This window comes from Chaetodon auriga, chromosome 15 (genome assembly GCF_051107435.1).
Source record: "Chaetodon auriga isolate fChaAug3 chromosome 15, fChaAug3.hap1, whole genome shotgun sequence".
Lineage (NCBI taxonomy): Eukaryota > Metazoa > Chordata > Actinopteri > Chaetodontiformes > Chaetodontidae > Chaetodon > Chaetodon auriga.
In genome coordinates, this window is record NC_135088.1 from 7,205,042 (window position 1) to 7,330,910 (window position 125,869).

Consider the following 125,869-nt stretch of genomic DNA (forward strand, 5'->3'; position numbering starts at 1 on the left):
GTGGTTAAAGAAGATGGGCACCCTGGCACAAACATTTCAAAGAAAAAACAAAACACAGCAGTACTATCCTTTAGCTTTAATTTGCCGAGCTGCGTCAGCACTGAGCAAACCGCGCTCTTTGGCTGAAACACACAGCCTCTTTTGAAACACGTTTCTTTGCACACTCTCCAAGAATACAGCATCGACCACACACTGGTCTGCATCTCCTCCCCTGTGCTGTTCATAGCGGCTCCGCTGCTTGCTTAGAAAGCAAGAAGTCACCACTTAAGTCTGCGCTTCCCTTCCTCTCGCTCACTTGCACCTTCCCCGGGGAGCCTGTGGCTTCGCGATGGTTGGAATTCCCATAAATGTCCGATCTGTACTGGGCGCAGCCGAAACCACTATAAATCACCCAGCGTGATTTGTTGTCTGTCTGCATGGCACTGAGAAAGGTAGGCAGGGAGGGAAGAGCTGGACGGAAAAACCGAGGAGCTGGGAAAGGTTGACGAGGCATAAAACCTGCGGTGGGAGAGATTACCCACCGAGCCAAGCATCTGCACAGGAGACTGACGCACCTACAGCACGTCTAAAACCTTCACATGCAAGACGTCCAGCTGACAGCGAGTCTCAACCGAGAAGTCTTTCAATGAAGGACGGCTGTGAAAACAATGAATGTGACATGTCCAAAAATCGGACCTCTATATTAACAATAAGGCTGCAACTAACAACTATTTTCATCTTCGATTATTCTGCAAACTTGGCATGTTTAAGTTTCTTTTAAGGCCTTTTAGATTTGATCTGTGTTGCAGAAGCGTCTGCTTTGTGTTCTTCATTCATCAGATCCAAGCGGCACCTCCCCGCTGTCTTTCATCACGATAAATACAATTTGGTTTTAATTGCCACAATGTGTGCAGGCTGCTGCTGAATAATCTTCACTGGGCGCCATCAGAGACGGAAACCTCACGTGACGGCGAGCGCACCAGCCCTTACTCGCTGCACCTTATTCAACCGCAGTTTGGCAACTTCAGAAATAGCTTCAGTTTCATTTGGAGGACAGGAAGAGCTGAAATCCTTCCAGCTACTTTGCACTTTGTACTAGAAAAACATGAACGGCATTAACTGCATCAGCGGTTTCATAGCAACATCCTTGAAATCTGGGAGAGGTCCCCGGACGTCAGCTTGAGAAGCAAACTCGTGTACTTCCTCCCTCATCCTGCTCATCTCGAATAGGCCTGAGCTGAGAAGACAATACTCAAATCTGTGTCTGTGTGCTGACACCACACTGCTGTGCTGTCCTGGTCTGCAAGTGCACACATGCTCAACCACAAGCTAACGGCTCAAACCTGGGTTATGCATGATTATTAACAGAGAATAAAAATACTAAAAAACCTCAACTCAACAGTCTCTCATCTGTTGGGTTCCTGAGGGTTCTGCAGAGGATTACACCGTTTGTTGAGGATTTGGAGAGAACTTTGTGAACTCGCATCTTCTCGCTGTGATTTAATGAGCAATTGTTTGGTGTTCTGGTTGCGCAAGGGTGTGATTTATCAACGGGGAGAAGTTTAATGATTTTTCTGGATGCGTGCTAGTCGGCTATCCAAAGCCTGGTGAGAGCTACATCACCACCGTTTATGTCTTATTATCTATAGTCTGTTAAAGGAGTCATGATGGACAGGCTGCGAGAGCTGCAGACCACAGTATGGCTTTACTGTACAGCTGCTTCTTAAACTGTGACTGAACACAGAGAGACATTAACTTAGTGGCTTCTTGTTCCGGCTTTAGTTACGTGTGTGTACTTCGGGTGCAGCACAATCACAAGCTTACTGTGTTTTTACAATAGGTTGTTGGAAGTCATGTGAAATTAAATTCAGATGGAGGGAAACTGTTAACATAAATAATTAACAAGTGTTAGTCATGTTGCTTGTAGTTATTACTTATCTATCACCATAGATTTAAAACAATAGCTAATGTTATGACATTTCCACCACTATCCAACTCAGCTACGCCCAGTCGCAGACGGTTAACAAGTCATTTTTTCTTGCGTTTTTTTTCTGCGAATTTCTTTCATATTTCACCCTTATGAACGACAACTTTTCGTACTCGATAAAAGCTCCTCATGGTTTCTCAGTTTGATCAATCTGAGCAACCGTAAACGATGCAAAACGTGGCCATTTTGAGTGTGTGCTATAGTGCTTCCTGCCCACTTCCTGCCCTCCATCTGCAGTTAGTGCCACAACAAAAAGAGGGACGTGACATCATATGCAAACAACCTATTACAGCCACTGATCCGAGCCGCGCAGTATTATATCTGAACCCAAACCCACACCTGGACGTCACGAGAAACAGTATGGAAACATTTCAACTCGCCTGTCGTCACCTTGGTAATATTAATGCTGGTTTCAAACTTGGACGAGGAGACAGGAAGTGATCAGCAGAAATCGAGGACCCCTCCACTTCATTTGGGAGGATAAGACTAAATCACAGATCCACTTCACTGCAGTGACTGTGTCATATATTTGTGGACTAAACATGGCTGTTATGGTTTGTTCAAGTGTGCACAAAAGGCCTCTATGAAGGTGTGAAAGAGGCTTTCTGCCGACCATGCACACACAAACAAACAGAGGATCTGAGCCACAGAAAGGGACCTTTTCAAAAGCCCCATGCAAAGCTGAAAGCTCGTTTTTAAACATTTTTTTTTTTTTTTTTTTTTTGTACTCTGAAAGTGCTGGCACTTCAAAACTATTACCAGCAGCTGAACATGGAGGGGAGTGCAGCGGCGTGAGCTATTTTTGGGCAGAGAGCGTAACTAAAAGCAATGACAAGCCAGCTGTGTTTCCACAGCTTCGTGTAGGGAGGAGGCGGAGGAGGGAGGAGGAGGGATGAGAAAGCAGCAGTGATTAAATTTAACCGGCCTCATTCAAGCTAAAGTTTACACAAACTATCTCCTGGGCTTAGGCCTAAGCCCTCTGATGGGAAGCTGCGATGCTGCGTTCGCGCCGCTGCAGTTTTAACGCTGTCACATATATGAGGCCCACAATGCAGTGCAGCAACGGAGGGTTTTCCCAAAATTTACCGAGGACCTAAACTCACCAATTCTTGGCTTGAACCCCAATTTACACACAAGTTTCTCGCTTGGCTTAACATGATAAAACTACCCTGAAAGTCATTTCAACGGCGACCCCTGACACCCTCCCAAGGGCCCAACACGGCCCCCGCACCCCAGTTTGGGTACCACTGAAGCCTGTGATACACTTTGTCCTGTAGGCTTTGACTCTGGGCTTTTCCATGTGGTATTACTGCATTGAACAAACATTCAGTAGCTCTAGCGAGGCATAAAGTTAGAGTTGCTAACTGCTGTTTGTCCTGAGAAGTTCATCTAGCTTAGCTAATTAGCTCTATCAGAGTTACCCACTGTCAGTTCAGTCATGTACAGTTTGCGCTAATTAACATGTGACTGCATGGAAAAAGTCCCAATTACATGATTTGTCCTCAAACAACTTAGCTACTGCTAACTCACTTCACTTCTGACAGATGAGTGTGGTTTTCCTTGAGCGGATGGAAACAACGGTTTGATTTTGGCTAACATTAGCGAGACGAAGCTAATTAAAGAAACAATCGTTTTGTTTACCTCTGCTGTCCGCAGGGAGGGCGGTTTCTTCAAAGCCAGTTTGAAAGAAGTTTCCATGGCTCCGGTCATTTTCATAACTTCGGCTCAAATCCACACCAGGACTTTTAGCTCCTCTTGCGTTAAACTCACTTTCGCGTCTCCCCGTTTGCTCCTCAGCTGAACAAACTCACATCCCCGTGGATCTTGTACTCCGTCGCCGAGCCGAGCATGGATGGAGTTTAGTCCAAAAACGGAGCGACCGGGAGCGCCTTCTCCTCCGGGAGGGGAACAAAACTTCACTCTGAACTACTGCGCGTCCGAAAAAGAGTAGACGCTAGAAGAGTGTGACAGAAAGGTAAACGTGTGGTACACGCCGTCTTGAATTGTGTACATCTTTGGTAAAGGAAATATCCAGCTCGGTAGCTTCAGGAGTTCGGATTTAGATCCCTCCTCTTCCAGATCTGAGAGCCGAGAGTTGACGACATCTGTCTGGCCAAAGATGATGAGGCGTTCAAATGCTGTCGTAAAGAAGAGGGTTTCTGGCAGTGGAACGTGAGTGACGCAAGTGGCAGCTAATTACTGTGTGAAACTGAACTTATGTTTACATCCAGGTGTTTTGTGCACATTACGACATGTTTGCTGGATAAAAGCAAAATTAGCTGAAGGTTTTATTAAACCAGAGGCAGAAGTTTTAACTGACTTGAGATACTTCAGTTCAATTCAATATCCAATTCAATATTCCTTTATTTGTCCCGCGAGGGGAAATTCCAGAGTTAATGTAGTAAATTTCTAAAAGAAAAAACCCTTAACAGCATTGAGTCACTTGTGTGGGTATGGTCCATATAATGTGTAAAGTCATTTAAAATTATAGAGTGAGTTTAGGTTTTATGATACAATAAGATATTGGTAAGACCACATCATTTGGACTTTGAGTGGAACATGTGGTTTTCCTTCAGTTATTTAGGGGTTTATGGCTAATTTCCTGGTTAATAGCAAACAAAATGCTGCACTGGAAACTTTCCATTTCCAATCACAATGTTTAATCATTAAACTTATGACTAGTAGCAATTGGACTGTGGATGTGTGTACTTTTGAAGTTCCCGTTTTGTAATTGAAGTTTTTACAAATAAGAATTAGAATGCAAATATCCAGAATGTTCATTGTGGATATTTCTAAGAGCAAAGATATGTTTAATTTAATTAACTTTAATAAGTGAGAACACAACTTGGAGTGGGAGAAATGCTACCATGAATACCTAAAATGTAAAAATAATTACAGACAGCAGTGTTGTTTGAGGAAATGTTAAAACTGCTTGCCCATGTGACCTTACTCTGAAATGTCACTTACAAAGTAATATTCATCTAAAGTTAAAAGTAGCTAATATTTACCACCATAAGTTACCAGTCATACCAAACCACCAAGAGTGCATTTTATTGCCTAGGGGTTAAATTTTTCATTTGTAAGGCAAACAATGCGCTTTGTTTTCAAAAGTTGTATGGTCTAGTTTTAATTGCATTAAAAAAAAAAAAAACCGCCTTTAGATTTGAAATTCGGGTGTACGAGCTGCGACAGGAGTAATTGAACGCAGCAGAGATCCTCCCTCTGACTTCTGAAGTCCGATCGCTGCAACAGACGAAGTAATCACATTAATGTAGTACTTGTAAAAGCAGTTTTACAGTAAACCACACGACATGAATGTATCGTGTGAGTTGTTGCTTCACAACAGATTAAAAAGTCAAACTTGTACAGTAAAATCTAACAGTTTCAGATTAAACGCGGTGTTTTGTGTCAGTCGCCTCCTAAAACAGCTCCTCACGCGGAGAAAGCGGGATTACAGCGACGGTGATGCGTTCAGGTCTGCCGCCCGTGTTCGCTCTGGGCCACCGGGACACTCCTTCCTCCGTCTATTGCATAACTGCGGCGTGTGCGCTCGTTTCGTTTTACCTCCCGCGCTGCGTTGACGGTGGGGTGGAGTCAGCGAGTTTCAGGGTGGTAAATTCAAAGGTGGATGAAATGTGTGATCCAGATGTTGAAAACCCGCACCAATCTAAACAGAAGTGCTATTCTTGTATAGAGTTTGCACTGATTTATAGCTACTTTCTATTTTTTTTTTAAATGAGGCTTTTTTTTTATAGCAACGGATAAGTTATAATGGATAAACTTTTCCACATATAAAATTAAAATGTGTGAATTTTTTTTAGAGAAATGAAAATAAGACTTCTCAGCTAAGATTAACCACTTGTGGTAGTTATACACTCTTGGTATAGTTTATTCAGTGTTTGTGTGAAAAGCGATGAAACCACAGGTGCTAATCTGACACGTAAAGAAACACACCTGGACGGTTTCTTCAATGCAATATCATGTGAACAGGTACAAACCAGAGTATATGGTGTTATCTACTGCACGGCCTCACCGCTGTCAGCTCAACACTACAGTCTTTTTTTCCCTCGACTCCTCATCAGTTCCTGGATCTGAATTATAGCTCTTGGATTTCTGGTTTTCAGCTTTGGGAAAACGATTTCTTATCCACACATCCAATATTTAACTTTCCCAGAACTTTTCCCTTTGATTCTGCGGCAGAAAACATTCCCAGAGAAACATAAATTCTTAACATCGGCATCTTTATTGCACAACATTCCCATAAAATTGGGAAAAAATAATTTCAGGAGACAATTCTTAAAAGACATTCTGTACAGATACATGGAAATAAACTGAGTATGTACAGTTTACATGAACCGTTACACATCGTGGGCAACTGAATAATTTATTTATATACAAAGAGGGAAAAGCAGATATAAATTCATACCTTTTCAACATAATGGCTGGGTTGTACAAAATGTAGGCTGATAACAGTGGAGCATCTTCAATACAGTTACAAGCATGTGTATTTTACCAGCAAAATGAGCTCTCCAGAAGCCTGCGTGTGCATTCATGCCTTCCATTAAGACTTGGGTCATACACAGGGTGCGATTTGAGTGATACACTGCTAGTTATTCCTGCTTTTTCCAGCAATGTAAGCCGTTCTCAGTGCACAGGTCATCACACCGTGAACCTGAAGCCCATCAACAAGCTGCTACAAACAGTGTTTGTGAAGCATTTCCAATCTACAAATTTGGGAAAGTTACTTTCCAGAAGCCACTCGGGTGAGTTTTTATTGAGCTGCCGGCTCAATTAAACGCCAATCCTCTGTTCAATTCCCTGGACGTGCTGGGCTAAAAACACAGTACACTTGCAGAGTACTGTATGGATGTGCATATGCATTTGAAAGTCTTCTCTCTGCTTTTGTTTTTTAAGATTATTTCATCTTTAAGGTGAAAGTGACAGCTGGAGAGAGAGAGAGAGAGAGAGAGAGAGAGAGAGAGAGAGAGAGAGAGAGAGAGAGAGAGAGAGAGAGGGGCTGACACGCAGCAAAGGACGTCTGGCTGGAATCGAACCCAGGCGGCTGCAGTGAGGACTGCGCCTCCATACGTGGTGCACGCTCGATCAGGTGAGCCACCAGGTGAGCCACCACGCTCCTCTCCGCTTCTGACTGTGTTTAATATAAATAACCCAGTCAGCCACTGGGGAATTTTTAACTCGCCCTGCTTCTTCTGCGATCAAACAAATATGGATCTATTTCCGACTGCTGTCAACTGATGACAGCAAAAAGCACGAATGATGAAACGATGAAATAATGTCCCACTGGCCCCGCTGCAGGTTACACTTTACGCCCAGGAGAGAATCCAAAAACAGGAGCTGTGAAAGCAGACGGAGCTGCCGTTCACGCTCAGCAAATCGCACCCTGGTTATACGGCAAAACAACCAAAACCACTTATCTGTCACTGCCATGGAAAAATCAAAAAGGAGAAAACTGTGCTACTATGGTTTCGTGTTGTGTGTGTCATAGAAACATGTTTGAAAATAGTGTTAACGGACACATATTTTAATCCACTATAAGGCCTACTGTGTTCTCCTCCCGCCGCAGCAAACGTCGAAGCCGTAAACATCGTACAAAGGTGGGGAAGCTATAAAAGTGTGAAAATATTTCAGCATTTTGGTTTTAAAATATACGCAGATGATGCACGTTCGAGCTTTTCCACAGTAATAAAGGGACCCTTTCTCCTCCTCCGTCACATTCTGAAGCAAAAATATGTTGTTTTTTTTTTCTTCCATTTTTCTGAGTAACGATCATCCGCAGGAATTTGAGAGCCTTCCCTTTTTGAAAGAACACAGCATAGAGTCTGCACACAGTTGACGCTGACATTCCTCTGATTAAAATAGCTTAAAAAGAATACCTCAGGGTTTTCTATGGGACCGCCGTAAATGTGGGTGTCACCTACCGCCCATATGAAGATCTGAGGTAGTGCTGTACCTACGGTATGATAAGAATGTCAAAGCCACTTTTAGCCATTTCAAAACCAGTCTGTAGAATCCAAAATCACGGAGAGCGTCGATCACCTCCACATGGCCAGAAAATAGGCTTTGAAGTCAGGTGTGCATTGCAATTTGACAAAAAAAAAAAAAAAAAAAAGTAAAAGTTGTCACTGGGATATCTCAGGGAAATTTGGCTTGTAAACAAAAACATGTGGATAAATGAAATAACATAATTGGCATGAGATTGATACTGTTCTCAATGATATTTACCTCAAAGTAATGTTTAAATGTTCCATCTGCTTCCTTTAAACTTGTAGTCCGTCACTTCGTACGACCGGTTTAAGATTGTACAGAAAAAAAAAAAACAACAGTAGAAGAAGAAACAAAATCCATTGTTATTATACTGAAGAGATCTTAAAAGTTTCATTCTCAACTGGAAAAATTAATAACGTCTTTGGCTTTTGTGTCCAAAAATAAAAAGAGTTTTAAAAGAAACATTCAAACAACAGGAGAAGGTCGTGTCGGGGATGCTTCAGTCATCCAGCCGCGGAGCCTCTCCAGCTGTGGGACTGTGGTCTCTAGTGCCCCCCTGTGGTGCAACATCAGCATTGCAACAAATTCAGCAGCAGTGGTAGTGAAGGTGGGGGGCGGGTCGCTGGCTGTGGTCCGTAAAGACGTGCACTGCTCAGGTTCAGAGCAAAGATCCCACTCAGCCCAGGCACGCGGGTCAGGAAACCATGTCGGGGGGAGGGGGGTCAGCTGCGAGCATGGACGGCCGTTTCTGGGGCCAGAGTGGCACCACCCGGCTCGGACTGGTTTCCTTAGGCAGCTCACTTGCTTGGGACCTCAGTGCCTTTACAGTCTCAGAGCAGGATCTGGGCCACATAGGGGGAGTGAGTGCTGGCCACAGCGGCCAACAGGGGAAGGTCGCTGGACTCGATTCTGCAAAGATACCGGAGCAAAGATGAGGATGTGATGAGATCGAAGTGCCCTCATTAAAATAACAGGAAAAAACTGAACTTCTGAACATTTCAACAAATTATTCATTTTACAAGTATAGAAGTTTATTCATGTGTTGCACACAAATTTCCACACACCACTGATTTTTCTAATGCTAACAATAGCTCAGCTTCTTCCTGGTCTATAGACTTGTGTATCTGTTGGCTGTGCTTCAGAGGGGAGGGGTTTTCATTAAAGACGGCCTGCAGAGCTTCCTTATTAACAAACAGAAGTTACGCTTACATCCAGTGTGTCTCACTGAGGTCTAACAAACATGTCGAGTTCATTTCCTTCCTCAGAAAACATCTGCAAAGCGGATTCATAACGGCTTGAATTTGCATTGTTTACACCCCTGTTAACTGGCCGGCACTCTTCCTCTGTGCCCGTGTGGGCACTCTGCTGTGTCTCTTGGATCATTACTGCCACCTGTTGATCAGTGTGATGGTGTAGATCCACTGGCTGCACCGTTTATTGTGTCACCCACATGTGCATGCATGTGCATCCTGGCACCAATGCAAAGACTAAAGCTCTGCAAGTCTAGTTTTAATTTAAACATATTTTTCATGCCTGGTTTTAGTGTAGTTTTACATATCTATAATAACCCTGGTGTGTAAAAAAAAAAACTCTACCGGACAACTTTGTAATGTAGTTTTACAGCAGCTGTGAGTTGAGAATAAAGGTTAACTGCTTACCCTAAGACCATGCCCAGTTCCTTCACGTGGACTCTTGTCTGGCCCTTCAAATACTCAGCAAGCATCTTACTCTTAAAGTAGATTTCCTGCAGACGGTCCTCAAGGTGCATTATACACTGAGGAGGCGAGGAGAGAGAAACATGGCTGGTTAAGCACAAGAATCAAAGTGGTGATTACAGACAAATAATCAGTGAAAACAGCGTCTTGAACAGTGAGAAACTTGTTCCCCCTGTACAAACATTACAGCGGAAAGATTAAAATGTCACGTACAAAGTTGGGTGAGAGGTTGAGTTTGTAGAGCTGGTGAGTGGACTGCAATAAGCTGGAAACCAGGCTGGACACCAGGACTTCCTTCCCCAGCTTGTTGACGTCTGTGGCTCGTCTCTGACTGCTGGCCACCTGCACCGTCCACTTGTCGGTGTCTGCTATAATGCAGACGGCCTCTGCTATGGGCTCATCCAAAACTGGATGCTGCGGAGGCGAGAACGGTCATTAAAACCGGTGAAACAAATAATATCGCATGCCTCAAACACCTAAACAAAATTCTGTTCCTCAAAGACAATAGTCATTAAAGGTTATTAAATTAATAACCTTAAAATTCTGTATTAAAAAGGCACAGCTCAGTAAAGAACAGGTCCAAACACTTCAGACATTACCTGAACAGCATGGGTCAATTCAGCCATCAGGCTCTGCCGGAGCTTCTCGTCGCTGGGCATCCCATGCAGTACAAAGTCTGGCACGTAGGTGGGGCAGTAGCCTCCAAACAGAGACCGGCCAAAATTGGCAATTGTTGGCTTTGAGTAGTTCTCCACCAACTTCGACCTAAAATCAAACACAGGATTTTTTTCTTTTTGTTTGTTTTTGCTTTCAAATGATGAGGATATAAGTATTCATTGCAGCACTTCATACCAGAGCTCATAGTTTGTGAACAGGAAGAGAAGTGTGTCTATTAAATGAATGAATGAATGTGTCCTCTACTCACCCCGGGAATGGCACCAGCACTTCCTCCTGCCAGTCCTCTGTCTCCTCGCTCTCACTGTCCCCCAGCGCGCTGTCTGAGCTCTCGTTGCGGGGTATCTCCCAGTCATTGACCGGCACCGTTTTGCGCTTTTGGTCCTCTTTGCTGCTGCTGCTGCTGCTTCCGTCCTGGAGGACAGGGACTGACAACAGAAGACCCTTGTCCTGCTCAGCAGAACAGCCCCTGCAGCAGCAAGTGTCAGAGGAATCTGTAGACCCACACCTGCACCTCCTCTGGACATCCAACAAAGTGTCTCCCTTCCTTCTGGACCCTGCCTCTCCACTATCTGAACCTAAACAGAGACCCAAACCCTGACTCCTGACTGCACCCTGAAAACTGTGACCGCCAAAGTCACCAGGCCGGCGGACTCCCGAGGGGTCCAGCAAGTCTTTGTGCATACTGTCCGTGGTGCTGGGCTCCGGTCGTTTGGCCACATCGTCTATAGTCCTAGTCTCCACAGGGTTCTCCAGGCTGAAATACTCATCGAAATCGTCCATACAGTTTGGGCTCCACTGGGGCATCTTGCTGGACACCCGCTGCAGGGCTGGAGCCGCCTTGGTCTGTTTGGTTTGGTCCTCTGGTGCGCTGGTGTTGCTGGTCTTTGAATCTGCTCCTCTCAGCAGCTGCTGCGGTTGCTGTTGATAATGTTGCCCTTGATGTTGCTGCTGATGCAGAAGCAGCTGCTGCTGCTGAAGCGGATGTTTGTCCTTGAGGTGTTTCTTGTGCTTTTTGATTTCCTCCTCCACCTTCCTCCTGCGGCTCTCTGTGTCCGACTCAGGAGACATGGAGTCTCCGATGAGGAAAGTGACTTTTGTTGCCGGCTCCCCCTCCTCTGTTAGAGTCAAAGTCATGGGCCCCGTGTTTCCTGGCATCACTGGTACTGGCACTGCAGCTGCCACATTCTTATCTGGGGGCTTCTTCTCTAGAGGGATCCCCAAAGGTCGAGGAGCCAGCACGGTGGTGGGCTGGTTCGCCATGCCCGCAACCACCCCGGCCTCTGCCCCAGAGGTTTTACCCTCTGCGGTGACAGAAGTTGGGGACGGATTTAATGCGAGGGTTGTGGCTATGGATGGGACAATGAGTTTCAGGTCACCCTTGGTCTCTGTATCCAGCACACAGACCTGCTCCCTGGGGGAGGCTGAGCCGACAGGCAGCACCGTCTCCAGTCGGGCCTCTGTAGTCAGAGGGCTGCTAGACTCCCTGCGCAGCTCCCCGGGTGCAGCTGCTTCTGCAGTCCTGATAACGGGGTTGTTGTGTTCCGGCTGCAGCACGCTGCTTCTGGACCCTTGACTTTCACTGCTGTCCTCCTCATCTTCCTCATCCTCCTCATCTTCCTCTTTAGGCGTGTCCCCGGCACCATGCTCTGCCTCTGTGTCCGTGTATGTGCTGCTCTGGAGGCTGTTGTCTGAACGGTAGCTGCTGTCCTCTGCCTCAGTCTGTCGGCCGTGAGCCCCTTGGGACAAGTAGTCCCCGCTGGGTTTATGGACGGTAACCAGGACATAGTCCGACTCCTCCACCTCTCCTTTCCTCAGGGAGGTGGTGATGAGGGAGCCCGGCATCACAATGGCCTCATCCTCAGCGCTGTCCAACATGTGGGTCTCCAGCAGCTCGGAGCAGCGGATGAAGTAGGTGAGGACATAGAGGAGCCTCTGGACCAGCTCCTGTCTGCGGCCGACTACCACTGTCCTCGACAGCCGCACCGGTGACCCAATGGAGCCGTACAGGTCACCTACACACAGCGATGAAAACGAAAAAGTGTCAGAGTTGAAAACAAAGTTGTGACAGAGAGAAAAATCACACAATTCCTCCTGTTAAGACTATAACATCCAAAGATTTTTTGTCAATATCATTCTCCTTTATTTCTTCTTTACCTCTATTCTTCCATCTTTTTTCATGACACGTCAATGCTCTGCTGTGCAGTTCTCAGCTATGAACACTAGGTGTCACCATGAACTCACATTCTACACGTTTCTGAGGTCACTTGAGATGAAAGTGTGGATTACTCAACATACTCTTGAAGATGTCTGTGTATTTATAGGACATCATTGCTTGTTATATGTGCCCATAAATCCACATTTAATTATCAACAAACTTTTTTCACAGAAATGCATCTTATGGGTTTCCACTGATGCAACGTGCTGCACTGGGCTACAACGTGATGTGTTCATCAGCAAACCAACCAGTCAGGGGTAAACATGGGGAGTTTAACAGCACAGATGTGGTACAGTGTCCAATTGATGTCCAACTTTCATACTGGTATTGTAGCTGCAGTATTATTACATTTTAATTTGAAAATTGCATATTTATCACACCTGAAATCTTTCGTATGAAATGTTGATATGGAGAGGAGTTCAACTTGACTACGGGAATTGCACTGCACCTACGAAACTGATCACAATTGGCTACATGCAGATTGAAGACGGTCTCGTCCTAACTTGTCTGCGTGCTGTAATGACAGGATGTGTTCACGCTTCAGCTGGGATGAAGACAAAACGCAGGTGTTTCATTTGACTAAGGTATGTCTAACTCACTACTCACTGTGTGTGTGTGTGTGTGTGTGTGTGTGTGTGTTTGAACTCCTCACCTAGCTGTGCCCAGAGCGGGTTGTAGGGGTGCGTCTTTGCCAGCATGTCGACGCTCTTGGAGGAGTGTTTTTCCAGGAAGATCTTGATTGGAGGCTGCCCATTGGGCATGACGGTGGGCACCCAGGCCAGATGATTGGTCAGGATGGCTGTCAATAACGCGGGGAGGAATCTGGAATATCAGACATGGGTTGGTCAGCAGAGACTAGAGAATCCAAAAATGGACTTCCTAGCTGGTTGACCTTAAAAATGACCGTTTCTCTCATGACCCTGTTAGGTCAAAAGTCGCCTCCCTTCATGGAAAACTCTGGTCAGAAGCTTTCTTACTGAACTAGACGCCGCATACACACATCCATTGTTAGCAACACACACATGCAGATGTATGCAGATACACACATAAACACACACTGTAAGCATGATTCACTTCTCAGTTCTGACCACAAGTGTCTACTTCTCTTCCTGTCTCATGACTCAACGCTGTCATGGTTTTCGAGCTCAACCACGTGCCAGAACAGAGATGTGACTGCGGCACTCATCAAATCCATCGGTCACGGGAACGCTGACGGGATTCCTCAGAAAACGCACGATGCGTTACAGTAAGTTCAAAGACATGATGCTTCATTCACGAGTCAGAAGCAGTGATGATAAAGAAACACCAACGGTTGCCTGGGAGACATGGTTTCCATTCACAGTTAACATTTAGGGGGCACGAAAGAATTTAGAGAACATGAGAAACTACACTGGACTGTGTAGTACGGTACGGATATTTTAGAAAATACACACTTTCTGCTAGTATGCGTCAGTCTTCTCCAGCGAAAGACTGTGGGCAGCACCGTGATGTCATTTTACATAGTTGCTCAATTTTGAATTTTCACTCGTCCTCTCTTCTCTGGACTCTTCAGCCATGTTGGCTATGGTTACTTACTGACTATCGCACACCACTGTCATAGTTAACTTGGCCTTTATCCCTTGTTGTGTTCCGATTTTATTTAAATCCTTTAAGATCGACTTGATGTAATAATTCAGTTCAGTGTGCTGAATGCTACTTAAATCAACTGCACTGAATACGGGTGCCATGTTCAATAAAAGCTTTGCTACCAATTCATAAATGTACAATCAGCAGTGGTTTGACGTGGCTTTGTAACAGCAACAATAAGCAATTAGAGACTGGCAGGGATCTTCTCATTCACAGCTCCCTCTGAGGCAGACAAATGCAAAGAGGGTGAAACATTCACAGTGTGTGAGTGTGTGAGTGTGTGTGAGTGTAAGTGTAAGAAAGGGAGAGACAGACCACAGAATGTGTGTATGTGGGAGGCAGAATGAATAGTGTGTGAACCTGCATGTATCTCTCTGCTGATAGGCTCATCAGAAAGTACAAGCGAACAATAAATGTGGAAAATCTACGCACGAGCAACATTTTTGAGTGCTGCTGTGCATGTCTTTCCCTCTTTATATGTGTGAGCTTGACTCCTGTCTGCCTTCTTAATGCTCTTCAGTTAAGAGAAGAACCAGAGGGGTGAGCAGTCTGGTTTCCACAATAGGTGGGTTTGCTATGGCTAAACTGCAGAAAACCACTATGTGATATACTAAATATCTGTTTGATGAGACAGTCTGATAAAGTGTGCCATGATCCCCGTTTAGCATGCCAGCTCTTAAACCCCTGCAACATTTTAAAGGCTTCAGTGCCTGGTGGTGGACCAGGTTTGAGTACAAGCAGACACTCAACTGGTTCTTGGAGGCCTGCTCCATCAGCAGGGAGAGCTCCCTCATGAAGTGACCGCAGAGCTGGTTCTTCTCCGACGCTCCAGACATCATAGTCAACCAGACGGGCTCAGCCACGCGGGGCATGGTGTAGAGGTCGCAGATGGTCATCCTGGAGATGAGGTACGGCGAGGGATGGAGGGATGAAAGAGGGGGAGGGCATGGACAGAGCGAATGAAAGAGAAGGAGGGGAAAAGAGAGAAAACAGACAGAGGGAGAACAGACGCGTTATTGTCTCTCGGGGTAAACAAAAGAGATCTCAGTTCACAGAGCTTCGCTGTCTGCGCTGAGGCCATGGGAGACCCTTGGTTGTGTGTATGTGCTTGTAACAGTCCGATGAGTTTGCGCGCACACACACACACACACACACAACCCTGCCTCTCTCTCTGTACAGTGTGTTTGTGTGTATATCTATCTGTATGTGGCTCAGTTGGGGCATTTGTCCATTGAGAAGGACTGGAGTTTCCATGGAACGTGGGGCGTGTTGGTGAGCATGTCTCGGCTGGGGGCCAAGCTTTGACACAGGGGCAGAGGGGAATCTCTGCAGCCTGAGGAATGTGGAGAATCAGGCGGTTTTTAGTCAGAGCTTAATTATGGACTGCAGCTGCTGGACTCTGGGTTTGAGAAGGCAAAAATGTAAAGATAATGAAAAAAACAGCTGTCCGTTTTTATTAGAGGATCAGGCTTTTGGACGGTTTTATCTGCTCACTATCACTTCTCGAACTGAATCCACATTACAACTGCAATCTTCAGCAAACACAGCTGATACAACAGCATAACCAGGCTGATTTAAAGGCAAGGTGTAATGAACTATAATAAATAAATATTAATCACCAAATTAACATAATAAACTGTAATAAATTAACCAGCTGCTTTCTGCCCAGGTGATCTGTCACAAGACTTTGCAGGTCCGACTGGATAAGGCAAAAAAAAAAAACTTGTCTTACTGGAAAATGTGAGCGATCTCAGGCAGTAAACAAGGTTAATTTTGCAGTAAACTCACAACTGCTTTGACCGATAAAGAACTCGGTGACAGAGGAGATGCAGACAGGCTGCATGCTGAGAGAAAGCACAGGTGTCACACAGTGAAAGTGACCTTCACGAGAACTCCAGGATTCCAGTCATCGAGCTATTTTAGGTTGATGCATTTTTTTTCCCAAGGAAAACGGGAAGATCATGTGTAGTTTTTGTTGGTGCGTTTACACGAAAGCATCAGCTGGATGTTAAAAGACGAATTTAACTGCACTACATTAGCTACAAGCAGTTCTTTTCTGTCTGAACTGTTGTGTGGTGTTAACATTAATAACTAACAGACTGACAGTTAGGAGGCGCCCACTGTGGAAATGCACAAGGAGCCAATTCTGAGAAAACTGCTTGATTGACTGTCCTTGAAAAACAACATGGTTTAAAAAAAAAAAACAGCTACCTGTGCTTCATGATGTAGAAACAGATCTTTAGTTTGATTAAATGATTAATTTCTAGCTGGCAAAAGTGGCACTGCCTTGCTTTCTCACCTCACATAAATTAATCATTCAACAAGAACAAGCCATTACAAGCGCAGCAGTGCATGAGAAACTAAAGAGAAACATAAACGCGGGACCGAGTGGCCGTTGCAGGGTGAACCAGACGGACTTCATGTCACTCACCACACCCAAAACATGTCTCTGACTCTCTTTACATCTCGCTGTCAGCGGGACAGAGATGATTCATCATCTGTACAGCAGCAAATGAGCTAATAATGCTTTATTCATTCCTGTGTTATAAACGGGTTGACTTATATGTGGCCTTTTTAAGCTCCTCTTGACCCCACCGTGACTGGTGTACATTCACCGGCTGAAAGCCCCCAGTGGGGAGACGTCTGAGGCCGAGCCAGCGCTAGATGAGCAGGAGATCTAGTCTCGTCCTCTCCGCAGCAGCTGTTCAGGTGAACTTTAAAGAGCTGGGCCGTGATGTGAAATTACACTGATCCGTCAGGTTGAGGAGCCAGATTTAAATTACCTCACTATGGAGGGCAGCAATTCCAACCATCAGACCTCACCTATGGTTTTTGACTTCGGTGAGCCTCGTATGAATTGTGAGTTATAGCTGCACAGTTATGGTTACTGACATACTGTAGTTCCAATTAGCAATCAAGAATAAATCAAAATAAATGTACCACTCATAATCAGCTGTGTAGTGTTAAACTAAACTTTTTCACGGTTATTTCAGTTCTCTTTGTGCCATTACAGGCCTCCGAAACCAACATGTTGGGCATGAATGTTGCATTAACAACTCTGAAGCTTCTACCAGGCTGCAGAACAGTCCACAGTTTGGTGGCTGCCATTTGGTGCTTCAAAGAAGGGTAAGTGCGCTTTTTTATGTATGTGTGGTAAAATGGGAATAAGACTCCTGTCCCTGCTGTGCTAAGTGGTTTTGCTTCTCTCAGTAGTCCTGCTTTTACTCTGACTGCAGACCGTCAACATAACCCCAATATAGTCTGGTGTCACTTCTATGTACACATACCTCTGCTAAGTGCACAACTTATCTCTGCCCTGCATGCTTGAGTATTTGTGCGTGCCCACCCTCCAACTACGTCAAAGCAGCATGAAGCAAGGGCATTTCTTCCAGTTTCCTTCTGTAATGTTCCATGAAGTCAAAACCCCTTAATGGCAAAGGTGGCCACACTTATATTTAGCTGCTGTCTGAAGGTGAGATTTTACAGATATTTTGTTTGTCCTGAGCAATAGCGTTCCTCCTGCTGGCACTCACATATTATTTACTATTCTGGTGTTCGTGGCCAGTGTCTGAGGTAGATAGGGTTGCCACTCAGGAGGCTTGGGTTGCTGTGGCCGCCTGCCAACAGGCATATGACTGCAGCAATGAGGGGACCTCAGACAGGGAACTGCCTGCCAGTGCGTGTGCTGCAAGTGAAAGTCGTGGTGGAGACAGGCATGCGTGCACACACAGCACACATAAAATGGGTTGGTGTGTTTTATGAGTACTAATATAGCACTGTCAAACAGTACTGACAAGTATGTCTCACCCACGCACACAAACACACTTTTGGAACCTAATCAGTACAAATTTATGATTTCATATTTCATGTCATCACAAATAATGATTAAATACAACAATAGGGTAGTTATGGTACAGTGTTGAGAAGGAACTGGCACCTTCTGAAACTAACACAACCAAAGCCCTAAAGCAAGAACTCCCAGCATGCACCGCAGAGACAACGCAACATCTATGGTTTGCTCAAGACAGGTAGGGAACAGCGTGCTTCTCCTTTCTTTTACCCAACATATTTCAACTCTGCTCACCAGGCTTAGTGTGCAGACTGTTAGCATCACACTATCCTCACACATAAGCCTCAGTGAGTATTCATTAATTATTGATGGCCGTGACACTTCAGCACATGGCATCAGTGACTGGAGCAGAATTACAGAATTCCTTCACCTCACCTCTGTTACCTTCAGATGCAAGAAATTCACCTTCTCACATGGAGACACTAAATGTTCACTGACAGTCAGTGGTGGGATCTAACTAAGTACATCTACTCAAGTACTGTGCTTAAGTACAAAATCATGTTCCTAAATAATCTCCATCTTAATTAAACAAAGACAGGGGCCAGTTCTCCCAAATAAGTACTTCTCCTTTTGACAGTAGAGGTACTCATTATTTGCAACATCTGTCAGTAATACTGGAGTTTTGGAATGCAGGACTTTTACACATTGCGGAGTTTTTTCCACAGTATGGCATTTAAACTTTTACTGAAATAAAGGACCTGAATACTTCTTCCACCACTGCTGACGGTTATCATGGCGCCAATGCAAACACAATCCTTCCTCTTTCTGTCGCTATAAAAAAATCAGCATTCAATCAATCGTTTAAACTCAACTAAACTTTGTGACAAAAGGTGCATTTTACAATGTGTTTATGGCAGTTATATATTAATGAAATGTCACCGCTGCCTTGTGAACGTACTAAATATGAAAAGCAAACAAACTGTGTTGATAGATGAGATGCTTCTTTTGCCTGCAAGCCACATCAGCTGGGGAATATCAGCAAAAACACTTTACTGCCTGCTTGATATACTTTTTGGAAGAGAAACTCTAAATGATGCATGGTAACCTGCTGGCTTAAACTACACTTGGAATGCACGGCATGTGCAAAATTCTTCTCAGCTCATTAAAGCTGCCCAAATGTTAGTGCCATAACATGAATAACACAGGATAAGTATGAGGACTTGGTGACCTACTTTAAGGAACATTAACAGTTTGCTACTGGTGTACGTAGCTGTAATTCAACAAGACTAGGCCTTGAACAAAATGTTAAGCACTTTTAGATATGGGTGAACTTCATGTGAGGACTTAAAATGGGAAATTCTTGACGTGAAAAGTTGATACTCGGGGACGAATCCTATCTGAAGTTGTATTTCTGACCTACTTTGGAAAAAGTCATAACAAATGTTAAAAAAAGTCTTTCCTCTATAGTGTGAAATAAGCTTTGTTTCATGCTGGTCTTTCCTCCTTCCTTCCCCTGTGCAGCAGCTACTTACCTCTCCTTTCTTGTTCACTAACAGCTGCCTTTCCTGCATCCTATCCTGCCTACATTCCCTCACTACCAGGAAACAAAACTCTGTAAGCCACACAGGTTGCAAACGTCTCATGAATAGCAGTGAGGATTGATATGGACAGAATGAGGAAGAAATGCTGCAGAGCCTGCTCTTGTGTCACATTTCATGGTGCAGAGACCTATAATGTAAATACCAGATTCATCTTTAAAGTATTGCATCTCCTGGAAACAGATTTTTAAATGTCACATCTTTCCTTAGTCTCCATGATGTAGAGACCTTGCTATGTACCCAGGGAAAGAATGAGTGTTTGGCCACAGTACACAGAAACTGAGTAACACTGCGATGTTGGCTGAAGCTGTGTGTTTGAGAGTTTGCAGATAAACATGCAGTAAAAAGACAGTGAACATTCTGGCTTAAGAAAACGGTGAGTGATTGTGTTTGACTGTGTTTGTTCCATGGAAATCATACTGTTCTAATTTACGTTATACTGCTGAATCCTCGTGTTATATTACAGCATGATCTCGGTCATAAAATCAGAAAGTTATAAAGCATGTGCTGTCCCCCTGTCCTAGTGATAACGACTCCTAAAAGTCAGCTATGTTATAAATGTGTTTATGACAAGTATGGCCATGAGAGAAATAAGAAAAACACAAATCATGAGGATTACTGTCTGTGTCATAGTGAGTAAACGTGAGATGTTGCCCAACCTGAACTCGTTGAGTCCATCCACCATTCGGCTGTAAGCCAAGGCCCTCTGGCTGGCATCAGCTGACCGCCGACTCATCTTCATGGCCTTGAGAGTGACACAACACAAATGTGCTTTGAGATATTTGGCACTCAAGCTGACAAACAAAGTTACAGGAAAGGTGGAGCAAGGAATTTGTGAGGGAGAAAAGAGCAAGGGGGGCAGAAGGGAAGATGGAGGGTAAAGCTGCAAGCCGTCCAGGGCTTTGCCAAAAACAGACACCAGTAAACAGAACCACAGATATACAAGGTATGACCATTGACTGGTCAATTTGACAGCAACTCTGCTCATTACAACAGCAAAGGATGTACAGTTTGCATTTGGGACTATTCATATATCACTGCTACATGGATTTCACTGACAGGCTTAACTCCACAGTGTCAATCAGGGAGGTGACCAAGAAAACAAATCAAAACAGTTCAACTCTTGGCAATTACAACATGTAGCTGGTCTATAATCACAACAAAACACAGAAATTCACCTGTTCGATGGCGCTCTTCAGTTTGTTCATGTGGCTTTCAAAGAGAGGGAAGTGGGAGAAGAAGAAATCCTGGAAGCGGTTGTTCTCCTCAGGGTTGGGGGACAGCATGAAGATGACCCCGATGGCAATCTTCTTCTTCCGAGCCACGCCGAGGCTTGGCCCGCCGCTTTCGTCAGACATGTTGAAGCTCTCCTCGACTGACCTGATCAGGACAGGGCGCACAGAGAGTCAGTTTCATAGCAGGGGCAGACTGATACAACTTCCAAAGGCTGAAATGTGCGTGCAGCTGCTCACGCTTCCAAATGTTTACTTAAATCTGAATCCTAGTACTTCTGCCCACGAAGATCAATAAAGCTTGCTTAGATTTTACAAGTAAATATTCTACACACAGCAAACATTTTACCCGTCTCAGAAGATTTTTACTCCGAGCCTTTTTTACTGTTGCAGCTGGTAAACAATATGCTTTGGTGCTGCTGAACTGGAGCGCCTGGAAGATTAGAGCACTCAGAGGCCGACAGCTGCATTTACAGTGACAGGCCAACACAGCATCCTGTCTAGTCACAGCACTGTGAGTGTGTTTGTGAGTGCAGTTATTAGTGCATAGCAGCAGTGTGTGTCATTTTCCCAGCTGCCTGCTGGATTCTGAGGAAGTCCTCGCAGGATAAACTTTACAAAAGGCTGACAGAGGCCCTGAGCAGGGAAGAAAAATGGAGGGGGGCTAGCAAGTGGGAGAGGCTCTGTTAAGTGTGTGTTTGGAGAGTTGTGCAGAAAAGACCATGAATCTCAAACACTTGTCTCCTCTCCCAACCGCCACTTTAACTACTCTTAGCGTGTGTGTGTGTGTGTGTGTGTGTGTGTGAGAGAGAGAGAGAGGGAGATGTGACATTCTGTAGTTGTTCTTTAGTGCATGTCCAGTCAATATGTGCAAGCACATTTATTTGTAGGCAGAATCAACAGTGCAAAATGCACTTGAACAGGTGTGCAGGCATGTATGATTTTATGCGGCTCACCATCGGGGGAAGACGCCGTTTTCCAGGCTGGTGGTTTGGCTTCGGAGCCATCGGCGCTGGTAGCTGGATGCACAGCTGCTGGTCAGGGAGGAGCCAGGCGACGGGAAGGGAGTGATCAGCAGACTGCTTAGAGAAGCTAAAGGGACCGACGGAGGGATGGAGAGAGGGATGGGAGGTGCACACAGAAGAGGAGTACAGAGAGCAAGGATGAAGAGGAGGAGAACACGAGTGAACAGGGAACAGATGGAGGGAATGGTGGGTGACAGAAGAGAAGGACAAGAGTGAGTCAGACAACAAGTGCATAGGGTCACTCATTCTGAAAGACACTTTGTACACACACGTACACACTCTACCACACAGAGCTAAACAGAAATCTAGAGGACAATAACAGTTCTTACTAAGACAGAGAACTTGAAAAGGCCAAACAAATACAGCACACAAAAACACAAACACACATCCACAACACAATCACCCCTCCTTCCCTTTTCCTAAATCGCACTCTGGATAGATTTCAAATGAGACCTAATGTCAGCTAGCCTGCTAACAGTCACATGCTGCAGTTGTTGAACAACCTGGCTTTACACCAGGCTGGCATGATAATGACAATCCACCCCCACACACACAAAATACAAGGCCTGATCACAAGGTTATTTACGGCCCAGGCAGCAGGGCTCTGATCGATGGTCACATGAGCCATTTAGATGGTGTGCGATCTTGTGTGTGTGTGTGTGTGTGTGTGTGAGGAGATAAAGAGAGATAAAGTTCACGAGGTGAGTGAATGAGAGTGTGTATAAAGGCAAATCGGAGAGCTGTAGACACAGCAGAAGAGCTACAGTTCAAGACGAGAGGTTTGTGTCACAAAAGGATGTGTGTGTTTTTGCATGTGTCAGACTTAGATAAAGAGCTCTCCAGCCCAACCGCAGCGGGGAGGTGGGGAGAGGGGAGATGAGAGGACGAGGCTTGAATTAGAAGCTCATTTACTAGTAGCAGGTTTTGAGAGCTTCTATATTTAATCCTCTGCATGTGACCCGGGTTTGAGCAGAAAGCACAATTCCCCTCATACCAGTCGTGCCAGTGAGACATGGTGGTGTTTGCAGAGGGGGTCGGGGATAGAGCAGGGGGGTAGGCAGGGGTCAGTTTCCATTGCACAAGGTTTTCCGAACCCTAGAGGCCCTGTAAACACTGTCTTCCACCCCTGCATCATCTTCTTTTTTTCTGGTTTTAGGACAAAATGCTTAAGACTTTTCAGTGGAGAGAGGAATGTCGCCCCTCTCAGACTGCACCTCTCACCTTTCTCCACGCACGCACACCCAAATCCGCCTTGAGAGTGTGAACCTATGGGTCATTTTAATGAATGGAAAACTGTGTGCATGTGCGTCTGCATACCACATGAGTGAAGTCGCAGCTGAGGCACCACCGGTTAAAGAAACCACGGCTTGTATAACCGTTCACTCTTGACCTTGAACAGTGAAGTTAAAGCAGGTCATCCATTGTGACCCAGGAAGTGCTTTGTTAGCTGCATCACTCTTGGCAGCCGGGATGACGAAAGCCAGAGAAAAGGGGAAAAACATATGTGGGATGTGGCTGAGGTGAAAAGGAGGACGTACAAAAAACTCTCTGAAGTGTAACAGTCCAATACACTTGATCTTCTCTATTGCTTAACCTCCTCGGTCTTGACAAAAATAAATGTGAACCCAATTCAAAGCTCAGGTGTGGGCTGAAAGCTGCGTTGAGTGTAGGTCAATCCAGGCTTTTGCTCGTAGTCTCATTAACCTACCTGACCTGGCGATGCCGCTGTCCCTCTCATCGTAAAGCCCTCGGCCAGGCATGTCCATGGGGTGACTGTGGCCTGAAGGAAGGGAGGAGGGAGATGGAGAGAGAAAGTGAAGGGGTGGGTTTAGGGTAAAGGAAAGGGGATTAGAGAGAGGGCAGTGGGAGGTCAAAGGAGGTTGGGTGAATAAGAAACAGAACGGAGAGAAAGAAGAAAATCAAGGGGGAAAGAGTGAGTTAGATGAAGAGAAAGAGAGAGGGAAAGGAGAAGGACGACAGACAAAAAACAACCTGTTAGAAAATGTGATGGGCAAAATGGAGCACAAGGCACACTGAGGATGCTCTTATCACCACCCAGTCCGAGCCGTGCAGTGTTCTTTTACTCCACAAACAAATACACCGGCTGCTACTTCATGTCTGCGCTACAGTAAGAAAGTCTCAATTTGCCTCCAAAGAAGTGCAATTATTCTTTATAGTACATACAACTGCAGGACTTGCAACCAGGAAAAAGAAGTTGCTCTTGTTCTGTCCAATGACTACTTCACTGTGTGCAGTGGTTCACGAAGTTCATATAGGAATGATAAAGTTGAAACTTCTTGAAATGGCTGTTTAATGTCGCAGCAAAAAGGCCTGGTGGCTTATTCAAAGCAACTGTACCACATTAGACTACAAACCACACAGCTCCTACATGTGAGGTCGCCACAATAAAAGCTCCAAACACTAATTTCCGCTGTGAAATGGCTGTTACTGATTGATCCTCATGCTGTTAGCGCACCCTTTGTTTTGTAACTCCAAAAAACAGGAAGTGTAGCAAAAACGCATCAAAAAGCACTCCAGTTATACTGTGTAACAGGCTGTCGCTCACTGACTCGCTCACACTACAGCATTGATGTAACTTTCTACAAAAGACTACATAATGAGGATGTCACCGAGGCCCTTTGCTGGTTCTCAAACGTCCTTCTCGTCGACACTTTGGGGCAAAATTGCGTAAACGACAATACCTCTCACAGCAGAGAGGCTTCAGCGTGCAGTTGAGATGATTAACGAGTCAACATGAGCTTTTGTTTTGCAAAGCATCTTGAGTGTTTGGTGTGTGTGTGTGTGTGTGTGTGTGTATGAACACTGCTGTGGCACACTGCTTTATGACCATACCAACATTGCATAACTGACAGAGCACACACCATGCCAACCTCAGGCTGCCCTCAAGAGGATTGTGGGTCAGCAGCTCGGTGCAGGGAGAGGGGTTTTTTTTCTAAAACTCACATCACTACAGTAAGAGCATGAGATCTTACCCACCCCCACGATAGAGAGGGGTGGAGAAATAACCCCTCAATACTTCCGACAAAGGGACTCTCTGATCGGCCTGACAAAATGACTGATAGGAATTTGAGTTTGGTCTACTGCGGTTCATTATTCTATTGCTGCACTCAGTCAAAGCTGTCAGGCAAACACTCGCTTTAAAGACTTTGTGTGGCTATATGGATTGTTCTGTCTAGTAAAAGGGCACACGGGTACTTACTCTTCCTGCTAGAAAACACCAAGCTGATCAAAAAGCTCATCAGGAGAGAATTCAGCTCATTTATTTTCAGTGATGATACATGGGCAATGCGGCGGGTGTTATTAGCGTTTGTCACTGGTGGTGATAGATGTCAGAGGAGTAACTGCTGTGCCCACCTATACTATGCACAGTATTTTAGGAGGTGGAATTGTGGCTGAAATATTACTGGTTTAAATACCTGGACAGCGGATAAAGTAGAATTACTTGTTGCTTTCCTACAACAGCTACTACCAAGGTGCCCTTGAACAAGGCGTTTCACTGTGTGTAACACTGTGCAACTGTATGGATGTGACTGAGGTGTAAATGCATGCTCAGGTAATTTTAACTGCATCATTAAAAGGTTTACAGGGAAGAAAACAAAAGCGTTCAACACAACAGTCTGCTAAATACTGAAGATGTTGTCATGGTTGCTTAAAATGCACATAAAGCCTAAATTCATTGCCCAAGTATCATGGTCACTGTCAAAGACAAGTTAGTGAAAGTTTGTGAGTGAAGAAAACAAAGAGAAGAGGCAGAAGGAGCTGCAAAACCTTAACCAGAAGTACAGCCACCGACACCCGTGAGAAACCATGCACACCGTTTCTGCGTGCATGGTACACCTGCAGGCCTGGGTCAGATAGTACTGGCAGACAGATTTAATGATTGGTTTGAGAAAACTTCATGTCTGACGAGGGAGGTTTTATTCAACACTGCCATTAGCAAAACAGAATGTGTTTGAAGCCATACGTGTCCCTCTCTGATTCACCAAGTGGCAGTTTGCGCTGTTTAAGTGCACATGTAACTCATTTAATGCTGGTAAAAGTCCTGCATTTTCACAGTTACTTCGTGCCGCCTGGATTTGAATCCACACGTTCTCACCTGCCCAAATGAACTAATTTAAGTGAAGACATCTTCTTGTTTTTGAAGAGGAACATACCAAACATGTCTGGCAGGAACCACCTTTAAGACTTGTTCCTGTGGCCTTTATCTGACCCAAGTTATTTGCAGACGTGCTGTGATATTGCATGCTGTGACTACTGCTACCACTTCTAGTGCAAGAATCACCACACAGGCATGCAGCCGCTGAGAGCCAGGGCCTATACAACCACTACCACCGCATCTACAGCCTACACACACGCATGCAACCGGCACGCATCAGTCACGGCCAGTTTTTAGCGCCAACCTGAAAAGAAAGATGCGCTCTTGATGAGGCGCAGAGGGCCCTGTTCAGAGAAGGCCCGTCGAGGGCTGCAGAGCTGAGAAAATCCTGCGCAGCACAAACAAAACATGGAAAAGAAGAAAGGGAAGAAAAGGGAAAAGAGACAAAAACATGAACCATGGTTAGTGAAGGAAAGCCGGCTGCCTCCTGTTGTCCAATCAACTCAAACAACTGAGTTACAGGAGCGTTTCAGTCTGGAATGAAGTAATGACCATCCTCTGGTCGGCCGGTCAGTCAGTCAGACAAACAAAAAGGTTGGTATCACTCACAGAAAACACAGCTAATCAAATACATTATGATAGGATTTACATATCTGATGTGTGCAAGTTGATCATTGTTGTCTTTTCTGTGAGGATGACAGAGAAAAATGCACAAAAGGACAGAATTTGCCAACAGTTCTTTCTACTGGGAGCCTGTCATTTGTCTTTGGTTTAAAAATGTACTCTACTGGAAAACCTGGTATCAGAGTTTCCCCACGAGTAACATGTAGAGTCATCGTAAGTGTTTTACAGGATAACAGTTGGTTCTACTAATTAACTGAGAAAACCTTTGCTGGCAAGTCCAACTGTTCATGAGGTTAGTGTAGGGCAACAGTAAGGGAGAGCTGTTGGCAGAGTCTATCCAGCCTGGTTTGTATTCAAACGGGTTAAATGTTAAAGGGTCAGAAAGAGAGAAGCTAAATCAGCTGCTTCCTCACAGTTCTACCAACGCACTTCAACTAAACAAAAAGACTAGATTCAAGTTGTATTTAAACACTAACAATATTTCATACAGTCAAGTATTCCTCCAAGTTGGTTGGGGTTATTCCCAAAGGGACTTATAAGCACTGACGGGTTCTGAGGTAAGACAAGAAATGAAATAAGATATGAATCTGTATGAAAAACAACATCTCACACACTTTGTACTTACAACGCGCAAGTGAACTAAAGGGAAACAGGAAGCATGTCATTGGTGGTTTAAGAAGGTTTGGTGTGGCACTGGGTTTTTGTGGTTACCTATGTTCCCTAAAAGACTGTTGGCCCCGGTGTTCTGATCAGGCCTTAGGGTGTTGCTGTCTGGTGCAATGAACTCCAAGCTGTCCTGCAACCTGTTGGAGACAGAAAAAGAGGAATGAAAGTTGATGATGGATGACTTTAAAACATGTTCCCACATCACAATTATACTTTACATATACTATGTGCACATAACTAAACACAACAAAACAACTTAATGCAGACTGAAAGACATAGAGAGACAGTCAGACAGGCAGTGTCTCCGGTTAGCATGAAAACAAGGAATATAGACCATAGCTGAGACAGATGGAGAGGGGTAGACAGAAAGATGAGACCAGATCTGTGTGTGCTGGCTTATGGAAGAAGGTACCATAAGAGCAGGTGTGTATGTGTGTGCTTACGTGTTGAGGCTGCCATACACACTGCCTCCCGTCCTGGCGGTGAAGACCTTACTCAGCATCAGCTGAGGTGGTGATCTGATATGACGATAGTGCAGGGACAAAGATCATCAGTATGTGTGCTCAACTCATGTGCTCGTGTAGTTGTGTGTTTTGTTTTAAAGTCAGGATCAGATGTGAGGGAAAAGCCACTGATGCATCCTTCTTCTTTTTACCTGATTTGGTGGATTTTTAGCGTGGAACCTTTGTAGCTCATCGCCACAGAGCCGAACATCATTTCTCCCAGCATTACCACATCGGATGAACACCTTGAACCCTGGTGAGGAGAGGAGGAACACACATTTTTACTGCTGTTACACTTTAAGAGCAACAAGCTTAATATTTCTGCTGCCTAATGAAGTTACTCCTACTGGAACCAGAAGTAAACACATGCAATTTATATTTGTATATGTGTTAGCATGTGCATAACTGCAGAGGGGTAAATATGTGCACTTTCAGATATGCGTTACCTGGAAGCGCAGGCCCTGCTCCTTTGTTTCCTTGGTTTCGGACGTGCAGGAGGAGGAGCTGTCCAGGGAACTGCTGCTGCCTCCTGTTGGACGGAGCTGGCAGCATTTCCCAAACATCTTCACCTGGCCCTCGGTGCTCTATGTGATAACAACAAAAAAAACATAAGAGGCCAAATGCCATGAACATGGGCTCATTTGACTCTGCAGGATTTACATCAGAAGAGAGTTTAACTTAATGATGAAAAAGCACCCGTTTTTACTGATTTGTTTGCAGCCATTACAGACATAAACAAACTTAGGCAGCCTCTGAAAAAATAAACAAGTGGTGGAGTACAAAGCATACCATCCACTTCCACCGTCTCATCAGTTAAGTCAAATGTTTTCCTTTAAAACAGAGAAGCATCCGAAAATGCTCTCCTTTTGCATTCAGCAGCAACGGCCAAACTTTTAAAGTTTTGGTTATTTACTTCTAATACTCATAAATAAAACAACAAAGCAAAAGGAATGTGCAACAATTAATGCAACAAAAATGAGCTGCAACACTTTTGTGCACAGTTGCATGAAATCACCAAAACAGATAGACATTTATGTGTTTGCTTCTTAAAGGTTTCTCCCCATTTCTGTGGGAACCACCCACATACATGGGGACAGATAACAAAGTCAAGAGGATGTCATTGCACGGGCATTTCAGTTATGGAGGCCTCTGCTAACAAACATAACAAGAGAAACTGACAGAGAGCACACCAACACAAAAGTCACACACTCTGTCTAATTTCGCCACAATTCCCCAATGTTTTAACAACTCCCAAAAGTCAAAAGTCACTGTCCCATATCAAGTGAACTTATTAATAGAAAAACATAAATGAAGTTGAATTGTTCAGGTCAAAAACCACAGAAACCTAACCCAGAGGCACTTGTGTAAACAGCAAACTAAAAGCAATGTGAGCTCAATCAGCCTGTGTCATGTGCCTTCTCAACTTGGCAGACTATTCAAGAGGAATGCATTTGGGAGGGCGGGGAGTGAAGGGGGAGGGCGTGTGTGTGCCTGTGTGTGCGTGTGTGTGTGTGTGTGTGTGTGTATAGCTAGGCTCTGGTAATGGCTCACTTGAAACCACTGTTGCTGCCAATGTAAGAGAGGAAGAGAAAGGAAGGGAAAAATGAGAGGGACACAAAAAGAGAAACAGAACGAGACGAGAAGTAAAACAGGCAGAGGAGGAAGGATTATTGTTTGGCTTTATTCTGCTCTATAAAAGTATATAACCAAACACCGGAGACGTGTATGCAACTTTCTGTGTACACTTCTTTTTTCTATCCTCTGCCATTAATATGAGTGATTTTGTTGCACACACTCACGCACAAACTCATGCTAATGAAGCTACGCTGATTCTGAGCAAGCTTGTGTTGGAGTGTGTGCATGGGTGTGTGTGTGTGTGTGTGTGTCCGCTGCAGTGCAATGTGAGGTGTGTACACAGAGGCCAGCAGCATGTGACTGCCAGTCATATGACTCTTTCGGGAACTCGTGATCGAGCAGCACCGCAATCATTCCCTCCCCCCTCTCTCTCTCTCTGCCTCCCTCCCTCCCCCCCTCCCTCCACCACTCCAGTTTCATCCCTCTCTATCTCCTGCAGCTTTTTTCTCTCCTTTATAATACATCTATTTCTTTCCTGGAACAGATTTGTTTTATTCTCCAGTTCTCACTCTTTCCTTACATTTTATTCTTTCTCAACCCCCCCGACCAACCCCCCTTTTCTTCATTCTCACCTCTTTCTCACCCATCCCATGCCTCTCTGTCCATCCCTCGTTTCTCTATTCCTCATTCCCTCTGACCCTCTGTGCTTTGCTTGTTCCTGCTGTTGATCTCTCTAAAATAAATTCCCCTGAGTTGACGGAAAAAAACAACAACAAAGAAGAAAAACAACAGAAAAACAGCCATCATGTGATAGAAGTCACACAGTGGCTGGCAAAGCCCTAACGATGCAGAATGCACCAAAAATATTGACATCGGCCCAGCCAACATTCACTTACACCATGCTGACTCCTTTTATTGCATTTCTCTATGCATTACCTTGTAGTTTTTTAAGAGTTCAGACATACTATGTGGCACTAGTTCACTTCAAATACAGGGCTTCAGTGAATCCACATGTATGAGCTGAGAAAGTTGAACAGACAGTGCAATTTTCAATGTCAGGGGACAGCAGGGGTGTGTGTCTTTGTTTCTGCATGACGGCAAGGTTACGGACAAGACAATGAGGCTGATGGACAGATAGACGTGAGAGGTGAGGGAGCAGACAGGGAAAATCTGGTCAGTAGAAAAAAGGCAGCTAAAAGAAAGATAAACAATCACAATAGAGGGAGGCGGAGGAGGCGTCAGAGGAAAAAGACAGGACAGGACAGGACAGGTGGGACAGGAAGGTGTAGAGTGAGAAGCTTAAGAAACTACGAGATATTATGAAGAAAGGTAGAGTACAGCAGGGAGAAAAGGGAACAAAAACAAAGAAAGAGGCTGAGGTAGAGAGAGATTTACGCCGGTAAAGAGAGATTTAGGAAGAGAGATGAAGCATAAAGCATAAATGAAGAGTTTTAGAGAGCTCTTAAGAGTGAAAGAGAGGATTAGAAATGAGTAGTGACTTGAGTACACAGAAAGACACACAGGTAAAGGTAAAGAAAGGTAGAGTGATTTATAAAAGATTACAGAGATAATGTAGCAAAGGCCAAGACAACCAGATTAACTTACGGAGGGACAGTTTAGAGGGGGTGAGACCAGAGCAGAGACAGACAGAGAACGACAGACAGCGAGTGACACGACTGTCATGTGAGGATGAAAGAATGCTGCTTACACATGGGCTGTCAGCTGAGGCTATTATTATTGGAGATAAGAGCACCAGAACAAACCGGTCAGGGTCAGACAGGAACACACGGCGGCGTTATGAAAATATTAAGCACCTTATTCAAAATTAAAAGGGAAAAACGGTTGTGACCGCGCGTCACAGTGCGAAAAGTCAGCTGACGGGTGAGGTATGGGAGAGGCCACAGACCCAAGGCTGGTAGACAAAACACATAATTGATATGTTGAAAAGCTATTGTAGCACACACCCTGATAGTGGCTGTTACGCCGCTGTAAAGCAGTGAGCACTTGCTATCAACACATCTCACTGGCTGACATGGGTGTGTTCACAATTAACCAACACTGGGTCTCCTGCACTCACTGACTCACACAGATGAACTACCTGTTTGACATAGTCAGAATTCTAAAGTGATCTCTGCCTTCAGCCTTTCCTGAGAAAACTGACGTGTAATTTGTAGACTGAACCTTTTGTTTTAGAAACGGCAGAGTCAATAAAGTTTTAGATGCGACTGACCCAGTTTTGGTAACATCACACTATTCACTTCTGCTCTTTCATAATGACAAGAAATTAAATAAGTAAACAAACGTCTGACTCATAAACAAAACACACACCACAAATGGGACTCGCACGCTGTCAAACAGGACACGTTCCCCGCCTTCCACGCTTCCCTCGGTCAGACGCTGTTCACTGTGGGGCAGTGAGGCGTCCTGCAGGATAAGCAGGATAAGGTGCAGCTTGTGTCCTCTGACGCCATGAAACAGTCACATGACCTCTGCTGCATGTCACACCTCTGTGACTGTTTGTGTCTGTCTCTCTACTCTTATCTTTGCTGATGCTAAATTTTAAAGCCTTTTAAATGCTACCTGTCTGGGAGTGAATTGAACAGGAAAAAAGTAACAACAGTACCAAAGCTAATGAAGTTTAATAAATAGGTTGCATAAAAAAGGACGCGTGGCAACCCTATTTCTTCAGGTGACTCCTGATCTTAAAGCAAAACCTGGAGTCTTTTCATAGCCACACACACACACACACACACACACACACACACACACACACATACACACAAAATATATGTGACTCACGGTGATGGGGGTTTCCTCCGTGCCCCTCTTTTTGGCATTGGAGTCGAAGAGGACATTTCTGCCACGCCTCTCGCAGTCCTGGTAGACTATCAGCCTGATCTGACTGGGCTCCAGCTGGGGGATTGGCCAGCTAGATGGAAGAAGAACAGACAGATTAGAGAGGGACAAAAAAAAAGAGGTGAAGACAGAGAAAGCAGAGTGATGTAGGAAAAAGGCAGATAGGAGACAGAGAGGATGGAAGGTGGGAGGGTGGAGAAAAGTAGAGAAAGATCTCGCATCTTCCTTAAACAACTTTCAAGTATTCGTGTTTCCTCCAGGAAACTTGCACGTTACAAACAGTGAAGTCCTGCTCCAGTAACACAACACTTCCTAAACAACCTGGTGCAGCATAGCACTGAATGAAGCAGGGCAGCAACAATACAACTTTGTCCACTGTAATCACCAATTCTGAGAACAAACCTTTTAAATTCTGAATCTGATAACCGTGTGTTGACACAATTCATTACTTTGTCTTAACAACACAAAATAAAACTGTCATTTTCTGCGATGGGAAAGTTTGAACAACCTCCTACCTGCAACAAAGCAAATATTTGAGTCACTTCTTTTCATTTAAGATTTTTTCTTAGCCTTGAGCAGGTGATATTAGCAAGGCTGGTGTACTAGCAAGCTTAAAAAAATCATGCCTCCCAGTGGGCATGGCAGAGCCAACAGACTCCATGCCATAGCTACCATTCATCCGTCTCATACCTCAATCAGCAGGGAGCAACACAGATATGCCAAGAGCACCTACTACCCACCCACCACAACAGATTTACAAGGTACCCAGATAACAACCAGCTGCTCAAGACACTCCAGGGAATACATGCCAGTACAATATTGTTTGCAGCTCCACCCTGTTACACATTCATACAATTAAACATGTGACAGTCACCCAGTTTAACCAGTCTGTAGCTGTATCAGATGCACCACTAGACATGTTAATGTAGGGTGGTTTCTGTAATCAACTGATTAGTTGATTGAAATTCAAATATCTTTTATGCAGCAACACACCTTAAAACACATTTGATCTATCAGTTTCTTACAGTGAGCAATGGGATCCTATGAGAACAAACAGTTCTCTGCCTATTCAAAATTTTGGGGTTATGTCACAGTAGAGATTTCTGCGTTTGTGTTTTTACGCTGGAAAAAGGTGACATCAACCTACAGTGAAGTTTGATCACCATCCCAATGAAGCAGATTAAATTAAAAGTTAAACAACCCCTCAATGAAAACCCTCAGTGTTTAACCTTGACATGTAAATATGGTGTTTCTTACATGCTACAACACGTATCAGAAAATAAGCGGTCAATGCCATGGTTGAGCATTTCTGCCTTGGACCTGCAGTGGAGCCATGACAGCTTCACAACCACAGCTAGGGTTTCATACATCCCATACCTAAGGTACCAATCACATCGACTTGTGGGGTGGAGCATTCTGGAGGGGTATCAGAGAGAAGCCAGGTGTAGCTACGTATCTGTATTTTGTATTTTGCCTGCATGTTTTACCATTTTCAAAGTTTTCAGTTGAAAAGATGCAAAAGGAGAAATGGTAAGCTTTGGTATATTACCAAAGGATCTGAAAATCCAAGGTTTGCAGAAGCCATTTTTCATTTTTCTTGCATTTTATCCATTGATAATGTCCAACAAATCTGCAGTGTGCAAGATAATGTTAGCCAATGTTAGTCTGCCAACTTAGATGATGATTCATGTAAAATACTGACAGAACATTTTATATGGTTTGTAGATGTTAAATAATGTCAAGTATGCAAACGTTACCTAAAACAGTTTGTCAGAAAGCCAAGCTGCTGAATTAGATGATGGCTATATTCATTATGATAACTGACAAAGCTTCACATGACTTTAGGGTTGTTCACGAAGAAAGTATGTCATGATAAAGGTCTTCCTGATAAGCTGCTAGGATATCGTTAGCAAGGTAAGGTTAGGTAATTCAAGAGCATATGGCATGTGGGAAATGTTTTCTTTCAGGGCCTTCAGCCAGAAAATACCATTTGTCTCATGAGCAGAGTCAAAGGTTGTCATTGGAAAAACGTCAAAATATTATGTAATTGTGACGTACAGAGATATGTTTTTCAGGGTTTAATCAATGGAAGGAGAGGAACTTTGTTGCTCATTTACTATTTCCAGTAAATTCCAGCAATGACTTTCCCATTATAATACTCAATTTGTTAAAATAACTTTTAAAAAAATCAAAAATATCTTTGCCGATGAAGCCTCCATTAGCCGACAATCGAATAAGATGGTGCTCTTCATTCATTGCAAAATAATGGATAAGATCTCTCGCCATATTGAAGATTTGTGGTCTTAGATTTTAAACTGTTATCCTTTAGTTCTGGTGCATTTCTTCTGGCAGGAAACACTGTCCAACAGTTAAGTAACAGTTAAGCTGTTGTTACTGGCAGCTTCTCCTCCATGGCTGTTGCTTGGTAACGTGTGGGTTCATTCAGCTCATCGTTAATGCTGGTCATCTCAGGTAATATAGTGAAGGACGTTGTTGCATATTTTCATCTCGCTGTGAGTGCAAGCAGGCCTTCACATGGCTCTGGCAGTCCTCTGCTTCTGGGGAAACTCTGTCCCCTGGCTGATTTAGTGGGGGCTATAAAGATGACAGGGGATTGGACCAACAGATAGACAGTTGAGCATTTCCGTCTGATCTGATGGATAGGTGGGTCAGGCAGATGGACACAGAGCGGGTCCTAATTATAGCCTTTTATTGGGGAGCAGGGTGCCTCCCTAAACACAAGTGTGTATAGTAAATGGATTGGTGGTGAGGGGTGGAAAAGGAACAGTTAAGTCCATTCCACTTGCCAACAAAACAGCACACACAAGCCCACATTCAAAAACAGCATTTAAATTGTTGGTCAGTGAGCCTTGACGGGGCAGGGAATACCTTTGTGTTAGTATACGGTTGTGTGTGCATGTGAGACAGAGGAAAAAGTCTATGCATGTGTGCATTTCCAAGCATGTGAGCTCCTATTTACCAAACACTGGTGTCAAAGTATGACCAGCATTCTTGGACGATTCAGTCTTGCTGAAGCTGAAGCTCACTTTGTTTTTACTTGCCAGAAGCGCTGACTACCAATATAGACCAAAACCACCATCTGAATTTAAATTAGGTTTTGTGGGCATTCAGCTAGGGCTGCCCCATAAAACACAATGATTCGAGCCATCAGTCGAGCAAACCCCAAGTCGACTCGCATTTAGTCAGTTGAATCTGTGCTCCTTTATTTTTTAGCTGTGTCACTGTACACAGAGCTATGCAGATGCAATAGCATGGCAGGGTGTAAACTTTATAGACTATAAACTTCTCAGACCATGCCTCAAATTTCCATGTCATGTAAGTTATGTATGACATCATCAGAGTTCAGGGGTCACAACAGGAATGTGCCTGAGAGAGGAGAGCTTGGTTAAGTCAGTCTACTGCTAAACGCTGTCGAATGGTGTTCAATAAAAGTCGTAAAACGCACTTGCAGCAGTCGTCAGGGTTGAAGAACCCAACACAACATAAACCACACAAAAGGTGATAGAAATGGGAGGCAGCTTAAGACCACGCGTGAGGCAGGGCTCCAGTCTGTGGGCAACTCGACTGTCTGCGAAGCTGGCGAAACCACTTTTGAACCAGATGGTGGTACAACATCGTCTACTCTCATCTACTATGACTTCAGCTGACCACTGTCAGCAGCCCGGCAGGAGAAATGCTCCATGGTGTGCTGCGATGTTAAAACTGAACTATGAACAGGACGCAGACTTTCCTTGTCTTCATCTGTGTAGAAATCTGATGTTTTTACATCACAGGTGACAAAGAAAGGCATTAAAATGTGAGTCTTAAAGGTAAAACAGGAGACTCATGTCAGCTGATAGGGGACTGAACTAGGAGGCAAGAAAGAAGAATCAAATCTTTGTACTGAGCAGCCAAATCCAATTCAAATGACAAAATACTCTGCTTAGTGCATCAGTACATTTGTGTGTGTGAACTGCTAACATATATAGTGTAGCTCCTGACTTGCTGTTCATAAGACGTGACATCAGTCAATGCAATATAATAGCATGTATCTTGTTGTTGCAAAAATTTAAGTTGACTTTAATTAAAAAAGTAAAGAAAATGTCAAAATCTCTTTTTCAGCTAAATGTATTGAACCAGCCTTTAATAATATGATATATAATGATATTTATTATGATAATAATATAATATGATTTAATAATATGATAAGTGTGTGCCTTGGTGGCACACACTTCCTGGGGTGGTGACACAGCAGAGACCTACTGCTGTCATTAGATTAAAACGTGAAGCATATGCAGGAAATGTTAAACTCCTGTTGACACATGACTTCTGGCATCAGAAAACCTGATAGAAGAAGAAGTGTAAGGGTTGCCTTGAGGCCAAGCCAGTGCTGAAACTGCGGGATAACGACATTTCCATTGTGTCTGTAGGGGAATTCACCTGACAGACTACTTGGTCTCTCTACGACACACATTCAGAATAATATTCACCTCTTGTCTTCCAACAGTTAGTAAAACCAACTCGGTCTGTTCACGAGGCTCTGATAGGCCTCGTTTAAATACTACTGACCTCGAAGGCATATAACAAGTTCTCAACGTAGCGTAGAACATTTTCTTTCTGCATAATTCAAAAGGTTATTGGTATTCTAGCCAAAGGTTGTTTGGAAGGTTTTCTGACATTAAAGAACAAAGAGTCACCACCATGAGAAAGTTCTAATAGGCTCTAGCCATGGTTGTGGCTAGAGATACCAATAGAAAGTTCAATCACTTTAGAAAAAAAAAACAAACATCTTAAGTTTTCTTCTTTTCCTGGCTCCTATCAAAGGGGAGACCCAACTTCTTATCCAGTCTGAGAGCAAAAAGGGGGATGTAGTGCCTGCCTGGCCTACATAATGAGCTCGAATTGCACTGTATAGGGCTGGGTTGATGTTCAGCTCATAGACTTGTGTGTAAGATTACACATCAGGTGGTCACTTCAGTCCAGTCACAAGCCTGGTTGCAAATGGATTACTGTCTTTCATGAATGTTTTATTTAGAAAATTGACTTTGCTATTGGCATTCAATGAGTTTAGCTTTCAAGCATCTTTGTATAATAATCTTTTATGCAACTAGCATTGACTGATTTAATCTTTTTATTCGATATTCATTATTTTCTAGTAAACAAAATATAGCATAGCGACTTTATTTTGTTTACTTTCTGGGAGAAAAAGGGCGCAACAATTACAAAAATAAGATAATGCATTGTTTTCAAGCCCAGAAGAGAACTGCATAATTTGACACCAAGTTCACTGCTCCCTTTGTTTTAAACATAACAGAAGAGAAAACGCAGAGCAAGGAAGACGGAATAAACACAGAACAGAAAGCTAGAAAGACAGCAAAAAAAAAAAAGGACAGAGCTTTTTATAAGCAACAGCAAACAGACTGAAAAATCTTTCCTAAAGAAAAGAAAAGAGCAAAAATAAAGGCAGGATTCACAGCAGGAGGGCAATGAGAGACAAAGAACAAAAGCTGAGAACAATGAAAGAAAATAAGACAGAAAATGCAGCTAATCGATGGAGAGACACCCAGAATTAGCTTAGATAATGAGAGAGAATGGTCACAGAAAAACAAATGCGAAAACATCTGCAACAGACAGAAGGACATTTGAAAGAAAGACGAGGCGAGAGCAAAGGAGGAAGTATCCCATCAGTGAGCTTGTGACAGTCACAGCGTTGACAGAAGAGAGAGTCATTCATAAAAGCAGCACATGACTTCATGACTGTTACATACTTGTACTGCTTTGACCTCAATTGTCTGAACCGAAAATGACTCAAAAACACTCTCACATGTAAATGTATTCATTTCCTTGAACAACCTGTTGCTCTTAGATGAAAGGCCCTGGTAAAAGTTTTATTTAGATTACATATGAAAGTGCCAAGAGGACAACAAGCACTGCCTTAACTGCTTTTGAAATGATTCAACAACTTCCTTAACAAAAGACATCAAATCCGAGAACACACATATGTAAAACAGAAACTCCATCTGAACGACAGCTCCACCCAAATACAGACATGCCACAAAGATGTTTCTTGTCCATAAATAAAAACGACAAAAGGCGTGCTTCACCACAAACCCATTATTCCTCATTATATAACACTGACCTCAAATGATAGAATCAATCTCTGTCATCACCGCAACGCCTGACGCTTAAAACGACAGCCGTGCTATGTCAAACTGCAAGTGTTGTCCAGCTGGAAACAGCCACAGGTTGCCAACACTTCGGCAGAAGGCAAAACTTAAACAACAACGCAAACATTGTTCTCAAACCTCCTTTGACCAACAACACCATGCCCACTTGGATGCATGTAAGCCTGGTTAAATATTACCGACTCCTACCTGGGCATCATTGCGAGTCTGCCAGTCTTTCCCCAGCCCTCTCCCTCTCTCTCTCTCTCTCTCTATTCCTCTCTTCTCTCCTCTCCTCTCCTCTCTCAGCCAAAGCAGGGTCTAAGAATAGCGGTGAACTAAATTCACACAACAACATGAGACTGTCAGGTGATCGCAGGAGCACTGTGTGTGCTGGACAGTACAGAGGCAGCAACAGCAGTGAGCCCCGACTGCTGACTGCCACAAAGCACTGTGATAAGAGAGTGACAGAGGGGATTTGTTTGTGTGTCGTTCCTTAATCCCAGCCTTTTTGTTCCTCTCTCCATTGTGCTCCCTCTCCCTTCTATCCATCTTTCCTTTTTTTTTCCCAATACATTTAAGACACACATGCAAAGATGTACAATTTGTCCTCTTAACAAAGAAATACTTGAAGAAAGAGCAGGGAAACAAATAGCTCAAAGAAATCAGACTCTTCAAAGTGAAAGCTTTCCAGATGTTGATTCTTTAGATCTCTCTCCACACATAAAAGGATAGTGGCTAGTTTTGTGGCAGCATACTGAAGTCTGCAGCAAAGCAAGAAAGTGACCAGCAGAGAGAACTGAAACTTTTAGATCTGCCACAAGTTCCTGACTTCTGACATATTAAGCATGATACTAACTAGAAGAGCTAAAATATTCCTCTCTTCAATACTCTGCTGTGAAATGTAGCTAATACATATTGTTAATGCAGTTGTGTGATACATCAGAGATCATATCTTGAAGCATGGTGCAACAGACAATTTAGGTTTTGCAGAATATAAAGAGTACCGCCCAGAAATTGGGCACCCACTGTGATGCACTGGGAATTTCAATTGCATACCAGCCACATTTAATGATAATGTATGATTCCTGAAAAGAAAAAGCTAATTTAATCTGACAGTGATACAAGGTCTGCAAGAGTGAAGCAAAAGCATCTATAGCAGCTCCTGGGAGAGGTGTATACTGATAAAGGTCACAACAAAGCAATCAAGTTTCCTTGACTGCAGTGAGTCTGACATCAGCCTACTTACTGACCTCAAAGAGCCCTCGCTTTCTCTCCACTGCCACTGGAACATCTGTGCATGTGTGTGTGTGTGTGTGTGTGTGTGTGTGTGTGTGTGTGTGTGTGTTCGTGTTTGTCAGAGACAGAGAGACAGTTACATAAATAACCCCTCAGTCCAAGCTGTGTGACGTTCTTCCGGCTGTGTGTGACAAAGATTTCTGTTAGGTCCAGCAGCTTGCCCTCCAGCCATGACACAGTATTGTTAGACATTTTTTGTGCCATTTCTGCTGCAAACAACAGCCAATGCTCAATGCTGTGATAAAATAGATTTTGACTGTACAGCAGTTGCATAAATGACTGTATTACTACAGTAAGAAACCAATCGTCTGGCATTCTCACTGATCTGCTTTTCTGCATTGTGACATTTAACTTGCAAAGTCCTGTACCAGCTTGGGGTAGTAAGCATTTCACTGCTGGCCTCAGTGCTGTCAGCCACTGCAGGTGGTTTGACTCCGCTGGATTTTACACTGCAGCTACAGAACAAATATCAAAGACAGGCAGCAGTAAGCGAGTAAGATATGGCAAAGGTCAGGAGTGAAAACTAAAACCACTGACACAGCACAAAACGTGCATGTCTGATATCTAACAAACCACATCAAGAGCATTCTAGATGATGCATGGCTAGTTTTGCATAAAGGCAGTCTGCTCTGTAGGTGATGACTGCTGAGGTGACCTGTCCTGAGAGAACGCTCATTGGACAGCAATACTGCCAAACTGATATCTCAACACTCTTAAACTGACTGCATGGCAACTGTATATTTAGTTATATGTCTGCACCCTGACAAGATGCATGATGTATCACGCGTTTAATGCATTCAATTAATACACACACACACACGAGTCCCAGCACTGACTGCAAGCTGCAGTACTACCTTCATACTACTTTCCCATGAAGGCAGTGCACTACTACTGCTAGATACGCATCGCAGGAGTGACACAGAAGAACAGTAATCACATCTAATCTTTTAGATATCTCTAGCCTCATATGGGTGCCTTCTGCACGCATTTGCTAAGAAAAGTGTACGCACATTGATACCTCCCAAGGTCGACCTGCTTCTCAAATTTGAAACCTTCAATGTAGGTATTCGTGTATACCTGTGTAATGCTATATGGGCTGAAAATTAACCCCTAATAGATGGAACACTCATTTGCTGCTGGAGAGGCCAAGTCCCAATATCTGCAGGGTGAAACACAATACAGTATACACCAAGACCAAGTGCTGCACTTCCTTGAACTAAGGTTTTGCTATGACTAAATTCTTTAAATTCTTTTTAAGTTTTTTTGTAATTTCTGCTTTATTTAGATAGTGAAAGTGCTGTAGAAAAATAGGAAAGACAGGGGAGGGAGATAAAGGGGATGGCATGCAGCAAAGGGCCCAGGCTGGGATCGAACTGAGGTCGCTGCAGTAAAGAGCCTCAATACCTGCTACATGCTCTTCCAGGAGAGCTACCAGGGCGCATAATCTAACTAAATTTTCGTAAACAACAACTCCCTCAAGAATCTGGCCCACATGGTCAGAAAGCACCTGACTACCTGCATACCTGCTGGTTTCTCTGGTGGTTGTATTGCATTAAGGACTTCTGCATTCCAACAAGCACATGACTCTGAGTGGGTGAAGATGCTGCAACGCCCTGAGGCTACTGCACTCACAGATACAACACAGTCAAACATCAGCTGGTTGACTGAGCAGACTCATATAGCCAGAGGCTGTATCAGCTAGAATCAAGCTGTACATTTTCAGGGCCAAAGGAAGTCTAAGTTCAGTGGTTGTAGACAATAAAGAAATAACAACTGAGAGCGTGCAATGGTTACATAAACACTACATAAAGAAAGAAACATCTTTAGAGTTTTCATAAATATATTAATGTGGAAAATGTGTTCATGGTTTGGGGAGAATTTTTTTTTCATTATACACTGTGTGTGTGTGTGTGTGTGTGTGTGTGTGTGTTTCTAACATTTTGGTGACAAATTTCAGACTAAAGACCAGTTAACTGGGGACAGTTTGCCAAAATGGGAACAAAAGCAGTGTCCCCAGTTGGAAAACAGCTGATTTTTGGATCAGCAGCGAAGGTTAGGTTTAGGTTAGGGTTAAGCATGTAGTGGTTATGGTTAGGGTAAGTCTCCAGGAAATTAGGTATAGTGTGTGAGTGTGTGTGTGTGTGTGTGAGAGAGAGAGTATCTAATGACTGTGTGTACACTATGGCTCACTCCTGTGTCACAACCTCTGAATAAGAAACATGTGACAGAAAGGGAGTGATGAGAGCATGACTGTCGAGAATCACATGAATGTATCATCAAGCTGAACAGGAGTGGTGACATCTACGTGGAAAACAAAGTGTATGGTAAATTTTGCTTACAAAGTAAAATGCAGATTTTCTACATAATATGGCAACTGTAACAAGTTTTCCACTTGAAAAATCAAACTTTTCTTTGCTCTTTGCTCCATTTAGTAATCAAAGGGCCAGAAAGTGTCATGTGAGACATGATTAATTGCTCAGCCTTAAAGCAAAGAGATTATACTGTCAGTCAGCACATCCTGCCTCTCCGTCAAACCACCTCCCCCAACCTCCTCCCTGTCATTTCTCTCCTTCTCCCTCTTTCTCATCTAGAGGCTGAAAGTAGGCTAATTAGGTGATGTGACTTTTTGATTTGACTTTCAGGATCCCAGCAGACGAACTAATCATGCTTCTTGTTATCTCTGGACATTCAATGCCACGTCACTATGTCTGCCCTGTGCTGATAAATGGTTTTTGTGATTTACTAAACAAGGCTGCATGTAAGAATTTTTATTCTTAAATTTACCTTCAAGGTTAGAGAAAAAAGTAAAGCAACATGCCCTATATCTCTCGATGGAAGCTGTCATCCAAATTACCTTACCATGCTCCGACGACACATTTTCAGAAGGTCATCCCAGAGAAAACAAATACATGGACCAACACATAAATGTTGGAGCGAAAGATAGGATGAAAATAAGGACTACTGTATACTCGGACTGAATCCAAAGTATACAGTATACCCAACTCAAGGCATCATTTGGAGAGGAACACAGTGCAGTCTGTAGTATGTTTAGCACTGCATCTTTGCACATCTTATGAGGTCCTGCTGCCCTTGTATCATGTATCAGCATTTGCTGTGAAACTGGAAACTGATCACCAAACACATGGTGATTATTGTGATTCTGAGAATCATAGAAATGGCTTAAAGCCATCAATAAATACAGACTTAACATATAATTTGCTTGGCAAGTTGTCCATTTTTATATATGATCTTATGCCTAATTACTATAATCTAGACAGACCCAACAACAAACCAATCAACAACAACCAGCTAGGAGCACAATAGCATGTGTAACATGGTCAGCACTTGAACTGATGTTCTCACAAGTAAGAGGACATGCAAGCCTAACTAGACGTTAAGCCAACATACTCGCACTCACCAGCATGCTACTGCCTGTGTGTGATGTGTGTGCAGCTTTTAAGTAAAACTATATCTTTACCATGACCCTGCAGTTCTGAGAAGCCTGAGTGTGGCCTCTTAAAATAGCCCCGATAGGAACTTGATGACAGCCGCTGTCTTTACAGAACCCTGGCAGGCCTGCAGCATTCACGCACACACACAGAAGAAAGCAGCCTTGCAATGCAAAGCTATGATATATACATGAACCCACTGTCTTAACATGCTTTAAATATGCACAAGTTGCAAAAATACTGAGTGTGAGGCAAGCAAACACACACTACGAATCCAACTTGTAGCTTTATGCCAGTGACTGAGAATGCAGCCATGTGATCGTCCCACAAACATGACAGCCTCAGATTGATGAAAGCCTCACATGACACGCTGAGTTATGAAAGTACGCAGTGGAGGAAGGACGCCACGCCAATCAGGAACCTGAGACACCACTTCTTCTGTAAACTACCAAGGAAAAAGCATCACTATAAATACATCTGATGGTGTATAATTTTGTTGTGCAATGCAACGTCATGCATTTTCAGAGGGAGGACGATTCTAAGATATGTTCCAACCAGACGTGTGCTGAATTAAATATGGTTTACGAAGTCTTTCACAAAGTGCCAGCTTTATGCCAGACTAATGCCTATTTCAAACCAGCCTGAAATTGCAATGTGCACCTAGAAAATGGATCACTTAAAAGCTAAATTAAGCAAAAGTATCAGTATCACTTCATTTGTAGAAAACCCAAGAAAAAACACTTTGCTTTCAGATATCAGTTTATCCCTTTTTAAAAACATCTGATTTGAATTTTGAGCGCTTACAAAATGGTGTGTGAAAACAAAAAGACAGCCCACACCCTTCCCATCCTCTCTCTTGCTTACACACACACTCCCTACTTTTCGTATCGCAGCACAAACACAGCTATATTGAGATGTATGGCCTAGGTCAAGAAGGAAGTTTCCTCAGCAGGCAGCAATGGTGGGGCAGCCAGGACAAGCAGTCTGGCTGTGGGTGGGGAGGACAAAGCTATTGGCTGACGATCAGGCCTCTGACTGGCTGGAGGATGAGCCAGGAGCTCTCAGTGTAATGTACAGTATGCTGTCCCTTGTCAAGTGCTGCAGCCAGGGAAACAGGAGAGGCTTTTTAGGCTTTCCTCCCAGGGTCAGCCAACCTGCTGCCCTCTGTGGTATTCTGGAGGACACAGCGCCGTGCTCTGACTGAGCTTTGGGTGATGCATTATGCTGGGCAATAACCTTAAAAAGATGTTGTTGTTTTTTTTCCATCACCTGCAGTTTCTTAGCTCACTATATAAAGCCTCACCTAATCCTTGGAGAATCCCTATATTGATATTTGGATGTTAAACAAAAAAAAAAAAGTGCACTCCAATTCCAGTGTGCAGGTGCTTTTCTATCATTTTCATCAGGGACAGCATTATTCCAGTTCAAGTAAGTGTCTTCAAAGTCTTACTTGAAATGGACTGTAACACTGTACCCAGCCAGCTCGATTCATAATATCTGCTCTCTTACATAAGCAGTCCTTGGTGCAAGCAAATACAAGGCAGGTAGATCAGCTGCAGTGTTTAAAATATTCATTATTAGCCGAAGATTACTGTGAACGTTGTCATCTCCACAGTTCACCTGTCAGTGGTCTCCAGTCATACACTATCCTCTCCTCTGTCCATCCTCTAAGTCTACCTGCTCAATTTCTGACGACCCGACTCTCCCCTCAGTTTTCATTATTACCCATCTCCCATCAACCAAGGCCTTGGCAGAATACTGTAACTGGGTCCACTCATCCTACCCCATCCTCTACTTTTACACCATCTAGCAGATGTTTTCATCTTCCCCTTTTCAACAAACCCTCTCATTCACCAGTTTTCTCTCACCTAAGATCCCTTATAACTTAAACTATGTATTTGAGCCTCTTCCTGCTACCACCCAATTGTGCTCTCCATCCATCCCTCCTTCTCCTTGCCTTTGTCTCCTCACAGTTCTGTCCTCTCCAGAGCAATTCATGCCTGATGAATGGAGAGCTCATGCCAGAGGTATGAAGAACACAGCTGACCACAGAGTTAACAGAAACGCCTGCTGTCTGCCTGTTTGCTCTAGGATTGAAGCCAGCCAGCCAGCAAGCCACGCACACACCATTGATATCACTGGACGCAGGGCACCTTTATGGCCATGGAACGTGCGTTGGCACAGATATGGGCCAAAGTGCAAGCAGCACCACAAGGAGGTGAGCTTTCTGGTCCACTGGTAAATATATCCACCATCAGTCACAGGCCGAGAGCAACATTTTCCAATGCAAGTGTATTTAAAAACTAAAAAGAGCACTTTCCCCTTGGTGGCTGACCTGCCCCTGACCCAGAATGTGTGTAGGAGCATGCACAGCGACAAAGACTCTATACTCAACTCAGGGAGTATAGAGTATCCTACTGGCCGGCTCAATGATCCATTGCTCAGTCAGGTGGAATTTTGTCTTTGAATATTTCAATAAAAAAGCACTTACACTGCTAATAGTGACATTACATGTCATGTTTTACCTGCATGAACAATATATATATATATATATATATATATATATATATTATTTATTTTTATTTTTTTACCAGTCACTGAAATCATGAGTAAAATCAAAATTATTGATGCCTGCCAACTATATGATGTCAAAACAGGCCTGATGTGAGAGATTTAAGGAAGAGCACAGACGTATTAAATTATACCTTGTCTACACTTGACATTGAAGTAAGTCCAGTTCATCTGCTTTAGTGGATGTAAGAGACCTGCAACTAGTGCAGTGGTCAGTAATATAATCAGAGCATACTATCTTGCATTCGCATCACCGGAGTAAACCAGATATATATCGTGATATGTGAGTCGTTTACACCAGTGCCGTGTCCAATACTAAATCCAGGCATACTACATTTCGTTTGTGCTTGGCATCACTGGTGTAAACAGCACGTATGATGGCATTTACAGAAAACGAAACATCCTCATCGGCCGCTTTGAACACAAGCGAGTATCGGAACATTTTAACATCGTGCATCACCAGACTTGAGCCTGTCTGCGGGGGCTGGATCCCGGTTTGCCGTGGACATACACGTCTGTCATCACTGACCGACTGGAGTGATCACATGTGCTCCAACACAGAGCACACTGTGTCCCCCTCTGCTGTCTGACGGCACTGGCGAAGAGTACAGTGCCGTCGCAGGGCTGAGAGAAGCCAGCTGTACTTTGCTCCGAGTTATCGGGGGTATAGCTCAAGATAAGCGAAAAAGAGCATGACTGTACTGCCATGCCTGCATCGCTGTTTTCTTGCCAACGCGCAAGCTTAACGTTAGCTGCCGTTACCACAGAAACACAAAGGGGGACACGAGGGAAACAAAGGAGAAAGCAGGACACAGCTTCTGCAACTTCCACGCGATGACACCGATTAGCTGTTAATACCACACTTCAGGAAGGGAGTGAGCGTTTATTCACGCTTATAAATTATTATCAACTTGTTATCGCTTTATTATCAACAGCACATGAGCTGTAACACTTCTGTAAACGAGCAAAGAGTTGGCTAACGAGGCAAGCCGAGTCCCATCAGGAGACGGCGCGTGCAGCAGCCGTGCTATCGTCTGGTAGCTAGCATTAGCATTTTAGCTAACCTCACCAACAGGCACCACGCATATCCCGCGTCTCCCTCCACTTTGCTACATCAGTTTCAAATTAACGAAACTATACAGCGCTCATTTGTAAAGTGCTTGCGAGTTCAAAACACACGGCGCGCCAAAACTCTGTCATGCTTCCAGACGCCAGAGGGAAAGTCATAAATAAGGCTAGCCTACACACGTAAAGCGTTACACACAAACCAGAAACGCACACACATTCACAAAATAGCTACCTGAAAGCTGGGTCCTCTTTGCTACATCTCGGGGGCGGCGACGAAAACGCATTTCTCTTGTTGAAAAGTTTCTGGAAGAGAGTCGGAGGCATTTTGTACCAAAATAAAGTCGGTACAGAAGGTCTCTTTTCTTTTCAAATCCAAGAGCAAATCTTGTTCCTTGTAACTGTCTCCATTGGTGTCACAGTCATATGACAGGCATTAGTCACGGGAGCTGCTTGGTAACCCACTACATTTTTCTGATTGGCTGACCAGACGCTGCTGCTACTACAAAATAGCTGATTGGCTGGTATTTTTGGCCCGGTACCACGTGGTCAGTGGATTCGCTGTGTTGATGTTTTGTCGGGAATCGTGACAGCATGAAATTTATTCACTGAAATCACACAAGTGCGACTGCTGAGCTGCTTGCAAGGCACGGTCGGAGATCATTTGAAGACACACATGACAAAAGAGTTAAGGGCAAAAGTCAGAATTATGCAAAATAAACACAGAGGGGTATCCAACATCAAGGGTTTATTTATTTGTTTATTTACTGCACATTCTTTTGTACATTTCTTCCCTGACTCTCAGAATGTGTTATTTTGCCGAAAGACAAATGACTCGCAGACACAGAAAGCCACAAAGTGACACCTGGAATGAACTTATATTCTGACTTCAAATTTAACTTAATCATATACATTAAACTCTCATGGCATTGACACGCTGAAAGGGTCAATAAAAACACAGCTAAAGAAACACAAACAACACGTATATTTCACATGTAAAAATGAAAATTATCAGTCAAGAGGAGAGAAAAGACGAGTGTTTTAGAAGATACAGGTCTGACACCTAGTGGTCAGTTTGCATGGAACGCTTGTTCATAACATTTATGCAAAATAAAGGTTATCAGCAGCTGGTTTGAGTGCTCACAGTGTGTAAAAATAGTGAATTGAAACGTGTTCAAAGAACCAATTATGTGGCAGAAGAACCACATGCACCACAAATTATACAATAGGCCATGTGATAACAATAAGGGCCAGGTTGAGAAGTGACATAAGTTGAAAGGTTACTGTGTTTGCACAGTTTATAGTCAAAAGGTACCTACAAACATGGCAGAGTGTGGCATCCTATTGAATTATTCCAAAATACACATTTTGCACTTGTTACACCAAGTCTTGACATATTGTTTTGAAGTACACAGCTCTTTGATCTAGATTATGGGAGAAAGATCTTTGCATCCAATATTTTTGTTTTCAGATGTCACAGGACAGACGGTGGTATGTGCTCAGCAGCTGAGAGAGGAAATGGAGGAGCACTTCTGAGTCTGACACACCTCTCTCTCATCCTCTGAAAGAACGCATCCCTGTCACTGTCGTCGATGAAGTCGAAGAACTTGGCTTTCCCTGGGGTGCTTTTGACAGGCCTTTTCAGCCTCACCACTAGTTGCATTGCCTCTTGATTGGAATCGATCTCACCTGCTCTGGACGTGTCTGCGTCGGGCTTCATCTGCTCAGACGGGCTGGACATTTGGACTGGCTCACCGGCGTTGCGAATTGTTAATCTGGTGGCTGGGATGTGTTTGGCTTCCAAGGTTTCAGCGATCATGGGGCTTTTGAACCAAACCCTCCTCTTGCACAAAATGGGCCTTCTGTTGGTGAGCTGAGAGAGCAAAAATATATCTGACCATCACCACAGTCTCACTTATTTTTGATTTTAAACTAAAATAAATTACACAGATCATATTTCAGATAATATAATAGAGGTGACTTTCTTACATTTGGTGGGGTTTTCCACTTGCTGGCCTTCTCTACAAAAAAGAGTAAAGAAGTTATCTTTTATGCAATAAACACAGATGCAAATAGCTCACATTAAGACCATTATTTGATTCATTATGATTATACAGGTTGTTTAAGCTACACATCTAAATTAATGAGTCTTTACCCGACTTAAATGAGTCCATATGTATTTTGGTGTGAGCTTCAGGTCCCCTGTGTTGGCTTCAAAGAGAAAAGACAGTGATTGAACCAGTTTTGGTCACAGAGATGTTCAGCATGCAGCTACCCTCCATCTTTCTGTGTAGTGATTTGATTCCCTCTGAGGGTCCCTGGTGCATCATAAGTGACTTTTCCCAAAAGAAATCCATCCATCAAACTCACTTGATGTCACAGTTGTTGTCAGCAAGAATAGTAGAGGCATCTGCAGACAGAGATTTGGTTCTGATCAGACAACTGCCAGACTGCGATACACAACAACATTCAGACATCAAATTGTATCTCACTCAGTGCTTCCGTTGTTAGAGTCACAATTCGTCCCTGAAGAATTTCTGTTTCTCATTAATATGACATGAGTTCTCTTAAATGAGCCTTTAATAATTTGATAAATAGCACTGTATGAGTTTCAATTCATCAAACATTATTTTACATATTTAACTTGTAATCAAAATGTCATGCCAATTAATTTGCTTGAATTATTATTCTATACTATTTTTCTATTAATGATTTTGAAATACCTTTACCTACTTTCATGCACTATTTTAAATTATTCTAACTTAAAATAATTATGGGATGGGATATAAATATGAAAAAATGAAGTGCATCGACCAAACACATAGTTTTGATGTTTTATTAAACATGGCGTGACTTGGATTTTCTCACCGATGATAGCAGAAAAGTTGGGGGGATGGTGCATTTGGATGCTCTCAGCGTGGCTCACATCCAGCAAGGTGGAGTTCTTTTTGTGAAGATGGAGACCCGGCAGCTCCTCCTTAATGGTGAAATTCAATGTTTCCACTGTGGAGAAAATAGATAAAAAAATATATATAACTAGAATAGAATAACCTTATACTAAGGCTGTGGATATACAAAAATGCAAACACACTGTAGTCCTCATCTCTGAAGATCTCTGGGGAGGGAAGACTGCTGGAGGCCGAAGAGGCCGAGGAGTAACAGTCTTCCTCATCATCATCATCATCATCATCGGAGCTGAAAGCTGTGTCTGACTCCATGCCAGATAATGTGATGCTTTCCGGAGTCACTTGAAAAGCCTCAGCGTCAGGAGTCATCTGAACGGCTGGGTGACCTGCTGGTGACACTTGGTGGCCAGATTTTTTATCCACTGGTGCAGCAGGCGAGACAGCTTCGCCTCTGGGCTTTCCAGTAAAAGCAGGGCTGCTCAAGCTTAACGCAGACCTGCAGTGGACAGGCCTAATGCCAGTCTGTAAAGGATCAGCATGGAAAATGAGGAGAGTTTAAAAAAAAAAATCCAGCATTCCCTTAGAGGGAAAGTTGTTTATGCATGTAAATATCATCATTATAAAAACAACACATATCAGAGTTTGTTATCCACACATATAAATATCTATTTGTTGATCAGGATACCCACCATCACCGGAGTGGTTGCTCTGACAGTGAGGACATGAACCTCCACCTCTCGGTCCTCTGGAACTGCTTCATAACGCTTGTCGGGCAGAAATCTCCTGTACTCTGATCAGTTTGGAAGAACGTAAAGGAAATATGCAACCGAGGCGTTTAGCAGGACATTAATACTTTCATCCTGAAGCACTGACTACATTAAACTAAAAGGAGAAACATAAGTGAATGCTGACAAAGTGATGTTGGATCATTTATGTTACGATTAAATTCATGTATTTTAAAGCGCAACAGAAGCTTAAAACCAAACTGATGCACATCATAGAGAGCTATGCTAAAGCTGATGTTTAAATGTTTATTTCTTACTGTCTCGTCTGCTCAGTGCTGTTTTCGCAGGTGTATCTCGTTTGTTGGTCCCAGGTAATCCACTGTCACGTCTTACCCCACTCTTGAATCGACCCATTTCCGAATGAAATTGACGTCCAAATTCCGGTCAGCGATGTGTTGGTGCAAAACAGACGTTATGGCAACGTTAGAGGAATTGTTGCTCAGACAGTGACTGAGCTAAATGTGTACTTTGCACAAACTGAGAGAGTAAAGGTTACACATTAGACCGGATGTTAAAACTGCTTCGAGTCTCCGTTCTCCGTGCAGTGCTTAGCAACCGAACACACCTGCGGAATCAATCTACCAATCAGCTGCTGTGACAGCCGAGGGTCATACTTATCACTACGTCTTTTATTTTGAAAGTCCTCATGAACCACCAGCATCTCCAATGTTCAAGTCAAACGATTGTAGTCAAACAAAACACCTGTAATCAATCTACAATCTACTTCTAAATGAATAAATCAGCATCTTAAAGAAATATTCTATATCCAACCAACACAATCCCGTACATAGGCATTCATAAAATAAATAATGTTTTTGCAAAACACACACGAGCATCATCTCTGTATCTTGAAAGCACCTGGTTTACAGAGTAAATCAATTTTATAATTTAGATGAAACTTATAGAAATGTATACACTTGAATAAAACTGGTTTTGTTGGTAACACAGTATTTATTGATAAAATGACATATTGACTTCCACTTAATATTAAATTAAGCATAAAATTTAGAATTCCAAAATAGGGTGGCAGGTGGAGTTGTTTGTCTGTGATGCATATACCATCAAACAGAAAGTTCCATCTTTACATCTTTGCAGGTTTCATACTGTGTGTCTACAAATTGTTTGCGGTTCCACCAAAAGTTTATTGCCCATTTCGACTTCTCAGATAATTTCTTTTATATATCTGTTTGAGGCCTTAAGAGTTTTTAATACCAGTGTCAAGACGGTTCTTAGTTAGCACTGAATACACTTTGAAAAAAGAAACAAGACACCACTTTAAAATCATTCCAGAATATCTTTTATTTCATTGCCCGTGTCCTATTCCCTGCCCTCCCTCATCCCCATTGCTGCACTCAATCATTACAAGGATATGGTGCTGATTCCATTTTACAGCAGAATAGATAAATAAATAAGTACAATTCATCTCACTACACGCAAAAAGAGAGAAAAAAAATCCATTCAAACCATTGATTTAATAAATATGCTTACATCTAGCTGTCCTCATTTATGTACATCCACATTGTTTATGCTTTGGGATGGTAATCAACTTAAAAAGCCTATACATTGATTCTATGTGTAAACCCTCCAAAAAAAAAAAAAAAAGATGTTTCTTTTGTTTAAACGTTGATGGTTGTTCTATTTTCCTTCGGTGAGTGAAATTCATCAGCTTTGCCTACATTACAAAGCCTTGCACTAGCAGCATTGGCTGTGGTCAGCTGCATACCACCTGCTATTAATGGCCACAACGAAATACTTGTCTTTGTCAAGTAAAATGCTAATGGTCCCAGCATTGCAGGGCAAACTGCATGCATTGCCCTGAGCCCTGGTTTTGCATTATTTCTTTTTTTTTTTCTTTTACCTGACATACTCTTTGTGCAAAGATGGACGTAAAGGAAATTGTGATTGAACTGCAGAGTGCGGACGTTGATGATTGTTACAGTGGGCCAGTCCTTCATATAAACAAGGAGCATGCACGCCACAATGCCGATCACAGCCATGTAGAGATGACTTAATGAAAGAGTGAATACATGACAGGAACTGCGATTTGGATGTTGCTCAAACATTCAGATGCTCCACATAAAACAGTGTGGACAGCGATGATTTGTAAGGCAGGAGCTGCTCCTCTCCCTGCCTCAATATCTTAATTTAGATGTCAAACAGGAGAATGTGTTTTTAGTCTAATTGCACAATGTCTAGGTTGAACATAAGTTTAATCCTTGTTGTGTCAGATCAGGGGAGATTTACCAGGCCCTGCTTAATGTCACTGCTGTCAGCAGTTTGTTCAGACAAATGAAAGTCTACTATTTTCCACTGAGGATGAAGTTCATTTCTTTCCCACAAGGTGTCAGCATTGTCACAGATCTAGACATCTCCTTTAGCTACGCTATTCACAAAGACATCACACTTGCTGTCGTACGACTGTGGGGTTGTGTTTGGTTGGTGGGTTTAAACTGATGGAGGAGAGAAGAGAAGCAGATTGACAGGAAGTAGGAATGGACTGCTCAACGTAAAAGTGCCGATGAGTTTCTGGTGCTGGGGACAGAGCTTTCGATGGATTGTTTGGGTGGATAGCAGTGGAACGATATATACGGAAGATTTAAAATGCCTAAATTAATACAAATCAAACAAAGAAATTGTGTGAAATACATACATATTATGTGTATTTCTCTTGTCTATCTGCATTTAGTGTCATGATCAAATGAAAAACATATCAAAATAACAATTCATTGTGACATGATTTCCCAATTCCACATTCAAATCTAATCACATCACAGAAAACAAAGTGTTGTCCACCAGAGAGCAACTGCAGTAAAGTAGGTCACTTTGTACAATTGTACAAATTTCCTGAAATGTAATGCTTTGGTGTTTAGCTATCTACCATGCGGACATCTACTTGAATATGCTTATCCTCCACCATTAAACCATTCAGTGTTTACTGGAAGCTAACGCAAGCTAACCACCTGCCAACACTTACCAAGTATTGGTTCAAGAAGATCCCTCTAAGTGAGCCTCCTGCAGGACAGACCGATCCTTAAAATTGCAAACAGTCAATCAAGAAATGTAAGCAAATGTACAGTTAACAGCAGCTCCCCTCTGGCTTCATATAGCCAGACCTATGTTCACAGCACTGTGTCAGCACTGGAGAAAGGTCTGTCTGCACCCATTATCGTCTTGCTAAGCTCCACCCTCAAGGTTGCGATCGGACAGTTGATCTTTTTTCATTTTGGTACTGACAATGTGTTTCCTTCTCTAAAAAATAGGTCCTTTGCGTAACCTCATGAAAACTAACCACAGTGCTTTGCATTTCGTGTTGGTAAGTCTCTGTCACCCTCTGCTGGACAACACTGAATTGCACCACTCAATTTTGATTTGTTTAAATTCATAAAAAAAGCTAAATCGTTTTCTTTTTATCACAAGCTTTTATGTAATATGACACAATAAATGCGTATATAAAAAGGAAATACACATAAAGATGTGTATTATATTTCACTTTATTTCTTTGATGTTTTGGGCCAGGTTTGGTTTGCTTTCCCAAAGCATGTTAAGCCTAAGGCGTCACATCTTTGTCCCAGTGCAGGTCAAAGCAGATCTTAGAGCTAAGATGCTTGAAGGAAAATGAGGTCTGCCGGCCTTCACATGGAGATGCTGCTGTAGAGCTGGTCAATCTTCGCCTTGAAGAACTCCTTTAGCTCCGGCCTCTTGGCCTTTAGAGTCGGCGTCAGGAGGCCGTTTTCAATGGAAAACATCTCGTTGTGGATGTAGATATTCTTCACCTTGAAAAGGAAAATGGAAAAGAAGAGGAACAAAGTTGAATGAGACCAAGATTCTTGAGTGCCTCCCTGAATTTATTGTACGCTTCCTTGGTTATGTGCAGTAACTTAAAGTGGACAAGAAACATGGATCTAACTTTAGTCAATATTATTATGGATAATCTTCATAAGTAAGCCTTAGTAAGACCTCTAATATACAGCCCAGCTATTCTAAGTGTTTAAAAGACATCTGGACCGGCTTGAGGTTCTAGAAGACGTTTCATCTCTCATCTAAGAGGCGTCTTCAGATCTAACTGACTTGTGGGGAGTCCTTTGGGTCACATGGGTCATGGTGCGAATGGGTCAACAACTCACAGAACACCTATTCACACCATGACTCATGTGACTCTGACGACTCACACATGATGGCTGTGTGTGATCTCAACAACATTCAAGGTGTGAGAGTCTTGGATGAGAGATGAAACCTCTGCTAGAACCTCAAACAAGTCCGGTTTTCCAGTTTTTATAGCACAGAGAAGTACCATGACCTGGAAGAATGAGAATCTTCACACACATACAGTAAAGTATTTTTGTGCTAAATCTCTGTTTATTCAAGGGAACAAACACCTACATAAATAACTTTTATTTGGCTGATTAGAAGAGATTTGGCAACACCCTCCTTCATATTCATAGTGAATGGTGAAGATGTTCAATTTGCAGTCCAACCACAGTATATCTGTTAACTGCTGCACTATAAATATTTTACTGCTTTGTTTACTGAGTAGCTCAACTGAATGAATATAATTAGCTGCACTACTCATTGACCCTATGAAGACATCACAAAATAAACACAGACCTTTCTTGAGATGCTGCTGGTGCATATATGTTCACACTGTAGCTTTAAGATCATGGTTATTTAACGTGTTTTGTGAAGATAATAAGAAAAATACAGCTACAACAAAAGGCCAAACAAATTCTTGCCTCAAACGTATGACTGGCTGCCTACCTGCTCAAAAGAGTGGAGGCCACTGGCCTTGCCTAGACGCACCAAATCTTCAAGGATTGCCTTCTTTAATTCCTGTTGACAAAAGAATCAGGTTATCTTCTGGAGAATTCTTCAGCATCTATTGTTAATAGCATTTTGAAGCGTTTCAGCCGTGTGCCACCTACAGTGTTTTTACAGAGGTCCTTATAGGTGCCTAGAATGCCTTTTTTCTTGGCCCATTCAGGCATGACTTCAGGGTCAGGAACCACAATTCCCACCAAGCAGGACTGGAAAGAGCAAACACAAGCATGAGAGAGGGACGTCAAAAGTTTGTGGACTAGTTCTGCTTAAAAATGAGCACCAGATAGGTGAACGTGTATTTTGTTTGTCCTGGCTTGAAATGGAGCCATCGACACACTCTCAGGAACCACCAATTCCATTCATGTCTTAGAAAGCTTAACCTAGACAGCTAACAGTTATCTTAATTAAGGTGAGAGAGTGCATGTCAGCATTCTTACCTGCAGGCTATCTCCATGAACATAGAGCTGTGCCACAGGTTCACTCCTAATGTAGATGTTCTCGATCTTCTCAGGGGAGATGTACTCGCCTTGCGCCAACTTGAAGATGTGCTTCTTCCTGTCAATGATCTTCAGTGTGCCATTCTGCAGGAGAGGAGAGGAGAGGTTCAACGAACGACAAGAAGAAGAAACTTAAAGCTAATTTATCGACATTCCTAAATAATGGAGTCTGATGTGAGCTGTGTGGACGTACAGGTAACCATTTGCCAATGTCTCCGGTGTGAAGCCAGCCGTCTGTGTCCAGCGTCTCGGCCGACCTCTCCGGGTCTTTGAGGTAGCCCTTGAACACGTTTGGTCCCTTCACACAAACCTGGATGAGACATTAGAGAAAGGGGGAAAAGGTTGAGGGCGGAGGTGAAACATTCACACTGTATCTGCTGTACAAACTAACACAGGTTTTAAAAGTCTGAAAAGGTAAGACACGTATTTGAGAAGGCTCTGAGGACCGTGACAAACAGTATCCACACATCAGCTTGCCTACCTCTCCCTCTCCCTTAGAGGCAAAGTAGTTCTTCTCAGGAACATCCACCAGTTTGATGAGGTTACAAGGCAGCGGGGCCCCGACGTGACCTATTCAAGGGTCAGGACAAGCAAAAAATGTTAAAAACTCAGCAAAATGATTTCAAACTTAAAGTCTTGGAAATCTAAAAGAAAAGAAGGAAGAAAGATGAATTGTCATATCAAAGATAGTATGAGAAGTGATCAGCAGGGGGAGATGCTAGACTATAGTTTGACGTTGTTGTTATCGTACACTGGTCTTCCTGCGGAACATGCCATCTACTTATCGTAGCATTTCTCTGTCTGTGTTTGTTTACTCTGAAAGTATGTGGACATAAGGAGATAAAAGCCCTGACACTGAATCCACGGGTCAAGGCAAGCAATTGCATTTGGTCCTGTTAATGTCATGAGTAGCTTCTTGTGTGAGAATGTTTTAAAGTTAGAAATGTTACTTTTAATTACTGCATTTCACAATGTTTGAAGTCATGTTTAGAACAAAGTACAGATATTGAAGCCTCTCTGAAGATGTGCACTGTGGAGCCATTTAAAGTAAGAAGAGTAATGTGCAATTCAAAGAAATCTAGTATATTATCTCCTTTGTTTATCCAATCAAAATCCAATGGGAAAGCTCATATCCGATAATGTTGTCTTCTGTTAAAGTAAAACTTCTATTCATTTATTTCAAATTAGGAGCTTTTTACTTTTACATTGGCAGTTTGTAACTCCAGCCAAATAGCAGCAAACGAACAGTATTTGAATCAGTTTCTGGCTGCACAGCTTCTAAATGCTCTGTACATGTATGTGAATTGTAATTAACTCTTTTAAACATTCAGACAAAAAGAAAAGTACAAGAAAAAAAATCTCTGCTGTTCTGTGCCATAAAGGTCGTGATTGTGAATTACATTCCATATTATTATTTTGGAGTAATAATAATGTAATCCTGCAACACAATGTAACTGAGAAACGTTTTACTTTTTTTTCTCAGTTGTTTTTGCTAAAGCTGTCGGTGCTTTTTACTGGAACGTCATACAGTGTCATTACTCACGCAAACTGAAAGATAAAATCTAAAAGACAACAAACAAGGACAGTTAAGCATGACTGAAAGAAACACCTCCTTCTATTAAATTCTATCCCAGTGTGCAGAATTCATATGTTGACTCGTGAGATTACTAAAATCCTGTCTATTCACCTTCGTCTGCTGCCTTCCCCTCAGGGATAAAGACGATTTATTTAGTGAACTTAAAAATAGATCAAAGTGCTCACTGTGATTTACCTCCTGATCCTATTTCATACAAAAACTAGCTCTGTCCACATAGAGTGAATTAATGTGACTGAACAGATGATGGCTTGTTCGCCAGGCTCCCAGGAACAGAACCGAGCTGTCTGCTGACTGTCGTGTAGTGTTATTTCATCTTATTCATGCAAAAATAAATAAATAGACGAATTCAAAGTCACATGCACCTGGCTTTTGGGATAAAAGCGTGGAGGTCTTTGGTGTTTGTGCTGGGTGATCACCTCTCATTCACTCCAATGTATCAGCCGCCATCTTGGAAAGTTAAACTGTTGCAGTTGACTTCATAATTAGAGCAGTTCGCATTATGTGTGTGTAGTAGATGCAGTTCCCAAGAACATTTAAAGAAGGGTATGCATTAGGTTTTTGTTTATGTGTTCCGAATAGGAATATGAATTTTAATATATATTGTTTAAAATTATTAACCTGCAAAAGACACTTTTACTGGAACTGTTTTTGCATGTAAAGCTAAAATAAGAAACAAAGGCGACATATTGAAATATGTCGCCTTTATTTTGGTTTAAATCTACTATTTGCTGACCACTTTACACTAAATCAGACAACCAGTTACAACACAGCCTTTAAGGCCACGTAACTGCATAGAGATCATTTGGAAAATCCCCATCAGTGCCAACAGGTTTAACAGAACAATGCAGCACAATAGTGGGTCAATACAGGCAGTTAAGGCAGCTGTCTGTCTTTTGTACCTGTTTGTTGATGTTGGCAATCACCTGAGTCGGGTTATGAGTGCTAATAATGTGGCTTAACAGCTCTTTCTCCTCTCTGTCTCACCTTTCCAGGCCTCTCCTGTTTGCTTCCGTGATCTACTGTATATGACAGCCTCCTCCCTCTCGCCCTGCTTTTTTTCCACTGAGTGTGATCTATAAACGCCCAATGGGAGCAGAGCTGATAAGGCCTGAGTGTCTGAGCAGCTGTGACCCTACAGCGCAGTGCATAGTGATAATTTTTAACTTTGACCTGAATGACACACTATTCTGACACCTGAGTTGTTTATTCCTTGAAATCATGACTCAGTCACATCACTCTTAGACCTTTGAACTGAGCCTCTAGTTGAGTAAACAGATTCAGACAGTGGAGCAGAGGTCAGGACGTGTCTCTCTTTTCTAGGCCTGTTGCATAAGGGCTCACCTGGGGTCCAGTCTCCAGGTGTGGTGAAGGTGCAGCCAGCTGTGCACTCCGTCTGGCCGTACGCCTCGTACACCTGCAGACAGACACAGACAGTGTTGAGAACAGGGGTGTATGAAGGACTTGAGTGCACCCACATAATATATTTGTGTGTGAATGTGTTGTTTAGGCACATGATGTATCCTTGTATGTTCTGTATGCTGGTGGTACATAGTTTGCTCCTATCTTTATGAGGATTGATAAGAGTGTTACAGCTTGAGAGAGACATTTTGTCTGATTCCTACTTCTTAAAGAGGCTGTTTGATGGTTCAGACTGTTTCACCAGCCCTTCAACATGCCCTCATTGACTTCCCTTTGACACTTGACACACATCTTTTCATTTCTGTGGAAAACGTAGCTGAACTTCAAGAGAGCCACCCTTTGCAGGGCTGAAGGAGCGAGTCATCAGCGATGGTCACTCACCATGATGTCAACAAACTGATTTACAGTATTTCAAACAGATGTCTGTGATTGGAACACACAGAAAGAACGTCCAAACAAACAATCTGCAAATGTAAATAACAATATGCTTCATGAGAATATTACAGGTTCCCATTATTTGCATTTCGAACCATTAAATGCCCCTGAATTATGCTGCTTTGCACACCATTTCACATTATAACAGTTCTTGAGAAGTACCTGCAAGGCACATTAAAGCACTACACACATAACTGGCTGACAGTCCATCATGATGACCGACTACAAGGGAAAGTGCAATCAATTTAAATCTCACTTCTCCAAATGCAACGTATGCTATTACGTAATAACAAGCGCTGTGGGGAAGTGGAACTAGTAATGGAACACGTCCATAGTTTTAGGGTTAAACCTGCAATAACTGCAATTACTTTTTTTGAAACATTGCAGGGAGTGAAGGAAAAAGAAGGAGCAGCCACAGTGAGCTGTTAGATGAAGAGCTGCACCTCCAACCTCTCCATGAAGTAACAGACTCCTTTCAGTGTCACTGTGCCCTGCTGTCCACAGACTCATGCTGTGTGCTGCATTAAATCAAATCACAGTTCTTAACAGACTGATGGAAAAAGGGCCAATTATTGCCCAACTTTTGCATTAATATTACAATAGTTTGTTTTTGCTGCCCCCAGAATTCGGTGACCTGCAGTGCTAAACCCCATTTGCCCCATCCAGCAGTTACCATGCACCACTCATTCACTTGGAGTCATATTTGTTTCCACCTGAAGTCCAAGATGCAATGACTTTGAGCTCTGCTTATGGTCTCCTGAGAAATATATTTGTCTCTTTAGCTGCTAAATGCTCCACTGTGTTCACCGGCTAGTCTCTAGCAGATAGTGTACAGTGGCTTTAAAGAGCATTTTTGTTGAATAGCCGCCTGTAGTGGCTGAAAACGACACTATGAGAGTGGTTAGAGTTAACCAAAACCTAAAGACCAACAATGACCTGAAACTGAACTGTACTAATATGATGCTGCGTTAGGCTGTGGGGAGTGGCAGACTCAGGGGAAAACTTTCTGTAGGTTCCTCACTATAAGCGATCCCTTTCACATTGTCACGCTGTCTTGATCTATTATACTGATTGTAGCTGTTTTAATCTTAAAACTAGGTTTAGGTTTAGGTTCAGGACAGTGTAAGGGTTTGGTCTTACGCATGTAGTTGTGATGGTTAAGATTAGGGCCTAGAGAATTCATTATGTCAATGAGTTCCTCACAAGTATAGAAGTACAAACGTGTTTGTGTGCATGTGTGTGTGTGTGTGTGTGTGTGTGTGTGTGTGTGTGTGTGTGTGTGTGTGTGTGTGTGTGAGTGTGTCTGACCTGGCATCCCAGAGCTGCTCTGAGGAATCCCAGGACGGTGGGAGAGGTAGGAGCTGCTCCTGTTATAATCATCCTCAACCTTCCTCCCAGGCTGGCCTGTTCAGACACAAAACACGTTAATGCAGAGGGGGCTGAAATAATATTGATAACAACACAAAACAATTCATTTTGGATTCCACAGAAAGAGTTTCAAAGGCCATGAAAAGCTTTTTTTTTTCCCATCAGCCTCTTCCTCTAAGCACGGTAGACCAACATGAATGCACCGTGTTCTGCAAGAGCTTGAACTTTTTTCTATTTTTTTTTTTTTCTTCCACTCTTCTCGCTCGTTCGAACTGGACTGGAGCTGGCTGGAAAATGTGAAGTCACATATTTCTGAGCACCAATCAGGATTTAGCAACATTTGACTCAGAATCTGATGACGGTGGATTGTTTGGTCGCTATCAATTTTTTTGATTTTTTTCACTTCGATGTGGCTTTTTCAGTCATTAACATTTAATGTTACAGAGGAATACTTTGTTTTCATGGGCTTTGAGTCTATATGGCTGCAAAGAGATGACTTGGAAGATCTCCATGAATGCCGAATGGTTAAATGGCTGGTTGAGTTAACATCTGGAATGACTAATGTAACATCTGGTCAAGGCACAACAGTTGAAAATTAAGTTTTTGGCTACTGTGAGCACATTTGCAGTGATGTTGGTGAACATTAGACTATAAAAATACTGTTTGCAGCTTAAAAAGCCAATTGATTTTTTTGTGAAATTAGCAGCGGTGGTATTTAGGTGGCACATGTAGCTCGGGGAGAGAACACACTATTTACCTGAATCTTACTGAAGAAGATTTTGTCCCAGATGCTGTCACTGCGAATGATGCCACTGCTGACTTCAGCACCTTTTCTCTTGGCGGCAAAGTTGAGCAGCCAACGCTTCAACGGGCTGTTAGCCTGGCTGAAGATCTGCAGAGGACACAAAGACAAAATAAAGATTTTTTTTGATTGGGGACAGTCCCTTCTCATTCCAGCTGTTATGACCATGTACAATTATTTATGTAAACTGCCCTGAAATTATCAGCAAGTAGGAAAGACCTCTTTAGGTGCAAGAACAAAACTCAAAGACATTTGTATTGCACAAGATGCATTTCTGAGGAAATCAGACTTGAAATGCATTAATCATAGCTGATAACTAAACACACACTACAGTACTGTTTACATGAGTTTCCCAAACAGCCCATTTTTATGTCTGATTTTTTTTTTTCAGATTAGCTAAACAAGTGAAATCACTTAATCGCCAGCAGAACAAACAAATAACAGTTTAAAAGCCTCTCACCTTGTCGTACATGCGGTTGAGCAGTCGAGGCACCACAGGGAAAATGGTCGGCCGCAAGGCCTTCATGTCATCTGGGAGGAGACGGATATCGCCCTGATAGAACCCGATCCGTCCTCCATGGCAGTAAACCACAGACTAGAGGGACAGACACACAAACTGTGAGCCTGATGCTATTAGCTCATCTGCTAACTTTCACAGACAAAATCCCAGCACTGACAGGCGTTGAATCATTTGAGTTTATGGATGAAACTCTTTATTCTTATAGCACTTTTCAAAGTAAAGTACATTAGGAAGGAAGCAAAGAGAGACAAAACCCTAACCCTAACCCTATACACTGAACAAGAGGTACGTCACTCATAGATAAATTACTGACAGTCTTACAAGCACATTCTGGCATTCATGTGAAATAGCAGTTTATCGATCAGTCAATCAGTCGCACTTCTCATAAAAGGTTTAGGGTTATATTCCCTCAGCCAAAAAGAGGAACCCTACTTGTTTCCATATGATGATTCTCTGTATTACATTGTGATGTGTTAGAAAATAGTCTTTGTCACTCACATGAATGGGTCTCAGAAACAGAGAAGAGCAAAAAGTACCATGTTAAAATTCTCCATTACAAGTTAAAGTTCTGCATTCAAAACCCTACTTCAGCAAAAGTAAATAACTCAAACAAAAAAATGACCCCAATGACCAGCTTACTATCAATGACTTCATTATATTTTTGTATGAATGCATACGCAGAAATTTATAGTTGTAGCTGGTCAGGGTGGGGCGAGGTAACTACTTCATTTACAGCTGGGTGGTTCAGTACAGTTATTCCTAACCCAGAGTCAGGCCACCTGCTGTGGTTCACAAGGGCTCATGAGATGACTAATATGAGAGGAAAGAAGAAAAAACAAAGTTCTGCCACACCAATTTGTATTCATTTTTAGTAAAAAGTGCAATAATTCCCATTAAAATGGAGTGAAGTAGAAGAAAAAAGTACCTTAAAATGCACCTAAAAATAGTACTTAAGTACTGTACTTAAACGTAAATGTAGAGTGGTGGACAACTTCACTTTTTGCTGCTTATTATGTAACAAGGAACTCTCTGTATATGGGGAGGCCTGACTTCTGTGTGATGTCAGCACTCACAGAGGATTGACTCACGTTAGCAGCAGAAGTGACACATTTATCAGTAATCATCAACTAAACATACTTCTGACTGCTGGTACTCATTTCATCAGGGGATCTGGGTGCTACTGCTGATTATATCGCAACAAGTCAAGGCAAAACTTGGAGACTCAAACTGACAAGTACACACACAAATGAGAATTACTGTATATTCCCTCGACCTGTGTGTCCCCCAGCGCACACGCAGCCATTTGCAGATTGTGACACTTCCACAAATTGAATATGACCCGAGGATTAACTCAGCACACATCCTTTCGATGGTTGTGAAAAAATGCACCATGTGACCCTCTTCCTGTTTCTGAAACCATTTGAGGACGCGGCCGAGCACCAGGCCCGCCCTCTGTTTTCTCTGTGATCGAGACACCACAGGTGTAAGACGTGGAGTGGTGTGTTTGTGTGCGACTCTTAAACGTGCTTCTATTGAGCAATGTGATGCGCTGCATTTGAGGAAGCTAGGTGGTTTCCTGTGTCTGAGTCTCACGCTGCTGCAGGCAGACAGACCAGGCTGGTTTGACTTGATGCAGCCAATTTGGCTGCGTGATACACACGTGTAACTTGACACCCACACGTGAAGGCACACACACATGCAGGATGTATATGTTCTCAATGATCCACTTAATGAAATAACGATACCGAAGTATAAAAGGTTCAGCAGCATTTGGAGTCATTGAATGAGACAAAAATGCCGCCTCAGCACAACTTCTTTTAGTTGTTTAATGTTTGATGTCTCGTTTTATGATTGATCCTGAATCAGCGATGAAAAGCAGTCTAAGCACTGAGAGCCTTTGATTGATAGGGTTTGGCTTCACAGCAGAAACAGCCTCCACTTACACTGATTAGGTCTGGACGGTAACTCTTCTATTTGTTGTCAACACTTGGTCAAGACTTGGATTGGAAACTGCTGGCGAGAAACTAAAACCCCCACAGAGGATGAACATCTGATGCTGAAGAGCTACCAGTATGTACTTCAGGCCGAAACATTTCTGTTTACATAATCAGTTCTGTTTGTGAAATACTAAACCCTGAACATCAAGGAACAAACTTTCTTTTTGAAAAAAGGGCTCTTTGTTTGTTCTCGGAGGGATGGGGTGAAATCTCAGACATGTGATAAGAAACAAAAAGCAGGAAAAGCTCGAATGGATGTCCTGCAGGTGTTAGCAGCAGCGCTGATGTTTCCTGTCTTCTCTGTGATTGGGTATTGTTGCTGAGGTGCTATTATAAGGTGCAGTTTTGACAGGTGGCTAAGAGGACATAAACACCAGCAAACCCCCCAAAAACCTGATGCCTCTTTTGCTGTTTATGTGGAGAAAGAAGGGGAAAATCCTCTAATGAAGAGACATTTTGTCATCTTTTAGTGTTTTCGGTTTAGTTTGGGAATGCAGTGGAGAATGTTGTGGGCTTAGAGGACAAATTCAGTCATTCAGTGTTTTTATGTGCAATTAGTTATCTGATGTCATGTGAAAAGGCAATCTGGGTTTCTGTAATTGGTATGAGAGGTTAAGACAAACTTGATTACAGCTACTTTTCTGGAGGAGAAACCTAATTTTTTTGGACATGCCGACAGTTTCTTGATGGGTTTTACAGGAGGGCACATTCATGACAAAGACTCCACACAGGGAAAGCATGCCTTTGGCGGCAGTGTTGAACGGAATTACTTTGCCTCCTGACTAAGACCGAAACTGAAAAATCGAGCAGTTTTCCACAGCTGAACAGTAGACTCTTTGTAAAATTCAGGACAAACGGTACAAGTGCCCGTTGGTCCAAATGTTGCAACACACTTAAACATGTCAGCTTTGGCTCAAATATATGATAGGGCGCACAGTAGAGGCGAAAATCTGATTCTTGACCAGCAGTGGGTTAACACAGGTTTTACAATAAATGGGCTGTAAACAAGTCCTTTGATTTCCTGTGAGAACCTGAAGGTTCTCATACAACAGTGTGTGTATTTTAGTATTCCAGGAAATGATGCAACATGTACACCAGTGGCTGTAGAAGGCAGGCATGGCATTCATCCTCAGAGGTGGAAAGCAAAACTAAATAACAGGAGAAGAAAAGTGAAAACAGTCATTCCCTCCCTTCCTCTCTCCTTCCCACACAGTAAATAATCTCAAATCAACGCCCACCTTCAAAGTCATGCTGTACACATCCGTCCTCTTGCCCCCACCGCCCTCCTAACATCTTGAAGCTCATAACTGTCATTCCTGTGGTCAAATATTTTAGTTCACCCACTTACCTCAATGAGTCTCTCAAACATGTGAGCCAGTGGCAGAAAGGAAATGAGGCAATCATCTTGGTTGGGGAAAATGACTTTCTGCATAAGACAGAAGGTAGCACACACTCAGATAACTTCATGAAAATTAGAGGGGGCACAGAAGAGAACAGAAACAAGATAGAACTAGACCGATGAATCAGTGGACTGAATTACTGGATGATATCTGGGGGGTTGCCACGGTAAAAGACAAAAGAAGAGCAGGTCACACTCACGTCTGTCACTTTGAGGAAGCCTGAGAAATCTGCCACCACGTTTCCATGGGTCAGCATGACTCCCTTTGGGTTTCCTGCATAGGCAGACAGGAAACACACACACACACACACACACACACACACACACACACACACACACACACACACACACACACACACACAGACATCATAAAAGTGAAACTCTGTTCACCTTCCCGAGGCTTGTGCAGTCATCAAAGGGAATATGACATGGAAACATTTGTGTTAACAAAGGAGCTCTCATATTATGTTTTTGTGTTTTTAAATTTTGCACAATCAGCTGTGACAGTCAAAGCTGAGACATCTGAAGGCTACTTACTGGTGGAACATGGGGGGGAGCAAAATATAGAGTATGATTGAATTCAACAGATTGAGACTAAATGTTTCGTATCTTTAATTCTTTCTCATTTGGACGCTTCAAAACCTGCACTGATGCACAACAGCCTGTATGTCTGTTGATAAGACTACTTTTTAAAATATAATACACTTTAATTTATTATTGACTAAAAAGTCTAATTTAATACTGTGATGAATTCAAATTTGTGAATCTTTGTCTCTTTTTTTCCAAGCTACTTTGCCTCTCATTACCAGACTGTGTTTTGACTGTTGCAAGTGGAAAATTGGAAATCTCAGCTCTTTCCCTTTGGAAAAAACCCTCAATCATAGTATTTCTTGTGTGCGTGAATTCCTACAACAGACAACAAGTCTACTGTAATGTCATTGCTCAGGCGTGTCTACACACAATAGTCTATATGAAGCAATGACTCTTTAATGAAGTGTTCCTCTTTCCAGACATGTCATCTGACTCCCACAACGATGAGCAATGGTTTAGCTTTAGAGCTGACGGGATGTTGCAACAAGACAGAGGGAATTCTCGAGAAATGCAAAGTGATTTGTGGAAACTTAACCCCTCCTGCATGTCTGTCTCAGCACCAGCAGGTGGCAGCCTTTCCAGTAGACTCTGAATGGCTGGTTGCAGCTGGTCTCACATGTAAACTGACACCAGTGTGTCCTCACATGCCCTCGCCTTTGTTCCCTTGCCTATTAGTTGCAGAGGCTGTTGCTGCTGTGGGAGAAGACCTCCCGAAAAAGCAGCGGAACCTCCTCCTCATCCGCATGAATGTGCCGCCCTTTGGCACTTCAGGACATGCAAGACTAATTATCCGCTGCTGATATGACTCCGCCGCTGTGAGGAAACTGGGTTCATTTACAGTAAATGCTTGTCTCCCGAAAGAAGAGTATTTGATCCGTTTTTAGACCCAAAAATCATCATAATCCCAGCAACTAGAGAGCTTCCCTGATGCTGATGTGAACATTAATGTGGAGCACTTTTGTGTTTTTCATGGCAAAGAAAATCAAAAAGCATGACACAGAAAGGACCAATTTCAGGCTGATGTTTGATATGTCGATAAAATTTCCAGCAAACTTTCAGAATCGACCCCAACCTTAAGAAAGCTGAAAAAGCATTTATTCATCGCTGTGCATTCAAAGTATTCAGCTAGTGAATGATAATTTTTTTGAAGGTGTATCAAGTGTCAAAAAAAGGCCTTGGATATGTGCCAGTTTGAAGAGTGATTAGGTTTTATCATTATTTCATTGAAATGCTTCATTGACAGCACGCAACACCACCATGAGAGGGTGGTGATGGGAGATCCCAGTTTGAAGTGGCAAAGCTCAGCAGCGCAAGCGACATGCTGTGTCCGCTGAGTCAAACAGCCAGAAAGCAAAGGGCAGGTCACTGATGTTACTGTTATTTATGGATACGACCAACGATTTCATCTGTGAATAACTTGAGGAGTCTTCCGACTTGAACCTCAACAGTACGCAAAAAAAATGAAGAATGCATTTGGACATGCGACCGAGCACTGCTATATCACTTCATTGACCTGGAAAGGAATTTAGTTGAAAATGTTTTGACTGGAACAGGTGTGTCATTAGCAGGTTGTCCTGTCCAACCTGTTGGCTAATAATTCACATAGTAATTAGTCCTGTTCAGATGCAAGCTGCTAAAAAGCTGTCACCTTGACGTTTTTAAGCATTAGATCATCAAAGAAATCTATTTTTAGTGGTATTTTAAATTACGTCAATTCAGAGTAACCTGTTCACAGGTCTGACCTCTGCAGCTGCATTATAGTCATTCACAAAATCTTGCCTAACTCTGTTTTGTAACTTATAAATGCATAAACAACAACAACAACAACAACAACAACAACAGCAAAGAGTATTGTACATTTGATCATGAGGTCAGTGACACCGCCTGGACTGACGTCAGTGAGGAAAACCTTGTTAAAGGTGTGGTTTCCTGCTAATTACACTGGGTCAGACTCATGTTCCTTGGTTTGCATGGATGCACGCAGATCCACACAGAGAAGCAGTTCAGCAGAAGCAAAAAATTAAGATTTTCACCTAAATTGTGCATTTTCAGACACATTTCATTTGTTTTAGCCTGTCTTGTCATCTCGCGTCTCATTAAAAGATGAATAAACTCCGCTGTTGGAATGACAGCTATTTAAAACTTGTTTGTAATTACGAGATAATGATGCATCACCCACTTTCCTGAGTGACTTTTGTGTGAACACAAACAATGCATGTTATTAACAGTTTACACAGGTATTACCTGTGGTTCCACTGGTGAAACACACAATGGAGAGGTCATCTGGTTCCGGTGGCTGTGGGGAAATAATGGTATCGGTCAGGGCACAAGATTGGCATGTCACTTATTATGAGATTAACTTCCTCGTCTTGCAGCTTCCTTGACAACAACCTGCAGTATCACACATCTCTGTAGAATAAGCAGTGTTGAATGTTGACATACAGTATGTGGGGCTGTATTTAAAGTCCCTGGCATCGTACCAGCAGCACCATGCGCAGTTCAGGTGCAAGTTGCCAAAAAGCTGTCATCCTGTTTAAAGTGATTCTCTTTCCAATTTTTAAAAGAGAGTAAATACTAGCGTAGCTGGCTAATACCCTGTAGACAGAGGGTTGGGGCTGAATTGTCAATATTCAAGGTTTAATCAGTCAACACCAGCAAAATGTGAGAGACTTCAAAAGATGTATCACATCACAGATACTTATTTCAGACATAACTGAATGTCAGGTAAGTACAATATGGAGGATTTTCCAATAAGCAATGCACAGAGTCATACGAAAGTAATCTGCATGTTTATCTGCAGAGACTCAAACCAAAAAAAAAGTACACAGTGAGGCGAAATCCCAAGCGGAAAAATGTTCTGCGGTTAGCTTGCTTAAGTAACAGCTTCTCCATTACAACAAATGTGAAGTAATCATTCCTGCATAGTATCACAAGACACAGTCTTGTCCTCAGTCACATGTGCTGGTAAGCTGAATTCATATTAACACCAAAACAACATGACTCAGCTTCATATACAGTTAAAGCAAGAGTCCACAGTTATGCTCGTGGCTGTGTGGGGCTATATTTACTTTGAGCTGAATGCTAACGTCGGCATGCTAACAATGACAATGTTAGCATGCTGATATTTAGAAGCCATAATGTTTACCACGCTCACCATCTTAATTTAGCTTGTTAGCATGCTAACATTTCCCAATAAGTATTATAGTTCCATGAATGTCTGTGCAAAATTTCATGATAAACCATGTAATAGTTGTTGAGATATTTCAGCTTTACCATTAGCATTGCTAAACACAATACATCTTTCCCTATGAATAGTGCATTTGAGATTTGAACAGTACTTACTATAGGGTTTCTGTGATGCTCTCTGCCTAGAGCCTGTGGGAAAAAAGAACATTAAAATTACTATAACCTGTGGACTTTATACTTACAGATGAATACATGACATTAGTGTTATTTGACTGAACAGTGTCATCTCAGTCCTGTCTGCATGTTTCCTAAACAAAGGGCAGTATAAAGCTACGTCGTCCAGAGCATGTGTGACTCATGATCATCTGGTTACCACAGGCCAAACATTTTGGGTTCTATGCTGACGAAAAGCAAACATGGTCAGAAAACTCCTTGCATTTGGGAACCCTTTGTTGCAGTACTTCTGATTGTAGGTCAGTGTTTTACAAGCCACGTGATAAACCAGAAGAGCTGGGCGTCGACCACACCGGAATGGTTCAGATATTTCCATGTAGGCTGGTCATCACAGAAACATTACAGTTATGCACACACGTGACTGCGACTACTTTCCTGTGATTGTCCTGGTTTTCTGCAGCTCCGTGGAATTGCACCATTCTGCTATAAAACACTTGTTTATTCCATTGGAGCATGCACAATGTTTTCCCCATTTTTTCGCTCTTTGTCTTTATGATGGATTCAGAGAGAAAGAAAGAAAATAAAATCTGCATCTATCTTAAATCAGCCATTGCGACAGACACAGCTGTGATTGGCTGGACCAGTTTTATGTGACCGTTTGTTGTGATTGTGTTACTGAGGCATTAACAGTTATAGGAATGAAAAGAGCAGTGTAATTACTATAAATGCCCATTGCAGACATGGAGGCATGACAGTCAGTTGTATTGCACTCTGTGTTGTCTGTGTGTGGTTCTGTGCTTGGGAGATGCCACATTTTACACATGCGCACACACGCACACACGCACACACACACACACACACACACACACACACACACACACACAGATTCTGTGCAGCCAGAGAGGAGGAGATAAAGATCTAACCCAACATGACCAACAAACATCTTTTTTTTTTTTTCTTTTTTTTTTTTTTGATCGTGTTTGTTTTGACTGGCTGTTCTTGGAATTTGAGCTTGTGCATAGTTGAGACTCTTCGCTTTTACCAGATTAAACAAGAGTATGCCGTTGCCAGTGTTGTGCATGAACAGGCTAAAAGAGCACATTCACTGAAGATGCTCAGGTTTTTGGTTAACAGTGAGCTGAACACTTTGCAACTAATAAACAGGAACGTTGTTAAGTCCCGTGAGAGTTACAGACGCTCATGCATTGTGTTTGGCACTCTTCATGCCTTAACCTAACCAACCCAACCTATGAAGGCAATATGTCCTAGCCAATCAGAGGCAGTTTTTCATTTTTCACGGCATACCTCAACTTCCTGCATGGCCTGCACGTGGACGCCACAGCCCTTGCCGTGCTCCACGAGGGCGACGTCAAAGGCATCCATCAGGATGATTCTCCGCAGGCCCGGAGTCTCCTTCCGCTCCACGTTCTCCAGAAGCACCTGAGCTTTGTCTACTTTGTCACAGATGACGGTGGAGATGTCAGCTGAAATGACACAAGCACGCAAGAGCACGCGCACCCTTGTGTGAATATCAGCAGAACAAGAAACGAAAAGGAACAAAAGTTGAGATTTGATCAAAGTTCTAGTTTGGTGAAGGCGTCGAGAAAGAAGTCCCAGGCTTTCAAAAAGCTTTTATCAAGGAAGTAACACATGAAAGGATGATTAAATAAAGTTATTTCGCCACAGGATTCATGCTTTCTTGCTTCAGTGAGGAAAGGACCGTTTGTCAAAGTTTGAGAGATTATCACTCCTGAATCATTACTCAGTGTTTTGTGGGTGTTAGCGTAGCGGCCAGTTAGCATTTATTTGTGTGTGATGTGTGGGTTCTTACCAGTGTTAATGATGAACCGTATCGCGTCTGGGCCCAGTGTGTCATAAAGGGGAACCACCACCATGGAGTAGGTGTAACAAGCTAGTTCTGAGATGATCCACTAAAATCACACACAAGGTTAAAGGTCAAACATACTTTTAATGACATTTTTGTTACATATTCAGACTGGGTTTATTCCCACTGATGTAATTTTAAGCCAGCACATTTTGATTTTTGACATGTGTGAGAGTGAGACAGGATGTGTGCATGTGTGGGCTGCATGAATGAAACCATCTGTAAAATGGTTTACATGTATCTCGCCTGAGGGGCGTGATACAGTGAAGCAGAGAGACAGCCTGAATAGTTAAGAGCGTGAGAGCCACCTCTGGTCTGTTCTGGGCGAACACTCCGATGAACTGGTCTGGATTGGGCTGGCAGCCCTGGTGCAGGAGGCCTGAACCCAGATGCTCAGCCCGGGCAGTCACCTGTGGAGTGGGACAGCAGCCGATTAGACCAGGGGGAAAAAGACCAAACAAATGCTGGATTCACATCTTCTTTGTGCTCCTCAGATTCTTGGGAAACAGTTACAATAGAAAGCAGGAATGCTCCTTCCTGTTCATGTGTCTGGCTGAGTGAGCTGGCGGTGTGATTCAGCTCAATAATGGCCTCTGGTAATAACTTGGGGACAAAGGGGGAACCCATGTGTGTGAATGTGTATTTTCTGCCATGAATCAGCCAAGAAACACAATAGCAGTCAAAGGTCATCTGCTCAACTTTAAGACAATTTGGGAAACATCCAAACTTTTCATCTCTGGAGAAATGCATGACCCTCTATTTACTAAATTGTTGAATTGCCACAATCTCATTTCTCAAGTTGATTGTGAAAGACATCAGAGAAAAGAGGATTTATATTACGGTGTGTAGACTGCAAACAAAGTTGCATAATAACTTTCACATGCCTGCTTCAGTGGAAGTCTTGCACATAACTTTCCAACCTGGACAGATATGGCTTTTCTGGGAATTACAGTGTAATGAATGAGCAAAAAATCTTCCACCCACCATTCTGTTGCAAAGTATGATGTCAGTGATTAACGCTGAAGGTTGCGTAATGCGCTTCTCACACAGCCTTAGGCATTGCTTTACTATGGATTTCTACATCACTTGTCTACATAAAAGCCGCTCCAACCACCGCCACCTCCGCAACATCTACGATGCCTTTCCAAAACATGTCAGCTTATCTCACATGTTGAGGGATGTGTTGGATCCTGCATCAAGGGAGTTTGGAAGTTTCCTGTAAGAGCTGACAGAGATGACTACAATGCATTAATGCAATTTGATTGTGCCTATCGAAAAGGCCTCCAAGGAATAACTTCTGGGGTGCAAAATACTGAGCCAGCATTGATAAATGTCCCACATATGACGGCATCACGGCTGGTGCTACAGCTGCAATCAACCGCTTGACCACATGACACATGAATAAGGCTTCCCAGTCAGGGTAACACATTCGGTTTTGGTCCGTTGTTTGGTGATTGGAGGTGAATTGTGATTTGTGATACTGGGCTGTAAAAACAAACCTGACCCGACTGCTCTTTTTCTAATAACTGCACTGACCGCCAGTTCACCCACCGTGCACTGTTCCTTTAGGCTGCTTGTTTTCTACTATATATAGCAATGACGGTGCCAGACTTGGTTGCCAGGCAGATGTGGAGCCACAAAGCTTCTGTGCACATGCTGACATAACTCATCCTACGTCATTACAGAGCTGATAATGAGTGATAGAGATGTTTTATACGATACCGAAAATTTTACATTTGAACATTTCTACCACGGCGAAGATACGTGATAATGTCTGCAAAAACAGCTCACTCTACACCTCTTCTTCTCAGACTGCGCCTATTGGTGTTACAAGGAGAAGATGCCCCCTGAATGGCACTAACCTCTTTGTAGGACATCCATTTGTAAGGCTGGTTAGGCAGCCGAGAGCCTAAGCAAGGTCCATCACCTGTTGAGCATATAAAACATTAGAGAACATGAAAACTTAAACATTTCTCAGGTGGACAAAGCATGAAAATATATAACAAAACACCGTTAGAAGCCTTCATGGTCATTGTAAAGTCAAATTGTGTGGGTTGACACTGTCATTTTAAGCAGCTAGAGTCAATATTGTCATAGTACCTTTGCTGTAGTGAGGAACCTACAGAGTTATCACCTGAATCTGCAGCTCTTTATGATGAGTTTCAGCTCATTGTTTAGCTGTCTGGCCTGAGACTTTACTGTTTTGGTTCGCTCTCACTGCTCTCATGGCGTCGTTTTTCTGTCCAGTTCGTCTTTGTCAGCAGGATTACGGAAAAACTACTGGCCCCAATTTTCGTTCAGGCTTTTCTATTTCAAACTCATTGATCAGCTTTTGAAAGAAATGCAAGAAAATCCACAGAAAGCTCATAACAGAGCATCTTAGCATCTCAGGCTTATTGGATGTCCTCTACTTTCAGTAACTAGTCATTCACTTTGATCTGTCACAGTTTTAACTGACGCTGGTGTAATTATTCTTAGCATGTCATGAACTAAAATAAACTACGATAGGTGAGTCACCTCCGAAGATGCCTGTGTGCTGTTTTGCAGGAATAGCTCTGCATTGTGAGGGACTCATCTTACCTCCAGCGATAGAGACACGATTGGACAGTTTACGGTCAGACCACAGCGTTGTCAGAGTGTGTGCTATTTCAGTCCGCAGGGTTTCTCACATGTGTCTAATACTGTCCACAAGAATCGCAGTGTGTGTGCGTGCGTGTGTGTACATGTGTTGTGTGTACATCTAGCAGACTGAGAACTTTATCGTGATGACAGAGGAGGATTGATCACGTGTTTGTATAAATGTATGCTCAGTAAATCCTGTCTAACTAAATTGCACATATGTCTGTTTTCTAACTCTTTCATCAGTGTTGCTGATAAGTTGCAACGTGATACCAGTAAATTGTAAGCACAGCGACAATACTGTTAGCAGTTATTTCAGCTTTTTTTTTTTTAAGCTGAATGCTCCAATGAGGTTTTGATCATCTGTGGCAAAGACTCATGCGAGTTGTCGTTGTGTCTTTCATTAACATTCTACAAGGACAACTCATCGGTGCTCTATTTCACATGCTGAGAAGCAGATTTTTCTTTACTGTAATAGTGTGACCATTTTTTTTTTATCAACTCAGGGCTTCTCAAATCTGGATTTTGGCAGAAATGAGTGACATTTAGTGAGGAAATTCATCAGAAAGAAGAGAAGCATGATTTTTATTTTCTGGATTATTTCCCTCCTCATAAACTTTTTTTTTTTTTTTTTAATGTCTGGTTTTACTTCATCACATCTCCTCTTTGTGGTGGTTTTATTCTCATTATTTTTAACTTTTAGTACCCCACCTTAAACTTCTGGTTTTACCTATAGTAACTTTATTTTATTATTATCTACTTTATGAATCTTTTAATATCTTGTATTTGATTATTATGATTTTTTACATTTTTAACCTACCTCTGGTGTTTCCTCATAGCAGATTCATGAAAAGCGTTTCCTGTTTTAATCAAGTCTGTATTTATAATAAAACCATTTAAGCTATTTTTTTGCTTTGTTTTCCTATTTTGTATGTTTTTATTATGTAAAGCACTTTGTGTTACATTGCTATATATGATGGGTGCTATACAAATAAAGTCTGATTGAATGATTGAACACAAATAACATGAATCACCAATGATTTTGAAAAGAGAGGTGGACGTGCTCATGGTTTCATGTTGTCTCTAAAACTAAACTGACTGGTGCGATTTAATCAATTTTACACTGTAACTTTGTTGATCCTACTCTCTTCACACTTTTTTACTCATATCTACGGCTATCTATCTTGGCCAGAACAAAAAGCAATTAACAGCATTGATTAAATAAAAGTATATGCTGTCATGTAAACGTATAGTGGAACAAAAGCTAGCTTATCTTCTTAGCTTAGCTTCAGCTCTCTTTACGCACGAGTGTGCACATCTGTCTGTGTGTACAGTTTGTGTGTGAGGGAGCACATACAGTATCTATAGTTAGCTTATCTTCCCACCTCACATCATACCCACCAGATATGTGGAGGCCTCTCTGGAAGACCTCGTACATGGTCTTGGCGTCATCATGGTAATGAGTCAGCAGCTTGGAGCTGTCGCCCATCATGGACCTGCGACCTCCACCTTCATGCTGATGCATAGAGAGACAGACAAGGAAACGCAAGCGTTTTCACCTTTTCTCAAATCAAAATTGACAATAAAATTGCACAAACAAAGAAAACAAATCAAGGTCTAATTCTTCTCCATCATAAAGGTGGTGTTGAATAGAGAGCAAAGCCCGAGGGAGGGTAAGAAGAAAATTGTTTTCCTTGTTCTCAAAATGATAATCCATCTCTTTTGTTGCAGACGCATATAAAAATATCTGAGCTGCTCAGCTGAACTGAGCTTTCCTTTCTTCCCCGGTGTGAACATCGCTGATGCATTCTGGGTGATTGGACTTCATTCTCAGCAAGACGAAGAACAATAGAAGCAAATTCCTTTTTGCAAATGAGTCATTTAGGTTGAAAAGAATTCAGACTTTGGCATGGTGTGAAACCCATGAGGGTATCTGTGTGCCTCTGCACGCATGCATGTGCTTGTCAGGTACATGGTCGACTACGGTGTCGCTACTTCAAACAGCTTCTCAGGTTACCTTAAAAAAAAAAGAACCTCACCCACAAAAAGCTCTTCAAAGGAGTTTCATATTGAATGAATGTGAATGCTGCCAGCCTCACCTACCAGAGCGCAGTCCTGTGGTGTGCTGGTGCGAAATACAAGAGTGCGTGTTTGCTTTGATGGGAGGGTGGTTAAGGTAAACCAGGATGAGTGTAATCGAGAGCCTGTGAGCATCAAATGAAGTGAAAACAAAGCTAGGGTTGACGATGGCTAACAGCACTGTATTAACAGTTTTGTTAATTATGTAATTTCCATGTAAATGTTTGTGGTGCTCTAAGGGAAAGAATATGTAAAAACAAGAATATATTATTATCATTAATGCGTAAAGTTTAAAGGTGAAAAACAAACAAAGCAGGGTAAAGGTGTATTAACACCACTGCTGGCCCAACATTAATCCCAGTATGAATCAAAATGTAAAAAAGATATATGTGTTTTTTTTCTGAAAAACATGTAGAGGCGATCACAGCGGCGCTGGCAGGTCTTCCTCTCAGGCTGCTGTCAAGCTCCAGTGTTCAGACGGCCAGGACAGCGCATAGTGGCCTGGCAGGTAAAACCCAGGGGAAAACAACAAAAGCCCTCCGTCCTGCTCATGAAGCTTATTGCTGAGTGCATGATAACAACTGAAGGTGACCTAAATGAGCGTGTCAGCATTTTTTTTTCAACTCTGACTTCTCTCATCTGGTCGGGGAGCACCGTTAGTGCAGGACAGTGTCGCGGGACAAAAATAGGACTTTTAATAATGAGTGTGTGTATCTTTCCATTGCCTGTGTCCTGAATCTTTACAGCATTTATGGCCCTAACCCTAATGGACTCATGCATCTATGAGCCTGTTTGTGTGTGTGTGTGTGTGTGTGTGTGTGTGTGTGTGTGTGTGTGTGTGTGCTCCATCTTACCGGCACCTCCTCAGATTGGTGCAGCAGGCTGCAGGGTGGCTTGATGGGGCGTGGTCTGGTGGCCAACCAGTAGGCCAGCACGGCGGTCAGAGCGCCGATGCCCACCAGCGTGGAGGTCGGCAAGGAGCGAAAGAACTGGCCGAGCTCGTCCATTTCCGGTATCCTCAGGCCGCTCATCATCTCCTGGGCCTGCATCTTCTCCATCAGGGTGGAACTCAGCTCTGCAGGACAGAGGACACAATTTGACTTTTGTGTGCGTTCACGAGTGTGTATGTACAGTGTAGGAAATAATTATGCCGCCAAAATCCGAACGCTGATCTGACACGGTGGCAAGAACGTTTGAAATATCAAAAAAGTCTCAATGTCTTTTAAATTTTACGTGTCTGCGTACATGTAATAATCAAAAATACGTCGATGTTTAAGCAAACCTATTTTCATTTCAAACATATCTTTGCTTAGATGGGGCTTAAAATACATTTTTGGTGGAATAGTTGTGATCCTGTCAGGTCAACCGATGCGAAGTTCTGTCTTGTCTCCTTTGACTGAATAAATAAAAGAAATCTGTTTAAAATCAATAATTGGTTGAATAATGGTGATTTTTAGTCACAGCCTTCATGTGTATAGAACAGAAATAATCTTAAAATACATGACACTATACGAAATGTATTAAGCTCTGCAGGCTGGTGACATACAAACCTTTCGTCTGGCAGTACAGTCTGTCTGACCTGCATATTTTTGTAGTGCAGGAGGAAACCCACACGTGGAATCTTCACACAGTATTTTCAAAGCAGGCTGCTTTTGTGTCAGTGCGCTCGTCCAGATACAGCGACAACCGGCCACAGACACACAAAACTAGACCCACCTACAAGTTTCTCAGGGTCGTTTTGAAGCCGCTTTGAGGCAGTCTTGTCTGATAAAAGTGTTTTATGAACAAATTTCACCTCACTGCTCCTCCTCCCAGATCCTGTGACCTTAAACACGCGGAAAGAGGGGCCTTCCCCTGCATTCTTACTCTTACTGTAAAAACAGCTCAGAATAGATCATCTACACTACAGCGCGGAGAAGTGGTGGGACTAGAAAGTAGATAAAACACACACACACGCACAAACGCAGTGTGAGATGCATAATTTATCTGAAGGGGAGGCTGGCTGCAGGGTGACTGGAGGGTTTTCCTTCCCTCCCCCTGGGAAATGAGTCAGAGACAGTACCACCTGACCAACAAATGGCGTCGGTGCACTGCTGCAGCTCACAACCAATCAGAATCACTTCCTGTCTGCTCACTCTTCCTCTCTCTCTCCCACACGCACATGCACGGGGCCACACAAACCGACAGACTGTGAGGCTAATAGGTATAAATGTCTGAGACCGTGGGAACACTGACTTCCTTATTCACCTGTTATTTTTGAGCAGAACCACTATTACTACTTTGCTAAAGGGAAGCTGAATCATATGAGGCTGCACTCGGGTGAAAGCAGGTTTCAGGAAGTCACGTGCATGACTTTCAACACCAACAAAGAAATTGATGCAAGACCAAATCGAGGAACAACGAGAAACAGTGTCTTTTTGACTCTTTGAGCTCTAATGAAGGTGATACAACAATGGGTTGTAGAAAAGGTGACGTGAACAGGCTGCTAACAGCTAGTTAGCAACAATCAGAAGTCATTTTATATTATTTGAAAATATTACTATTTTATTCATTTATTTGTGGTCTTAAGCCAGTGCTACACACACACACACACACACACACACACACACACACACACACACACATTTCTTTGCACTACCCAAATGTTCACGTCGTCACCTACAGTGTTGTTTCTAAACACACACACACACACTGGCTGTCAGCAGGGTTCATATCTACACTCAGTAGGCAATTTGAAGGGTGATTAGGGGAGGATGCCACCCCCCTTGTCAGCAAACTGATGAAAACGCATCCCCCTTGTATACCTGCCATCCCTGCTTTCCATCCTCTGATATCAGACACAGCGCGGGGGCAGAGGGCTTGTTTAGTAGAATATGTTAGTCTAGTCCACCTGACTCGTTGATCCTTTAGCTGACGGTGGTCTACGGCCCCGCCCTGTAGCCTAACTGTGCATCGTGTATTGATGAATCCATGGTGCTGTCTGTGGTGCTGGAGAAGCAGGCGGACTTGTAATTGCACCTTTTTCTCTCGGCCCCACCCATCTGTCTGTCTGTCTGATCTATAACATTGTCTCATATATAACTACAATATACTATATACTTTAATGTTGTATATGGGTGTGTGTGTGTTTGTTGGGCGGTGTGGGGGCAGGCGGGAGCTTCCATTGGGCCTCCCCCGTGTTTAAAATGACCAAATCACAGACTGCCCACAGTCATAAAGCAGCTCTGACATATGACACCACCTTTGCGTAGTGCAGTACAGATATTGCTCATCACCCCTGCTGCTTTGATTCCAGGCAGAAGCACTTTACCTTCACTTGCTCTGCAGTGAATTCCCTGAAGCTGCTTTCCCAAACTCTTCTCGGGCTTGAATCCTCTTAATTCAGCTTAACTCGAGTTTCGGTTCAGATAGAAACTATCACCTGTAACTGAAAAACCACAGCATGACGGGTCCCTCTGATGTATCTGAAAACAGTGCTGCCTCTTTAATACCGCAGGACTCCCTGCTTCTCGTTTTGCTGCATTAATCAGATATTTCCTCTTTTTCTGTTGTACCTTTTTTTCTGCAGTTCCAGTAATCTCAATAGGGGATCAGAGCTGCTCGAGTGCTGGGAAATGTTCAGCACGATAGTAAATAACAGAAACCACTTGATGATGTTTCTGAGCTAAACAACACCGGCCATTGGCATGTGTATGGATGTTGAAACGGTTACAATGTCAAAGCTAATTCTGGGCTGATTAATGTCCTGCTCTGTTGGGTACACAAAGCTGCCCAGTGTGCGCAACTGGAGTCTGTCCGACAATTAGACTCAATTACTGTAAAGATGTGAAGAATTGAAAGTATAATCTGGCACAGCTTCAGGTGTTCTGGACTCTGGGAAGTTTTCTTGACAGCAGAAGGTCTAAAAAGTAAAGTTCAAAATGTAAAACATCTGTAGAGAGACGAAGAGGCGAAATATGAGGTGATCAGTCTCGTGTCTGCGAGTTAAATACGGGGCTGGGAGCGGGTTAGCCTAGCTTAGCATAAAGGCTGTGAACAGGGGGTAACAGCAGGCTTTATATAAAGTCAAAAATTACAACCACTTTAACTTGAAAGCTCACTAATTAACACATAATATCTAGATTATTTAATTCCCATACAAACAAAAGCATAGGAATGACAATTAGAGGGAGTTCTACAGTATTTTTAAGTAGTCTATTCATGACACTTGACATGACACTGCGTCCTTTTTTAGATTTATACTTATGTGTGGTTACAACATTAAAACATATCACACATTAATTAGCCAGGTTTAGATTTTGTGCTGTTGCAAATGAAAAATACAGAATATTTGACTGATTTGACTGAACGTACCCTTTATTTTCCACATTACAGCGCATATCCCACATCTCATATTGCATTCTTCCATATTACAGCACAGCAGATGTATCTAAACAGTTCTGATGGGAAGATCAATGACAAAGCACCAGCCAGGCAGGCAGCACAACACACAGACTAGATCATTTCCATGTCCGAGCTGTGCCAACACGACCCGAACAGCTGAACCGTGTCATATAAAAACAAACAGACTTCCCTGCCATCAAACCACCATCAACAAAAGCCGCCATGTTTACCTCCTTTGGTGCAGAAACAGTGATCTCGCTCACTCTATACAACTGTGGAGTAAACGTTTCACAATAATATAATTATAGTAACAATAAATAAGACACGCATTTAATTTTCATGATGATTACTCCTGAGATGATTTTGAGGCTTTTATGCTGAGATGAAAGACAACCACTAAGCTAATTGTGGAATGGTCGATAATCAAAGCTGAATCTCTTCCTCAGACACATGCTGATTTCCTTACAGACGCACACTGACTGGCAAAGACAAAGCCGTCATTTCAGGTCAAAATTTCCATGTTAAAATTCTTCAGATACAGCTGGTATGATTGTGATAAAACCTGGAGGAGGGACACGTTTTGGCACTGACATTTATCCTGTTCTGATCATAAATGAAGATTAAAGTCTGCTTAAACCATAACTGCCACAGTCATGATGTTACCAAGACGGACGACATGTTTGTTGACTTGCTTCGTCAGCTCGTTGGCCTGCACGCTTGATCGATTTCGTAATCAGAGCTCAAATGTTCTGTATAAACGTCGATGCATCACCGCGGGAATGCTTTGATCAGAAGTGGGCTGCGTAGTCGACATAAATGTAGCGTAGCTCGCTGCGTGTGCTTTTGTGTTGGGTGCAGTGGCTAATGTGGTCTGGCTGCAGGGATGACGGAGCCTCAGTGGATTTGTTGGTGTCTGAAAAGGGAGGCAGAGGAGGGGAAACAGCACTCAGCCAGCTCTAAATATAGACAGACTTCACACTGACACCTGGAACAGAGGAGGCTGGATTTGGCTTAACTCAGCCTTGCAGGAGTAAAAAAGATTATTTTTTGATATGTCAGCGTCTGGATTGCAGAGTCGGTAACATCTGATTTATAATGAATTTTTCTAATATTGCTTGTTCTAGTGTCTTCTGTGAAGCGGTTTGAGTATCTTGTTGATCTGACATGGAAAATAAGGGGCTACATTACAGCTTCAACAAAAGAGATTTCTTTGTCGCTAATCTCTGCAAAGCAGTGTGGGGTGCAGCATTCATGTGGGCGAAAAGCACATATTTTGGAAACTTTCAAAGTTGGTGAACTGGAGCAACATCTGGAAATAATCCAATGTGCTGACTCATAATTGAGCACTCACTCATGACACCTGTCAGGTAAAGAACGGGCTCTCGCTTGGAGCCTGCAGGGTTAAACGAAGCAGCAAAGGCTACAGTACCGGCACGCTAGCGGGCCACATCTCCCTGCCATGAAATAGCCCGACGGCAGCTGGAGACTCGCAGCCTGCCAGACACCTAATTGGCTTCCAGGAGAAATGTAAACATCTAACTGCCCATCTTGTTTCTCGCTGTCTTTGTTCTGCTCTCATCTGTATTTGACTACCAACACAGAAAAAGCAAAAACTGTCAGTTTTCTTACAATATAAAGGACAAAACATGAGGCAGAGCAGGAAATGTTCAGAGCTGACCTCCAGTGACTGTAAACTTAATGCCAACCACTGATGACTCACTTAAACCTCTGTTTCCTCTTAAAAAGTGATGTCAGACTGCAGACAGAGCGGGGTTGAGAGCTGGGTGGGAGGCAGTGAAGGGTAGCCCTCCACTATACACAGCAGCTGTGTCCCATTTCAGAGGCCGACTCCTTGGAAGTATTCATTTCTGGGTGCCATGATGGCACAAATAGGCTGTCAGACACGACGGGCTCCTCCAGGAAATGCAGTCTGCTTTTTCCCTAGTTTGGATGACAGCTGGTGTTTCCTTCACTCAAGGTGACTCTGAGGTGAAGAAACTGTCTCATTGAGGGAGGAGGTTCGGGTTCAGCCCGGACAAGCTGTCAGGCCTCTAAAGACCAGGTCTGTGTCAGCAGCCCCTGAAGTTTGACACAGATTTAATGACTCTATTCTTTCTCAGCACTCTCACAATGAATTTGTGAGACTAGAAAATAGATCTGAGAATAAAAGTAAAAAAGAGATCAGGTTCCATGTTTAAGTCTGCATGAATCCATTGGATGAACAGGGTCATTTGCTCAGCTGGTTCAACCTTCTCTACAGCCTATGGCCCTGTTTGGTGTCCGACTCTGTCCTGTAGTAACCTAAATAACACACCCCAGGGACACGCACACACGCACACACGCACACTGGCACGTACACACTCAGGTCCATCCCTGTTGCCTTCTATAAAGACTGTTGATACAGCTGGTGTGACAGAAGAACAGCAGGTCAGCAGGATCCCCATCAGCAACAACCATGACCTTTATCAGCAAATGAACTCAAAGACCGTCCAATTTTAATTTGTGAGTTCAAGAGCGCATCGCACCATGAAAATCTTTATCGCCCCTGCAGCTGCAACTCTGTTGCATTCACAACGCGAGCGTTTCGCTTATGAGTGTGCAGGTATGTTTGATGCCCTGCTCGAGATTGCTGATGTGCACAAAGTCTGCGGTCTCTCAGTTTAAAGCATAGTCTTGCTCACGACTGATGCACGATGCATACATTTGCCTAAAAGGAAGTTTGGGACCAACAGAAAAAAACCTCAGTCTATCAGTGGAATCTAGATTGCAACCGTAGAGTAGTAGCAGTAGAAAAAGTTTATTATAAGTACAACACTGTAAAATTATACTTATAGTTAATCAGTGTATGTAGTCTGCTCATTTGTCATGGAGTTAGCTCAGTTTTCGTCAAGATCCATGCTTAAGTTATCTGACAAAGGTAAAAGGTACTTAGTCGACCTTGAGTTCAGAGCAAACTTTTTTGTAGGCTAACTTTGTTTTCCTCAGCAGAATGATACATTTAACAACAAATGTTTACATGTAGTTTTATGGTGCCAAACTTTGAGCCACGTGCTTCATTTCAAGTTTATTCCATTTCAAACGTCTTCCTGAACGTCGGCCGCACACACTGCTGCAGCTTTGCCTCAAAGAGCCTCCAACATGTGAGCAGCTCTTCTGACTAACACTTATATTGATAACGTGCATTTTGTTGATCATTTCCCAGGATTTTATTCATCTTTATATTTCATTTATTGCAGCTGCTGTATGTCTGTCATGGTTTGGGATCAGTATCAACTAACACTAAAATCTAATCTGTCAACACAGCGAACAGCCAAGACTACAACACCAGACCTTTGTCATTGTCGTCAAATATCGACGTTTTGTCAGCTTCTCTGCATCTCATACAGGTGTAAAACCTTTCAGTGAGATGCACCAGGATTTTAACTTATTCCAACAGTAATACATCCATGGCAACAAACGCTCAGAGCAAAGGTGACGTAGTATAAAAAGTGAAAAAGTCCATGCTGTGAGGAAGTCAGGGTGGATGGATGGGTGAAACACATCCCAACCATAACTCTAACCCAAACTGTGATCTTTTCCTAAACCAAACCAGGAAGATTTGGTGCCTAAACTTTAACAGACTGTGACCGTTTCCTAACATTAACCACAAACTTTCTGACAGGCATCGCATACAGACACTTAAGGGTACCTTTGTGTGTCTGCAGGAGACACTGAGGGGCGTAACAAAGTGTCACCGACATTCGGCGACCTGGGGATGAGAACAGCTTGCCAAAACACAATTTAGACTGATTGAAAAATGTTGCTGCAGTGTCAATCAACGTCTGCTTTGAAGAGAACGTTTAGTAGACAAAAAAAAAACAAAACACTTGACCAGAAAGCCTGACAGATGTGCACAGTCAAACGCTGTACTGAGGGAACATAATACGAACCATGTCATATCGAACACAAAACATTTCAAGCACACACTGTGCACGAACAGCTGGATTAAAAGAAAATAAACATTTGAGCTTTGGTCATGCTACAGGATGTCTGAATGGACCCGAGCAGTGAGCAGGGGCTTCATCCTGAGGGCCAGGTTAAATATTTCAGCTATAAAACGGATCAGCAGGTGGAATCTAAAGTCTAAACCAGCCTGAAGTAGCTTAAGTCTCAACTATAATGTATGAAATTGAAAAGGCTCAGTATGCACTCTGATATACGGAGGTGTAAAATTCCGACCAAGGCATTTCATTCAACCGTGGCTCTTGACTTGATGAACTATAAGGAGCAGAAGAGAATTTCCAGCTGTACCCACTCACATAAAAAGCCAAATGTGTCCCAGAAGTGGCAGCAGTTTGTGAAGGAAAGAGCATCTGAATGACTTTATATGGCATCTAATGCGCCTCTGAATGCTTGCCTCCCTGCGGACCTGTGAAAGGTCCCCATGCAGCATCACTTTATTCAGTCCACTTAAATAACATGAGCAAAAACGTGTCAAAAAATTGATTTTTATGCGGTGAAACTCTGCAGCACCGAGGCTTGTTTCATGCAGCAGCTCCCCATCTGTACTCTCACGTCGCCTCTCTCTTCCTGTCTCACGAAGATTTCACTTTGCAAAGACTTTGGTGCAGCGAGGGTACTGCAAGCCATGCAGGGATGAGGGCTTGTGAATGGGCCAGCTGGACTTCCTGCGACCTCTGAGGCTTAAAGCAGAGGAAACGCAACCCTTCGTCCTTAAGTCCCACCCCATCAGCCCATCTGAGGGCCGTCACCAATGATTAGAGTCCAGCGTGGGGAGATTATTACAGCCTATTAGCACAGAGACGGATGACCAGTAGTAACCTCACTACTGCACTCTATTTAAAGATGTCCTACTCAGCTGTCTCTTATTCTTTAAATGCTTCTTTCAGTTTTCTTAACCTGCATTTAAAACATTGCATCTTTCTTTTTTTGCTATTTTAACCACCAGCGCTCAATCATCCGTGCACAGCACCTCCCCTCTCACTCTTTTAACCACTCATCCTTATCTCTGTCTGCCATTCCTCTACTTGGACCACCATTAAGGAGTCAAACCACAACTTCTTCCTGTCACTGTCACTGAGGCGTAATTGTACCGACACTGTTACATCCTGTGCATGAGAAAGCAGCCATTTCAGGAGTTCAGAGGCGGCGCAACAGGTAAATACAGTTATCATTCATGAAATACAACCAGACACAAGCTGCAGAGGAAATAAGCACTAGGGGTGAATTAAGCAGGAAGAACTGAAAATACACATATACGTGTGAAGGCAAAGATGCAGCACTGAAGCAGGAGTAAAAAGAGACACACAGAGCAGGTAAAAGCTAAAAAGATCTATGCTGTAATTGCATTGCAGAAGAGTTAAAGCAGCTGTGGTCTCGGCAGCGGCACTTACAAAGGCGTCGGAGGCAGCCAGGAAGCCGGTGAAGTGTGATGTGTGTATGTGTGTGTGTGTGTGTGTGTGTGTGTGTGTGAGAGAGCGAGAGTGTGCGGTGTGCCAAGGGGCCTCAGGCAGATATCACATCACCCTGTGCAAACTAGTGATTACCTTCCCATTGCCATCGGCCAGATTAAGCTGAGGCAAGCAAGAGGAAGGCAGCGAGATGCGTTTTGGCCTAGTTTGGGCCTGGCTGGCCTCCGTATCACACCACTCTCAGCTCGACAGACGCTGGGCTCACTCACCACACCCACCCACCCCTCCCTCCACCACTCTCTCTCTCTCTGCCTCACGCCCTCCCCCCGCCTAAACATGCAGTCTTCTCCTTCACTAAATTATGCTAACGCACACTGGTATAGTGACACACAATAAACATAGGTGTGTAAGCACACACATGCAAATAAGCACTTCTGTTTTCACCATTGATATTTGCACATTTAAACAAATGCAGCCATGAAGCTGCGTCTAGTTTGATTTGACTATCAAACTGTGAGACTGGAGGCAGGCCTGTGCATCCCAGCCTGACAATGCTCTAATTCATGGGGAGAAACAACAAGGAAAACCACATTTTTTGCTATCATAATTTTACTAATTAATGAGATTAACCCTTCAAGCTGAAAGGGAAAATCACTTTTGTTAAATTTCTTCACCACCGTGCACATGCATCCTGTTACGGGGCCTCTATGGGCACTGCTGCGTTTTTACAGATATGAGTCAGAAAACGGGCTGACAACCACCAGGCTAACGGAAAAGTTCTCCTTTTCAGCAAGTTACGACATCAGACACTGAAATTTTAGGATTAAACAAGGAGGTTTCTTGGAGGGTTTTCTCTCTCCCCTGAGGGCCTGCTGCATCAGTGCTAAACCCTTGAATATTGGATGTTGCAAACAAAAACACACTGTACTTAGGAGACTGATCTGTAAGAGAACTACTTGAGCACCTCACGGGCAGACAGACCTGCTTCAGCACTTGAGGCCGAGCCATTACTGCCCAGCATCCCACAATATGAGGAAGACAATGCACTGAATGCTGAAGCAGCAAAAATCCACTCAAACGGAAAGCTGCCATGCGGATTCCAGACGGGCTGCTGATATTGATTACAGAGAGTACTGAATTTGTAAAGCAGATCTTAAACCCCCCAACTTGACACATGATTGTTGTAGAAAGTAAAAAAAAAAAAAAAGATCAGACATGCAACTTTACAGGAATCCATAGGTGCGATACATACAGTTAAACTTGCCTCCGAACACTCAGTGAAAGTGCACAGTGACAGACATTCATAACACAGCAGGCCAGACTTAACACTCAACATTTATCCTGTCTTATTGTGCAGTCATGCAGCGTGTCTTTAATTTGCAGGTTTTCAGTCTTTTCCCAATCGCTCTGACTCCCTCCCTCCCTCCGTCTTTTCACAAAAATGCAACGTGTCACATTTAAGACTCTTTCAGTTCCAAGTCATTTTTCCGGTATGAGCCTTAAGCAGAGGAGCCTGGCCCTGGAATGCTGAAACATCATTGGTTATTTTCTGCCAAAGGGTGGGGCAAGGCCACCGCCATCCTTTTAATTAAATATTGAGGAGGGAAAAAGAATAGGTTTACATGCTGTGTAAGGCTGCACTAGATGGTGATTAAAATGAATTATTTATACTGAGAAGCAGCAGGGTGTTGGGATGTGATGACAGGTTAAATGTGTCATCAATCTCCTCCAGGGGCCTTTTTTTTTTTGGTTCACTGTCGTGTTTTTTTTTTTTCCCAGCCAAACAATTCAGGCTGTTTCAAACAATTTTGGGCCTTCATTCTGATTGGCTGCGTCCACCATTAAATATACATCACCTGCAATCCCGTAAGAGCAGATTTTAATATTAATGCAACAACCAAAATCCCAACTGTTACTGGTTGTTCGTCACATAGCAACCACGCAGTGCAGCTGCTGCTGAGGACCTATATTCTTTGGCGGAGGAATTAACAATTACACCTAGGCGTATTTACCATTAAAACCTGGCCCTGTATATTATCTACCACCACGAGTCTGAACGTTTAGGGTCTTATTTCATGTCACATCGCACAAAGAGCAATGACCCTCCGCCTTTCTGCCGCACAACGCCGCTAATCTGGTCTGCAACACTGCTGTAAAACACAGTTTGGACGGGATTATATCTTCTTATACATAAAGACGAGCAGAGGTCAAGCACCGTGCCTCTGAACCGTGTCGATGCCCTAAACGACCCGTTCTGTGAACCGGGGTGGGGGTGGTGTCAGTAAAGAGCGCATGCTGTGCTCTCCCGTTTGCCGGTAGGATTTCAGCACCCCTCTCTCCTGGACAGCTCCGTCCAATCAGATGCGGCAATTTGAAGCGCGTCATCCTGCCTCATCCTCCCTCCCTCCATCACTGAGACATGGCGGAGGACATCACAGACAAAATGCTTCCCAGCCGGCTTCCTGGCAAACTGACATGCTTTAAAATGAAATGAAATAATGACGGATGTGTGCGCAGCCTCGTTTGGGTAAAAGCACGAGCTGCAACAGGAGGTCGTGAAAGACAGGCTGTTCCCTGATATATATATATATTTTTTTTTTCAATGACGTGTGTCCGGTTTCTACGCACAATGTCACACGACCTTAGCAGCTGGCCGGCCTCAAATGCGCACGTTTTATCCCGTTTGCATTAAACCGAGAGCGGTCCTTTCAGTAAGTGTTGGATTTTCCACGTCAAGCACACACTTCGACACGGAAAATGAAATGACTGACGCGCAAAATCACTCACATGCATTCAGCCGCATGGCAGCCTGTCCACCCTGCTGCACCTGATTAAAGGTTAAGCCAACCTGGAAGCATCCCTCGATGGTGCTCTAATAAGGGCTGGAGCAGAAATTCAAGCGTTGTGGCATCAGTTCGGGCGATAAACTGAGATATGGCGCGTTTGCGTTGAGGCTGGCTTTCGTACACGTGTTGTCTGAGGAAAACGTAAAATGTCACCGGCGTCATGGCCGTGCAGGTAAAGCGGCAACTGCAGCAGCAAAGCAGGTTATAATTAAACCCTCGAAGGACGCAGGTTGTGTAAAACTGCAGAAATGCCGCCGATGATCGAAAACGCCGGCAGTGGATGACACACAATGCGCCTCTGCTACCGCCAAGACAGGTGCAGCGCCTACAGTCACGGCCCTGCGGTGCCAAATCAGCAAAAAAAAAAAAAAAAACAGAAAATAAAAATGAAAAACACCAGAAGGTATTCAAAACTCACCTAAAATAATCCAGAGCGACCCAGAGACCAGAACGAATGCGAGCATGTCTCTCTCATTGAGTCAGCGGTGCCGGTGCAGGAGCGGCTCAAAACTGCAGCATCGACTGCAGCAAGTCGCCGACAATCTGGGAGATTAAGGAGGGGGGGGCGACAATATATCTGAGACAGACCACAGTGGGGGAGCCGGGCAGGGGGATGGCGATGTCCAGCAGGTTTCACTGTGGAACGCAGCGTGCTGACTGAGGATACAGACCCCGACGGCCTATTGAAGCATCCTTCCTGCTGGTGTAGCCTATTTTCCACCTTCACCCAGTTGGCTGCTGCGCAATGGCAGACACCCCTGCTGAAATTAAAGGGTTTGTAGGTCGGACGGAAGACGCGATCGACGCCAAGGTTATCGGGGATGAAACGTCTATTCTGGGCGCAAACGGATTAACCAAGTCTTCCTTTACTTCTCATATTTATTGTAAAAAATCATCATGAAATTGGGGAAGTTCTCCCTAATAGCCATGCAATGAATTCGGGTGTTTAAATTCTCCTTTTTTAATCATGTAAAATGAGGAAATGTCGGTATTTTCACACATATTTTAGATGTTTTTTTATTTTAAAGGAAGCGGTGTTATTTTTAGATCGCGGCACATCATCACACCATGCAGCCTAAAAACCGTCCCTGCAGCTGAGCGCAGCTTTGACACAGAGTAACTTCGCATCAGGATCACGTGGTACAACAAGACACTCCCAGTGAACTGAAGTAACCTTGAGAAAGACAAAGTGACGGAGGCGCCGAGTGAGTGGCAGCACGGATGAGACGGAGCACAGCAGAAATACATGAAATTCAGACGTTCACCCTTTTATTCCGGTCACTTCGGGCTCACTGACACCTCTGTGGTTACATTTAAAGTGATTTCATCTGCAGCGCCCTCCGAATGATACGTGAGCGCCTCAGGAATGATGGCAGCACATTATAACGAGGGTGCAAATCATATACATGATTAACAAATGCATGACTCAGGATGACTTCACGCGTGGATTAATGCGGGGTGTATCGTGATGTCCTGTTGCTGCCCATTAACAAACGATCACTGTGACTTCATGTGATCTGCAACAGGAATTCAGGATACATCACTTCTGTCTGCAGGGGCTGATGAAACCATTAAATAAAATTAAATATGTGGCACCTTTACGACCTCATACCATATGTTGTGTGCACAGGCAGATATCTAAAGCCTGCAATAAACTGCATCTGCATAATATTTGTCCTTGATATTAATTAACTGCCTGTGAGTTTTCCTATCTTACAGGTGTCTCCAGCAGTGGCCAACATGCTTACTGTCTTGTTGTGCTGCTGTCATGTGACTGACCTTATTAAATGGCTCACTTGTCAGTACCTCTAATCTGTCACTCTCAGCAGTGCCACCCGCCACCTCCCTGATCTTCTTCCTTTTCTTCCCTTATCTCACACACACACAAAAAAAAAAACCACAAGACAAAGGCAGAGAATGACAAACAGTCAAGCTGTTCAGTGATGTTCAGGAGGTCGAACAGATGTACGAGGATGGGAAATAATCACATTATAAGATATCTTTCAGCGTAGGTTATTTACCTGTGACCCGCCAGCAGCAACACCAGGAGAACGAGTGCAGTTTGTGTGAAAGCAATGGTTGCTTAGCTTATTTATTTTGCAATGTGATCAAAGTACACACGAGAGGAAAAACAAATCTGCACAGTAAAAAAAAAAAAAAAAAACCTTGCTCAAACACAACACTGCAAAATTCTTAAATGTGACCACAGTATCACAGATATGAGAGGTCGGGGTTAAGGTCAAGGGCCAAAAAGGGAAAAATAAGAGGGATTAACTTTTCATATCCCTCCTCGGACAGGATGGTAATAAATGTGGGATTTGTTATCTTTCAGGGTCAAACTGTTATTTTCTTACATAAAGCATGATTTAGTCCTTGTCCAGGAAAATATATATTTTATGAGCAAGTACAGTACATTTTCATGGTTTCAGATTGGCTTATGTGGACTTTTTTAATGTATAATTTAGTGTTTTGAGAAGTTTTGATAAGAGTCTACAGCAGCTGGCGGCTCTGTGAGGTCGTATTCGGGCACAGTGGTGCTTTGGGCTAAAGGCCCAGTGATGATGCTAACATACTGCTGCTATGCAGGGATAATGTTTAGCACATTAGCATGCTACAAGTTGATGATTAGCACTGAGCACAAAGCAGTTGATGGGGATTAGTTTCACATGAATTCAGTCAGAAAACTTAAGTACTGGACAAGTCAAAATCTTGACCCGATGGTGGCGCTAAATGAAAAATCATGGCTCACCAAATTTATCAGGACTCATCCTCTGGATGCCTTAAATTTCTGTGCAAACTTTCTTCACAATCCTTTGACAGTTAACAGAGGTATTTCAGTCTGGACAGACAGACTGACTGACAGATGTTAGCATGGCAAAGAGCTGAAAAGAACCAAGACTGGCTGTAAAAAATGATGTTACAACCCTGATGCAGAGCAAAGGGAGTCTTAGCAAGCAAATAGAAGTTATGGGTCTGTCAGTCAGGGGTCTTTTAAGATGTGTGCATCCGTAAACTCATCTCAGAGGATAAAACAGATTCTAACTAGAGTTAAACAGACGTGCATAAAACATCTCCGCGAAGAGTTTTATTGCATGCGTGAGATTAAGATTGAAAGACGATAGCATGACTGTGAAAGGAATGTAAATGAACAGACTGCACTTCCATCTAGAAAACAACAACACGTCTGCTTGTCTGCTTCTGGTATCTACCGTATGCTTCAGCAATGTTTTACAGCGCTAAAGATAAGAAACATCCATCAGAGGCATGACATCACTTTGACCCAGTGACCTTCTGAACATATTTCACTGCTGACCTTGTTCCTGCTTCATCGCAGGGTTTAATTAGTAACTCTGTGCTCAGTGAACTAGCTTAACTAGCTTTTAATGCACCAATCAAATGTGACTTCTACACGGTGTGAGCTACTACACACAATTTGATGAGCAGCCTGTATTTTATTACAGGAGGAGGCTGGGCCTAAGCAGCAAGTTTCAGACTAATGGAAGTGACACAGAGTTGAAGCAGAAGGGGGCACTGGTGGGAGGAAAAGACCAAATGGTGAAAGTGGGGAGATAAAAGCAGCTGGAGATAGAGGGTGGAGCTGGCTGGGAGGGCGACGCTTTACCATGTCTTCCTCAAATCTCAGGTTATTCTTTAACAGCTTCTCCTGCCTCCTCGTCCCCTAACTTGATTTGATTTATTTTGGGTTTAATCTGTCATAAATCGACGACGCAGACTGAGTGCAGGACACCAGATAAAACCAACCAAATGCATTGCATGAAATCAAAGTACGATGCAGTTGCCACGTTTCAAATCTCATTGTCACGCTGAAACCTTGTGGGCTGAGGGAAACACGACAAAGGAAGCGGCGATGACAAGAAATGAAAGCTGCCTGGAGAACAGCACCGTTAGCTGTTTGCATATTACATTACAGCCTCTCCCAGACTTGTCTTTTGCTCCATGTGCGCTTCAGAAACTTCAGTCAATAATTAACTTTTAAGAAGCTTCATGAGCTGATGAAAGGACAAAAGGTTTGCACAGAATTCATAAACACACCTCCTGAGTGCTCATATTTACAGTAAGCGTTGAACTTCCTCTCTTCTTGGGCGTCTTAACAACTTATCACCAGCGGTGTAACTAAGTACATTTACTCATGTACTGTTCTAAAGCACAATTTCGAGATACTTGTACTTTATATGTGTTTCTATTAACTACTTCAAAACTCTACTCCCCTACAGTCCAGAGTGAAACTCTTTACTTTTGACTCCACATATTTGTTTAAAATAAAATTTGACATAAAAAACATCTGAAAACCTTATTAAACACAGTACCTTGGTAAAGATTAAACCAGTGCTTCTCGTCCTTCTCGTGACCTCTCGTTAAAATGCAGTATATAGCTGAGGCTCCTGGTCACATTTCAGACGTCTATGAGTTGTCAGCAGTTCCACCTGAGAGTGAATTCCCCTCTAAAGGGGTCAGATTGTTTCACTTAAATGGCTGTTTGTGGTCCATAGAGGTAAAACTGTCCGGTGTTTCTCAAAGATTAGAGAAAAGTCTGAAAAATGAATCCAAATGTTTGCAGCAGAGCTTTGTTTTGTCTGTGATCCTAATCTTTTAATTATCCAGCGACCTCTCAGATTTATTTATTTCTACATTGTGGTACTTTTACTTGGAGGATCTGAGTACTACTTCCACCACTGCTAATGGTAACTTTTGTTAGAACATTTCAACTCACCTGCAACATCTCATACAAAACCAGTCTCCTCTTGTTGAACCTCCAAAGGACGGTGCATGGTGTCACTGTGCTGTGGTACTTACCAGCAGTGCACTTACTGGCCTGAAGGGGGTGCTAAACTTTAGAACCACTTCAGTCAAACTGCACCAGCAGGCTGATTAGGGTGAAACCTGCAGTGATGATGTAATTTGCGTCTAACTGGCCAGAAGGATGTTTGTGTCAATCATAGAAACTTTACATGTTTACTCATGTCTCACTCATGTTTACACATATTTGGTGCTAATTATAGGAAAAATAGAAATAGTGTTCAATTGTTACACTTCCACTTAATTTGTTCCAGTATCATAAACTAGAGAAGTAATCGATCAGTGCATAGCTTTTAATTAGGACCAGTTACACCGTTAATAAAAGCACCTTTACCAAATACTGCGGCTCTGTGTAATGGAGGAGATCACTGCAGGTGTTTTGGCAGGTGAGTGTTTGATGTGGCAAATTTGTGTGAGAAAAGAAAGAGAAGAAAACAACCACTGAGGCAGGAAAGACATGCGGTGACAGCTCAACAAAAAAAAAGACAATTACCGGTGGGGTTTGAATTAAAAACATGCAACTTTAAAAAGGTGATGCCTGCAGCCAGGATCCAGGAACAGACAACAAAACACACTGAAACGTCTGTGTTACAAACTTCTGAATAGCCAAGATGCAAAATGAATGTGAGTGAGCAAACTGCCCCATGAAAAAGACTAAATTCCCCTAAAATTCAGATCAAATGGGATAAAATACCTTCCCTCTCCCCCTCGTTTCTACTCTTCATGAGGTCGCAGTGCAATTACAGGCTAACTAACGAGGGCTTTGACTTGATCCGGTGTCAGTGAGCTGTCAAAGCAGATGGTCCAGGGGGAGATTGAATGCTCAAGCCGCTTGCCTCATCCCAAAGCCTCAAATTACTGCCTTATCCTTGCAGGTGGCCTAAATAATCAGAATTACCATCACGGTATGCACAGGGTGCAATAAATGTACTGGAATTTATCTCTGTGGTGGGTGAGAAAACACGCGATTAGGTTTTGAACTTTGGAAATAGTGAGTAGGCTGATGTCATATTGTTTTATATTTCTAATACAACTGACAGTTATATTTCTATGAGATGGTTTGTTTACACATCTAAATGTTTTACTGGAGACAAACAACAACAAAATAAAAAAAACTTTAATCGGGTTGCCAAATGTGTCTCAGATCAATTACATGCCACGACTACATATCCCTGCATGTCGTACAACGCAGTGCTGGCTCTTGAAGTGATGAGATTGTTTAAATATCCATCTTTTTTATTCCTATAAGACCTATTGAACGACAGAAAAAATGAACGAAATTTGTGTTTTTAATTGTTTCGTATCTTATTAATCATCTTGTGATCCTCATATTTCTCATGCAAACAATCTGGGGGGTCCCTAACTGCAGGTTGGGAACCACTACTCATCTGACACTCTAGAAGACAGGGCCCCTTTAAGTGACTTATTTGTAGCAATCCTATTCTGAAAACACAACAGAACGACGCCTACACAGATGCACGTGTTTAACATCAGCCGCTGTGAATTCCCACAAATCCCTTTTCTCTCCTGTCATTCACAAACACGGAGCTTGTTTCGCAGCTTTGCGTGTTCGGACTGATCAACAACAATTCGGAAAATCGCACTGATTTCCCCCACGAATCCAAGTCTCTGTCTTCATCGGGAAATCCCACGGTGAAAACTCCGCAGGAAAAACTCCCTGCCATTCCCTCTCCGAAGCCGGCGCGCGCGCTCGAGCTTCGCGTCGCACGCGCGTACGCGGATGGCGCGAGCGCGTAAACGCACCACGCGGGAAGTCCCTAAATGGACAGAAACGGCTGCGACAAGCGTGGCGTGGGGTTTCCCAAAAGCTCGTGAAGGCAGCGGGCTGTGTGTGCCCCCCGTGCTGTAACACGAGCTGCAGCATTTATGAGCCGCTGCAAAGCTGCAAGCGGTTCAGAGCATGTAACAAGATACATTCTTAGGATATAATCCATGCCCTGTCATTTTCAGTCATTCGCACGTTTTATGCACACACCGCTTTACTTCTCGGTAAATTGCTGCCACAGATAGAAATCTACAATCTGTCCTCTTGGAGCGCTCACAGATGCTGCTTCCGCAAGGTCCTAAAAGCGCTCCTGTTCGCGCTGTGTCATCGCTGTCACAGAGCGGTGAGCGGCGCGCCTGCACCGCAGCGCCTCTGCTGGACGCTGAAATTACTGCGCCATTTCTTGTAAATGCTCCACTTCTTAGCTGAGGTGCTGTTTATACTAAAGGGCTGGTCCTCTGCAGATGTTTATCACAGGCCGTGGGGTCAACTTTGGTGTCTGGTGGATGAAAGTGGGCTTGCATAAGTGGCTTGATATAGGAATTTTGCTCATTATTATGGTTATTACTACAATTTACACGCATAATTTTATTTTAACAACACTTTGCACAATCTCCAATCCGTACATTTATATTACAGATTCTATCACTATGAATAGCCTTCTACTGTTACATGTAAAGACTGGGCCCTATTATTAATATATTAATAATTTCCTGTCATACTTCATAAACAGAAATCTTATTGAAGGCCGCAACATCTACACTCTGGACCTGCAAAGGAAGACAAGTGGTGTTATGTTGGGATTTTATTGTGCATCAAAGCCATTATTTTAAAGCACTGCATGTCAGATACAGATTTAAAGACTATGACAATGTTTATAATTAGCAGCGTGTTAAGTTTTGAGAAAACTTCACATTTCACAGTGATGGAAATTTTGCAATGTGTGACAACACCTGCAGATACTCTAAACAGGTCAGTTGTCTGCAGAACTGTGTGCTCAATATTACATAAAGAAAGCATGAAGGTGAAAGCCTCCTTGGGTCTGAGGGTCCAGCATACATGCAGAAACCCGCCGTCATCCAGCCGTGTTGTTATTAACTTCCTCCTTGTATTTAGTAGCGTGATTTCTCGGAAACAGATCTACTGCTGAAAATGGGAGCAGCGGCGCATGCGCTGCAGCACACTGTAAATAATATCCAACTCAACCTGACTTGATTTTCTTATTTGTAGTTGTAGCTTCTTCAAATCACATTTAAAATGTAGAAAAGAGGTTATAATCTGCAGACACACAGATATGAGATCAGTTGTTTGCAGTCAAGTCACTTCAGGTGAAGAATGTTTGTTTTGCTCCTTTTCGAAAAATAATCTTGCTGTTAAATGCGATGATCAGCCCTCTTTTACCTCCATCAACGAGATGCACTTCATTTTAGAGCAACAAAAACAGGATAAGCATGAACTTGCAATGTCAAAAAACTTGTTAATCGATAATTACATATGAAAATGTTTCGACTGCTCTTAGATGAGCAGGACGTTTAGTCAACATGATTTACGCTTGTTTCGGGGCGTGGACATTTTTTACAGTGTGCGTGCCTGGTTGCCAAGCCGGGGGAAAACCCACTTCACACTATAAAATAAGCGTCGTCTACCCTGAGCAGGCAGTTCAACTTTTTATCAAGACAAGTCTTCAAGTAGATAACAGAGAGGAGAAGACGCTTCTCTGCTTCAAACTCAAACCACTCGGACTATTCTTGTGCATTTTCCTGTAACGGATCATAAACGAGCCAAGTCTGTAAGTGATTTGATATTAATTTATCACTGCTCATATGGATTACCTCATATTTAAACATTTTCTGTACCGGGAGTTGCTTTTGAGATTAAATACGGTAAATCTTGAATAAACGTACAGGGCGGTAAAGTTGTTAGCAGCCTCGAAAATCCGTATTGTACCAATGTAGTAATGCTTTAAATGTTTTTGGATGGTAAAGTTTGTGTAAATAGTGCACACCGTGCGTGCAGTATTTGTCCACACATCATTTCAACACGGGATTAAGTGACTTTTGAATTCGTGTATCGTGTGCATGCAGTGGAAGAGGAGGAGGAGGCGTGTGCTCCCCCCCGCGCACAGAGGATCTTCAGGCGCACGTCTCCAAATGCCCACCGCATACTTTCAAGTTGCGCCAAGACTTTTGGACCCCATGTGCATTTTAACACTTAGTTTTAATGCTGAAGCCATAAAAAAAATGCAGCCAGGAAATAATTTCTGGTCCATTGTGACCTTCATAAGCAACGCTCACTCCTACGCGTAAACGCCCCCCAAGTTCGCATGCGTGCCCCGGCTGTGAACTCCTCTCGCCCTCCTGACTGCGCGGCCAGCAGGGAGCAGTAAATCTAAGCTGAGGCAGACGCGGCTGTTCATTTGCTCTCACTGCTGTATATCACAAACAGCATTCCACATTAATCTAAAGACTTTGTACTCCTTTCCTCTCCTGTCAGGCAAACATGCCCGTGTCAAGGATGAGGATGAGGCCATGGCTGGAGAAGATGATCGAGTCAAACTCCATCTCGGGTCTGAAATGGGTGGACAAGGTGAGAAGCTTACCTCCAAACAAGTTGGTTGCAATAAATTGGACTGATTCATGTAAAAAGCTACTTATTGAACAAGTGTAGTCAGTATGTTTAGCTGTTTCTTGGCCCAGCTGATCGCACAGTATTTCTATGTTACTTTTAGAGTGACTTGATTAAACATTCAGGAAAACATTTGGCAACTATGGGGCCTTCGTAACCAAACAACCCCTGATGTGGCTGCTGCAACTGCACCATGCAAATAATATTTTTACATAATTTAAGGCCATGCAGCAGAAAACTGTTAATAATGTCTACAAGTTGCTCAGACTGAATGGCAGCCCATTGCAATGTTTGAACGTGTTTTGCTCATGTGTTGATCTATTCTATGTTGAATGCGCAGCCAGCCTCTTTCCAACCCACTATTTCCATTTGTATTTTACAGGACAAGACTGTATTCACAATTCCCTGGAAGCATGCAGCTCGACACGGCTGGGAGCTGGACAAGGACGCGTGTCTGTTCAAAGAGTGGGCCATCCACACAGGTGAGCGAGCCTGAATATACATGCAAACTCAGCAAATTGTCATGCAGAAAGTTCCTTTCTTTTGCAGGAAAAAAGCTTTGAAACTAAACTAAGATATTTTCTGCAGGGAAATATGTGCAAGGGCAGACCTCTGACCCAAAGACGTGGAAAGCCAACTTCCGCTGTGCAATGAACTCACTGCCTGACATCAAGGAGGTGAAAGACAAGAGCATCAATAAAGGGCATCAAGCCATGCGTGTCTTCAGGATGTTGCCTGTCACCCAAAAATCTAGAGGTGAGACAACTGACAGGAAGTGAGCAAGCATTAAAAAACAAAAAACAAAAAAAATTAACACCTGCTGGTCTTTTTTTCTTTTCCCATTACTCAGCTTTTTCTGTACGAGCTGTTTAAGATGTTAAAGTGATCTAAATGTCTTTCTTTCATCTGCACAGAAAAACGAAGCAAAGGAAAGGATACAAAGTCAAGGAAGAAGGTGAATAGACTTTTTTTTGACCATTCTACTTTTACATTACAAAGACAGAAGCCTGTTATAAATAGGTCACACTCGTACTGACCCAGATAATTGTAATAACGTTGGTGCAGTTACTAAACAAACAGCTGCAGATGTCTGTTTTTTTATCTCACATTTCCTGAATCTCACTGACTGTGACTTCATATCTGCCACTGCAGAACTCAGCTGTCAAGAAGGAGGAAGACTTGGAAGACTACAGTGATACTCAGTCTCCCATGGATCAGTCAGAAGACGCCTTTTCCACTCAGGAGAACACAATCGACAGCACAGTGAACACAGAGCAGCCAGGTGAGGAAAAAATGTTGAAGAATAAACTTGACAGCACTGTAATTTCCTTTGCCAGTCAGTCGAAACTGATAAATATATAAGCAGGGAATCGGAATCGCTTTATTCGCCAAATGTACAATGAGCACAGGAATTTGACTTTGTGATACAACGCAGTGTTTGTTGCTGGAGCACCAAATTTATTTCATGCTCTGTGTGCCATCTTTGCAGATTTCTCGTTTATGACTCAATCTGAAGTTCCCGACTGGTCTTTGTCAGTTGAAATCGGGGCTGAGGGCATCCACAACACCTTCTGCAACAGATTTCAAGTTTCACCTGAACACAGCAGTAAGACAACAACATATGACATAAATTCACTAATATATTGTTTAGAATTAACTTGGTGTGCAATAAGTGGAATTAAGTTATCAAGTGTCACTTAATTGCCGTACTCATGCCTCCTCCCTTTTCTCTCCTTTTCTCATTGCTGTTGTCTTCTAGATTGCGACTATGCTGATGAAATTATCCAGGTAAGCATCGTGTCTGGCTCCTCCTCTTAACAGCATGTGTTTTTCATTGGCAGGAATACCCTTGTTTGTCTTATTCTGCCTGTTTGGCTTTTGTCATAATGCCCAAAACAATAAGAATAATTGATAAAAACAGTTTAAACTCCAGTCGTGCAAAATATTATAGTCATACTCACTCCAGTGTTGCTCTTTCAGATTTGCAAGCAACTGGAGGCAGACTCACACTGGATGTCAAGCAGTTTAGACAGCAGTGGGTTCCTGAACAATGAAGCATGCACCAGTCCAGGCAGCCAATGGAGTGAAACTTCCTCAGGTAAATGTTGCTAGTTGATGGACAGCTGTCTCTAAATTCATCTGCAACATAGTGTTTTAAGAGACTCCATGTAGGCAATTCAAGTGTAAAAATGTATTAAAGGGGTACTGCAGTTACACAGCATCACAATTTCAGAAAGTTGGCTAACTTGGCTAACAAGAGACATGTTCACGAAAGACGTGTCAAAACTGATGCAGCAGAGGCTGAGATGTTCTGATTTTTTCCCATAATGCCACCTTATAGAATGTTTTGTTAGACCCTCTCTGCTTAGTAAATGTCACTGTCTTTCAAAGTCCCAGTTCAGTCTCAAGCCCAGTCTGAGACAACCCTGCAGACAGGAAGCTCTCTGCAGACTGCCCCTTAACTGTCACTTTTTGAAATGTTCTTCATCACCATCTGAACTTGGATTTCCTCTGTTTGCTTTTTCACCAGACCTAGAAGCAGAGGACATTCCACAGTACACAAATCTGGGTGCAGACTACACAAATGGCATAGAGGACCTCTGGAACAGCTATTGTCAACAAATCACCCCCTTGCTCTGAGGACTGCAGGACAGGACAGTGCTTTGACATTTTGAACTTTTAAAGAGCTCTTCCTGCCTGACCCATTTTCTGAGTTCACTCACCCATCATCATCACCATCATCATCATCATCATCATCATCATCATCATCATCATCATCATCCTTCCAGCCTGTGATGGGTGGTGTCAACATTTTAAGCTAAAACATCACCCACCCGGTGTGCCGAGTGTTTGATGCTGTGATGTAGCAACTTCAGAGACCTCTCCTCATCTTCCTCAACCTTTCTGTAAAGTTCTGCAGAAGAGGTTCTGAGGTGCACTGCTGTGTTTGAGGAACTCACATGCTGTTCATTCTCTATGTTTTTGGCTGGTTCAAGGCATTCTGATGCTCAGCTTTTGTGACCATGAGTTGCAGTTGCACAGAAATCTGTTTGGCTCAGGCAGTCCATGTATATGACCATACTCAGCCGTGAATGCATAAAAGCCAATTCAAAATGCTAATAGGATAATTTTTAGCCTGCTCAACGTTTGAAGGGATAGTTAATGTATAGTATGAGATCATTACCACATAAAACCTTTATTTTTCCTCCGTTATCTGCAAGAGTGAATTTTAGTTTGCGGGATGAACCATTTGGACAGACTTCTGGTGAAAGTTCGACTTCCAAATCATTTTGTTTGCTTCAAGGCAAGTGTACATAAATTCTGTAAATATATTTGTTTTTGTTTGTGTGTTTTTTATAAAATAAAAAAATCTAAATGTGAATGAATATGACTCTTTCTGATTAACACAAAATGTTTTGTAATGAGCAAAGATGGATGACTTCAAGTGCTCTGCTGGAATGAAATCAATGACCTTGGCCTGGTTTTTAACGCTTCATACTGGCAAGGATCACCCCTGCTGAGGTTTCCTGGAGTACGGCACCAAGCTAAAATCCTCCAGAGCAGCAACGATATGTAAACTGACCCCTGCCCTGACAAACAAATTTCCCTCCAGGGTGTAACGAAAAAGTCAAATGATCTTGGTTGAGAATGACCTAGAATGTATATATCTAAACGTCACATGCTGCAGATTTATATTATTTATTCTTGTTGGAGTGTCGCGGCCGCCTGCTGCATTCTGTGAGAAATGATGTGCTCTGCTTTGGGAATGCTCTACGTGCAGATGGACCAAACGCAAGCAAACTAAGAAAACATCTTCATCAATTTGACAATGCATACGTAAAACTTAGAAAACTTACTGCAAATACAGAAAACAAATGTCCTCATCTAGCACTTAACTTAGCTGGTATTCAGCAACAAAGCTGCGAGAGTAACTCAGTCTTTCAACATGGTTACAGGTCTGTGTGATCACAGCTTCTTCCTCATAGCCAGAAACCACACTAAAATCCATCCTACTAAAACGCATGAATGAGGACAAACGTGTTTCTGTCTACAATTCAAAATAAAACAGTTTCCAAGGCAAAGCAGATTTGCAGGTGATGGTAAATGATGGTTATCTCCTGTGGATTAATGGTGACATACAGAAGCTAATGAAGGAGAGCGACCATGACCTGTGTACATTTCTAATGTTATTTACTGACATTTCACCTCTCTGAGAAATAAGGTATGAAGAACATCTGAGTAACCAAAGAAACGTCTTTGTTTGTCTGATGGGTGAAGATAAAAGAGATCACAAACAAATCTGGAACAATGAAAAAAAAAAAAAAAAGCTAGCAGGAAAACAGCATAATAATACTGCAGAGCAGCTGGAGACTGAAGACAATGGCTCCCTGATGAAAGGGGCTGTAGGAGCTGTTACTCCCCTCAACCTCTACTGTGTCAACTCTGTTAAAATAGCATTACACATCAGGACCTCTTGATCCGTCACCCATTGATATCTCTCAGCCTGACTTACGCCATATGGAGGTCTCTAAATCTGAAGTTAATACAGTTCTGTACTCTCTTAAAAACAAGTCAAAACCCATGTTTGGACTGGACTCCCCTTTTCTAAACTTCATTCATTTAATTCAATTCATGTAATGAACCGGTTTGGCAGTTGGCCATAGTTGTGCCAGTTCATAAATCAGGACTGATTTGACTGATACTAGTTAGCATCTTACCTAGCATCTATAAAATCACAGAGAAATATGTTGCTGAACAGGTGACCACCCATCTCAACAGAGCCAACCATTTCAATGAGACAGCAAATCACTTCTCCATGGAGAACATCAAGCTAAAAGTGGACAATGGAGGTGTTGTTGGGGCCATATTGTCAGACTTGGAGGAAGTATATGATAGAGTCAATCATACTCACCTCTAAAGTTGCCTTTTAAGTATTAACATGTTGAATTAGATGAAGTCCTGTCGCACAGGGAGGGTTCAGTGTGTAAGGGTGGGTAGCGAAGCACCATCCCTCTTCAGCAGTGAATTGGGTGTGCCCCAAGGATCCATCCTGGAACCTCTCCTGTTCAACGTCTATAAAAGATTTATCAGAGATTGTGAAGGTCAGATAAATGCAGATGATACAGTCATTTATGTCCATGCAAAAACCAAAGAACAAGCCACTTCAGAACTCAACAATGATAAATGTTGCTGTTTCTTTACCACCGTGGAGATGGTGGTGTGTGATGTCCATGACAGGTGCTCTGTGATGCTGATTCCCAGGAACCCAAAACCGTTGACTTTCTCCACCTCAGCTCCACTGATGTAAACCTTTCTTCTAAAATCAGCTCATTGGTTTTTGTTGATGTTGAGCAGTAGGTTGTTCTCTTTGCACCGCCCTGCAAGAGTGCTGATTTCCTTCCCATATGAATTCTCATTGTTGCTTTTAATGCCGCTGATGATTGCGGTGACCTTCACAAAGTTCTCTCCATGTTGGGGGTTGCAGTCATGGGTGTGCTGCGTGAACAAGAGCGCTCATAAAATACATTGCTAATTTTATGACAATTGTTTTTATTACCGGCCGTCTTGTTGTCCCATGTTGTTTGACTGTAGCCATGGCTTCGGCATGTATGACACGTTCACTCGTACTTTATCGATCATGTGGTATGATCTGGCTAATATCTCATTGCTGCTCAGCATGTCAAAAATGGCTATAATGAGCATTGCCTGGCTGTGTCTTGTTGCTTTGTGTTGCTTGTAATCATGTTATTGTTGCTGTATAATTGTCCTAATGTTCTGCTGTTTCCTGTTGCCCTGCATGGCTTGTTCACTCCCTTGAGAATGCTTATTTTGTAGCTATCTTTGTGGTGTTTTATTGTCTTTTAAATTTTAACCATTGCGTCACTGGCTTCAAAATGTCCCACCAGAGGACTGCAGTTGAAAATTAGCCAGCTGGCTAACACTGGCACATTTCCAGAAATGTGATTATTATGTGTTATCCTTAGAAATAAATAAATGAAATTACAGAGAATAGTAACTGTTCTACACCTGGCCTGACACTGCAATAAATAACGCTACTGATTAACATGTTGCATCTATAATTTTTCCTTCTCTGTAATCCCAGAGACAGAAAATACAGACGAAGGGTGTGAGGACTCTAACCTGCATTTCGATTGATTTGATAAAGACGTCTGCATGCTTTTGGCAGCTGCTGTTTTGCTTCATAACGAATCACTGCGCCGGCAGAAAACTCTGAACAGGAATTAGATTCTTTTCATTCATCACAAAGATCTTTTCAGGTTTGTCCAGGTGTTTGCTGGTGACTGTAACTTGTTAATCCACGTGAGAGATGAAAATGTGATGATAAGCTGTAATACGCTTTCCAAGCAGACACACAGTGTTTTAAAGTCTGGATTAATTGAGCTTTTATGTATGAAGTTTTGAATTACGCTTTAACACTTGAACATCTCATACTATTAAATAAATATTTTGTTTTAACTTGGAGTTTTTCTTGAGTTTCTGATGCTGATGTTGGTGCCTCAGTGTGACTGACTTTGCTTTGCTTATTTTCCTCCTCTGTCCTAAGGTCTCTCTTATGAAATCGATCTTGATTGCAGTTAGATTACCTGATTAAATGAAGGTTATAATGTACATAGAACTTCAACCAGTATGACATTTAACAATGCACAGAATCCTGTGCCAAATACTCTTTATACTGTTGAAGAGGACCGTCTTTGCTGAGTAACTTTTATCACTATCTCGGTGTTCATTTTTTCACTTTATATGAAAAATAAAGTTTTGTGACTTGCCTTGAAGTCTCTTGTCCTAAAACTACGTTTTCTGCTTCTACTTAAAGAAGTGATTTCACATGTTTGCTTATGTTAAATGAAGCACCAAAAGTGTGCTTGGCATTGCCTTGTCATTTGTCATCCATCAAATTCTTACATTAATCTATTAGTGATAATACTCAGAATATAGTAAAAGTTGTAGAAATAGTCCAAGCCACCTCAATGCAATACTCAATATAAATATAACTTTTGTTTGTTTACAAGAAATCTTCAGAGGGCATATTGAAGTTTATTCATGAGTCACAGACCATGACAACACCAAGCGTGTCCAAGCCGTGCTCAGCACTTTTTCAGTCCTCTGGAAACATTGTTGTTTTGTGCATTTGCAGCGCTGTACTCAGTTGTGTTGTCTGAATGTGCAGTTAACAAGGTATCAATGACCAGAGTCTCTCCTCAGTCTGCTGTGGTTAAACACCTGAATAAACTGCCTGCTATAAGGTATAATAAACCACTCTGATAGATGCACACATAAACACACACACACACAGGAACTGCAAGTGTAGTTTTTTATTTGTTGAAGGTGAACATGGCTTATCGCTCAGAATCAAAATGTAAGTTGCTTTAAATTTTATTGTTAGTGCAGACTTCCAGTTATAAAACATATCAGGTGATAATAATAATGATAATAATAATAATAATAATAATAGATAATGAAATGAAAGAGCCTTTGTAATCTAGTGCGTCTTTATCAAACACTGTGGCTACACATGGTAGTTTGATCTCTTGCTACTCTGATAGCTAACTAGCTAGCCAAATTACAAATTAATCACTAAGTCCTTCAAAAATATCAACAACGATCAAGTGAGCATGTTTGTAAATGTTTACAGTCCATATCATAAAGACACGCATTCAGTGGCCGTTTATGAGCCCATGACCTGAGGTAAACTATAGAGTGGATAAACTGGACCAAGCAATAAAAAAACAGATGTGAAACCGTATAAATACTGATGTCAGACCTCATTTTTACTGTATGTCCATAGTTGTGTGGCTGAATACATGTTTGCACAAATCTCACAGTCGGTGTCCGTCTCAGTTTCAGACACAGACGGGAAGCCATCATTCTCCTTCCCTCTTCTGCGGCAGATGTAGAGGAGGAGGACTACTTCTGGTGATTTGCAGATTGTTATCCTATCAGAAAAGAGAACAAACAGTGGATGATTAAACATAATTCTGCCTTATCATGTAGAAAGTATTGAAATTTGTAGTGCACATCTCAGTCAAAAAAGCCCCCCTTCAGATATGTTTGGCTTATTTGGTAGCAACTAAAGGCAACTAAAGGTTCCTGTAACTTTACATGTTACATTTCAAATGCACCAGTCGTTTTAAAACATCCAAGAAAAAAGAAAAAAAAAAAACAAAAAAAACTTTCCGGAAAGTTTCAAGGAAGTTAATAAAATTCACCAGAAATTTGGACAATGTGTTGATCCAAAATAACTCAAACGAGGAAGTTAGGAAGTGGTAGTGCTACAAAATCAGAGAGCAGGTTTTGCAATTGTTGCATTCAGTTGCTGGACAGAAAATTACTACCAGTAGTAACCACAAAAAATAAAACAATAGCACAGAGCAACAGCACTGTAAAGAAAACAGCCACCAGACTTTTGTGTGTTCGACCTGTGAAAACAACATTTTAATTCACAATACTGTAAAAAAAAAAATGTTTAAAAAGTCCAGCAAATTATGCGGGCTGTAATGGAAGTGGCTTGAACGGGGCTGCTGAGTGAGGGGCAAAAGCATTTGTTTTCTCAAACTTCATTCATCACTACAGAGCACAGCACCTACACTGTATCCAAATCCAAAGAGCATAAACTAAACTACCTATGCAGTAAGAAAGCTGCATAAAGGATTGATTGAAGTCCCTCCTTATTCCCCTTTTACTTCCAGGCGTCCTGCCTCAAATCTTGCTGTACCTTAGCGCAGTGAGTCCACCTGCCTCAGTGCGGGACCTTCCCATAAACCATTTCATTATCTTGTTCTTGAACGTTTTGATGGAATATCATAACATCGTAAACGTAACGTTAAACCGTAACTACTTTATAGGTTCCTAAAAATATCAGTCTGCTTTAGGGCACTCCACTTCATCGCATCATCTGTTTCTTTCTCTGTAATTGTTCCTCACCCTCCTGTCTTCGTTTAAGTACAAGTAGGAACTGGTAAGTATTTCATTAGATCAGAAATTACCTGTGCATCTTGGGCTGTATTATAAAATGTTACCTTGAACTCTATCATTAGGTTTTCCTTAATTGACTTTATTTTATGGCTTTCTTTTTGTTTTACGGCCTGCATGTACGACGCAATTTGATCCCAGTGCAGGTGGACAGAAACACAAGTCAACAGAACACTCTGTGTGTGATAAAGGAGAATGTTAGAAATTCGTGGGGAGTGTCCGTGTTGCCCCGAGTTAAGCTATCTGAATGAGACTGCATGTAAAATTTGGCAAAGCCCTGCAGGAAAGAAAGACCCCCCAAAAAATTTTGCTTTCCTTTTAAAATCGAGACTAAATATCAGCGGAAATTCATACATTTGGTCAGTTCTCATTTAAAATACGCATTTAAAAAAAATAAAAGTACAAACTCTGTTCTTTTCTGAATTGTCACCAAGTTGATAATTTGCAAAACACTCTATTTTTAAATTATTCATTCAGCCACTTTTGTCAAAAATCTCTCTATATAATATATCATTACAAGAAACAATCACTGTGTAAAGTTACAACAAGGTTACAACACGAAACCAGGCCACTAAAACAAGGTTTTTGGGTAAAATCAAGCGTAAAATGAAAGCATTATGTTTATTGTTATTTGTGATCATTGTAGTGAACAATTTCTCAACATGTTTTTTTCTTTTTTTCTTTTTTTTTTAAGAGGCCAAATGCATCCCAAACTTGACCAGTTCAAATAATTCAACCGTGATTTCACCTCTTGAAATATTTAATGTAAATAAATGACAGGTGAGGCTTCTGTATAGTAAACTCAGCAGGTGACGTGAACAGGTGCTCATCACGGTACAAAAAAAAAAACAAAAACAAACAATATAACCAACAGTGGCTGATTGTGTGTCAGGGACGATGTTTGCTGCCTTTTAACAACATGCTGCTTTCTGAAAAGTCACCTGAATTTTAAACAAGAATTTTTAAAAAGATGAATCAAAACATGCGTCTAAATCCTGATTATAGATTAAATAAATAAGTTATATTTTCCTATTTTACTCTCCTTCATGAACACACACAGGGCACACAAAGCAACTACTTTTTGAACTTTTTAAATTATGTTTAACAATTAAAAACAATCTAAAAAGGTCATGGTTGCATCAAAATAAAAGGATTTCAATAAAAGTTTTAAGTGAAATGATGATGGGTCAAAAAGATAAAACAGATACAGGTGATGTGACTCACTATGTGTGTATACAGTATGTGAGTTAATCGAGGCGTGTTTTAAGTCCACTGTTATGAGTAATACATTATGAATGCTGCAGTTCCCCATAAATTAATCAATAAAACGTTGATCGCAGAACTTGTCTGGAACTGAAAAACACTTGGCAGTGAATCATCAGGTAGGAACGCTTGTTCACCTGCAGGTTAGTTCCAGTCAAACGGGGCCGTTCTGACTTGGTCAGCTGTGGCTGCTGTTACATGTTTTTCTTTTTTTTTCAATAACTCCTTTACTGTGGAGCAAAGGTAAGGATCTACTGCTGCAGCACAATCAGCCATGTAAACAAAAATCAAGGAAGGGGGAAGTGGAAAAATGCCTCCTAGGTGGTGTCAAGTGTCAAGAAGCTCTTCTGTTTTCTTCAGAAAACGTTGGCAAAAGACAGCACACAACCTGATCTGGAGGCAGAAGACCGCAAACGTCAGTGGTGGTGACTGATGGATGTAATGGAAGTGCCTGGTTTTACATCTGCCAGACAGTTTACGGAGGCAGCTACATATTGTTGCAACGAGTATCTATTAACCCCTTAACTTACAGCTTTTAAGGTTGGAAAAATCTTCCCATTCTGTCAGACATTATTAATATTGAAAGCCATGTTTTTTAAGGATACGCTGCTTACGAAATGGAAATATTCAGGATGTCTTGGGCAACGTATTTCAGGCAGTGATAACGTTTCTTACAACATGATTGGGCAAACGAATTGGCTTTGTATAAATTCTAGGAGACAGGGTGGCACACTTCCCCAAAATTTAGCCTGAAAGAATCTCAGCTTGACCTTAAAATAAAGTTTCAATCGTTAAAGCTAAAAACTGGTGTTATTCAGTGTTAGTCCGTCTCATTATAGCGTCCCTCTCCTGTCTCTATCGTGCTCTTAGCCCCATGTCCATTTGTTCCTACTGAAGCTGTATATCTTTACAAACAGGTCACAAATGTGCACTTTGTAAAACAGCTGACCGCTGTGATTTTTACCAAACGTCACTCATATAGCAGTAAATGGTAGATTCGATGGGAACTATTTCCAACTGCGGATTAACGCACACAGTTTATTAGTGAGTATTTACAGCAGCTTCTCAGCTCTCTGCTTTCAAATGTGAAATCATTTGAAGAGAAATAAAAGTTACAACTGAAAAGAGGAAACACTTTATTGCAAGAACAAAAGCCTGCTATGACATCTAAATACGCTGCTGAGTGTGAAAACGCCTTCAGGCATTTTATGAGACGTTTCAGGACATGAACAGTGACAAAAAAAACTGAACGTATTTGCTACGCGATTTAATGTGGAAGCAGCTGATGTGCCTGAAAACCTACAACAAGAAACCAGTGAGCTGCAAAGCTCAAGACCGACTGACCCAAACCTGGAAAACCAGCTGTCAGCAGCATCATCATCATCACTACTACCTGACATCAGATGCCTCAAACAGAAGCAGCTCCTGCCATTGAATAGGTTTTCAACAGTGTGTGTGTTGGTGGTAATGATGAAACACGACACCCAGTGCTGTGGCTCGCTGATGTTTTTTTTAATGGAGTTATGGAGCACAGATGATTCAGATCCATCAGGGTTTGGCTAACAGTCCTTTTTAGTAGGTTTAATTGACTGTTGGTTTTGGTCTTTTAATGGAGTTGGCTGATAGACAAATATGGCAGATAACCAGCCCGTAAACAAACTGGGTTTTACTATGACTGGAGTACCTAAAACGCCTTGAGGAAAAGGTGTGGCTCTCAGGTGGAGATACCAAACCCACAACGCACAACTGCTCTGTGTACAGATGAGATGGCAGCGAAAACACCTAACTGGTAAAGACGACAAGGGAGGACTGCGCAGGGGGGAGGGGGAAGCGTGCCTGTGTGTGTGTGTGTGTGTGTGTGTGTGTGTGTGTATTAGATGCAGCGGGGGGGAACATCGAGCGATATCTCTGGTGCTTTCCATCTGGCGAGTGTCAACATTTCACTTCACATGTGCTCACTACAAACTGACATGTGACCCTACAAACTGAGTCACTTCAGGCTGAAGATCAGAAAGAGTTGTTCTTGATGGTTGTGAAATGACAGAAATGTACATGTGAGGTTACTTCCCTTGACAGCGCTCGCACACACCACAGTAACCTGCAGGGTAACATCAAGCCGGCTTGGTATTTCCCTAGACTTTTCACTCTCGTGATACTGACTGATATCGCTCCACATTTCTCACTGTGGTTAATACTTTCATTGTACACTTCATCTACAAACAGGAATCTTGTTCTAAAATCCCACGCTCTTCATCCAGGATTACATAATGCGATATACTACACACTATGTTATTGTGGGAAGATTTACACTGAACACAATCCTGAGTTTTAGATGACTGCACATGCTGCCATGTTTGACTGAGCTGCCCGCAACCCAACCAATGGTTCTTAATCTGCTGTAAGCTGCAAAGGCTGCCACCTCGGTCAATTTGAGCGTGTGTGTGTGTGAGTGTGTGAGTGTGTCAGTAGTGTCTTAATACTGTCTGCTTACCCAGCCCGCAAAGTGATACTGATTCAGCACATAATTTGTTTTTCTTTAAGGTTTTTTAATGTAAAAAAAGATACTTTTTCTCTCAATTTATTTCACCGTTGCATGTTTTGAGTTAAAATTTTGTTCTTTATGGTCGTGTTTAGGCACTTGCAGCACTTGGTTAATGTTCGGAAAACGTTGTGTTCTGGCAGAAAGAGTCTGCGGTGACACTATGCATTAGTAACATTTAACCAAAACCACAGTCTTTCACTGACCTTCGTTAACCGAAGGAAACTTTGAAGCCACAGACGGGACTCAGGATCACTGTGTTTCTCTGAAGTCTGAAAACCACGTGGTGATTACTAAATGTTAATTTTTCCAGCTCTTTCAGTGTAGCAACATATCCTTGTTTTAACGTGGGCAGATAACATGATGAGCCTCCACAAAATCCCAAACAAATATGAGAATTTTTTTTTTTCCCATTTAGGGTTGATGTGAAGTTCATGAATGTTATAAGAAAACAGCACAGGTTGGCTTTGTGATCTATGATCTGCCGTCTGAGAGATTTTAGTTTGGAGTTGGGAGGAATGTGTGTACGTTAGATCATTATCTTTTCACTGAAATGTTGGCTGCAACGTTTTCTGCCCCTCCAGTTCGGGAGTATCACAGCATTGCATCTTTCTGTTAGTATCTCTCTCTCTGCTGGCGGTCGGTGCCTCATCCAGACATTTGGATGGGGATCAGAGTCCCTCAGGAGGTTCTGCCTTTCCTCTCCTCACCCTCGTTTGCATGCTATCATGCCTCTCTCTCCCTCTGTGTGCCGGTCTCTTCTGCCTGCCTCAGTGTTGTGCTTCCTTCCTTTGTGTGGCCTGTCCTCCCTCCAGTTCTCCATGTTTGGCTCAGGTCACGCATATCTGCATGCACCCTCTGGATTTCTGTTTTACAGTTTACACATACATGTCATTTCTGTGATCAAAAGATGTATACCTCATGATTTTTTGGTTGAAGCTTTTCCTCATTCGAATCAAGCATCTAAAGACAGAGGATGCCATATTCTGTTGCCCCTTGAGATAAATGGTGATTTGCAATTCTGGGTTATATAAATAAAGTTGACTTGGCTTTGCAAACCCATCTGAGTGTGTTGTGTGTCTTGGCGAAATGACAACAGATTCCAGTTTACTGGAAACACAAGCTGCCCAAGATCAGCTAAAGCAAACCTTTAAAATGAGTCTCCTTCTGCCTGTCTCTATGCTTTTTTAGCGTCTGTAAAAACAAACTGAATATGAGAGCTGAAACTGTGCTTTTTAAGTGTGTTTTATGTCCTCGGTTTTCTGAACATGAGCAACTGCTGCTGGTTATTGCTATAATGCACATTAAACTTGATCCTTTTCCTGTTTGGGTCACTTAATGAGGCTCATTGCAGCTTAACTGAGACTGGACTCATGCCCACATTTTCAAGCAGGCTGATTTACACTGACATGTACTGACGTTATTGAGACGAATGAACCAGACATACGAGAGAGAAACTCTCAGAGTTTGCAGAATAAATCGCTCCAAACTTCACGTTTCACTCTTTCAGTCCTTTGTGTTTCATGCTGCATTTACACAAAAGGAAAACACGCTACTGCTACGTTCACATATTATTCCAAGATAGTTATCCCACTGCTAGCCTCATAGTCAGCCCATATAAACAGGCTAAATTTACAGTGGCCCTGCTGCAAATAGCACAGAAGACAACAGAAGCTGTTTACAGGGGACTCGAAAAGTGGGGAACACTGCCGGGACATGTTGGTTTGTGATTCATGAAGCTGTTGAAGTTGGGTGTCTCTAAGTCATGTTGGAAAATGAGCTAAGAAGTGCGTCCCACTCGACCCGGGTGTGCTAAGTGTGCCCTGGAAACAGGTTCCACTGTCGTCTGCAGCGCTCATGTGTTTGTGTTTTCGTGCATTGAGCTCTCAGGGGACTGTGTGAATTATATTCTATTTTGTTGCACATTTGTAGCAGCTGCATATTAAACGAACCAGGCGCAAAAGATGTATAGCTTCTTCTTAACGTAACGCTAACTGCCATGTTCTTTTTTGACAGTTCTGTAGTTCTTTGCACCAGTTCAAACATCAGAAATATCTCTGACTCAGATTGACAACTTGGAGGCTCACATGAATGTTTTTTTCCCAGTCCACATTAATTATCATATGTTATTTATGTTGACTGGGTATTTTTGTCATTGATTTATTATTTGCACTATATTATCCTGCCCTCGAGCAATGTAAGTGGTGAACAACACTGACAGTGACAGTGACAAAGGTTTGTTCAATTAATTGTTTGCCAGCATTTAAAGGAAAACGGTTGTAATTTGACTCCCTCGAGCTCGAAAAAACGTGTCTGAAAGGGGACTTGTCCTTTGTTTGACATTTTCTGACAGGAAGTGAAAGCATCCAGATGTGAAAAACAGCCATCGACGCATTCGCAGGAGAAAGCTTCACCTCCTTTCATGTCAAAGCCTCAGACTGTCAGTTAAGAAATCTTCCTGAGAGCGCTGGTGAGGCGTCTCACACACGTCTACATTTTGGTTTTCATTACGCTGCAGCTCCAGATGAGAGTCTGGTGTGATTGTTTTACAAACCAACTCGATTAGAGGATTGCCTCTTACTTCAGTTCTGTTTAAATTCACTAACTGGCACAATTCTGGACCCTGATTGGCCAAATTGTTACTATGATGTAAATGAGTGAGTCAAACTGGACGTGTTTATAACATCTATCTTCTTAAACAGTAACACTCGTAACTGTGTGCAGAGTTTTGGGGCTTCAGTGGTGAAAACCAATGCATCCTGCTGTTGGATTACTGTAAAACATGACTTACAGTCTAGTACAAGTGCATAGAAAGAGGCTTGAATTCACACAGTCAGAGCTGATTTGAGCCTCTTTTCAGTTTGAAAATGGTTTCTGCACCAATACTATTCATTTGTTCCACCTCTGAGCAGCAGATTTACACAGCAGAGAGCACAAGGACCGCTCTGGAAAGAGCTGCTTAAATGAAAGATTAGAGATGAATGCTTGTCGAGGTGCATCGTCTTTGATGATGGTTTACCACTGCGGTGTAACTAATGATGTGAACTTCAGAGATTGTAATTCACTCGAGTCTTTCCATTTTATGCTACTTTATACGACAACTTCAAAACAAAATGAGGCAAATCTTGATCTTTTTACTCCACATTTACTTCGCAGAAATCGATTTTACGCACAAAACACATGACCTGTTTCTGAAATATGATGCATTGCTATAAACTACCCAAAGTTTATAAAATGGTTTCAATAAACTCCCTTTCAACCAGCTACAGCATTTAAAAGGCTGCTTATGACACTGCATTAGAAGTAATTACACAATATAATAACACTCACTAACGAGAACTTTTACTTGTGATACTTTATACACATTTTGTTGAAAGAACTGCAGTAAAATTTTGTGCGTGTTTTATGCATTTTTAAATTGTGGTACTGCAACTTTTACCTGTGTAACATCCCGGAAAACTTCTTCCACCACTGCTGTATTACTCTCACTTATAATGAGCACCAATACCAGTATGTTCCTCGTTAAAAAATAAAATAAATAATAGAAAGGCTAAACAAACACGGGCGTAGCACTATTCCATCTATGCCACGAACATACCAAACTGCACCTGGTTTATTAGTATTTAATGAACCCTCAAGGTGGAAGAACAAGCCAAACTACGGAAGGTGTTTGGAGCTGAACTAGTGTGTGATTTAGGCTCTCATGTCCGCTGCTGGGCACACACAGTACATGCCAACACACATACACAGAACACATGCATGATATAGAGGCAAGAGGTCATGGCCACAGCATTAGAAAAGCAGTGGTCATTGACATTTGCGAGCAGAGTAATCAAAATACCAAGGCTGATGACTTTGAAGGAAATATAATGGATTCTGGTGTCACAGTCCTGCACTAACATCCACGCTGACCACCTCCCTGCAACTCCAGTGTGTTACATAAAATAAAATAAAGAAAAAAAAATCCAAGCAAGATTAATAAAAGTTTTACGTCACCGGCTTCATTTTTGTAAATATTTACTTATTCTGAAGTTGATGCAGCAACACGTTTCAAACAAGTTGCGACAGGAGCAACTAAAGACTGTTTGGATCATTCCACAGGTAAACAGGTTGACAGGTGATAGTATCATGATTGGGTACGAAAGGGGCATCCTGGAAAGGCTCATTCGCTCACAAGGTTCACCACTTTGTGAACACATGATTGTATAAAGGATTGTTTGCAAGTGATTTCAATGTGTTTTCAACTGTTTTCTCAACTGTTTTGGATTCTGGGTTGTCCATGTTTACATACTATTGAAAAGCTTAAGTTTACCTTCAAACTGCAAATTAGACTGAAATTCTGCTACATCCAAAAAATAAAAATAAAGAAACTCCTAATTGGGACACTGAGAACATACGGACATACTTGCAGACGACAGCCCGGGATGGGTCAGACATGCGAACAGATTCATTCCCAGGTGGACGTAAGGTGTGATGTGGAATATGTGTAGTTTTGCTTGGCATCACTGGAACATCTTTAGTTTCACTGCGTGTACTTGGAATTTGAATATTTGAAGTTTGTTTTGCTATAATGAAATCTTTGTTGATGCCACAAACATATATAAATAAATAAATGGCACTTTGAAAACAATGGTGTTAGCAGATTGTAATGCTATGTGTTGCTAGTGCTGTTTTTTTTTTAGGCGTTGTGTAACGTGTGATGCTGCTCTATAGAGAAATGTGTGTTATCATTTGTAAAAACTACTTAATGACTCAACTAATTATGAAACTTGGCATCAAAAAACAGCCAAATAGAACATCATTTGCAGCAGTTATGTATTGGTTTCACTGTGACTCATACTTACTTACTCAAGGTAAACGGTGTACAGGTCGAATGTGTTAATTCACTGCAATGCTGAGATAAAAACAATGTCGGCAAGTAAAATGATACAGGCTGCCAATTTGACGGCTAATGTCAGAAAAGCCACAATTTCACCATCTGCCCCTAAATAAGAGGTTTGCCAAATTCTGATTTTTAACAATGACCTGGAGCATACGGATAAGTTCCAACGCTGTTTTGTCGTCTAACTAGGCTGATTATTTAATGAGTGAGTCACATGTGACGGTGAAGATATTAATAAATCTGAAAGTGTAATCGTGATTCAGCCACACACTACCTACACTGAAACCAAATGATGGAGAATAATAAATGAATCATCCATTTATAGATGAATAATCAAGAGCGCGGGACCATGTGTTCGGTTGCATGTGAGAGCTTGAAGGCTAAGCTGGGAAGAGAGAGCGAGTGTGTGTGAGGGAGAGAGAGAGAGAGAGAGAGTGTGTGAAACAAACAGTGGCAATTAATCTGCTGATTTACAGGAAAATCCAGGGCTCTCTCTAGCTGTTACAAATTGAAAAGGGGTGGTGGACACAAGCGCTCTGCCGGAAACAGAACGGGGTCAAATAAATGTTCAACAAACGTTAAAACATCTCAATTTGTCTGAATGCTCAGTCGCACTGGCGGCTCGTGTCAAACCAGGACGCGTTAATAAAGCTACCTGTTGGAAATCCAGGTCAGCCTGCGGACTGAAGTCGCTCTATGATGTACAAACACGCCTGTAATAGATTAAAGGGTTACAGCATTACATTATTATATGGATATGTGTTCAAATGACTGCAGATAGGTGGGTCAAAGTTTCTGCTGCTGACACTTGGCCCCACTGGAATCAGTCCAAAGCTGTTTTCAGGAGAGCGTTTGTATAATGATCAGGAGGAGGAAGAGGAGGAAGAATCAGAGCTTTGACAGCCAGGCACAAGGGTCTTTTTTTTTTTTTTTTTTTTTTTTAAATCATCTGATATCAAACCATTTACCACTGAAAGTTATTCATGCCTCATCCCATCTGGATTATAGAAGCTCTCTACAAAAAACAGTGGAATTAATTACCCTTCACAATCGGCAAAATAATCCTGCAACGCGTCGTCAGCTAAAAACCAGACTATCATTATCTATTATATATTATCCATCTATGTATGAGGTTTTCCTTTTTACTGTGTAATTGAATTACATTTTCATTTCTTTTATTAAGAGATTACAATGTTAAAATGAAACTGACAAGCTGCTTGTTAAGAGGCTAATTTTGGCAAAAATCGAGACAAACTACATCTAGAAATTTTGAAAATGTGTGTTGCTCCACAGAGTTTCACTGCCAGTGTTTTGTCCGAGGTTCTGAAAAGTCTCTGTGCGCTGAATGTATTTCATGCATTTGGCGTAATGCAGTTTTAAGTGTGTACAAGTGACTGAATGAATACTGCAAACACAACAGTAAATTCATCAAAACCATGTAAACAACAACTGATATAAACCTTTGAGTGGAAGGTCCAGTGCTGGAAGTAATTACATTTACTCAAGTACAAATTTGAGATCCACTTTATGGAAACGTGTACTTCTACTCCACTCCAAAAGTACTTAATTTTAGACTCACTGCTGTCATTTGATTGAAAAAACTAGTGACTACAGCTAAGATTAAGATTTTACACATGAAACATGATAATCATAAAATATTGTACACTGTCACAGATTATATTACGGTATAGTTTATGGTATTACTGCAGTAGCAAAAGTGCATAACTTTTACTTGAGTAACGCTTCAATGCATGACTTATTTCTAATGGAGTATTTCTACATTGTGGTGTTATTTTTAGTCGAGTAAATATTTGAATACGGACTATTGTGCCGCCGTTGACCTAATTCATACTTGTTTAATGTAATCATTTTGTCTGTGATACGTCTGTAAACAGGAACTGTCTGTTTGCCAAAAATCCAGTCGTATGAGTGTGTGTGTGTGTGTGTATGTGTGGGTGTGTGTGTATGTGCCAGTGAGAGTGTATTGTAGGCGTGGACAAGAGAGATAGACAAACAGAGGCAGAGAGAGAGAGAGTGAGCGCGTGAAAGAGTGAGAGACAGTAAGTCAGCTGACTTTCTGGAAAGACCAGAGCTATGTTTCAGGCTACCTAGTGGGACAAAGTTGCAGATTGGTTAGATAACTTTGCTTGGCTTGTGTGTGTGTGAGCGCACGCATGTGTGTGGGTGTGGGTGTGGGTGTGGGTGTATGTGGTAGTTGGCAGGGGTAGCTCTGTGGCAACTCATGAGAGAGAAAGGGAATGAGACAGAAGAAGGAGACTGTTTGCTAGAGTCGGCAGATTTACTGGAAAGACCAGAACCCTGTCTGTTAGTCTCTCTCGCTCTGTTTCAGTATCTCACACACACACACACACACACACACACACAGAGGGAGGGGCTGGATGCCAGACACTGGCAGGATGGCATGGTGACCATAATAGGCCACCACAGCAAGCAGCAAAACAAACACGTCAAACCAGGCAGCAGTTGAGTTTTAATCAGGCACCAACCACATGCAAATTCACAGCATGGCAAACGTGAATGTACCTGCAAGATGTACAAGCTGTGTGTTCCTGAGAGAATACCTGAGACATCGCATCATGAGTCAGACAACTAACAAGGAACAATGCATTTAGAGGCCTTTGGATAATCTCCTGACTCAAGCAAATCATCTGTTATGAATGACTTTTCCTCCCGACCAGACTCCCGCCAGCTGAAAATACACAACTGCCATTCTAGTGTTTTTTCCTGCTTCAAGCATTTCAGGACCCTTGAGTGAAGTCACAGCGTACATACGTGTAAGTGTACACCACTTCCTTCCAGATGACGGTTGCTGTGACACTTCTGACTGAAACAGTGGTGAAATTTGTGTCATAAATCATCTTGCTGAGCCAAAACGAGTAAATACGCCAGCCGTCAGTGAGGAGGAGATGGTTTTCCTCCCTGGCTTGTTTTGTTTGCAAATATATAAATAAAACAGTTTTCTTTTTACCTTTTGATATTTTTTATGTTAATTTTTCATACTTTGTTAGACTAATTTGCACAAAGGGTTCAAAATAAAAGGAAAAAAGTAATCAAATTTGGGTGACCACCTTTAATTCAAAATGTAATAAGAGCTCGGCCTTTCCATGTGGCGTTCACTGACACGACTTATCACCATCGCAATGTGCCAACCTCCAATAATGACATCCGCCCTCAGCATCACAGCAGAGTTTGTGTTCACCTTTTTGTCACTTACTGTAAGCTTTGGGCCTTACGAGAAGGATGCCAACATGTCTGCATTACATGAATGCTTGTTGATCGCCCTGCACGCATCCACCTGGAATTTTCAGGGAATCCGTATCCGTCAGCTGGCCTCATTTACCGCCTCAATCATTTTAAGTTATATCATAAAGTCAGATAAAACTCCCTGCAGATTCCAGTAGGTTTACTGTTAACGTTTGTGACCTTGAAAGAGTTTTATAGATCAGCACTTGCTGTAAATATCCGCCAAACAGCGGCAAGATCAAACAAGGCAGTGATTGATACGGGCTCTGTGGAAATTCTGGGTGGAAGGTACCTGAACTGTCTTGGCTGATCAGCAGGAATTCCAAACCCTCCTGTACCTCGAGAGGATAATGCAGCCCTTTAGCTGACCCCAATGACTACAGGCAATATACATGTCAGAGTCCAGGTAGGCATCTGTTCAAACAGCGCTCACAGAACAGTCAGATCCGAGTCAGCATGTTCATAGGAAACACTTAGAATCACACTAAAAGCTCCAATTGAATGCTCCAACCTCTTGTCAGGACTATAGCAGGACTGAGTCAACATGAGCAGAGGCCTCAACAACAACAACAACAACAACGATGTGCATTTATAAGAGCACTAAAAAGCAATATGTTGTATCGACACCAATACAGTGTAGGAAAAACTCACTAAAATCAGGAAAGACCTAGCCTGCAAAGATTCTGGTCCCCTTAGCCATCAGCTGGGCCTCTGGAGGAGACAAGAGACCACCGCCACATGCACATGTTAGTAAGAGGTAAGGGATACAGCACAGGGAGATGCAATAAAGAGCCTTAAAAGTAATCAGTAATCTATTTTAAAACACACTGGGAGCCAGCGTAAAGAGGCTAAAACAGGAGCGATGTGGTCACGTCTCCTGGCTCTGGCTGAAAGTCTGCAGCTGAGTTCTGCACCGTCTGGAGTCCATCAACAGATTTTAGATTCAGGCTGCTGCAGGAATCCAGGCGCGATCCGGTGAAGGAATGCAAAATGGCCTGTGTCTTCAAACATTAGGACTGATGGGATTTTTGAAATATGTGATGATGATAAAAAAAAAAAACACGATTGCAGAAGCTTTGTGATACGCTCCTCAAAACTTACATTACTATCAAAGCAGATGCCAACATTCCTTGCAACAGTGTGCATGACTAAATCAGCCATTCAGCTGAAACAACAATTCAGCGGAAAGGTCTTTGCCGTGCCATGCCATCCACCGTTAGCGTGGCCAAAGGTGAGTTCGAAGCCATAGCAACAGCGACAAAAGCAGAAAACAGGAAGAAAACAAAGACCAGTGAGACTAAACATGCAGGCTGCAAGACCTGTTCAAAAGCATACCACACATTTCTTATTTATTTGCTTTAGAAGTGCCTGCATTAACGTGTTTCTGTGGTTTTGATGGTTTTATCGCTGCTAATCTAAACTTCAGACCATGATGCGTAGCTTTTTTGTTTATTTCTTGCTGCATATCCTTAATGTTTAACCCTTTCCACCTGTGGGCTGCTAAAATCACCAGCTTTCACCAAACTCCTGCACCACTCGTGTCTGATTCGACAGCTTTGACGCTGCTCTGCCCGTCACAAGCAGAAAGGATGCTTCCTATAGTTGTCATGCAACACCTTCCAGTTTTTTTTACGACAAGCTGCAAAAAGCCATCTCACAGTTAAAGCACCATTTCACACCATGATGCAAAAGAAAAAAAAAAAAAAGCATGGTGGGGGAAAAAAAAAAGCACACAAACAATTTTCTACTTCATGATTATGAGATAAACTCAGCCCAATAACAGCACCTGCTTTACAAATATTCCCCAGTATGACGAGACTATTGTGTCATGTTGAAGTCACCAGACCCACAACTCCCACCGGTGACTGACAGGGGTCGTGTGCATGCAGCTTGACATCTGGAGGCTGAGAGATAAACTCATGTGACACATATGCCACTCACAGATTTCTTAACTGTGCAATCTTCAGATAAGAGAAATAAAACTGCACAAACACATGACGCAATAAAAAAGAAAAAAAAGAAGTAATTGCTGAGTCAAGAGCCTTTCAGCCTCTCTGCGAGGCTCTGGGCCTCAGCCTGGCCTGCTACAATCTGAAGGCTCGATTTCTTCTAAATCACGTGACTTGTAAGAAGGCACTACCATGCAGCTCCGCCATCTGACCAGGAGATGGTGCTGCTCACAGAGGCGCGATGAAGGGTTTCTAAGAAACCCGGCAAGAGCTGGGAAATCATAGTCTGGGTTATTAACTCGCACCCCCCCTCCCTGTAAACCTTCCATCCTGGCTGAGCTGCACTGCCCTGCACAGTAGCAGCTTTGTACAAAACCACTGCAACCACGGCATTTACACTCATCTGAGAGTGCCATTTATTCTCCCTCTGAGGGTCTTCAGGGAACTGAATCAGCTGGTTAGTATTTGCTGAATTGCTGGTTTCGTGAACGAAAAGACCGGAGAGTTGAGGGAGCTGTCAGGTGACAGCTTCTTCCCCGTCTGTCAGACTTGCATCTTATCATTCTTGCAAATGTTGTTTGTTTTAGAGCCCTCAGAGTGACAGATGGGTGGGGTTCAGAGCATCAGCACAGTGTGGATGAGTGAGATAAGTTGACAAGCACAGAAAAAAAAAAAAAAGGTTATTTGTTTAGTTACCAGGATGCCACACTAAAAATATATGACATTATCTGAAAAATGGACATTTATTCTATGGATAAGGTGCATTGATTTTAATTGTTTTATGGTGCTTGTCTGATCTTTTAAGACAAGAAAACATCACAACATGCTAAATAAAACAACCTCTGAAATATGCATTTTGTTAATGCACAGGATTTGGCACATTCTTGGTACTTTTTCACTCACACATTCCCCTAAAAACACTAGTAAACACGTAAGAATGATCAGATGATGTGAATTATTGTGGTTAAGAGACCAGATCGTCTTGGTACTTCAAGGGGAATACCGGCATGTTCTGAGCTCCTGTGCCCTCAGCCAGTCAGGGGTTTGATACTGGTTTTATCAAACAAGCAGAAACCGGAGCGTGAACCCTTGAATTTGCTGCCCTCCTGGGATGTGGCCTCATGGCCTGCACCACAGTCACTCATGGTGAGGGTCTGATTTCAGGTGCCAAACCACATAAATAAGCTTCATACATTCACACTGCAGACAGACATGAAGCATAACTTCAGCCCTGAAGGGTCCAAAAAGGGTCAGCTCTTTTTGTTTCTTGTGCAAAAAAAAAAAAAAAAAAAATCATGGTGGACCCTCACAGGTAACTGCCCTGTTGTACACTAATAAAACAATTAATTCAGTCTTTAGCATCACAAACTCTTTAGTCTCACCAAATGTCAAGCTGCAAAGGAAGAAAAAAAAATCCTATTTGTGTGACAACTTGAAACCGATGTGATGACTTTCAAAACACTGTCTCTGTCTGCTGATCCCCAGCCACCTGTGTGAATCTGTGACAGCCTGTTATAGATCTGCCTCGCCATGCTTAGATCCCGACCAGTCGCTGATGATCACCGATAACCACAGCAAAACAGAGCCCATGGAAACGAGACAAAGACATACTTAAGACTCAATATGCTGTGACACACACACACACACGGTATTCAAGATAACTTAGTATCTTTTAGTGATCCTTGATTGCTTTTCTGTGTCAAGCTTTTGCCCAGAGATGCTATAAAGAAATCTAAGTTAGTCACATCTTTTACCACTGTGGTGCATGTCTGGGCCACACAAAGGTTATGTAAGGGCCCCTTCTGGCCGATTGCATTTAGAGTATCACTCCATTGTGATACTTCAGAGTATCACTGCCCCAGTTCAGAGGAGTCATTTCCTGTTTTTACTGTAGGACTCTTACTCAACAGCTCTGCAGGGCGATCAATGCTGTGAGATGATAACATCTCTGTGGTGAACTGCCGGGGGTCTACTCTTCTCCACATACAGTTGAGCACATGCAAAATTTCAAAAATACGTGATCAAGGAAGTTGAGTTTCAATAACAAACATGGCAAGTACCCGGTGAGTCATTAACTTCCGTTTCACATGCCATTAACAGAGTGTCCGTGTCAGATAAGCGTGTCAAGCTCATGTTGCTTATGTGAAATGCTTTGGCGCCATCCAGTGGTTATCCGTGATACAGCGTCCATCTAAATCTGTACAAATGGCGACATCTGGTGTTCACTTGTGAATTTTGATGTTTACACACTGACACCAGGTTTGTACCACCTACCCCTTGTACGAAAAAGCACGTCAATCCTTTACTCAAATAAGTACAAATAACTAAACTGATTAAAAAAAAAAAACTAACTAAAAACTAACTTAAAAGTAAATGTAAACAGATATCGGGGTGCAAAGTCTAATATTAAATATTAAGAGTACTAATTTAAAAGCTTGGTCACTGCGAGAGTGTGATTGAAGAAGGACTTAGATGTTATACTTACGACAAAGCTGCATAATCTATAATATATATAATCTATAAAATAATAATCTATATCATATTGTTGGCTTACAGTTATTGATAAACTGTGTAAGCATCATCTTAAAGATAAAAGGTGAGGCACATTTTAATTATAATATACAGCTGGGTAGCTTGTGAATTTCCAAGTATCAATAAAGTCATATTTTTTCTTACAATACATAATTTATTTGTTGATATATATATTTTTTCCATCATTATATCTGCAAATTAATCAGTAACTAACCTTATCCAATAAATGTGGTGGAGAGTAAAAAGTACAGTTTGCCTATGAATTACAAAGTAGCATAAAATGGAAACAAGAAAAGTACAAGTACCACCTGACAAATTACGACAGTAAAATGCTACTTGAACATTGACGCATCAACAATAAGAATTAAAGAATACAGTATAAAACTCACAGGTGCTATTTCTCTTCTTTACGAGTACTTTTACTCGCAATTGTTGACATTCAGATTGCACTTTTGCTTTTTTCACTTATGTACGTTTACGTCATCCAAATACTGGGCACCTTCAACTATAAAAAAAAAAAAAAAAAAACTACTGATATTTTCTGAGATCATTTTATGTTTTGGAGTATTCAGATCCTTTAAGAAAGTAAAAACGACTGAAATCTTTAGCAATGTTGTATTTTCTAAGCTTCATCACCAGATTTATCATGTTAATCTGAAGAGAAACTAATAACTAAAGCCATCAAATAAATACACAAATTCCCCCTGAAATGTAGTGGAATAGAGGTATAAAGTAGCATAAAATGGAAATACCCAAGTACCTTAAATGCTCTTTGTCAGATAAATTCAGCTGAGAAAAAACTACAAAGTACAGGGAAAAGCAGAAAGTCACTCAAAAAAGACCAATAAACAAGTAACCAATAGTCTTAAAGTTGTTCTCACGTTGCTCCTTACATCTCTCACAGGGACTCACTGACCCGTGACAGATATCCAACATCTTAAAGATGGATTTGGAAATAAAGTACGTAAGATACTTCCTCCAGATAATCATGTTGGCCGCATTGGCGACATCTAGCGGCTCTTCGTGATACAGCGTTTGCATACACATGACTCACTGAGCAGGCTGAGGACTGGCCTGGGAGCAGCCTTTAACAGCATGGCAACGGATTGGTTACATATTTTTGGATGGTTATTACAGATTGGGCTCTCCACAATGTAATCCTACAGATTAACGTCTGATTAATGGCACACAAACAGGCTAATGTTTGTTACATGCAGGTTATATTCAATCATCAGTGGGTATGAATTTTCAAAACAGCACGAAATCCGTCTGTTTGTGCCTTTATTGTAATTATTTGCCTATTTTTGAGTATTTAAAATTCAACAAGAAAAACTCATGTTACCATTCTGGTCTTAGAAATGAAAAATGTGCGTAAAATATGAAACTGCTACTATTTTCAAGAATCATCACGCCATCAAAATTGAGCACACGGGCCTTAAGGTCAAATACACAATGTATTGAAATAAGAAGCGTTAAAGAGCGACGTGTAAAGAGAAGTAGGTTTTAGGGAGCATTTCCTGTTAATTATGTAGTTTTTTTTCCTGCACTGTCACTTTCACTTTTGACATTTTGCGAGATTTTTTCTTCTTCTTCAAAATAGAGAAAAGATTAAGATGTACATGTATAAGATGTACACAACCTGCAAACATACACACTGATTTAAAGCATAATTGTGTCTTTATGTGTCTAATTGTGTTGTACTGTCCGTAAAAATCACATTTCATGAGGCTATTTCCTTATGAAACAGCATAAACATCTTCATCCAAGGCCACAGGATGGAGATCAACGTTTTAAAGCCTGAATACAAGAGAAAACTCACCTTAAATGCTGCAGTCATATTATTCCATATGAAGGATGTGCAAAATCCACCAAAAAAAATGTGGTAAACGTTGGATAAACTGAACAAAGGAGCGAACGGCTGCGTGATGTGCTAACACAGCCTGCACTTTCACTTTTACTTCAGCTGATCCTCTAAGTACAATCAGCGACGTTACAGCAGCGGCTCCCAGTCACAGCGGCTGCACTCAGATCAGTTTACCAGCAGCGGAAAGAGCGGCTGAAATGGATTCAGGAAAATGTTTTTAACTAGAAAAACAAAGCGGAGAGATTCTGTAGATTTCCACTTTAAAAGGATCCGGCAGGCCTGAACTGAAAGTGAAGTGAAAGAGGAGACGCGTCTTCATGGGGGTTTTCCCCTGAACGTCCGAGTCATGGAGGGCAAACCCGAATCCACCACAGCTGGGCCGCTGTGTGAAACTCAAAAAAAAAAAAGACTGCAGTCATTTCCAAATGAACTGTTTTTACCCACAAGTGTTCCAAAACATCCCTGGGCCCATGCACAAACATCCTTCATCCAGTCATGTGTTCACAAAGTGGTGAACCTCGCTCCATCTTCGCCTGTGAACGACTGAGCCTTTCCAGGATGCACCTTTCATAGCCAATCATGATACTATCACCTGTTACCAATCAACCTGTTTACCTGTGGAATGATCCAAACAGGTGTTTTTTGGAGCATTCCACATCTTTCTCAGTCTTTCGTTGCTCCTGTCCCAACTTGAAACGCGTTGCTGCGTCAAATTCAGAATAAGCAGATATTAACAAAAATCAATGAAGATGATGAAGCAAAACGTTAAATATATTGTATTTGTCCTGTTTTCAGTTGAGTATAAAAGGATTAGCAAATGATTACATTCTGTTTTATTTATGTTTTACAGTGTCCACGCATTTTTTTGGACTCTGTTTGACACACAAAGAACGTGTTGAATC

The 125,869-nt window shown here is 42.4% G+C and overlaps 3 protein-coding genes across 7 annotated transcripts; 1 reads left to right on the plus strand and 2 right to left on the minus strand.

Annotated features, from left to right (window-relative positions):
- Window positions 1-6,190: 6,190 nt before the first annotated feature.
- On the minus strand, window positions 6,191-47,168 carry fnip1 (folliculin interacting protein 1). Of its 3 annotated transcripts, none has more exons than XM_076751349.1 (18): window positions 46,976-47,168; window positions 32,136-32,265; window positions 28,208-28,345; window positions 27,914-28,014; window positions 27,702-27,776; window positions 27,304-27,395; window positions 26,273-26,356; window positions 23,560-23,631; window positions 21,783-21,918; window positions 20,773-20,974; window positions 20,254-20,339; window positions 14,957-15,103; window positions 13,233-13,402; window positions 10,613-12,377; window positions 10,287-10,452; window positions 9,901-10,101; window positions 9,631-9,746; window positions 6,191-8,881 (listed from the first exon to the last, which is right to left on the minus strand). In XM_076751349.1, the coding sequence occupies exons 1-18, from the start codon at window positions 47,065-47,067 to the stop codon at window positions 8,803-8,805; spliced, it is 3,852 nt and encodes a 1,283-aa protein (XP_076607464.1). In that variant the 5' UTR covers window positions 47,068-47,168; the 3' UTR covers window positions 6,191-8,802. The 3 variants fall into 3 exon arrangements, with proteins under 3 accessions (XP_076607464.1, XP_076607465.1, XP_076607466.1); XM_076751350.1 differs by lacking the exon at window positions 46,976-47,168 and adding an exon at window positions 38,567-39,128; XM_076751351.1 differs by lacking the exon at window positions 26,273-26,356 and having other exon boundaries at window positions 46,976-47,146.
- A 5,073-nt stretch (window positions 47,169-52,241) lies between these two features.
- Window positions 52,242-89,239, minus strand: acsl6 (acyl-CoA synthetase long chain family member 6). Of its 2 annotated transcripts, none has more exons than XM_076749929.1 (21): window positions 88,873-89,239; window positions 76,669-76,889; window positions 75,137-75,251; window positions 72,979-73,043; window positions 71,425-71,526; window positions 71,063-71,162; window positions 70,537-70,715; window positions 69,214-69,246; window positions 68,116-68,167; window positions 65,481-65,554; window positions 65,230-65,307; window positions 61,825-61,959; window positions 61,320-61,454; window positions 60,503-60,598; window positions 58,682-58,754; window positions 56,225-56,313; window positions 55,937-56,053; window positions 55,684-55,827; window positions 55,351-55,452; window positions 55,187-55,258; window positions 52,242-54,204 (listed from the first exon to the last, which is right to left on the minus strand). In XM_076749929.1, exons 1-21 carry the CDS (start codon window positions 88,916-88,918, stop codon window positions 54,064-54,066), a joined length of 2,169 nt encoding a protein of 722 aa, XP_076606044.1. In that variant the 5' UTR covers window positions 88,919-89,239; the 3' UTR covers window positions 52,242-54,063. The 2 variants fall into 2 exon arrangements, with proteins under 2 accessions (XP_076606044.1, XP_076606045.1); XM_076749930.1 differs by lacking the exon at window positions 88,873-89,239 and adding an exon at window positions 85,591-85,696.
- Window positions 89,240-96,715: 7,476 nt separating this feature from the next.
- Window positions 96,716-101,065, plus strand: LOC143333292 (interferon regulatory factor 1-like). 2 transcript variants are annotated; one of them, XM_076751338.1, is made up of 10 exons: window positions 96,716-96,847; window positions 97,552-97,644; window positions 98,066-98,165; window positions 98,272-98,439; window positions 98,598-98,638; window positions 98,836-98,965; window positions 99,173-99,289; window positions 99,443-99,471; window positions 99,664-99,781; window positions 100,214-101,065. In XM_076751338.1, exons 2-10 carry the CDS (start codon window positions 97,558-97,560, stop codon window positions 100,321-100,323), a joined length of 900 nt encoding a protein of 299 aa, XP_076607453.1. In that variant the 5' UTR covers window positions 96,716-96,847; window positions 97,552-97,557; the 3' UTR covers window positions 100,324-101,065. The 2 variants fall into 2 exon arrangements, with proteins under 2 accessions (XP_076607453.1, XP_076607454.1); XM_076751339.1 differs by lacking the exon at window positions 99,664-99,781.
- The last annotated feature ends 24,804 nt before the right edge of the window (window positions 101,066-125,869 follow it).

Excerpts from the sequence above, each read along its gene's own strand:
- LOC143333292 (XM_076751338.1), top strand. The coding sequence starts at position 97,558 with ATGCCCGTGTCAAGGATGAGGATGAGGCCATGGCTGGAGAAGATGATC. Across the intron at positions 98,440-98,597 it reads TGTCACCCAAAAATCTAGAG|AAAAACGAAGCAAAGGAAAG; the intron begins GTGAGACAACTG and ends TCATCTGCACAG. Across the intron at positions 99,472-99,663 it reads ATGCTGATGAAATTATCCAG|ATTTGCAAGCAACTGGAGGC; the intron begins GTAAGCATCGTG and ends TTGCTCTTTCAG.
- fnip1 (XM_076751349.1), bottom strand. The coding sequence starts at position 47,067 with ATGCCTCCGACTCTCTTCCAGAAACTTTTCAACAAGAGAAATGCGTTT. Across the intron at positions 21,919-23,559 it reads CAGCGGCATCGCCAGGTCAG|CTTCTCTAAGCAGTCTGCTG; the intron begins GTAGGTTAATGA and ends CGGTCCCTTTAG. Across the intron at positions 12,378-13,232 it reads CCCGCTCTGGGCACAGCTAG|GTGACCTGTACGGCTCCATT; the intron begins GTGAGGAGTTCA and ends CGCTGTGTGTAG.
- acsl6 (XM_076749929.1), bottom strand. The coding sequence starts at position 88,918 with ATGCTCGCATTCGTTCTGGTCTCTGGGTCGCTCTGGATTATTTTAG. Across the intron at positions 56,314-58,681 it reads ACCTGGAGACTGGACCCCAG|GTCACGTCGGGGCCCCGCTG; the intron begins GTGAGCCCTTAT and ends ACCCTTGAATAG. Across the intron at positions 55,453-55,683 it reads TTCATGGAGATAGCCTGCAG|TCCTGCTTGGTGGGAATTGT; the intron begins GTAAGAATGCTG and ends TGCTCTTTCCAG.